The sequence below is a fragment of the Cucumis melo genome, chromosome 6 (genome assembly GCF_025177605.1).
Source record: "Cucumis melo cultivar AY chromosome 6, USDA_Cmelo_AY_1.0, whole genome shotgun sequence".
Classification (NCBI taxonomy): domain Eukaryota; kingdom Viridiplantae; phylum Streptophyta; class Magnoliopsida; order Cucurbitales; family Cucurbitaceae; genus Cucumis; species Cucumis melo.
The window spans coordinates 7,236,811-7,358,706 of NC_066862.1; the positions used below are offsets into that span (position 1 = coordinate 7,236,811).

Sequence of the window (121,896 nt, forward strand, 5' to 3'; positions counted from 1 at the left end):
CGACAAAATTCTGCACAATTGTTGGGCCCGCATAATGGCACGAGACTTGTCGAATTAAGATCCAATCAAGGCCCAGCATTTTATGTAGTGATATTAATGCACTAATGGATCACCGAAAAGTCCAAAATGCAAGGCCCATATTGTCCATGGGTGAAGTAAGATTCATATAAATATCCTAATATAAGTTTTAGAATTGATTTCGCTCTCACACATATTTATAATCACTCTAAAATATGATTTCGTTATCGATAATTAATTTAATATATAGTTTTTTTTTTACTTTTAAATACTATTTTTATACAAAAATTGCATTTTAAAATATAAAATTGTACGTTAAATTAGTTGATAATTAAATACATTTTAAGATGATAATATATATGACTGAATTGATTTTAACTACTTCAAAATCACTCTCAATCTATACTAATGGTGTGCTTAGGAGCTATAGTTGAAGTACTGATTTCGCGAGAGATATTTTGGTATAATTGATTTTGTAAAATTCATTTTAAACAATCATTTTTTTTATCAAACTCTTAAAGCTGGTTTTCATATATTTGTAATTAATTTTCTATTATTATGTTTGATAACATAAGTTAATTTAAAGTTATCCGGTTGGTAATTGCAATTTCTATTTGAGAAATACTTGTTTAACTAAATAATGATGGTAAATGTCTATTTTTATTTATTTTGTTGTTAAATCCTTATATGCATGATTGATATATGTTTAAATTAAAGCACATATAATTGTTTGTTTTATTAATAATTTAGCCACAGACTTTCATCCTTTATTGCAATATTTAGAATTAAAAAAGATATACGAATGAGTAACTAACAATATTTTATAAAAAAACAAAAAAAGTTAAGTAACGTTTTGTGAGTAATTGAGACAAAACATTAAACATAAATCACATATCATGTAATTTCTTTAAAATAGATTTGAAATATTTTTAATATTTTAAATTAATTTTAGCTTAGGTCAAAACACAACTATTTATAAAAAAAAGTGATTTTGACTTAAAGAGAATAATGAAAACAAACAAGATATTATAAATGTGTTTCCGAATAATTTTGACATGGTTAAAATAATTTTTATCAATGTTAAAATTTAAAATTACTTTTGCAAGAAAATAAATTTGATTTTCAGAATTAAAAAAAAATGATTAACCCATATTAACACAAAACTTTTTAAAAGAAATTTCAGCCCCAACATTATTAAAAATAAATTAATAAAACGAGATATTTATTATAATTATTAAAAGAAAATTTAAACGACCGGGTTTTTTTTCAAAATTACTTTCAGAATTTAAAATTACTTATAAATATTTGAAAATTAATTTAAAGAATTTGAAGCCGTAGATATAAATCTGTTAGTTTAAAAAATGAATTCTACTTAAATTTATTTTTCTAAAACCATTAACTCCACCTATTATTTCCAAATAAATACATATTAGAATAACATGATTATTTTAAAATGACTTCCAAACAATATCTTGTTAACTGAATTACACTCCCCCAAAACAATACCCTAACTACTACTTAACATACTACAAATCCAACCCATAAAATAAAGTTACCTACTTAAATAGAACTAACAACTTACACTTACAACACATCCCCTCCAAAACAAACAAAAACAAAAACATGGATCCCCCAACTCAAGCAATAATTTAAATTTGTGATGAGTACCTTAGGATATATGTAATCATTTTTAGCAACTTTCCCTTTTTTTGTAAAAATTGCATTCAAACTTCTATAAATATAAATAAAAGGAGGATTCAACCTCAAGCATGCAATAACAGTAAAAATCAAACTCCTAGACAATAAAAATCAAATCTTTCAACTTAACCATTGCTATAGTATCTTGGAGGGTGATATCTGTTGGAGAGTTGATCATGGAGTTCAATTTTTACCATTAAAAATAATTTGTGATGAGTACCTAAAATACGTTTATTTGAAAAATAATAATAAAGTTGTCCAATCCCAACTACTACCACTTTTTGTGTCATCCATCAAACTTTTCACATGTCAAAATCACAACCATACTTAGCAATACAGAGATCTGTCTTCTCTGTTAACAAGGTGATGCCATTTCCCCCATTAACAACACCACTTTTTCTTTCCATTCAATGAATTAAATTACCCCTTTATTTCTTATTACCTTCAACTTCATTTTTTGGCTTTCTAAATCAATGCTCTGTTAAGAAAATCTCTTCCTATCTCCCAACCCAACGCAACACTTCACTTTCTCTACAATGGATTCCTCTGTTCATCTATATAATTGCTTTCTCAGAGCCCTCGCATCAAACAAAATCACTTTTTTTATGTTTTTTCTTTTCAGAAAACGTTTTAACTTTTTTTTTTTACTGGAAAATGATCCTGATGTGTGTATCGTGTCATGAGCAGCAATGGGAAGGTCTCTGTTTCTTCTTTTAAGTATTAATGAGATGTAGTTATGGGTTTTCTCAAAATCATCCAAGATTTTTAACGTCATTTTCTCTCTTTGTGTTTTCTTGGGAAAATACAGCTATCGTACCACTGTTGTTAATTGTATTGTTTAGTCGGTGAAGGAAAAAAGTGAAACGAATCTCATCCTTTCTTCTTCTTTTTTGTTTCCTATTTTAGACCCACCTTCTCAACTTTTCAAAAATATGTAGATAAATATGTTAAAGTGTTGCCCAGGATTTCACGTTAAGAAATTTTGTACACAGATTTCCATTTTTGTAATATACTTTTGTTGCTTTTTCATCTAATAAGTTTTGATGTTGATTTACCTACTTACTAACATTTAAAAACAGAATCTTTTTTCTTTTCTTTTCTTTCTTTTTTTTTTTTTTTTTAATTTTTGCTACGTTATAAATTTTGTATTTAATTCTTAACATGTAGCGTTGAGACTCATACTTCCAATACAATTCTAAACATTAAACTTTAAACATTTATGTGTACTCTTTAATCATACTCGTTCTCATTTATATACTCTAACAAATATGGAATTTTGGAAAGTAGAAGAAAATATAAGGTAGAAGTAAACAACATACCATATTCTTTTTTATCATCTAAAATTGACCATTTATGCAAATACCTTTCCAAGTTTGTTATACACATTGTTTCAAATATGTTATTCTATATCAGTCCACCTACCAACAAAGATCTAAACAGCAATCAAGTGAAATTTCTATTAGAAAAAGTTATTTAATTAAAATTTCTTACTAATAAAGGATATGTACCAACATCCTCAAAAGAGAAAACAGAAATTTGTTATTATCCATCGATCAAGATGGAACTATAACACTACTAAATCTAAATGGAAATCAAAGCACTTTTCTCACCATTGAAAGTATCAAAAGCTCATTAGCTAAAATTGTTGACTTGATTCCTATAATTTAAAAGTTAAAATTTAGACTACATGCTAACCTTCCTCGTAAATATTCCCACCTTCAAAACTATTTATAAAGCTTTCGTCAAATTACTCAAGGGTCGTTTGGATTGAGGGAATTAAGATGAGAATGAGTATGACATAACCATGCCTTTGTTTGATACAAAATTGTATAGTTTAGTTATTCAAATGCGTCATTTATGCCTATTAATAAGAATAGTTAATGACGAGTTTTCTTTTTCTCAAATCTGTTTTCTCTTTTAATACATCTTTTATTTTATATATTACTAAAATTAATTATTACCAAACTAATTACATTGAAAATTAAATTTGTGGTTCATAAAACTACATTATCATTTAACTACCCTAATCTAATATATACTTGTTTTTTATTTTAATTTAATAAATTAATTTATATATACACCTATATACTCATGTTTATTTTTAAATAAACAGGAAAAAACTAATAAAACAAAACTATTAATTAATTAATTATATTTGTAGTTAGCTAATGATTATTATTGTTAACATTTTTCAATAATTTTATAATTAGTCTATTATTGATTAATCAAAATTTATTAATTATTTTATTGATTAACACATCGTTACGATATAAATTCATCAAATTTATCTTATCAAATTACTCATTTTACAAATATTAGTAACTAATAATTTAATGGTTAAATAATTATTTTTTTCTGAAAATCTTAAACTATGTTTATTGTTTATCAATTAATGTATTCAACTTTTATAAAGTTTCCGTGATTATCAATTTTACAATTGAAATACAAAAATAATTTATTTTCATACATTCTCTAGTGCACAACCAAACGCAAACATCCTTAATTTCTAATAATCTTCTTCTTAGTCTTATTATTCCCAAGCATCATAAATTTACATCAATACTATTTCCATCCATATTCCCTCCATTCAAATAAAAGATCATTTATCATGAGATCTCAAACCAGAAAGAGTAAATTCTAACATTTAAAACCACGATTCCTAAGCAAGAGGAGTTGATACCACTGATAATGGCCGGGCCGCTGCCTCTTGCTCAATCAATAGAAGAGATAGAGTAAAACTATGTTCAAACTACAGGACTAAGTTGATTGAAACAAATCCTATAATGAAGAAGAAAAAGAAAGATATGAGTAGGTAGAGAATAATAAAAAGGAATTAGGATGAAGTTTTAAGATGGTGAATTAGTAGGGTAAGTTATGTGTTCAAATATTGAAAAGAAAAAAGAAAATGAAGAGAGAGGAAACAAAGTCAGTAAGAGAGGGAGTTTATGTGTCAGTTTCGGGGCCCCGAATCTGAAACGAATCATATGACCCAAAAACCAAACAAACATACCCTTTTTTTGAAAACCATATTAGAACCTCCAGGGGTTTCTACCCTATTCTGTACCTTTTTCTTTCTATCACAATAAATCCCAATTCCACCTGCATTTTCACACCAACACTCACAATTATCTAATTAAGATATATTTTTACAAACAAATTAAATGCTTTCTTTTTTCTTTTTTATTTATTTATTTTTTTTTTTTTAAAGACAATTGACAACTTTTCATCCCTATTTTCATATTACTACTACCATTTATTTTTCACCCATCTCGTTCTTAAACATTTATAACTAATTTAAGCTAACACTTTTCTTAGAATTGATTGAGGTTTAAACCTCATATTAGTTGGAATTTTTTTATATTCGTAGAAAAGGAAAAGTAGTGAAATGAATTATAATTTTCAACCAACCTCCATTTTGGGGTAGGTGGAGTTGGGGAGGTAATTAAAGAAGAAGCTGGATCATTTATAAGTAAAACAAAAAAAATAAAATAAATGAAGTAGGCTAATAAATAAGGACAAAACCTACGTAGACCCTAAATGCCTAACCATAGAAACATCTCCCTCAACCACCTAAAAACTTCAAATTATTTGTACCCATTTTATGACAATTAAATGTTCCTTTTTTCTTTATCCCAATTTCTTAATCTTTTCTTTTTTTCTTATTTTAGTTCCAACCATCATTTACGACTCTCTTTTTTTTTTTTTTGTTCAACTTCAAATGTAACTAGTTTTATTCGGAGAGTCGTTTGTTCATGATATTTACAAAAATAACAAAATTTTAAGTTTTATGAATGATAGACATTAATGGACTTCTATTAATGTTTGCCAATATCTTACATTTATAAAATATAAAATTTTGCTTTATTTTGTAAATATTTTGATTTTTTTTGTTGTATTTAAAAATCATTCATTTTTATAATTTTTATTTTTATTTGAAATGGGGATACATTTTGTGTATGGTATACACTAAATATAGTGAGGAAGCTTAAATGGTCACAAATCCAAAAAGAAGCAAGTAATTATAGAAGTGAACTTCTATTTCTAATGTTTTAAAACAATTGGTTAAATCGTAAGAAGAAAAACCCTAAGCTGTGCCACTTTATTTAGAAAATACTCAAATCCCTTCAAACGACCTTTTACCAATGTGTCAAAAGTACTACATTTGGAATAAATTTTTTTAGAGAAGTTCAGAAAGTATGGTTGGAATAAGATTTAAGATATGAACAACTCCACACATTGTTTCAATTCACTTTCACACTCGTTCTATGTCTCGATTTTCATCCAATAGTCTAACATTTTGCTCCAAGGGAAATATTACAACTTTTTTTAAAGAAGAAGAGTATCTTTTAAACAAATGACAAAAACCAAGAGATAATGTTTGTAATTTAACCAAAAGAACAATAAATCTCCCAGGAAAAAATGATGTGGTTAGACGCCAATCGAGAAAATGGTAAATTGGAGAATTAAGGTTAGAAAAAGGATTGTATATTCGAAAGGAAAACATGAGTGAATGTGTATGCTTTTGTTAGAGACAATTGAAAGGGCCCCAAATTGCTTTTGGAAGTGTCACCCTCTAGGCCACTAATTATTGAAGTTGATTCAAAATAGGTTTTCCACCCAAGTACAAAAGGTAAGAATGGGAGAATGAAAATGTAGATTCAAATATTGATAAGACAAAAAAAAAAAAAAAAGAAAAAAAAAAAGGAAAACTTGGTAGGTCATGCATAATGTCCCAACAAGTTTGGCTTATCAAAAATTGGAAGGAAAAGGGTTGTGAAAAAGTCAAGCAATTATCTTACTTGAGAGAAGGACAAAAAAAAAAAAAAAAAAAAAGAAACACCAATTGTCTAAAATTTGATAGTTGAGAATTTGTTTTGTTTTGTTGTTTATTGCCAAAAGAAAAAAGGAGAATCAAAATAGTAAATGTAAGCCTATTATTGCACATTTTCTTTTATCCATCCCCATGCATTATAGATGTTAATGTGCATACAATACTTGAGCTCTCTTTTTGGTATACCCCACTCCATAAAAAAGGGAACACAAACCAATTAATTTTAATCCATCTTTTTTCTTTTCTTTTAACTAAAGGCAAAGCATTTTATTAAATAAGGATAAACCATCATAAGTAGTATGTTTAAGATTAATAATTAGATTTGTACTAACCACTTTAAATAAGGTCAAGTAATATGTGATAGATTCTTCATTCTATCGCCAAATTGTCAATAGACTATTTTAGCAAAATAGTTTATTATTAATAGATTTTGAAACTTTAGATTTAAATTTTGAAAAATCTAAATTTATTTACATTGGGTTACATCTTTTGAGAGTGATTTTATACTTGGAAATATCTAATAATAAGCATCTTTATAATATATAATTAAAAATATAACAATCAAATTCAAAATATTAGCATGTATAGTGACATTTTCTTAAAAAAAATTATAAATATACCAAAATCTATCAACAATAAATTTCTATATTTGATATATCACTGATAGACATTTGTATGGTTTATCATATTGATAGACTTTGCTATATTTACAACATTTTTAAAAATTTTTGCTATATAATTATTATTATTTATAAAATTGCTAGAATTCTAGTATATCTATATACATAGAATGGTGGAATTAAATCAATTTGGAAGTACATAACATGAATATCACATATTTGTATTTGTAAACTAATAAATGTAAAATAAATAAATAAATAAATAAATAAACAAGGAATAAGTGACGCAATAAAAAAAAGAAGAATAATAAATAAAAAAGAAAGAAAGGCTAATAAAAGGGGAGGACTAAAAAACCTAAAACCCACAAACACAAGTTTTATAGGTGACAAAATAATTGTCACTCTCACTCCCCTTTTGACCAATATGGATTCTTTTTCACAATAATTTACCAAAAAAGATTAGAATAAATGCAACATAGGGAAAAAGTATAGACCCATATAGGAATAAGGTATTAAGCTTTGAAATCACAACCAACAATGGTGGGAAGATTTCCAAAACCCACAAACCCAAAAAGAAAAAAGAAAAAAAAAAAGTTTTCATTTTTATTCCCTATTCCATAAAACAAAAAACACACTAACACTTGAGTTTTATTCATTAATATGAATAAAGAATAAAGAAAAAGGAAACTAGAAGTGACAAAAAGAAAACTTTGTTTTTTCTTTCTTCAAAAGCTTGAATTTTTAACACTTGATTACACTCTTTTTGAAATTTCTTTAGGACTTGGAGGACTTTATAATAAATACCCAAAAGTAATATGAAGAAGTTTGAAGGGTCTCAAGTCGAAGAAAAACAGAATTGCCGTTATCATACCATCCTTCAAGTCACGTGAGCTGCGCTTCCTTTCTGACAAACCTTCTTTTGCCATAGTCCTTCCTTTGCATTATAGCTATGGCGAATGGCGCCTAACCTTCTTCTTCTTCTTCTTCTTCTTCTCCTCTTTGTTTAGTTTCTCTCTCTGCAACAGCCATGGAGGTTAAGGTTGCCCATCTTTGTTTTTTTGCAGTTGGGTTTTAAAACATTGAGATATTATGGTTTTTCACATGGGTATGGAGTTGAAACGCTTCTTTTTTATTTTCATCCTCTGCTTCGAGCTCTGCATTTTGAGTTCCAATGGCGCTACAGTCCAGAATGAGATTTTTATCGAGAGAGAAAGCTTGGTTTCTTTCAAAGCTTCGTTAGAGACCCCTGAAATTCTGCCATGGAACTCATCGCTTCCTCACTGCTTTTGGGTCGGAGTTTCTTGTCGACTCGGTCGAGTTACAGAGCTCTCTCTTTCGTCTCTTTCACTCAAAGGCCAATTATCTCGGTCCCTTTTCAATCTTTTGAGCCTCTCTGTTCTTGACCTTTCAAACAACTTACTCTCTGGCTCAATCCCACCTCAGATATCTAATCTTCGGAGCTTGAAGGTTCTTGCTCTCGGTGAAAATCAGTTCTCCGGCCACTTCCCTATCGAGCTCACTGAGTTGACTCAGCTGGAGAATCTCAAGTTGCGGGCTAATTTATTCTCAGGTAAAATCCCGCCGGAGCTTGGAAATTTGAAGCAGTTACGGACTCTTGACCTCTCCAGCAATGCCTTCGTCGGAAATGTCCCGCCCCACATCGGAAACTTGACGAAGATTTTATCCTTGGACCTCGGCAACAATCTTTTATCAGGTTCACTCCCATTGACCATCTTTACTGAGCTTACATCTTTAACTTCTCTGGACATTTCAAACAACTCCTTTTCGGGTTCAATCCCACCTGAAATTGGTAATCTAAAGCATTTGGCTGGCCTTTATATCGGCATTAACCATTTTTCCGGTGAGTTGCCTCCTGAAGTTGGTAACCTTGTATTGCTGGAGAACTTTTTTTCGCCGTCTTGTTCTCTAACTGGTCCATTGCCCGATGAACTGTCCAAGCTGAAATCATTGAGCAAACTGGATCTTTCATACAACCCACTTGGGTGTTCAATCCCGAAAATGATTGGTGAATTGCAGAACTTAACTATATTGAATTTGGTTTACACTGAGCTTAATGGTTCTATTCCTGCTGAGCTTGGGAGGTGTAAAAATTTGAAAACATTGATGCTTTCGTTCAACTATCTATCTGGGGTGTTGCCACCAGAGCTTTCTGAGCTTTCCATGTTGACATTTTCCGCTGAGAGGAATCAGCTTTCTGGGCCATTACCTTCTTGGTTTGGAAAATGGGATCATGTCGATTCTATTTTACTCTCGAGTAATCGATTTACCGGCGAAATCCCACCTGAGATTGGAAATTGTTCGAAGCTTAATCACCTTAGTTTGAGCAATAACTTGTTGACAGGTCCAATACCTAAAGAAATATGTAATGCTGCATCCTTGATGGAGATTGATCTTGACAGTAATTTCCTTTCGGGTACTATTGATGACACATTTGTGATGTGTAAAAACCTTACACAGTTGGTTTTGGTCGACAATCAGATCGTCGGTTCAATACCGGAGTACTTCTCAGACCTTCCCCTACTGGTTATCAACCTTGACGCCAACAACTTTACAGGTTCTTTACCAAGAAGTATATGGAACTCGGTGGATTTGATGGAATTTTCCGCTGCAAATAACCAGTTAGAGGGTCATCTCCCTCCAGAAACTGGTTATGCAGCTTCCCTTGAGAGGCTTGTTCTCAGCAACAACAGGTTGACAGGCATAATACCAGATGAAATTGGAAATCTCACAGCCCTTTCTGTTCTAAATTTGAATTCAAATCTGCTTGAAGGAACTATTCCTGCCATGCTTGGAGATTGCAGTGCACTTACCACATTGGACCTTGGAAACAACAGTTTAAGCGGATCGATTCCAGAAAAACTTGCAGACCTTTCTGAATTACAGTGCTTAGTTCTTTCACACAACAATTTATCTGGAGCAATACCATCCAAGCCATCAGCTTATTTTCGACAGTTGACGATTCCAGATTTGAGCTTTGTTCAGCATCATGGAGTTTTCGATCTGTCTCATAATAGATTGTCTGGTACCATACCTGATGAACTGGGGAACTGTGTTGTAGTGGTGGATCTTTTACTCAACAATAATCTCCTTTCTGGAGCAATTCCTAGTTCTCTCTCTCAGTTAACAAACCTCACAACCTTGGATCTATCTAGCAACACGCTTACTGGTCCTATTCCTGCAGAGATTGGCAATGCACTCAAGCTCCAAGGCCTGTATCTTGGGAATAATCACCTTATGGGAATGATCCCAGAAAGCTTCAGTCATTTGAATAGCTTGGTAAAGTTGAACCTAACTGGTAATAAATTATCTGGTTCGGTTCCGAAAACGTTTGGTGGTTTGAAAGCTCTAACTCATTTGGATTTAAGTTGTAATGAGTTGGATGGTGATCTTCCTTCTTCTCTGTCCAGCATGTTGAATCTTGTGGGGCTTTATGTACAGGAGAACAGACTTTCTGGTCAGGTTGTTGAACTTTTCCCAAGTTCCATGTCCTGGAAGATTGAAACTTTGAATTTGAGTGATAATTATTTAGAGGGTGTACTTCCACGAACATTGGGCAACCTATCATACTTGACGACTTTGGACCTTCATGGAAATAAGTTCGCAGGGACAATCCCTTCAGATCTTGGGGATCTTATGCAACTTGAATACTTAGATGTTTCGAACAACAGCCTTTCAGGGGAGATTCCAGAGAAAATATGCAGCCTCGTCAATATGTTTTACCTGAATTTGGCTGAAAACAGTCTTGAAGGTCCAATTCCGAGAAGTGGGATTTGCCAGAATCTATCCAAAAGTTCACTTGTCGGTAACAAGGATCTTTGTGGGAGAATCCTGGGTTTCAATTGCCGGATCAAAAGCTTAGAGAGATCTGCAGTCTTGAATTCTTGGAGTGTTGCTGGGATTATCATTGTTAGCGTTCTTATCGTTCTAACTGTGGCATTCGCAATGCGAAGACGGATCATTAGAAGCCAGAGAGATAGTGATCCTGAGGAAATGGAGGAAAGTAAATTAAACAGTTTCATAGATCCCAATCTTTATTTCTTAAGCAGCAGCAGATCAAAAGAGCCTTTAAGCATCAATGTGGCTATGTTCGAGCAGCCCCTTCTGAAGTTAACTTTGGTTGATATCCTGGAAGCAACCAATAACTTCTGTAAAACTAACATTATTGGAGATGGAGGATTCGGGACCGTTTACAAGGCAACTTTACCTGATGGAAAAGTTGTTGCTGTGAAGAAGCTAAGCGAAGCGAAAACACAAGGGCATAGAGAATTTATTGCTGAAATGGAAACTATAGGCAAAGTGAAGCACCATAATCTTGTTCCACTGCTTGGCTACTGTTCTCTTGGGGAGGAGAAGCTCCTCGTGTATGAGTATATGGTGAATGGTAGCTTAGATCTTTGGCTGAGAAACCGAACCGGTACTCTCGAAATCCTCAACTGGGAGACTCGCTTCAAAGTTGCTTCAGGTGCAGCCCGTGGACTGGCATTTCTTCACCATGGATTCATTCCCCACATCATTCATAGAGATGTTAAAGCAAGCAATATACTCCTCAACCAAGACTTTGAACCAAAAGTTGCTGACTTTGGATTAGCAAGATTGATCAGTGCTTGTGAAACTCATGTCACAACTGAGATTGCTGGAACGTTTGGTTACATCCCGCCGGAGTACGGGCAGAGTGGGAGGTCGACAACAAAAGGTGATGTATATAGCTTCGGTGTGATTCTACTGGAATTGGTAACTGGGAAGGAACCAACTGGACCTGACTTTAAAGAGATTGAGGGTGGAAATCTAGTTGGTTGGGTGTTTCAGAAGATCAACAAGGGCCAAGCTGCAGATGTTCTTGATGCCACGGTTCTGAATGCTGACTCAAAGCATATGATGCTTCAAACCCTTCAGATTGCCTGTGTTTGCTTGTCAGAAAATCCTGCTAATAGACCTTCCATGCTTCAGGTATTGAAGTTTCTTAAAGGGATCAAAGATGAGTAAATTTTAATGTTTCATAGAATTGGAACTTGGAAGGATAACGAAAAAATTGTACTTTGAGTTGAGAATAACACTGTAAAGAAGTATTTAGCACTATATGATCAAAATCCTTCGGTTGTAATCCATTTTATCAACTAATCTAATCTAATCTAATCAACTTTGCCTTTTTTTCCTTGATCTGCATCAATTATAAGTATAGAGAATGCAAGAAATACAAACTTTTGACTAACATGTCAATTATTCATTTTTTAGTCCAAGGAAAGAGGAAGAGAGTTAAAACAATTATTGATAATTGTAATTCTAATCAAAATCCAAAAATCAACTAAATCAACAAAATATATATATATTGGTCATTCATAATACAATATAACCATTTAATTCATTTAAAGCCACCAATTAAATTGTCATTCAAGCATTTAGTTAGGTACATTAATTTTGTTGAACTTAAAACTTGGGTTTGATTGATTGGTTTTTGACTTTTGACTAGAAATTTGATCCATATCAATTGTGAAAAACTATACACAACTATAGACAGTGTCCTTTTCTTACCGTCTATAAACAAACACAACTGAAAGGTGTATAAACTAAAGATAAGATGGAGATAATTTTGTTCCCATGCTTGCTTTGCTGATTTCTTTTTGCAGTTTCATCTATATATATATTTGCTTTTTATAAAAAGAGAAATGGTAAAGGGGGGAATATGCATTGAAACTTCCTTAATTTGCCCCCTAAAATGGTGGCACACGTCAAACGTGCCATATTTCCCACCTTTGGGGGGGAGATGATTCCCTGCATCGCTCATTACTTCAACAAGAATCTCGTAAAAAGTCCATACTTTATCCTAACCGTTCAATACAGATCCATTTGATCATTCTCTCACTGGTGGACCTGATATTATGCCACGTCTTCTCCTCATCAACTTTATTTTTGACAATTTATCCTCTCTGATTTGACTACCCATCTATCCGGTGGTTGAAGCCGCAGAGTAGTATCATTCTCCGCCGTCTCCGTCGCCCCCTCCCTATATTCCCTCGCTCGCTTCACGCCGATCTGATTCGTCTCCTCCTCCTTCACCTCCGCCCTTTCCTCTTCACCGGCTGGCCGCTTCACCGGGAAAAGATCGAGCGATTTTGCCGATGCCAAAACGCTCTCCCTCACTTTGAAACTGCTCTTGAATTGACTTTCAACGAAGCTCGACATCAACGAGAAGATGTTATTGCACAAAGATTTCACCTCAACCAATTGTTCCGTGAGCTGAACTTTCTCTCTTCTCAGCCGATCGTTCTCATCAATCAGCTCTGCGAGAGCTCTCGTTGGAGTCTCATCAGACGAAATCACTTGTTCTTCACCTGAAGAATTTCCCGTCAATGGCAATAGTTGGACAGACGGAATTGCTGAAGCACCAACGGTTGTCACAACAGCCGCGTTAGAAGCAGAGGACGGAACCGGACCGGCCAATTTCCGACGCTGAATCTCACAAAGAAGCTGTTTCTTGCCTTTGCGAAAGCACTCGTTCGCGAACTCCCAACGATCCGATACAACCTTTCTAAATCCCTAAAACAGAAAAAAAAAAAAAATCCAGAATGAAACACAAATCCACCACCGCTTAGAAGGAAACATCAATGAAATTGAAATCCAGTATAGGATTGATTACATAAGTATTGAGCTGACGGAGAAAGCTGGTGAAGTTATTATGTTTGAAATACTTTGGAAGAAAATCTTTAGCGAAAGCCATGGTGTTCCAAACGATGAAGGTAGATCCGTCGTCGTTCCATGAAATGACATGGTCGATTGACTCGTCGTCGACAAGCTGATACGTCTTGGTCAAGAAAGGAGTGGGAACAGATCTGTAGGAATCGTTTCCAGTAGTTGTCGACTTGGTGGTCGGCTCCTCCATGAGAGGAGCCACAAGCATGAAGCAAATCAGATCCCGTAATGATGGGACGGAACTCCCAAACCCTAAAGGAAGCTTCGATGAGTGAGTTTTGGAAGAATAGTTGTGAGAATTTTCCGGGAACGGCACTGGGAATTTCAATTCTAGAAGGTTCGTGGAAGAAGAGGAAGAAGAGAAGATTTTATTTCCTTTGATAAAGTGCTGCGATTTGAGAAACTTCCTCGAAAGGCTAACTTTTTCTTTTTTTAAAAAAATTTATTTTATTTTATCGTTATTTTAAGCTGTCACCCACCACTTCATTCTATGAGGTTACCCCGAAATCCAAATCATTCCACGTAGGCAGCCACATAGATTATTTCATTATTCTTTTTTTTCTTTTTCTTTTTTCTCTATTCTCAAAAGGTATCATAAGCTCAAGGGGTTGTTTATTTTGAAATTATTGAAGGCTCTCTCTCCTGTTTTTTCTTTTCATGTAAATAAAAGTAATTTACTTTTGAAGGATTATTGGTAGTGATTTTTGTTAGGGTGCTGGGCAAAAATCAATCCCAAAAATGTTTATATATCATTTTCATCACAAATAATGGTGGTTAGTTTTTGTGAAACAATTTTTCTTTATTTAAATCATCATTCATAAAAAAAATAAAATAATAACAATAAGACAAATGAAAAGTAAGTTCAAAAGTTAAAATAAATTTTCAAATAGAGAATACCCTTTTCAGTAATTTCACGGAACTAAATATTATTCAAAGTTCCCTTTGAACACGTGATATGAGTGTATGAAAATCAATTTCACATTATTTCCTCCATTTTCTTTTAATTTATAAAAATGAAGAATTCAAAGTTTTTTTTTTTTTTTTAGAAATTTGAAATAAAATATAAAGCAAAACGTGAAGGGAAAGTATCAACATGGTGAAATCCAGTCCAATTTCAAAAGATGACCATAATCTTAAACAAAAAATAAAATCAAGAAAGAAATGGTTAAAAAAAAGGATGTAATTTTAAAATGTGAAAGAAAGAAAGAAAGAAAGAAAAGGACTACAGAAGAGGAACAATGAAACATATTTGTCCATATTGAAGACTTATCAATTAAGTTCCTCATTTTCTCGTCCTCTATATTCACCAAAGTCAAGCTTTCATCACATTCACCCACAAAATATGCTCATTTTCTGCAATCTTTGGCAACAACATCATTGACCAAGACACTTGAAGTTAATGTCCAAAACGAAAATTCCAATCAAAAGATCAATGAAGATATAAATAGTTCCCCTTCCCTGGTTCTACTCAAGGATGCTGACCCACTCAGCCACTCGAACACACGCTTTAACATACCTCTTTTGAATGCTTTCTACTGTTGTTGTTAAGATATCTTTCAAACCTCGTACAAGGATCTCACTAATTCTAGAGGTGCCTCAGTTGTGCCATCTATATTAGTTTTTTTTAATAAAATTGTTCTTCCTTTATCTCGTACACGTACACGTAGTTAACATATTAATACCACATAATGTACATCAATCTCTTTTTCGGTTTATCTTTGATTGCCAATTCTTAACATCTGTGTTTTAAGCCTCCCCAAAAAGTTCTTATCTTTCTCCCTCAATTATCATTGCGAGGAATTTTGTGAAACATTTCACATTGGTTAGGTTTCTTTTAACCGAAAACACAAACAATGAGGGTACGTAGTACCCACCATTGATCTTCCCTTAGGATATATAAACACAATACATTATCTCTGGGGAGGGGGTTAATAAAAAAGTCTTTAGAGACAAGACTTTTGATAATTAAGACATTTCAAACTTTCCTTTCTGCAGAGGAAACAGCTAAAGCCATATTGTATGTAGAGTCATATTCTTTTTCTTCAAATTCCCAACACTAGTGCCAACTTTTTCTAAAGGTAAAGTCGCATTTTCCTAATCAACTGCAAGACTGAGATTTTTCTCTACTGCCAATTCCAAATGGAACTCTCAATTTCCTTACTGGAATAGGAAGGGTGAAACATATTATGAATTGGAAGGTTAAAAAGAATTTCATTACCTAATGTTGACACTCAACCCTTTGAAATGCTGAAATTTTTCCATTTCTCCAGTTTTCTCAAAACACTCCCAAGCCCAATCTTGCAAGTTACAACTATTCTTTCCATAGCTCAATCTTGCAAATGAATCTTTCTCCAGATTCACTTTCAATCTTGAGGTCACCTCAAAACCACTCTACAGAGGTTATAAAACATATTACGTTCATCCTTAGAGAAAAGAATTGTATCAACAGAAAATTATATTCAAAATTCATCCAAAATCAATTTCAGACATCGCCCACCGCAAAAAGGAAGTAGGAACGATAATCCTCTAGCCTGAGCTATTCATCTCTAAGACATTTTTTTAATCCAACACATCATACAGAATCCCCCAATGTACATTACATTTCATAAGCAACCTCATTAACAGAAAACTAAGAATGAAGTATTTAGACAACTCAATTCAATAATATTCATAATATATGTTGCTTCATTCAAACGAAATACACACCTGCACTGGCAAAGATTGAAAAGACACCACTGAGAAGTCATAATGCAAAGTAGAAACCATAGCAACAAAAACCATCTCATATTCGGTCTGTCGATCGGCGTTAGTTTGTACAATAAGATTCATGAAGTTCAAGAGCACAATACGGATATTTTCGTGGCTAGAACCAAATTGCTGTTCTCATTTCGCTCAAAATCTTACAGCAGTCTAAACTCAATGGACAAAATTCCGGGAAAATAGCGAGAGAGCGACAGAAAAAAAAGAAAAAAAAAAAGAACACATATTTCACACTGTCAAGAAACGTACAAGATACCGCGACGATATAGCACAATGGTGGCAGATGTGTAAAGAGTCATTACAGAAACAATCCACCAAGCCATTAACAGAGCCACTTGGTTGACAAAAGAAGAACAGGGAAGAAGAAAACTTACCAAATTGGTGTTTTTGAAAGAGTAAATATCAATTTGAGATAACCCAACAAAAAGCAAAACTAAGGCTGGTGGAGCAAAAAACTGCAGAGCAGACACACATAAGTAGTGATTGTGTAGAAAAACCTTTGCTCTACTGAAATCCAAGTCGGGAACTTTCCCAGCATGCAATCTTTGGTACCAAGATAACAGAGCTTCGTTCAGAAACATTTGCAAGTTCTGCCTTACTGCAACGATTTGCAAGAAAGCAGACAGTGTCAAACACCAAAGCCTAAGTTTGGCAAAATCTCCCTTTGAGAATCCAATGCTTCCGACCAATCTGTCAGCATTTCGATCACTAGACATATGTCCAATTGTACCTTCGCCAATGTTCTTCTTAATGAAAATTTCAGCTAATGGGTTAACCCACAGCAAGGTGGTGAAAGCCATGGCTGCCTGACTTGAATACAAAACCATCCGAGAAAACCATCCACAGTAAACCATATCCAAGTTGCATCTAATTTGATCAGTTCCGAGCCAAAATGATCGAGCAATTTTGGTTGCAGGTATAAACAAAAACCCAGCACATAACCCCATTAAGATAGCAATAAAGCATGCCCCCAGACCACCAATTTCACCAAGATCAAAATCCAAAATAAGAGGACTAAAAGCAGAACAAGTTAGAAGTCCAAAAAGAAACCCAAAAACTCCAAAGAGTAAACTCAATTGCCTATCCAACGTTCTCGAAGCAGATTTCTCAAAAGCAACCTTTGTGAGAGATACAAATAGCTTACACCCAGCAAAGATCACAAACAGAAGAGGAACAAAAATCCCATTTCCCCAAACCCCAGATTTTTTTGATGCACCCACGAAAACTTGCAGCAGTAAACAAGAAATACCCACAAATGAAAAGGTGAAACCATCTCTGTACTCTTTGAAATAGATCCGCGTTTGCAGATGATTCTCATCCAGCTTTAACCTGAAGATCTGCGCCTTGCTTTCATCAAACTCAACCTTGTCCTTCGACTTTGTTCTTTTCTTGATCTCAGCGCCACCAGTTGAGGACAAGTTCCGGTACCCCTTTAGTCCAGAACCGGAGCTAGAACCTTCAGGTCGTCTAATTGCGGCTCGGACGCCGCTGTTGGTGTTATCAGGGTGGATGTAAGTGAATATGCCATGAAGGAAAAGAGATGGGATTTTGAAGAAGATGATAAAAACAGAAAGGGAGAGAGACAGAGCAACATGAAGAAGCAAATTCTTGTATATCGAAAGAACTTGTAGCAACATAGCGTGAAGAAGTGATTGCTTGGTTGTTTCTGCCGATTTCTAGACGGTCTGTCCAGCTTGAGATCTCCGGGGGTGTTTGGGGGAGAAAGGAATAAAGGGCAAAAAAAAAAAAAAAAAAGAAAAATTGGAACAAGGAGAAAGAGGATTATGAAAAATAAATTATTATAATAATTTTTATCTGGAGAAGGAACCATGGTAAAAATCACGATAGATTATTATAACTCTTGTTTTAAAGAAGAAATAAATGAGAGGAATATGAAATATTATTTATAATTATTGTTTGGATAAGAAATATGATATTTTTGTTTATTATTTTCTTTGTTTTTAAAATTAGTATAAATATATTTTTTAAATTCATATCGTAAATTTAATATATAAATATTCGTATTTTATTTACCAAAATTTAAATTTTTATCGAAAAATATGTTTTATTAGCTTTCGTAAATATGGTGTCAATTTTGAACATTTTGTACGTAAGTTTTTCATGCCAAAAAAATTAATTGATGCGTTACATGCGAAAGAAATTACATGTATTTTCTTTAAATTGATGTGGTAAGTGCAATATCGAAAAATTGTGTATCGTTAACAATCGATTTAAAAAAAATTATTATTTTTTTAATTCGTACAAATGTATATTTTTAAATTCGTATCGTAAATCAAATACACATATATTCATATTTTATTTACCAACATTTGAAATTTTTATTCGAAACATGTTTCATTAGCTTATGTAAATATGATGTTAATATTGAACGTTTTGTACGTAAACTTTTCAGTGCCAAACAACTAACTAATACACTACGTGCGAAAAAAATTACATGTATTTTCTTTAAATCGATGTTGTAAGTGCAATATCGAAAAGTTGCGTATCATTAACAATCGATTTTAAAATTTTTATATATATTTTTTTAATTTGTAGAAATGTATTCTTTTTAATTTGCATTGTAAATCCAATATAAAAATATTCATATTTTATTTATCGAAATTTGAAATTTTTATTGGAACCACATGTTTCATTAGTTTTTATAAATACGATATTAATTTTGAACATTTTGTACCTAAGCTTTCCCTGCCAAAAAATTAATTGATGTGTTAGGTGCGAAAGAAATTACATGTATTTTCTTTAAATTGATGTTGTAAGTACAATATCAAAAAATTATGTATTATTAACAATCTAAAAAATCGACGATCAACGTAATAACATTGAAACGAAATGAGATATGGGAAACAAATGTTTTTCTTTTCGAATGTAGTTAAACGACGAACATCAATTATATCGTACAACTCTATTTTGAAATATAGTATTAAAATAATAAAAATATTAATAATAACAATTATAATAATAATAGATTTCTTAACCTAAAATAATAACAATAAATTTCTTAATTTTAAATAATAATAATAATAATTATTATTATTATTATAATAAAATAATAATAATAAAATATCATACCTTTCGAAGAAGAAAGAGAAGAAAGTGAAGAAATAAGAATGAATAAGAGGGGATTGAGAGAAAGAAAGAGAAGGATTAAGAAGGAATAAGGGGGACTAAATATATTTCTTTCTCTCCCCTTATTCCTTGTCCCAAACATGGATAGTCCTTTCCTTTCCTATTCTTTTCTTTCTCCCAAACGATGTTTGAGAATCGAGAATTCCTCAGTCCGTCGTCAACTTTTTTTGGTAAACAATAACAAGTATTGGATTTGGGTTTCGATTCAACGGTTTTCGACCATTGGGCTTGGTTTCGGTTGCTGTATGTGACGGTGCTGAGTAGTGTGAAAACAGAAGGGCTTGAACCAGGCCCAAAGTGCATATTGTTAAGTAATAGTTAGGGGTTTTAGTTATTAACTATACCAATTTTAGGAATATAATTAAGTATATAGTAATAATTTTAAAAAATTATAAATATAACAAAGATTATTAATCATAGACTTCTATACTCTTATGGTTTATTAGTGATAGACCAATATTTGCAACATTGTCTATCGTTCATAGACTTCTATCATTAATAGACTTAAACAAATTTTACTGTATTTGCAATTCTTTTAAATTGTTGCAATATACTTAATTATTTTGAATTTAATCTCTATATTTGCGACTATCCCTATAATTTATTTCATAAAAGTTTAGCCCTATTGTCAAAACTACCCATCATTATTAAAAATATTATTAAAATATTAAAAAAATGAAATTGAAGTGTTGCATATAAGGAAAATACTGAAAAATTGGGCATATATGTTTTATTTTCAAAATACATGACTAAGAACCTTTCTTGTTGGAGCAACTTCTTAAAAGTTTCACGTTGTTGAACGAAATCGACCACCATCGCTGTTTTCAGTTTCTGCATAAGAAAGTTAGGATTTCAATGAAAGAGGATGTGTAGAAAGAAAAACTTTTAGTCGTTGAATACCATTTCGATAAGTAATGTATGGTTGTTCTTCACTAAACTTGTTAGAGTATATTATGTATATTGCAAACATTGTATGAAACTGAAATCAAAACTTTTTCCAAACTTCAATTTCTGCGTAAGAAAGCTAGGGTTTCGGCAAAAGAGAGGACGCATAGAAAGGAAAAATTTTGACCGTCAAATACTGTTTCGACAAGAAATGTATGATCGCTCTTTACTAAACTTGTTAGGGTATATATTATGTATATTATGAAACTGAAATCGAGATTTTTCCAAACCTATTTTAAAGTTCAAACAATAACAATGTGTGTTGAACGAAATCGAGAACTAACTTTTCCAGTGGAATCAACATGCATGTGGTTTCTTGTGGATTTTGATATTTCTAATCTTCTGGTCGACCAAGTGCACGTCTAACATTAGATGGGAGGGTTACAATCGATCTAACATCTTCAGGTATTTACCATTGTCTACGATCACCTAACAGATATATTAATCATCTATATATTAAACTCAAAGTGCTATTCAAATAGAAAATGAGAGACATATGGATTTATAGACAAATGTTTGGTGGTCAAAACAACACAAGTGTGTGAACACCTAGTATTTGCAATATATCTCACATCCTGCAACTACAAATCTTTGAAGGCAAGTACACAACATATTGAGCGGTTTCATCTATCACATGGTATTTCATATTGTTAACGGGATTGACCTACATTGATCTATAAATACAAAATTTTATGATGTTTATATGTAAACATATATAAACTATATATCCCAAATATATATGTATCATAAATTAAATTAAACATACATTCATTGATTGATTACAATCAATTTGTTCCCCTTAAAAATTGCTCTTTGGATTTTGTTAAATTAGTAACCTGATAATCAATTTCATTCCTTCGATCATAAAACCATTTTTGCAACATTATCGTTAATACCTCCAACATGAAAGATATTCACTACAAAAGAGGAGGGAGGGGGGGGGGGGCTCCCAACGCATAACGATGTCGGAAGAAGCTAAAAAAACCTCGGGATACCTTTTCCCGACGTCGTTTATTGCATCAGGACGCACGTCGGAAGAAACGCGTCGAGAGACGAATTCCCGACGCATGACCAACACGGCGTTGGGAATACCTCTCCCGACGACTCTTATGCCAACTCTTTTCATTGCGTCAAGAATACCCACTACCGACGTCTCATATGCCGACGCTTGCAATGGCGCCGGTAATTCCTTCTCCCGACGTTTTCTTATCCGACGTCGGACACGCGTCGGGAGAACTATTTCGACGTGTCGTGTATTCTATTGCCGACGTTACGTTGCGTAGAGAATTTCTTTTTATATGTATTTCTTAAAAATATGTCATTTTTTAAAAATATGTAATTTTAATTTTTTTCTAAATTTTTTTTGCTTAAACAAGTTCTCTATTTTTGTGAAATAATGACACTCATTTTGGATTAAATTAAAGCAAATTCAATATAAATTAATAAATCACTAAATATTCGTAATTCAAAAAACATAATAGCGTAATAATAATAATAAAAAATCTAGTATTCATAATACAAAAAAGCGCAAACAAAGTCATACGTCTCCTAACGAGGCAAGTACGCACTATTTTACATCGTAGGTCCTACAATGATACAAAAGTAACTAAGTTTCATACATATATCTATATCATCACTGTATACTATCATTGCAAAAACTTAAGAATAATGGAAACATATATACGTACCGCAAAGCTAAGGATCATGTCGTGGTCCTTGGTGTTCCCGAGTCATGTCTTATATAAGCTTTCGCATTTGTTCCATTTCTGAAGCTAACGCTTGGAAATTTCTATCTTGCAATTAAATCCGTTCCAAAGCTTGATCAAGTTTAGCTTGTATTTGAAACTCACTTTTTGTGGTCGACTGAGAACATGACGTCATGGAATTGCTCGCACTCGTCGTTTTACGGACCTTCGGCTTGCGTCCCCAACTAACGCCTTTCGAGTAGCTTGGTCGTCTATCCAAAACCTAATCGCATATCTCATCCCAGAGAGTGGTTGACTACCCTCTGGGGTAGACTGGGACTGGAGTTTCAGCATTTAATTCTGCAACAAATTTAAAAACTAAGTTAGGTAACACAAAAATATATAATGAAAGAGGATAATTAATAAGGGCATAAGAGTTGGTTCGATAACTTACATACGCATCCTCTACGGCCTGTGACACAAATGTTCAGGCTCGAATGTGTGTTTTCCAAAACAACTCCACACGGTCAACCAACTCTCCTTTTTTCTCAACAAGCCCATGTTGTCGTTGTAGAAACAACTTTAACCTGCTGCTTCAAATTTCAATTCAATTATAACCCCCCCCCCCCAATGCAAATTTCAATTCAAACATACACCCCACCCCTCCCCTTCAAATTTCAATACAAACAAATACCTAAAACAAATTTCAATTCAATTTAAAAAAAAAACACCCTAAAAAAATTTCAATCCAATTCAAATTTCAATTCAACAAATTCAACACACATTCAATACAAAAATAGAAAAATACCTAAAACAATTTTTTTATAAAAAAAAACCCTAAACTATCAACTTTAGACCTAAAAATTTTAGATTTTAAACTTACCTTAATGCACGGCGACAGACGGTGGCAAGGACGGATGGCAGCGAGGGCAATGGCGACAGGGCACGGCGGAAGCAGTTCATCTCTCACTTTAACTCTCTCTTTCTTTTTGGTTATGTGATTCACAGAACTGAAATGAATTTATAGAGAATCTCCCGATGCATCACGAAAATGTTGGGAGATCCCACTTATGGCGTCAGGAATTAAAGACCTTTCTCGACGCATCATTACGGCGTCAGAAAAGGTCCTTATTCTCGACATCATCCCGACGCATAAGGCAAAGCGTCGGGGATACATATCCGTCGTAATTAATTCGTCATAAATTATGACAAGGCTTTCCCGATGCACTATAACGACATCGAGAATGGGCCTTATTCACGACGCTATCCCCATACACCATAGCATCGGGGATACATGCCCGTCGTAATTAATTCGTCCTTAATTACGACGGGGCTTACCCGACGCACCATATCAGCGTCTGAAATGGTCCTTATTCCCGACGCCTAGGATAGTGCACCGAAAAAAGCTTTTATTTCCGATGTCTAACGCTTGGCGTCGAAAGAGCAAGCTATTCCCGACGATTTTTCTACCAACGTCTTTCTTTGCGTCGGAAGAACCCCGATTTCTTGTAGTGATTGGTAACTCCCTAGCTTTAAGCATGATAGAATTTAAATTCTCAGATGTATTAGTGGTCATCACCATATATCTCCTATGGAGTGAGAACGCATGAGACCACCTCGAAAATCCAATTTATTCTAACTCTTGACATATACCTGATGCATCGAATTCCAAGTACTGGCGCATCTCATGTTCAAAATCTACTACGTTATAAGTTTTGTCACATGCGTGAAATACAATATCAACTATTCTCTTATACCTCAACTTTAGGTTCCTTAGTAAATGAACTCATGCACATGCAATGTAACACATCGAGGATGGGGAATGGGATAGGGGACGGGGAGTGGCATCCTCGACCCCAGCCCGCCCCGTGGACATCTCTAATTGTAACTAATATAATTGTTTGAATCATTAAAAAAAAATTATCATAATATATATTGCTATAACGTATTATCCACAATATACCGCAATATATAATGATCAAATATGTAAACCGAAAACAATTTCATATACTATAAAAAAATCTGAAATGAACTTTAAATATACATGAAAAACATTGCAAATTGGATGTAATATCATTGTTATAAATTGAAAGTACATTCCTCTCAAAATCAACGAAAAAATAATATTATACTAGTAAAAAAAATCAATTGAAATACCTAAAAGTCAATTGTAATAATCATTTAAAAAATACATTCCACTGTGTATTTGGTACAAAAAAGCAACATTATATTTTATGTAACTCTTGATACGAAAGACTCATTTCAATAATAAAAAAGTATAGTTATATAAAATGATAACCGGACATACTATAGATGAAAAAAATGAACTGACTAGAAAATATGAAGGAGATGAATGACAAAGTAATATACAAGATTTAACGGGAATAAAAAAATATGGAAAGAGAGAGAGGTTAGTTGAAATATTGTATATAATATATTTCACTTGAGATGAAGGGCAAAGAAATACTACAATAATTGACTAAAAGGAAAAAAAATGGACAAAGAACTAGTTTAGTTGAAATATTATAATAATTATGCAATATATACCAAATTTATATAAGATATAACTAATAAAAACAATTCAATTAAATCAAAATAAAAAATATTATATAACTAATAGTATAAATATGTAAGTTTTAATATCTATAACAAATATAATCAAAAACACTTGTGGTAAACAAATATATCAAATTTTGTATATATCTATTATCTTAAGTTAATTGTAAATTTAAATCCGTTCATAAAATTTGTTAAATCTTATTATCTTATTAATGAAAATAATTAAAATGACATTTGTGAAATATTATAACCATGTTTGATTATTCTTCTAAAGTTTTTCTAATAGTTAAAGTAAGGTGACGAGAATATGCGCTCGTAAAAATTTCAAATTAATTTGACTCATTTGCAAATATAGAATAATTAACTATATATATATAATAATTCAAAATGTTTCTTAAATTAGTTATGTTTTATTAGAAATTACATTTATTTTTTACTTTATTAATTAATTAATTAATTAATATAACCATGAATAAATTAATTGATGTTAAATTTATTTTAATTTTATTTTCTATATGAAAATAAAAACATGAATATTTAACTTGACAAGTTGATTATCATGCACATCCAAATATAAATATTAATTAATATATATTTAAAATATAGACATTTAAATTTTAGATATTTAATATTTATATGTTAAAACAGCATCTACAATCCAAATGACCTTCTATAGTAATTATTTTGAATAACAAAATTGTTAAAATATTTATAAATTTAACAAAATGACATTATTTGTCGGGGTGATAGAGGACCGTTAATAGATATTAAAAATTATATTTATAAACAATTTAATTCATTATGATATATTGATAAACATGTGATATGCATTTTTTATAAGGCAACTGTCGTTATAAAGGTAGGAAAATTATCTATAATTCGAGCGTGACAAAGTAATTAGCTAAGTATATTTCCCACCAAACCAAATTGCAGACACCCAAATCTTCCCTTCCCATTATAACTTCTTTTATATGTGTACCAATATGAGTATAATAACCAAAATTTATATAGTCGTATGTTTTGACTTTAATATAACTGGGGCCAGGTAATTGTGAAATGAAGTTAGTGCATTATTTTATATGGTTTATGAACTTATTTATATTTTGATAACTGTTTACACGAGATTTCCGAAAAAATTTGATTCGTGGAGTTGAACTTGTGTTGATGTTGTATTTACGATGATTTGATGCGATGTGGTTCGATCTCTAGAATTTAATTCTCTAATTCTCTCTTTGTTGAATGCTTACGCTTGGTTTGAAGAAGCGAAGGGAGTCTTCGAAGAAAGCTTGTATCTTCAAAGGAGCTTCAATATTCGAAGGTGTTCTTGAGGTTGGAGTCTTGGAAGAAAGTTTGTATCTTCAAAGAAGCTTCAATCTTCGAGGGTGTGGTCAGTGGTTCGATCTTCGAGGGTGGTCGACTTCAGAAGTTAAGGAGGCTTCTATGTCTTGGGAGAATTCGCTCTAGACCTTCTGGAGTCAAAAATTTCCAACCGAAGAACTCCTCTATTTATAGAGTTCCCTGGTGGGCTTTTATGAACTTGGGCTGGTCTGGTCCATGGACCATACTCATGGGCTTAATCACATGTATTTGGGTCATATTTAATTTTGGGCTAAATTAATTTTATTTTTGGGCTGAATTGAATTTTAGCACAAGTAAATAATATTTAATTGAACCAAAATAATTAATTTCATCCAATTGCCAAAATAAAGACACGTGACAGTGCTAGAATTGTCCAATTTGTCTTTAAATTTAATTTGGGACGCATGCCAATTTTTAGTTAATCCCAAATACAATTATTTTAGTAAATGATATGACAATTTGTGATTGGTTCCAAAATTTCTTATTCAACAATGCCCTTTCGAGATTTATGCACGTGTATGAGTGGGTGAATCTCGAAAAGATAAATTTAAAATCCAAATATGAGTTTTTTTTTGCTCAATTTGACATGAGTTTGATTTAAATTTGAAATAAGAGTTGGAATATGACCAAATTTGAGAAAAGTTTAAGCTTTTATCCAGAATTACTTTAATTTGAGGATAAAAATTTGAGTTTGATGATTATTTGATTTTTTTTTTAGATAAAATTTTGGAACCATATTTTAGTTTGAGATAAAAATGGGATTTTTACCGTACCCTAATTTGTCTTGGATAAGAATTTGGAATGATCAATTTTAATATTGGGATAAAATGACCAAGTGTAATTTTAAGATAAATACGAAATCTTAATCTTGGGATAAAGTTGGATTTATGGTTCCAATTTAAACTCGAGATAAAACAATTTAAACTTCTACTGGGGACGATCGAGCTTTTGCCGTCAGATCTACCGTCCTAGTAGGAGCGATCGAGCACCTTCGTCCTTTCAAGGCTACAACATATTAGAAATGAGGTAGATTTTTTGTTCCGACATTTCCTTTAGAGGAGGCTTTACATTAATGAAGCCTAAGGTTTTCAAACTCGCTTGAAAAGGCAACGATGAAGTTTTTTTTTTTTTAAGACAATACTTTTAAATTTAAATATGAGAAAGCATTAATGAATCATTTGAACTTGAATATGAGGATACATCGATGAAACCTTCGATCTTGTACATGGAAAAATAACAGTGCAATCCTCAAAGTCGGTGGAGCATTGGTGAAGTCTTCAACCTTGCATTTGAATGATCCTTTATGAAATTTCTGAACTCGAATTTGAAGAAACATCAACAAAGCCTCAAAATTTGATTTTGAGGAACTTTTAATCTTCTGTGAACTTAAATTTTAAGAAACATTAACAAAGCCCCCGAATTTGATTTTGAGGAACTTCTAAACTTGGCGATGGAATTTTGAACTTCAAAAGAATGATGCCACCTTATAAGTATCTAACTTTGCAACATCTTGCTCCTAGTGCCACACCTTTCTAATTTTGTTATATTGCCCCCAATAAGGCATCTTCAACTTTAAGTTGATATTCTTTGATGAGAACAAAAACCGTCAATTGTTAGTGTCATGCTTTATGTGATCATGACACTACTCTTGCTTTTCCATTCTTTTCAACTGAGTTCTTTTTTTTTTTTTTTACTAGATTGAACTTAAAGTTTCTCTTAAGCTGCCTATGTACCCTTTATAATATAGGGATCAAGTCATAACGTAGTTCAAAAGTTCTTTTTTTATTGGACTGAACTTAAAGTTTCCCTTAAGCTGCCTACGTACCCTTTATAATATAGGGATCAAGTCATAACGTAGTTCAATTTTTTTTTCTACCATTCACCTTTTAAGCTCTTGTGGGCTAGGAGCACCATGCAGTTTAGGCTCTTGCGATAAGAAGCTTTGCATATTTAGCAACTTTTATTTTCATCAAGAATTTTCTCATCTCATTCTTTATGGGGTTGGTGAAGATAATAAATCTTGGTTTCACGGTCAAGGAACCTTCTGTATTTATGTCAATAGATAATTTCCTCTTCATTCGTGATGGAACACGACTGTGAATCTTATCGTCACCATTTTCTTCATGAAATAGTTTTGTCTTCAAAGATTTCATCTCTCTTTGTTGTTGATCGTTTGTCATCTTTAAACGATCAAAAGTAGATGTTGAAGGTCGATCTTTCTTCGATGTGAAGATACTTAGCCTTTTGAAAGCTAAAGTTCGAGTGTAAGTAGATGTTGGACATTGGTTTTCTTCTTCTTTCGTGGCTATACTCAATCTTTGAAAGACTGAAGATCGAGTAGTTAAAGGCTTGATACGATCAAAGACATAAGTCCTTTGCTTAATTTCATTTGAATTGTCTACTTCTTCATAAGAATCATAATTGTTGTCAACTTCTACTATGCTGGTAGTATGACATGCAGTGACTTCTAGTATTTCTTCTGGATGATCCTCAAGGAAACTTCTTGGGAGGAATTTTGCCAAAGTTATCGACTGTCAAGGTTGGAGGAAGTCCTCGTCTTTTCCTTTGATGGGCTTAGGCTTCCACATCTTCTTGTTCCTTCTTCCCTTCTTTTTATGGGAGATGTTTCCTTTTGAATGCTTTTGATGGAAGTGTGACTTCGTTTGAACGGAACTTACGGAACTTGTTTGTCTCTCTTTTTTATGAACCATGACTATCTATTCTTTGCCCTCATCCTCAATAGGCTCTTCTTTGTTTTGAGAGTTCGACGTCATGATCTTTTGTTGGAATCGAACAAGTATAGGTTAGAAATTCCCAAATTGAATCAAACTTTCCCTTTGATCATAAAGCAGTATTGATGGCGGAACACTTGAAGTCATATTGACTGCAACATGATTTGTTTGAGCTACTTCATCAATATCCAACTCAATCTTATTTTCACGAGCCAACTTTAGAATTAGCTCCTTTAACACGAAGCACTTTTCAACAAGGTGACTAATGACCCGATGATACTTGCAGTAGTTAGGATCATCTACTTTTCCTACTTGCTCCGGTCTTTTACCTTCTGGCAATTGAATAAGTTGTTTCTCTATTAATTGCTCAAACATGTCTGCAACATTAGAGTCAAGAAAGGGATAAACTTTTTTCTGTCTTTCTCTAAGAGTTGGGCGTCGCTTTTCATCGCCATCATGATTTCTTTCATATTTTGTTTCTTTTCTTTTAGAGAAAGATTTCAGTGGAGTCTCTTGAACAACCATATACTCGTTTAGGACATTATTTGCAATCTTTTTAGTGTCATTAATTTCATTCTTGTCACTCCTTCTTCTTTGAACCAAGAAATCTTTTGCTCCTTTTTTGGCTATACACAACTCCATATCATGGGCGCGAGTTGCCAATTCTTCAAACGTGCGAGGTTTTATTCCATGTAAAATATAGAGAAGTTCCCAGTGCATACCTTGGGTGCACATCTCTACTGCAGGCAATTCTGTGAGCTTGTCTTTGCAATCCAGGCTTAGAGCTCTCCATCGGTTTATGTAGTCGATGACTGACTCTCCCTTCCGATGTTTGGTATTTGTTAACTCCATCATGCTGACGACACGCCTAGTGCTATAAAAGCGGTTGAGAAACTCTATTTCCAGCTGCTCCCAACTATCAATTACTTCTAGCTCTAGATCAGTATACCACTCGAAAGCATTTCCTTTTAAGCTTCAAACGAACTGCCTGACTAGTTGGTCTCCTCTTGATCCTGCATTTTTGCATGTTTCGACAAAGTGGGCGATATGCTGCTTTGGGTTGCCCTAATTTCCATCGAATTGCTGGAATTTTGGAGGTTGGTACCCAAGTGGCATTCTCAAGTTGTCGATTCTCTTGGTGTACGACTTAGAGTACATGAAAGAAGTTTGTGGCGGTCCTCCATACTGAGCTCTAATGGAATTCGCGATCATATCTTGTAGTTGCTGAACTAAGAGAGAAGCAACAGAAATTGATTGTTGTTGTTGTTGGTTTTCTTGCACCACATTCTTCCCTTTGCCAGTAGCTTTGACAACAGGAGTTTGACTTGACTCGACAGTTTCACGAGTCCGCATCTGCTTCCTCAAAACTGGGATTTCATGATCTCGTTCCTCCACAACTTTCATCAGGAAGTTAATCTTCCTCTTCCATCTCTGCCATGGCAGCTTCGACCGTTATATCAGCCATCATGACAGACATCACGTCAGAATGTTACTTCTTTGACTTGCTAAAGGCAGAATCAGAATTATCATACAAAGGATTTTCCTTGATGACAATTCCAGCTTTAGGAGACTCTATCAATTGCTTAAGAATGCTCTGAGCGACGTCAGAACCTTGATCCTGCTCTTGAGTGATTCCCTTAGAACGATTGCGGGTGATAGGTCCCATGTAACTGTCGCTTGCAACAGAAGATTTGGATGCAACCTTCTTTGATGCCATTGATTTTCTTATAGATTTGGATGACGAGAGAGAGATGAGAGGTAGAGAGGTCTCACTGAGCGTGCCAATTTGTTCACACGAGATTTTCGAAGAAATTTGATTCGTGAAGTTGAACTTGTGTTGATGTTGTATTTACGTTGATTTGATGCAATGTGGTTCGATCTCTAGAATTTGATCCTCTGATTCTCTTCGGTTGAATGCTTACACTTGATTTGAAGAAGCAAAACACGTGATGTTCTTGGAGTTGGAATTTTGGAAGAAAGTTTGTATCTTTAAATAAGCTTCAATCTTCGAGGGTGTTCTTGAAGTTGGAGTCTTGGAAGAAAGTTTGTATCTTCAAAGAAGTTTCAATTTTCGGTGGTCGGAGTTTCGATCTTCGAGGGTGGTCGACTTTAGGAGTTAAATGAGGTTTCTATCTCTTGGGAGAATTCACTCTAGATCTTCTGGAGTCAAAAATTTCCAAAGAGAACTCCCCTATTTATAGAGTTCACTGGTGGGCTTTTATGGACTTGGGTTGGTTTGGTCCATATGGACTATACCCATGGACTCAATCGCATGAATTTGGGTCATATTTAATTTTGGGCTAAATTAAGCTTATTTTTTTGGCTCAATTGAAATTTAGGCCAAGTAAATAATATTTAATTAAACCAAAATAATTAATTTCATCCAATTGCCATAATAAATACATGTGACATTGTTATAATTGTCCAATTTGTCTTTAAATTTAATTTGGGACACATGCCAATTTTTAGTTAATCCCAAATACAATTATTTCAGTAAATGATGTGACAATTTGTGATTGGTTCCAAAATTTCTTATTCAACAATAACATAATTTAAAAACAATATTTTTCAAATATGAATATATTCACTAAATCCATTTAATATATGAAAAATAAGAAACTTGACCGCTTGAAAAGAGTCATCTACAACTTTTCAAGAAAAGTAAAAATAATAAGAAAAACGCAAGAACATTGTCATTAAGTTGTTCAACTTGACGTAGCTTTAGAGTAGTTCAATGAGTTAGCTAACTTTTGAAATATTGTATTCTTATAAATTTACAAAGAATTCATATGTTAGAGGTTGAAAGTTCGACCTCTATCTCAGAACAATTATTATTGAATGTATAAACTTATACGTAATAATCTCAAAAGTCATTTATTGTATTAATATAACTCAATATTTAAGAAATCTAATTCATGGTAATTTTTTTAGTTCAAATAATTGCACAAAGAAGAAGATTGAATTACACATCTTTTATGAATATTGTCATGTGTGGCAAAGGACGTGACTATTGTTGATTCAAATATAACTCCATTTTATTGTAAATAGTGATTTTTCATATTTGTGGTCAACATTACATTCAAACAGTTAGATGAAAAGATATATTAGTTTAACTCGAATAAGATTTGTTATTAAAAAGTGATGTGACTGTACATGTAAATATTATTATATGCCACACTTCAATTGTGTTTCGACCATCAAATCACTTCTTATAGTTTAGATCTTAATTCAACCCTAGTACGTAAAAGAATAATACATCTACAATGAGTTTCAAATGAATAATTATCATAACAACAATGAAAGAGTTATAAAGACAAATCGAGAATATATAGATTTTTTTCTCGTGTACGTACTCTCTTCTATATATGCACACTATGCATAATAGATATTTTATTTATTGATAGAACATGTTCTTAAAAGATCAACGATATGATATGATGGGTTCTTTAAAGAAAATGAAAACCATTAACCTTATGGAACCCTAGAAATTGGATTCGTCCTTTTAAAACCTTCTTGTTATACATGTTGCACAATATAAGCTAATCTCTTGGTTACATGTTCCCTCATAAAAGGTATCGATGAAAATGATCTCCCATACAAAAAAATTAATTACGTGACAAAAATTGTTTAAATTATAACCAAAGAATATGACTAAGATAAGATTTGGCAGCACACTTTATATTGATGAATCCCTTTCCTTATCCCCAACATAATTCTCATCCACTTTTATGACTTTCCATTGCATCCAATAAATAAATTCAGGAAAAGAACAACCACAATAAAAATCAAACCCACATTCCCAAATAAAATATCTTACCCTTTGACCATACTTTGCATTTTATATGCTTTTTTTGGCTTATACATATATATAATAATCAAAATTGGTAATGGTCTCCCTTGTGATCTTCTCTAAGAAAAGTGGGAATAAAGCATATAATAAAATAAACTTCAGATTTAATTTGAATAGCTCCTTTATTTTCTATTATTGGGATACCTTTCGATCTAAGTTTAATTTAGAATGGAACTCTGAATTTAAGATTAAATGAATATTATTTTATAAATATGAGTCTTCTTTTATCTTACCATAAATATATATATATATGTCTTTTTTACTAATACTAAGTCGTTTTTGCTAAATTATTGGAGTTGCTTTCGATGTGAAACAATATATTATGTTGTTTCTTATGATTCAAAATATGAATTATCTCACAACTATATGTATGTTATGAAATAGTACACTTCTAAAAATGAGTTTCTTGTTGTTGTGTATCATTCACAATCATTGTGTGATTCAATAAGTTTGAAGATAAAAAATATACATATCGAAAGCAAATGTTAATAGTGTGATAATCGAGACTTTTAAATATCAGTAGAAACTTTCTTTTAAAGGACATATCCCTACAAACACATCTGAACTGTTAAATCGTGATGTTTGCACATTCTACATTCTTAATCATACCTATATGCAAACTGACACACACAACTTCTCAACGACATTTTGATTCAAAGAGTTGTATCCTATGATCAACATCAATTTATTTATAAGGCCAAAGAATGTTGAATATGAATAGGAAAAAAAAAAAAGAATGGTTTAAGCCAACATAAAACATCGTGGGAAAAACAATTGTGAACATTGAGATATATGATCCCACGTAGATAATTTGAATATGTACTTTTAAAATTTAAATGCCAACTTGTTAGAGGTGATATTCTATATATAGAAATGTTTGCCCATACAAAAACACATTTTAATTATTAGTTTCATTATATGTAGACCTAATCATACATTCCTATGCAAACAGAAAGATTTGATTGCTTCTTACAATCGGACATGTTAACCCAACGGTTGTGTCCTTCATCAATATCAACCAATTTAATATACTCAAAATTTGAAAGAGAAAATATATCAAAAAGTTAGCTAAATAATTAAATCTTAAAAATTCATGTAAACCCTAAAACTCAATTTTGTCCTCTTAAGAAGGATAATATTGACCTCACTCGAAGAATCAAAATCTCAAACGCGACCGACATCAAGACTTTAGAAATAGGTTTAAGTCATTCTAACCTAGGGTTCATGGAGCAAATTGGATTGGTTTTGGACTAGTCATTAAATTATTAAATTTTATTTTAAAACAATAGATCTTGAAGACTTGTTTATAAATAGAGGATTCAACTTGAATAGGGTGAATTTTTTATGATTTTTACTTTTCAAACTCCCTACCCTATCGATACTATTACACACATTTAATCATCTCCTTTTTTCAAAAAAAGAAAAAAAGAAGATCAATTGGTTACGTTGTCGAATTGAATTTTTTTTAAAAAAATTAAATTATATATATACACACAGGGAAATGGTTAAGAATAGCAAATGTAATATATATCGGTTAGTGTGCATTGCATACATGTGTGTGATATTGAATTGACCTTTTAAGCGGTCCTGACATGCCGATCCAAATATGGCTAAAACGTGTTGGTCCAATTTAAACAAAATATATCTATGTCCAATTTTAATTTTACAAAAGGTTTAGACGGTGTTTGCCAAATTTAAAGAATAAGATATACCTACATTCAATCAAATTTACGAAAGACTTGAATCGACTAGCATAACTCAACCGTAACGCTAGGCTTCGATCTAACTTTGGCTTTTGGGCCCAATGAGGAGATTTATCTAATAAAGCTCTTCCTGGAGATGGGGTTCTTTTTCTTATGTTGCATTTGTACAATCACATCTTTATTATATTAGATGCTGATGTAATACACCTATATGCAAACACACTCTACTTATCTTAATAAATACATAATCAAAATGAGTTTAAGATATAAGGAGGAAGGTCCAATCCTTCATCCCATAGTTGTACCAAAAATTGAAAGTCGACTCAAAAGTCACACCCTATGTATATAATTTTAGTCACAACAAACAATAAATAAAGTGAAATCATGAAGAAAAAAAATGACAAATATGTTTAGATGATGAACCACAACAACTTACAAAATAGAAGTAAAATAAAATATGTGTGAAGGGGGAATGTAATTCAACCTCACGGTCTCATACTACTAAAGTAAAATATGGCTTTGTAAGCTTAAGATAAGTAATCCAATTAAAATTAATTTTACCACCCAATCAAAATCCACTTAATTTCTCAATTAGACCCATCTTTTAACTAAAGTGAAAAGATATAAAGATTAAAAGAAGGAAAAAAAAATCCAAGAATAATAATAATATATTTCCTAGTTGAGAGGTGACATGGGATGGTCTCTCTCATCTTCATCCTCAACTGCTATCTTTTCCATCTGTGGGACCACCTGTCATTTCACACAAAGCATTCCTCATTTCATTTTAATTCAAATTAAATTATTACAATTTTATTTTTTTTTTCTTCTGTAATTTACAAGATAACGATAATTGGTGAGCTTTGTTTAATAATTGAAGCAGATATTTTTAGTTTCTTAAGAAGAAAAGAACATAGAGCTTAGCTAATTAGATGTTGCAGCACAAAGCTATATGCTTAATTACGGATATGATCACTTTTTTCATAATTTTAGAATATGTATACCCACGTGGAATTTCAAAAATACCCACACCAGCCGCAAAAATAAAAGAGCATAATTATTTTGATGGAAAAAGAAGGAGATAAAGACAAAAATAAGTCATTTCTATTATTGGTAGAGAAAAAAGAAAGAAAGAAAGAAAATATGTAATTTTTAAATTTATATTATATAGTTTTTGCACTAGCCTGATCTTGAGTTGAACTGTACGGCGGAGATGATGTCCTCCTTGATCTCCTGGTAGATCTACCGTTCATTCTTGCACTTCCTGGATCAAACCCAAAATAAATTAAAAGAATACATAACAAAAAAAAAAAATGCAAGCAAAGAATATTAATGATCTTTTTGGAGTTAAAAGGAAAGTGATTTATTTATTATTTATTTATTGTGATATCTAAATCATACATAAATATCTTCCTAAGGAATATTCACTATTCTCACCTTTTCTTTTTCTCTTTATCTTATTATATAGACGGTGTTTGGTTGGTCCTTTTTAGTCAAAATAATAACAATAATAATAAATGAATGAATGAATGAATGAATAAATATAGCGTTTTCTAAAATGAAAATTAAAAAAGTAAATGTAAGATTAAACTGACCGGAGGTGGGATGGTTTTTTGTGTGGTTAAGAGGGGAATCTAGGGTTGAGTCAGCGGTGTCCGGCAAGAGGCGGTCCAGCCGTAGACGGCGGCGATGGGCGCGATTTTGGAACATTGATCGGACGAAAGAAGCTTCCATGGAATTCAAGAAGTGCATGTGCTTCTCATTAGTCCAAGACGGCCCCGTTTGGGTGAATTGCACATGCGATTCCATGGGGTTTAGTTAGGTTTAGTGTATAAGAACATAAAATGGAATTTTAGAAAAAAACAGAGAGGAATTGAAAGAAGAAGAATTAAGAAAAAAAAAAGCACTTTTCCGATGGGTTTGGGAGATATGAATATAATGTGGATTGGTGGGGTTTTAATTACGTTGGTTTTTATAGAAGCGCTTTTACAAAGAAAGAACCTATAGGGTTGGCGACTTTGGCGTTTCCTTTTTCCCAATTCTCAAACGCGAGTACACATTAAAATCATGTGTTTCCCCTACTCGCCTTTCACCCTCTCTCCCTCACCTACTTTTTATAACCTCCCCCCTAATTAAAAAAAAGTTAAAACAAACTTCCTTGAATTTAAAGATTTTTTAACCCTTAAAAAAAAAGGTTTGGATAATTTAATAAAACATTGGACTAAATTCTTTTATCAAGCTATAAAACTATTTATTATTATAAATATTACGATAATATGTGTTTGATACATATTCATCCTTAGCGGCGGGACACATCACTATTGTTTATGAAGTCACCACCTACTTGTCATTTTGCCTATAAATAAAGATCTTAGTAGATTTGTAAAGGACACATATTGGTTAAAATTCTAAATAAATTGAAGTTACGGGCTTAACTATATAAATTTATATCATATATATGTATATATTATATTATTTACTATAATATTATATTTTCTTGATATTCGTGTTTTCGTTGTGCCTCATTCTTATGATACCATATCAACACTAGCTCTAGTCGACTCCTCTGTCGAAGGTAGGTAGGATTTTCTCACTTTATTATAAAAAGGTTATTTTGTATATTTGATATATATTAAATTTCTAATATAATTATAATATTTTAAGATAGTGTTACCATGACAAATTTTGCAAAACTAGAACTTACGGGCATTCACATCATGGGTTCTTGATGCTAAGATGCATCTTGATGTCATGAATCTCGAAAATACAATTCAATAAGGAAACCCAAAGACCAATAAAAAAAAAAAACTAAAGTCATAATTTTGTTTTGTCATCACATTTCACGCAAATTTGAAGTCAGAATATTTAACAATTAAAAATCCTCATACATTGTGGAGTAAATCGAAAGAAATGTATGATCATTTATAATTAGTTCATCTTCCCCAAACTCGTTATGATTGGATACATTTAAGGTTACAAGATTTTAAATCAGTAAATGATTACAATTATGAATTATTTAGAATTAGTTCGAAATATTGTTGTGTTATCCGGAGAAAAAATTACTGATACAGACATGTTGGAAAAGACATTTTTTATTTTTCACATCTCGAATATACTCTTACAGTAGCAATATTGAGAGAAAAGTTTTACAAAATATTTTGAACTCTCATGTCTTCTTGTTGTCAAACAAAATAACGAGTTGTGAATTGTAATTGTGGACAGGGTTGTGGTCGAAGTAGAGACTGTGTTAGAGGAAAAAAATATTATTATTTTTGTGATGATCGTTCTAATAATCCAAATGTCACAAAAAAAAACACATGAAACGATGATCATAAAGTGAAGGTTCCACAAAATAAGAATTTAAAAAGTGATTAAGCTACTGATGTGGTATAACTGGACATTGGTCACGTGTTTACCGTACATTGGAACAATTAGTTAATCTATATCAAGCCTTCCTATAAGAGAAAAAAAGGAAAACGTATAAGCCAATTACCTATCAAGATAATAATATATTTGATCCATTCAACCTGACTAATTTGGATGTGGCTGGTTTCTTTGAAACTCCTTAAGAAAAGATTAACATGGTTGATGGAACAACAAATGTTTTTGTTGACTTTGAAAATATCTATAATAATGTTGTTATTTTGTTATCTACCTTCATGTTTTGTTTTTGTTAATATTTAACCATTTACATTCCAAGTGTGTTTTATTTATTATAATTATTTCCTTTTAAATGAAGAAATATGCATCATTTTCATATGTTTGGTGATTCAGAAATGAGCAAAAAAGATCTTTGTCTGACATATAGTACAACCATACACACAATACTTATAAATAAAAAATATTTTTTCAAACTAACAATGCTGGAAGCAAAAATCAATACAATATTAGGTTCTTAAAACCTAATTGAGGATTTGGAAAAACAAATACTATTTTGCTTTGAGGAACAAAATTTACAATTGATAATACATTGTTCTCTAGTCAATCAAAAAGAAATTTATTATGTTTCAAAGATATACGTTACAATGGTTATCATATTGAGACTGATAAAAATAATGGAATATAATATCTTTATATTATGTCTATTGTCTCAAATGAAAAATGTATGTTAGAAAAGTTGTTTGATTTATCTTCGAGACTATATTATACTCAATTACGATAAATTGAAACATATGTAATAATAACTCTGGAGAAAATTATTTACAATTTGACATAATCGATTGGGTCATCTAAGATCTATAACGATGAGAAGAATTATTGAAAATTCATATGAACATTAGATAGAAGAATCAAAAGCTTCTTCGATCTAATGAATTAGTATGTGATGCTTGCTCTTAAGATAAATTAATAATTAAACAATCATCAACTGAGTGGGAATCGAATCACCTATATTAGAACAAATTAATGGTGATATATGTGAACCTATTAGCCCACCAAGTGGACAATTAAGTATTTCATGAGATTATTAGTGTTAATCATTTTGTTGTCAGGTGACAATTTATAATTACCCATTTATTGTCCATGTGTCTTAATATGATACATCATTCGTGTTCGGGTAAGCCACCACCTACTTGTCATTTTATTTATAAATAGAGATTTTTAGTAGGTTTATAATGGGCACGTATTAGCTAGAATTCCAAATAAATTGAAGCTAATCGAGAGAATTTATTTTTTTTAATTTTCTTAGTTTATTTGTATTTATATATTTTATTTGTATAATATTATATGTTCTTGATATTTTGTTGGGTTGGGTCTCATATTTTCAATATTGATAAGATTTTATTAAATCATACACATTAAATTCTAATTTTTAAAAAAGGATAGAGAAAGTAAATCCTAACAAGTTTTCAAGCAATGTGAATTCTGACTCATTCATACATACATACAGTCCTTTTGACAACGAAACAACTTGTAAATTGGAATTAGCCGTAAGAACAAACTTAAATTACACGCTAATTAACTCTACACACAATTATTACTATTACCATTATCTATCTTAATTATTATAATTGCCTCTTTCAATAGTAAAACCAAATTTTTAGCTATATTATATCAAATAAGTCAATTCTAGAATTAGTCATATACATTTTTAATAAGTTTATCAACTCTATTATTTATACCTTACATATCACATGTAATTGTAACAACGGCAGATCTAGAAAATTTATATATAGCGGAGGCACTATATAATAAACATACTAAAAAAAATGTTAAAAGAATATTAATAGCTTCAAAGATTAATTAATTTAATACATTTTACAACTGTCTTTTACGAGTTTTCATGTTTTAAAATTGATCCATGATAAATTTATTATTTAATTTATTTAATAAATTTTTCTCAGTATTAGCTAGAAGACAATCATTCATCAATTGATCTCTCATTTGATTGCGTAGTCAAGTTTTCACAATATTCATAGTAGAAAAATAAATAAATATATACATAAGTAATGTAAATGTGAATTTAAAAATTGTATCAAAAAAAGAAAAAGATAGAATAATACATTTTTCATGGAATATTGTCAAAATAGTGAAAGTTTAGATTGTTGCATTTTTTCTAAATATTTGTTAGATAACGAATGATGGCTAGAAAATAAATTAGGGTTTTATCTCAGTTAGTTTTTTTTTCCTCTTTTTAATAAATTATCTTTCTTTTATGACATTATTGAAATTTAACAATAAAATTGACATTTAGAGTCTTTGGAGAAATAAAATTATTGAAATTTGGAAAGATATTTGATATTTGAGGAAAGAAAATTAAGGATGTTTGGAATAAAATATATTTTGTGACAATTTTGGAAAAAATTTGATATTTTGATAAATAAAATTATTGATATTTGGAATAAAAACTATTTTATGGAGAAATAAAATTACTGAAAATTTGAAAGATATTTGATATTTTGGAAAAGAAAATGAATGAGGTTTGAAATAAAATTTATTTTGTAATAATTTAGGAACAAATTTGATATTTGAAGAAAGAAAACTATTAATATTTTAGAATAAAAATTAGTTTGTTAAAATAGTTAGAATATGGGAGATTTATTAAACCCTTAAGTTGAAGTTTATAAAGTGGGGCACAGCCACTGTAATATAATATAATTGGAGGGGATGGAGGGAGCGAGTAGAGAAAAGAAGTGTAGTCGAGGAGGGTGGAGAAGGGAGGGGGGGCGGTGAAAATATCTGGATGGGATTTAAATACCGAAAAGAGAGATATTTTAGAAGATGAATAGAGAGAAACAAAAAGATCTTAAATAAGAGACACTCACTTTTATTCCAGTTGGCCGACTCTGACCTTTTTCCTTTTCTTTTTTTCTTTTTTATTTTACTATTTTGCTTTATTTCCTTTTTTTACTATTCCCCCCACCATGTTTATGTTTTTCTTCTTTCCCTTTTAATATTTGTATCATCCATGTATCCTAATTAAATTATGTTTAACAAAATATCTTATTAATTTGGGTACATATAAAATATCCCTTCCAGTTTACAAAATAATTGCTTCAATCACTTCACTTCAAAATATCAAAGGGAACATGCAATTTAATCTTTTTCTTCCCTACAAAAAGTAATTCGTTCAATTTCATTCAAATTCCAATTTTAACAACAGACCCATAAAATACATAGAATAAGTTTCAAATGACATATTATTTCTTAACCAGTCAACTGTAGTGAGTTTGTATGATTATACCTTATCAAATACAGCCATTTATTTCTTAGATAATATTATTTGAATGTCACAATCCATACTATAATTTATATTGTTCATTTTACACCTATTTTCTCATGGCTAAATTCTGAAAAGAAAAAAAAAAAAAAAAGATAATTATTAGAAAAATATCTTTTCCCTCGCCTATATATACCTATCATTTTTCACTTATCTAATAATGTAAATGTAAGATTTTAGTTGTACTTTTAACATACTAGACCTATAATATTTAATAGAAAGTAAGTCGAAATAGCTCTTGTACTTTAAGGACACGGTTGTTTCATTGTTTTTCACATAGTTTTATGTTTTAAAATCTGTGATATTAATATTAAAAAAAAAAAAAATTAACTCCCTAATCTTATGAAGAATTTTCATTCTAACTTTTGATTGTTGGAACTCATTCAATAACACAAGTGTTGTTGTTATTTCTGTTGTTCTGGGGGGAGGAAACATAAACAGAGTTGGATGCATTAAAGCTATCGTATCATTATTAATATAGATTAGATTAGGAGTTATTCTTTAATTGATACGAGTGTTACTTTTGAAGAAAAGTAACATCTCGAATAGGAGAACAAGAAGATAAAAGCTATGTTTAACTTGATCGTATTTTTAGGACGTAATTTCTATATCGTTGAGATAAACAACATAAGTATAGTTTGAATAATTAATTATTGAATATCAAATATTTTTAGACTTAATTGTTTAACGTCACATGAATTATTTCTCTAAATAAATTAAAATAATAATGTTAATGTTAATATAAAAATACATTTATTTTTATTTTAAGTGATTAAACAGTTAATTAATAGAAAATATACGATAAATAGGAACTTTCAAATTTAACAAAATGAATAAAAATATTGTCTTTAGAGATTACTGGATGATACGTATGTATATACACAGTTTAAGAGGTTAAAAGATAGACGTAAAGAACTATTCTATTTTTAGTTTAGCCCATCAATTAATTAATTAATTGATTCTTGCATTTATCGGAAACATAATTGATGAATAAAGCAAACTTTTTGACAACATTTTTCTTTTTAGTTATCAATATCAAACACAAAATAAACCCTCTACGCAACGTCCAAATCCTATTTTAGTCAAACCCTTTACTTTTCGGCTTTTATAATTAATACAAAATCATTTCGAATCAAAATAGAAAATGAAAATTTTTAAAAAAACCCAGCCAAATTTCGAAATCAATTATCTTCAATAATACGAATAATTAATGATTCATTTGAATGACTTTTTTAATTGATTAAGAGTATTTTCTTATTTTAATTAATGACGGTTAAGATAGTCCATTAATTCTACTTCATCACGTACTTACTTTTCTTCTTTTTTTTTTTTCTATATTTTTTGTTGCACTGTAATATAATCTAGATGCATATTTTAGAAACAAATGGTTACATGAGGAATTATCTTCTATCTCGAATTCTCATTAATTATTTGTGATTTATAGAATACCAAATATGAAATGGAAGCGAGAGTTTTCTCTTGTCATTCTTCTTCTCCAATATATTTTCATTTTCTTATCTTTGACGACTAAAGGTTTTAAATTAATTGTGATATTAAAAGTTTAGAAGAGAGCACACGTATATTAATTTCGAGAGTTGGATTCAACATAGTTGGATATTGGATTAAATTTAGATGTTCCAATGCAAACATGTATTTTGATGAAATTTTAAACATAGATAAAGAGTAATACTCATAGGGTTATGAAACAATGAACCCAAAAGAGGGTCTCGGCCAAATGGGTGGGTCTTGTACGTACCCACACCCCTCAACATTAGACATAGCAACTTGCTAACTTATGAGCCATTACCATTTTGATGACATCTATATGAGTCTTAATCGTTCATCATTTAATTTCTTCTAAAAGAACCTCTAGTGGAAACTTAGGGCTCGTTTGGTAACGTTTCTATTCTCTGTTTCTTGTTTCTTGTTCCTTGTCCTCTGTTTTCTGTTTCTTCTTTTTCTTAGAACAAGAAACAGAAATGCATTGGATAACTATTTCTATTTCTTATTTCTTGAAAAAAAAAGAAACAAAAACAAAAAATGTGTTTGATAACTGTTTCTTGTTTACTGATTTTGTCACACCCCATCCCAGACCACCTGTTGTCTTAGCCTGAAAGACGGCGTGAAGCCAACAGACATCATCTCCTCTAACGATCCCTGTTGACCCTACTGAAACGTTAAACCTGATAAACATACCAATCTTAGATATAGAATATTCAACATGGAACACCACACAACGGAATCCAGAAAACCTTCCCAACATACACGAGATGTAGTCCTGACATCCCTTGGTTTGTAAAATAACCTGATATAAATATCACGACCAAAACCTATACAACTAGAGTTTTACGACCACGACCTCTAGGACGATATTGTACAAACCTTACAAAACATTTCAACATGAACATACTCAAAATACAACTCCAACCACGTACTAGAGTTTGATCCGGAACTTTCAGCAGACGTTGGCAGTGTATCAGGCACCAGGAGCTCGATCTCTACCTGAAAAGTGGGAAACATTTTGAAAAGAATGAGCTACGAGGCCTAGTGAGTGACTAAATTTAAAACTCTAAATACGGACGTCAAAACATGTGATAAACCTTTAGACGTATAAATATGCTCAATCAAAGCATTTAACATAAAAGTGTAATAAATAAGGCTTTCTAAAATATCTTCCAAGTTCGTCATAAAAAAATCTAGCAAGGCATAACAAGTACAGCAAACGTTTTAACTAACATGACCGATCTACGTGGTGTAGGGCACGCCCAGTACAACCAACGTTTACTAGTCCTACGATGTAGTGGGGTCCGCCCGACACTCCCATCGTCTTTGTCGTAGTGGGGCCCGCCCAACACTCACTACAACATCGTTGTCACGGAGTACACACAACGTCGACAACGGAAATATAACCTGTGTGCACACGGTACCATATAGCCTCAGGCTCAATATCTCAGTCATGTAGTCAATGGAAATCTCCACGAAGTCACATGAAAACATTTAAACATGCCTGTTTATCGTTATCTTTTGTAAAACTCAAGTTTATTCAGCTTGCTCGTGAAAAACTTTAAATCATTATACAATATTTGCTAACACATGCTTTACTTTAAAAGATATCGTTTCAACTACTTTTTATAAAGCCATTAGCCACGTGCTCGAATATAACCCTCATTAGAAAATCTAAGCTCAAAACTCATGTTTGAAACCGTTCACAAAACCATGTATCATTGATAGAAAAACATGTAAAACATATAATTATGAACAACTGTTTAATAACATTTTAGAAATTTGTTTTGTCACTCACAGTCTTATCTAGTTCCCCGGTTTGTAGACTCGACCTATTTCCTCTTGACCTGTCAACAACCAAAACCGAGCATTAGAACCATAGATAGCTTTGTCTTTCCATGCTCATGAATCTCTAAACAATTAGATTAAGAGTCACATTACATCCCACTTTCCAGATTTTCCAGATTCGATATCCTAACTTCCAACACCCATAACTTCCTCAAAACTTAACTAAAATTAATGAAATACACATAAAACTCTTCATTTTCGAATAATCTACAAATTACCTGAAGAAATGAAAACGAGATTCTCAACCAATTCGTCTAGAATTGCCCCGAACACAGACAATACAGAATTCGAGGTTCTCTACCACTCTTTATCTATCTCCAAATAGAGCTTCTGATTCAACTTGTGCACTTCCAGAATACTAAAAGCATCAGAGAACACCATAAATCCTCCTAGTTTGCTCGAAAATCCTGTGCTCTGTTTTCCATTTCAAAAACTATTAACTTCTCATACTATTCAGCTCAAGCTTCCTTCATGAAATTTGTTGGGAAATGAACTAACTTTCAAGAAAATCAAACCTCACCTCTTTAGTTCCTTCTAGATAGCTCAAACCGAACAAAACAAACCAGAGGTTGACAGTTGCAACCAGATTCTGCAATGGCTGGCTTTGCATGAACTTTTTTCCTATCTTCTTCAACCTCAAACCACGAAATTCTTCTTCTTCTTCCTTCACTCTCTCCTCAAAGTGCTCTGAAAGTTTGGATGGAAAATGATGGAGGAATGAAATGAAATTGGGCTAAAAAATGAGCTTGTCGGTGGTGGGCTTTGTGCTGTCCAATTCCACTTCCTTTCTTTTCTTTTCTTTCTTCTTTTAACTTAGTAATCCCAACAATAGATGACAAGAGAAAATGATCCTAGGAAAATCTCGGGTTTACAGATTTTCTTCTAGATTTATTTTTTATTTTTCACATCTACTTCAATTAAACATTAAACAAAAATATAGGTCTATCCATCAAACGTAGAAAATAAAATTATCAAAAGTTTATTCATTTAATACGAAGAAGTATCAATGCACGAATAAAATAATAACATAAACATAAAATTGTATTTATCCTTCAAATGTTACCAAATTTGATTGGTAATATCGTCTCTCACTCGGGTCATTTCTCTTAGATGATATCGACTCACTTCTTAATCCATCAATTTCAACAACCTCATCGTTATTTCGTGACATTTAGAATTTAATATTAATTTTAAAATAGGTTATTATGTCTTCAATATTCAGAATTGAAAGAAACGAAACAAAATTTAACCTTTAACTCTACTACCTATGATGCTTTAGAGAAAAACCAACAACAAAAACCCAGATTCGCACAAAGAGGAAGACAAAAACTATGAATCCGAAGAAGAGGAACAATCAGGTAAAAACTATGGATCCGACAAAGAGGAAGAGTTTGGGTTGTCGAGGAAGACGATGAGAAGTGAAGAGGAAGACGGTGTGCAGAGGAAAACGATGAGTGAAAGAGGAAGAGAATGATTACTTGAGAAAGACAATGAAGATAAGAGAAAAAGAAAACCAATAAAAATAATTAAAGGAAAAGGAAACAAATAAAAATAATTGAGAAAAATGAAAAGGAAACCAATAAAAATAATTGAAAAAAGGAAAATGAACCAATAAAAATAATTGAGAAAAAGGAAAAGGAAATCAATAAAAATAATTGAGAAACACAAAAATGAAATCAATAAAAATAATTGAGAAAAAGGAAAAGAAAAGAAATAAAAATAATTGAGAAAAATGAAAAGGAAACCAATAAAAATAATTGAGAAAAAACTAATAAAAATAATCAAAAAAAATGAAAAACTAAAAATAATTGAGAAAAATGAAAAGAAAACAAATAAAAATAAATTGAGAAAAAGGAAAAGAAAACAAATAGAAATAAATTGAGAAAAAGGAAAACAATATAAGTAATTGAAAAACATAACAGAAAAAACTACTCCTTTTTTTGCCAATAATTCTTTATAAAATGAGAAACATTTCTACATCTTTTAGAACGAGAAACAAGTAACGTTATGAAACGCCTCTATTTCTTAAAAAATGGAAACAGAAACAGAAAATAAGAACGTTACCAAACGGACCCTTAACGTTAATAAACGGGCCCTTAATTAACAAGTTGACATGAATTACATTAACTAAATTTTGGGAATAATATTCAACCTAAAAATTAGAACTACCGAACTTGTTAGACATACAGAGATCCTCAAGCGAAGGCAACACCTCAACATATGAATCATCAACTATGTTAAAAACTCACATCCAAGCAGATACTGCTAGTCTCGAGTAGGGGTGAACATTCAAACCAATTTAAAAACAAACCAAATCGAACCAAACAGTTAGTGAAACAATTTCGTCTGATTTGAAGAAAAATTGAAACCAAATTAATCGATTTGATTTTATTTTAATTACAAACATCATAATCGTGCTTAAAAATACAAGTGAATTAAATTTAAAGTGAAACTCAACAACAAATTAAAATATATGGCAATTGAGGGCCCGTTTGTTAACGTTCTTGTTCCTTGTTTCTTGTTTCTGTTTCCATTTTTTAAGAAACAGAAGTGTTTGATAACGTTCCTTGTTTCTCGTTCTAAAAAAAATAGAAACGTTTCTCATTTTATAAGGAATTATTGGGAAAAAAAAATAGTTTCTTCTGTTATGTTTCTCAATTGCTTCTATTGGTTTCATTTTTCTCAATTTATTTCTATTTGTTTCGTTTTCCTTTTCTCAATTATTTTTATCTTTTTCCTTTCATTTTTCTCAATTATTTTTATTGGCTTTTTTTCTTTTTCTCAATTATTTTTATTGGTTTCCTTTTCATTTTTCTCAATTATTTTTATTTCTTTTCTTTTCCTTTTTCTCAATTATTTTTATTGGTTTCGTTTGACCGTTTCTCAATTATTTTTATTGGTTTCCTTTTCCTTTTTCTCAATTATTTTTATTGTTTCCTTTTCCTTTTCTCAATTATTTTTATTGGTTTCCTTTTCCTTTTATCTTCATCGTCTTCTCCAAATAATCATCCTCATCCTCTTTCACTCATCGTTTTTCTCTGCACACTGTCTTCCTCTTCACCTCTCATCGTCTTTCTCGACAACCCGAACTCTTCCTCTTCGTCGGATCCATAGTTTTCATCTTCCTCTTTGTGCAAATCTGGGTTTTTGTTGTGGGTTTTTCTCTAAAGCATCATAGGTTAAGAGTTAAAGGTTAAATTCTGTTTGTTTCCTTCAATTCTGAATATTGAAGACATAATAACTTACTTTAAAATTAATATTAAATTCTAGATGTCACGAAATAACAATGAGATTGTTGAAATTGATGAATTAAAAAGAGAAATTGCCTGAGTAAGAGATGATATTGCCAATCAAATTTGGCAACATTTGAAGGATAAATATAATTTTATGTTTATGTTATTATTTTTATTCGTGCATTGATACTTCTTCGTATTAAATGAATAAACTTTTGATAATTTTATTTGTTATGTTTGATGGATAGACCTATATTTTTGTTTAATGTTTAATTGAAGTAGATGTGAAAAATAAAAAATAAATCTAAAAGAAAATCAATAAACAAGAAACAGTTATCAAACATATTTTTTGTTTCTGTTTTTTTTTTTAAGAAACAAGAAATAGAAACAGTTATCAAAGGCATTACTATTTCTTGTTTTAAAAAAGAAGAAACAGGAAACAAGAAATAGAAAATAGGAACGTTACCAAACGGGCCCTGAATTTACACATTACACCCTAGCGGCTAACATTATAAACCCACCTCCGTAAGATATATTCAATAATGTGTAAATAAGACAACAAATCTTTATTTAAATTCTAAAACAAAAATCCAACCACGCTCACACTGAATCTCATCCATTCATTCAAGATTGGTGTGGCGTGATCGGACGGCCTCAGGGCTCTCTCCCAACACCACACCTATCCGATACACCACCATTTCAAACAAAACAAACAAAGCTCCTTCATACAAACTCCCCATCGGAAGCAGAGGCCGGCATTCCGCCGCCGCCGCCGATTCCTCATCGTCCGCCATGGTCTGCGCCGGAACGTAGCAAATCACATCGGCGTACTTCACAGACGAACCATTCTCTGGTTGGGCCGTCAGAAGCAAAACTCTCCCGCCGTTGGATCTGGCCACGGAGCAAATTGCATCGACGGTCGAGAATCCACCGGGGCCGGCCGACGCAATTAGTAGATCAGAACCGGCGATTGGGGGCGCGTTCATGTCAAAAACCTGATGCGAGGAGAGGCCGAGATGAGCGAGGCGCATACAGAGGGCTTTGAGCATTAGGCCCTCACGGCCGACGCCGTAAAGAAACACCCTAGCCTTACGTGCCGCGACGGAGGAGAGCTCGGAGACCAAGATGTCGAGCGACGGCGCGTAGGGTTGCGTGGGTTTGGAGAAGATGGAAGCAATTTCGGAGCATATTCGGGAAGCAAGAGAAGCTGGTGATTGGGAAGCCATTGAAATGGGATTTTCGAGAGCTTGATGGAAACTCTGTTAGTTTAAACGGACGAAATCAAGGGGCTTTGGTTCTGTGTAATGCGCTTATGGTGGAATCTTTTCGAATAATCCTGTGCTATCATACCACGTATAGTTGGAGTCCATTGTTATTGCTTTTTTTCAAATGTTGCATGTGGTTGTTTGTGCTTTTTCTTATGTAATTATAATAATACATTACTCCTTTATCCAAATTTATAATAAAAAAAAAACTTAAGTTAGATCAATAATCCTAAAATGTTCAATTTAATTATGTTTGAAAATTACATTATCGTTATTGATATAAATACCGTTACGTCTATTTTTATTGTTGTCATTACTGTTGAAATTTTTCAAAATATACTCTTTTAACTTTAGTATTGAATATTTGCAACCAAATCTCTTAGTTTATCTTAATACATTAAATTATGTCATATGATAATTTCAAACCTCTCTTCTTTTCAAAATACAATAAGTTTTATCGTTTTGTTGATAATTCGCTTATACTTGTTCATTCAAAATTATACAAAATGAAGAAAAGACAATCTCTCAAGAAAAATCCTAATATGAACAATGGTACAATAAAGATCAACTATAATGACATGTTAAATTAGTTGTAATGGTTGGCTCAACCAATTTTACTACACATCTCAAGTTTGGCTTACTTTAATATAAGTTGTATCTCACAAATACTCTTGGTAAAATCAAATTTCCAAAAACTTATAATGGGGAGGAGTCAATTACAAATTGCACTACAATGAACCTACTTTGTTAATCAACGTTATATGGCAAGGATCTATCATAAATGATAGTTCTCTATGATCTACTACTCCATCTTCAATAGCACTAATAGAACTTCAAGCTCATGTAGGGTAGGTATCAACCATTCTACTGCTTTGTCGCACAATAGGTTACACTACTAATGTGCTAACTCTTTTACACAAAGCTTCAAATCCTCTTGAATGGCAATTATATATGGAAGATGAATGTGATGTTTTATTTAGCCAAAAAAAAAATTGGGTTTTATATAGCTTCTCTTCCTGACAACAAGAAAGTCATTAAGTGTAAATAGTTGTATTGATTTTAAACAAATTTCAAATAGAAATATTGCTAGTTACAAAGCTTAGTTTGTTACCAAAAGCTTTTATCAAAAGAAATGAGTGAATTTCTTAAAAACATTTTACATTGTGGTAAGTAGTCTACTTTCTTAATATTTTTTTATTGTCTCACTAAACAATGAAGTAAACAAAATATTTGATACTTTATTATGATGCTATAATATGTATGCAACCCACAATAATTTTAAAATAAAGTTATTATTGCATACATCATTCCGATTTGTAATATCGTCAATGTTCCAAAAGACATTAGAAAAAGTTGTCTAAAAAGATTTTAAGGATATTTTGACTTACAAATTTAGAAATAAGTGAAAATAACCGATTAATTTAATGATAAAATTTCAAAATATATAACTTTTCATATTTATTGAAAAATTTTATCTTTAACCTTTATATATATTTTTTTTACCTTTATGGAGTGATTTCGTTTTTTTTTTTTTCTTTCTACTTTTCCACATCTATTACATATTATTACAACTCTACATAGAAAACACAAAATTACCAACGTCACCTTATTAACTCCAAATTTATGAACATCACTCAATACACTAAACCACTCTTAATTGAATGATAATTAATGATTAATAACTAATATGCACTTTTTTAACCACTTCTCCTCCATCCTCAAATAAGAAAAAGAAAGAGAAAATCAATTGGTAATTTGGTAGGGGTGGGGGTAATACCGGTATTCATAGAAGAAAAGAACATTGTGTTGCAATTGCGGCAATCGGGAGAAATTGAAACAGAAGAAGCTTGATTTGGTTCTATAATTATTTGACGAAAAGACAGAATTTCGGTTACTTTCAGACGGTGGAAGCTCGTATTTGCTGCACTGGAAGCCAAAGCCCTACACTTGCAGCAGTTCTTTCTGTAATCCCTTCTTTCCAAGAGTATGAATCCGATTTTCTATTTTATCGATCCGAATTTATAATGGGTTTCAATCAAAACCTATTCAAATTGCCTGATCTGATTCATTTACTCCCATATTTGAGCTTTCGGTCCCCGAATCTCAACTGGGCACTTTTCCATTTTCATTTGCACTATTTTTCATGATGGAATTCTCCTATCTCCCATTGGAATTGTTTCGGGCATTCAATTGATCTTTTTTATTATATAATGTATCGCGTGACAAAAGTTCTTATATGAAATTGATTTCGATTCATATCACATGGTTCGTCTTTTGGAATACGTTGTTCCAGAATTTTGGTTTCAGCTCGTGGATCTGAATTTCCGTAATCTGTATGCTGATTATTGCCCCTGAAAAAATTTTCTCCGTCTTGTAGATGGGACTTTTCGAAATAGTGTTAAGAATCCATATTTGATTTGTTATGCAAGTATGAATTTTTGAGTGAGTGTTATGAATTAAAATTTGATGGTGCAAGGGAGTTTGGTATTGTATTTTCCCTTTTCCATAACAATGACATTTCAATGGTAGTTGCTTTTGAATTTCAATAATGTTTTAAGCAGGCTTGGAATGCAGTTTTATGTCTGAACTTTCATTGACTTGAATTTCCAAAATTGAGCTTTATTTTGAAATTCTCATGGAACTAACTTACAGTTTGAGAAAACAGTCTGGTATAGTGATGAGTTGAAGATATCCAATGGGGGGGGGGGGGGGGTTGGATGTTAGTTATGGAGCATGTTGATGATTTTAGAGAGTTGACAACTCGTTCTGAAATGAAATCTTTCATCGAGTATATTATTTTAATCTGGACTAGAAACTCAATTGACGTTCCTAGAAATTAATGAAAAGCAATTACGAGGTTGAAATCAATTCGCTTATTGTGATTGTCCCAATAGTTAAATCGAAACTATTCCGGTTAAGAAGGCGAATATTGCATGATTTGATGCTTTAAGGAAGAGAAATTCATACTCAGTCTTAGATTCTTTATACAATTTGTCACTACTATTGTATTGTTTGTCTGCTCTGCATCTCTGTTTTGGTTCTAGAACAATAAGGTTAGGGGTCTGGGGCTAATCTACAATGTAAATGTAGTTTTTAGTGGAGCTATGATCTATCTTTTTATTTGATTTACTTCGATATTCAAGGAAGTTATTTCTATCTTGTTTTTTGTAGTTGCAGAATAAATAGGCCAGAGGAGGGAGGGTTTGAAGTTATGACGTTTGACCCCAAGGGTTAAGAGAAACTAATACCCGAGTAAACTCAAAAGACACAATGTTTTCTTTATTTTATGGCCTCTGGAAGTACCTATTTAGTAAGACAGAGTTTCATGTTCTCATACTAGGAATTGACAAGGCGGGGAAAACAGTAAACCTCTTTACTTGACTAATTGAGCATAATTATTTCATCAGATTTTCCATCTATGTTTTTAGCACCTTTCTGGACTTACTAACTTCTTTCCATTTACTTGTATCTCTTTCCTATAGACTTTGCTTGAGAAGTTGAAGTCCTTATACTCAAACTTGGAAGGGCTCTCCCCTGATCGGATTGTTCCAACTGTTGGACTCAATATTGGGCGTCTTGAGGTGTTGAATGCAAAGCTTGTCTTCTGGGATCTGGGAGGTCAGGTATGGATAGACAATGAGCCAACGTCTTGTTTTATGAAATCATTGAATGCAACACATGCATGTTTTGGTTTGAGCTGAAATCCATCATGTTAACCGCGCTGTAAACTCCATATATTGTAGTGGTATTTAAGTCGGTAGATTCTTATGGTGCTACCTTTCTTTCATTATGCAAAATACATTATGTAAAGTCTGAAAGATTTTGCTTGAGTTCTGCAGAATTTCTCTCTTTCATCTTTGTGAGGGGTTCGAGGGTGGGGGTTAGAAAAGGGGATTTCAATATCTTATTTATCTAGGTTCTTTTTTCTCCTTTGAAACTATTGCAGCCTGGCCTTCGGTCTATTTGGGAAAAATATTATGAAGAGGCACATGCTGTGATCTATGTGATTGATGCTGCTTGTCCTTCAAAATTTGAAGATTCCAAATCTGCACTGGGTAGGTGATAATATAGGATGGTCATATCTTAATTCTATTGGTAACAGAAGGGTTCTCCGGCTACATGCTCTAAACTTGAATATGATTCATTGATATTATTTTGGATTTCTTTCCCAGAGAAAGTTCTTCGACACGAGGATTTGCAAGGAGCTCCACTTTTGGTTCTAGCAAACAAGCAGGTCAGAACGAGGGATATGCTGAACTCTTTCACATTTTCTTTTCTGCTAACCCTTTTCCTGGTTAAGGACAAGTTCTTATAACATGAAACGTGGAACCCTGGTGCAATACGATGAATAATTTGTTCATAAATTTGAAATTTATTTATTCTGTCATTTGAAGGATTGATGAAATTAAGCTGTATTGTTGACAATCATGAGTGCCTAATATTTTCTCCACAAAATCAAATTTATTGTCATATCTTGCGTTTTTCTTACATTTATTTGGCCTGTGGCATCATTTGAATGCATGAATGTGTAGGATCTTCCGGAAGCAGTATCAGCAGAAGAACTTTCTCGTTATCTCGATCTTAAAAAGTTGGACGAAAGAGTCTACATGTTTGAAGCTGTTTCTGGTTATGATGGGTACGTATGTGTAGCAGTTTGTAAATTCAAAAACTAGACATCTGGGTTTTTATTATATGCAAACTAATGGGTTATGGGATGGGGATCCAGCAATAGTAGACATCTTAATCTTTGCTTTATGCCCTTTGATCATCCATTAAATTAGCTTTCACTTACAGATAACATGTTAGAAAACTGAAACTCTTCATTCTCTTCGTTACAGGATGGGGATAAAGAATAGTGTCGAATGGTTGGTGGATATAATGGAAAGAAGTAAAAGAACCGAAATATTGAGAGCTCGAGCAGGTGGGGCTGGTCTCCGTTCTGCTTAGATCAAATATGAAACAATTATAGTTGGTCTATATTTCTTCCATAAACTTGTGGACAAACCAGGTTCCATATTAGATCCTCCATGCTTTAGAAAGCTAGGTTCCCCCAGTACATCTGATTGCCTCACTCTACATCTTTTTGAACTGCGAAGAACTACCAAAATCAAGCTGAAACACTTCATATTTGCCACTTGACTTTTGGTACTTATTGTGAATGTTCTTCTCGTTTACAGGTGTTAGAAGCCCCTAATTCGAATTACATCTTTCTGTCCGAGAGCATCCACTCGATCTGGCTTCCTGTTATCTAGCTTTACTACATCTAGCTTTACTACAAAATGTAAAGATAATATTGATTCAAAGGCTAATTGGTAGCTTTAGAATTCCCACCACAAAAGTACAGAATTACGTGTTTGAACCTGGGAATGTTTTTCATAGCCATTCGTGGCGGACCATGTTTCATACAAGTCATCTGAATTTTGTCATCCATTTTAAAAAGTTAATTTCTAGTGTTGCAACAAACAAACATCAGCTAAAAGATACACTTAGCGAGATTGAACTGCTAATTAACCATACTGGTCAGCTAACTGAAGGTAACTTAGACCCAAATCAAAAGAAAGTCCTGTTTGTAGGCACCATACAACAACACATTAAGTTGCCCAGGTGGTAAGGTGCAAAACTTGGGCAAAAGAGGGTTGCCTGACCACAACTAACAAAACTAGTAAATAAAACAGGAAAAAGAGAAGGTACAGAAGAAAAACTTTTTTTTTTTTTTCCTTTTCTATGCTGCCAACCAAAACTGTACATTTTATAAAGTTGGTATCAGTGCCTTTGGAACTCGTTTCTGTTCCTTTCTTGGTGGTGCAAACCTGTTCCACAGGTTTGGAAGTTAATCTTAGGAGATGCACCTAGTGCTTGGATAGCCTGCTGCTTCTGGCTAACACTAGTCTTGCAGAAATAATCCAAACCAGGCTGATCTGAAGCATTTGCATTAGTTTTTTCGGTTTTCGACGTGCTAAATTGGTGAAAGTAATCCTCGATATCCGGATTGTTGTCAAGTGGGATTTCACCGGTTAGAGTTTTAATGGCAAATTCTATACAAGGGTCTGAAAATATTTCACCAACTGGCAACTCCAGAGTAGATCTTAGCTTCTCAACAACATTATTTTCGACTTTCCCAACTCGAGTAACAGGAAGTTCTGGACGTGCCACTTTCTCATTAAGCTTGTTTTCTGGTCCTGAGTTTCTCCTCTCATTTGGAGTAAAGGAAGTGAAAGGATCAACATAGTTTGGCGTAAGTGATGCCGCCGAGCTTATGGATGCATCCAAAACACCCCCAGTAAGCGTTTTAACTGCGAATGCAATGCAAGGATCAGTCAACAAGTCCTCCATCGGCAATTTAAGAAGAGGGCCTTGTTTTTTTATATCAGCCTTATCTTCAATTTCCACCGTGCCTACGTGCTTTTCCAGAACGTCCTCTGGAGGCAGAGAGGATTCAGGTTTTGGTTGTTGTTCATATGCATCCTCAGATTTCATCTTCATAACGTTTTTAGGCAGAATGGACAAGTCAACACAAAGATGTTCTTTTTCACCTGAAGCTGGACTTGTGTTAATTTTAGGAGGGTCAACTGTGCTGTTTGTTTTATGCTTTACATCGGGATCCTCAGGACATCGAGATGCCGCCAACGTCGTTGTGCTGGCTACTTGCTTATCAAACTCCTCACATGCAACTGAACGTGCTCGGCGGCCTGTCTTAACTTCAAGCACTGGCTCAGCTTGGAGCCCTGCAAGTCGTTTTGAAGCACGGCGTGGCAAGTTTATGTCATTAATTTTTCTCTGTCTCTTTCGGCTCTCACTCTTTGTTGCCCCATTTTCGATTGGGCATTTGTGTTGGATGAATTTATCAGTAGTCGACACGATTTCAGAAATATCATTCTTCCCATCTGATTGCTTGAGACCTTTTGCATCTGTTGGAATTGAGCAATGTGCCTTAGCACTTATCCCCTCTGCGGTAATTTAAAAATTCACATTAGATAATAATCTTCATTTGGTAGAAGCACTCAACATTTTCATTTCAATTTTTTTAGAAAAATTAAGGAAAGGAAGAAAAACCCCTCTTCTAGAACAGAAACTGAAATCTTTAGCTAGATTGTTTAAAAAGCATGAACTTCCACTCTAAACAAACCTCTACTTAACTCAGAGATAAGTGATGGAGATAGGAAAGAATGGGGTGTTTGTCAAATTAAGTATGTCACACTAAAGCTGCATGTTCAGAACAATACCAAGGCTTGAATCAGGTTTTTGAAACGGCACAATTTCTCCAACACTTGTAGCACTTGGAAACATAGCTTCATCATCCACTATTTCACTGGGTTCTGATGAGTTCTCACTCCATATAATCTGTCTCCTTGCTTTGCCAATAGTTAGCACCTCTTTCTTGGAGACAACAGGTGACTAATAGAGAAGGAAATAAGAAATTTAGTGTTAAGGTAAGAATAATCGAACTTAAGTTTGAAACAGTTTTCTCTTTGCACTTCGGGTTTCAAATACTTCAGAAGCAGGGAATGTTTAGTGCAACTAGTCAAAGAAACAGAATAACTAAGAAGGAAATGACGTTATTTACTTATCTATCCATGTTTAGGGGCAAGTAAGTAACCAAATTGTCTCTGAAACCTTAAAATCTCAACTCTAAAGTCTAATTCTTGAGAGAGAAAGACTCAACTCTAAAGTCTAATTCTTGAGAGAGAAAGAGACCCTGCAATATTGTAATACAACCATACTTACAAACCTGCATTTGGATGGAGGGCTTTGGGCTTGGTGTGTAATCCCATTACATTTCCTTCCCACCGTTTTCAAACCAACCCCCCGGCCCTATTCTCCACTGCTATCATGTTTCACAATCCTATTTCAATATTGGTTTTAACATTTCAACGTAATCTTGATTACATTTCAGTCTCTCAAATAGTCCTTCGATTTCAAATTGCCAAGTAGCTAGAATATTATTTATGGGTTCCATCAATTTAAGATCCATGATTGCAGACCAAAATTTATGTACATATTTTAGACGAGATGAATTCACCCATGATACATAGAGGGAATCAATGAGGGGCATAAATATTGAATTGTGTGATTAGCAAGGATCCACATTGGAGAGAGGGAATCGAAGAGGGGCACCACTCCAAAATACTACATTCATTTCATAAAGTGATAATTGGACCAATTGATGAACACTCTTGGGACTATAATCATTTTTGACTTCGAGTACCTCAAGAACACTTACAGAGATTTCATCATGTTGAAGATCAATGGTGCTGTCTCTCTGGTTCCTTGATTTATGTGCTAATCGGCTCACCTTGCCACTTGTTAGATACCGATGTACATCCCTTATTGAACGAAGTGCATGTCCATTTATTGGATCAATGTAAGACTGCAAACAGAAGTTCATTTGTTAATATTCATGTTGTTTAGCATGTCACTAGCTTTAAGGCACTAAATAGATAAATGAAACAAAGTGCACGGTTAGATAGTATATCCAAATTCCAAACGACACAACAAATAGAAATAGATGATAAATTACTGAATCTCTTCTTATTCTGTTAGCAGTCTTCGTTTCTCTGATTTCTCCGATCCATCCAGTAGGTAAATCTTTTGCTATAGTCTTCTTAACTTCCACCTAGATTGCTTGAATAATAGAAGTTTTTAAAGAAAAATCAATAAAGTTCATAATCCAAAAGACCAGCAAATTGGAACACAAAAATTAGAGTAGAGGGTAGATTTTTTCAACAGACATTGTAAGTAGAGGGTAGATTTTTTTGACAGACATTGTTCCCTGGTTCCTTGATGGTTCTGCTTTCTTCAGATTCAGGATGACAGATTGCTGCAGTTTTCAGGTATCTAAACACCTCTGCCCTAGAATTAAATCTCATTTGACTTGAGGGTTCAAAATAATACTGCAACATTAGAATCAATCACAAAGATCCAACTAATTATTTATCTTAAAATGAACAGAACATTGTTGGCCACCACCAGTAATCTGATCTTTGTACAGACTTACTTTTCATATTAACATTCCACACGATAGTAGGATTCATGGTTATCAAATACATATTTGAATACCACAAGCAAATAACCAGAAGACACTAGGATAGGAAGAAACATGTCCTTTTGTTAAGATTTTAATGGAAGTTACACTAATGCAAGCTTTAGTTGCATCTTGCATCTTTTGAATGAAAAATGACATTACAGTTTTCTGCTTCACACATGCCTAAACAGAAAGGACCTAACAAGAGATAAAAAATAGTTCATTCACAATGCAAATAGAAAATTTAAACTGATGGGGAGACTTGGGCAAAAATTATATGGGGGAATCATAACCATAGGAGCTAGAAGAAGGCAAGTCATTTACTCAGATCAGGAAGTTATAGGAAAGCTTTAGCTAATAGGTCCAATACCAGAAGCATACACAAGACAACAACACTTTCTCCCCAAAAATTAGTCACCTATCTCCTTTCTTTTAACTGTCTACACAACCAAATTTTCCCATCAGAAATCATAGTTCTTGACGCTTAGGAGAGGAACGCTCCAAATATCTCACAATGGTATAATACTGTCCGCTTTGTTTTTATTTCACCCAAAGGTCTCTTACCAATGAAATCAAAAGGCCTCCTCATACTAATGAAGATATACTCATTATCATCCCTTATCTATGGGACTTCGGTTGCATTCCCACCACTAACTAACAAGGCAAAAGGAAACACATTTTCCGTACACACCAACAGCACACAAGTTGAGCACGAGAGTGAAATCAAATTAAGAGCTAGTTGTAACAGCAACGTAGAACATAAAACTTACAAACTCAGCTAAAGATCTACGAAATGCAAGTAAAAAAATCAAAGGGAAAGAAAAACCCATTTACAAGAAAAATTAGTACCTTATCCTTTTTGCCACTCTTCCTCACTTTGACCTTCACAGTCCAGCCAGGTGGTAGCAAGTCTTTTGAATTTTGGTTCATCATTCACCCGGAAAACTCAGACTTTCCGTTCACCCACCGGCCAATCTCAATAACCCTCTCCGTTTTTCTCTCTTTTAGGCACCCAAGTTTCTGATTTTAGAGTCAAATCCCTTGAAGAGGACGTTAAAAATGGAGGATTCCGACAAAATATTCTTTCAAAACCACGTGTTCTGAGAAATACCCTGCGAGTCATATAAACGTGTCGGACCCCATGGATTATCCTCTACAACTCTTCCCTTCAAAATTCTCTACAACCCATCTTTCAGGATCTTTGGATTGGTTCTTTGGACCCGAAAAGGAGATGAATTCAATTGTTACCACCGGTTAAGGTGGAGGAGTATGTTAAGTAATTGGAAGTAAAGCAGTGGATTGAAACCGCTAGAGGTTCCGGTAACGTGTAGTGTAACGGGAGAGTAAAGAGATGCTGTTTCAATGTACCAAATGAATTATCTTTTTTCGGGAATATCGAAGCTTAAAATTAATCTCAAGAGTGGAGGGTGCGAATTTTAAGTTGAGAATCTGAGATTTGGAAAAAGAGCGGTTTGTTTGGATGTCTGCTTACTATAAAAGTAAAGACTTTTTCTTTTCTTTCAAAAAGTCAAAGAGAATGCATAATTTGTTTTTGGGTTTTCAACTTCAAACTAATTATACATCTTTTTTAAGTTAGAATTATTACTGCTCTCTCTCTTTCTTTCTTTTTTCAATAATTTTATGGCTGACCCAAAATCTTGATGGGTTAATGTCAATGGCTCATCTTTTTTAAAATACAATAAAAACACATAAGGCGTTTTGGATGCAAGATAATTATCATAGTAGATGGATATTTAATGAATTAAAATATTTTGAAGTGTTTGAAAATTTAGAATGTAATCGAGATTAGTGGAAATCATAGGAGTTTTCGAATGCGTGTCGAATTGAGTGCAAAACAAAAATGAAATTGTAAAAAGTGAAAATTGAAAACAACCGGAACAAAATGAGTTTAATATTACAGGCTTAATTCAAACATGAATTTTGAATTAGATTACAATGCATTCTAATCTCATTACAAGTGTCCAAACACGCCCTTATTGTTTATGATGCAGACTATTTTTTTTTTTTTTTTGTAGAAAATAATAAACAATGTAGCAAAGAAGAAAAGAGAGGATGAGTGGAGGATAATAAATACTTTAGCAAATGAACTTTTGAAATGGTATTTATTGTATTTAGTTGTAGGTTGTAAATACTTGTACATGTTATAGTCATGTATAAAGCTCTGCTATCTTGATCGAGATCATGCACGATATAATCATGACCGAATTATTAGGCACGGTAGGTCAAGCTAGTTACTAACAAGGATAAGTAAGTAGATATTTCTTTTAGAAAGCAAAAGAGCTATTTAAAGATAGAAATAGTTATTTAAAGGCAAAAAAACTTTACCAAGAAAGAGGTTTTAAAGATTCTATGTTTTATGTTATGTTTCAAAAGTATATTTTATAAAAACCCTCACTCATCGAGCTATTTAGCTCACCATTTCTAAATGTTTTCCACTTTCCAGGAAAAGATCGTGATCAACAATTGATTTGCTGCCACCAGTCTATTGTCCCAATTGTTAATAGATTTTGTTACTTTTGGTTAGTATTTTTAGTTAAAGCCATGTTTTGTACTTGTGTCTATAGTTGAATACTAGTCAAGTTGTTTTGTCGTCTTTATGTTTTAAGATAGTGACCGGTAATTCATGGCATATAGCCTTAACTTGTTTTTAAAAGTTATTTAATGAAGTTTGTTTAATCTATGATTTAGTGTTGGCCCACTCTTAATTTCAAATTTAGTTAAGTTGTTTAGTATTTTAAAGATCGATAGTCAAGGTCAACCGGTGTCGTTTAGAAGGAGAGCGATACTGGTTGACTTCACACTGTCTCTCGGATCGAGAGTAGGTGATCTGGGATGGGATGTGACGTGACATAAGTAATTGTTTTGTAAGCATGTTTTAATTAAAACAGTCACTCACTAAACCATTAGCTCATTTTTTTCCAAAATGTTTTTCACTTTTCAGGTAGAGATGTGATTCCCAAGCCTGACTTACAGTTGTCAGTCTGCCTTCCAATTGTTTTAGGTTTCTTCTATTGTAGATTTTAAGAAATGTCTATCTTGTACAGTTACTCTTGATATGTTTATGTAAAGTAGTATGCATGTATATGGGTTTTGTCCATTAAAAGTTAGTAGTATAGTAATACTAAGGATCGTAAGAGTAGAGCGATGCTTGCTAGCTCGACACCTTCTCTTAAACTAAGAGAAGAGGGTTTTGGGACGAGGTACGACAATCATGCTCAATTACGGTGGTGGGTTCACATCCATCACAAGTTGACGAGATATTAAACACGATTTCAAACTGCCAACGGTTAGAATTTACAATCTATAACTTTTTTTGGATGTCAAATTGTGTTTGGAGTCTCCTTAGTCCACCATGATAATCTACGATTTTGAATGGATAATTTTGACATTGCTAGTAAACAACAAAAAAAAAATTATAGTTTTAATTTAACTTTATAAAATTAGAACAGTCATTTTAACATTTTCATATTCATATAGTATGAGTGGAAAATGAATAATAAATTTAGAAATATCATAATATACTATCTCAAATTTTATTTTTATTTTAATTACAAATTGAAATAATATTGTGCCTTTTATTTTACTACGCAAGTAATCTGTGAAATTTGAATGATTAACAATACTGTTGTACTTAAACTTCGAGAGTCTTATCCAAACCGTGAAATTTCGTATATCTTAAAAAAGAAGACTTTGAAATACCTTTTTTCTTATTTACAATTGACATAGACCAAAGTCATCTATTAAAATAAAGATAATGTGTCGGAGATGAGCAAGATAGCTCCGTTGGTAGAACAGAGGATTGAAAATTCTCGTATCACCGGTTCAAATCTGGTTCTTGACACATCAAAAATTTGTACGAATATCTATTTTACGGATTCATTAATAATATAGTCATTAGGTAAATAACTCATTAATACCCGTACAACTTAAAACGAATTATATTTAATAAATACGAAAAATTTTGTTATATTGTCCATAATTAATTTAAATTTCAATCATAAATTAATGTTAAGAATTTTTAGTATTTTTATTAAAGAAAAAAGTAAATATACACAACATTTTTTTAATTTGAATTTGTAATGAGTTGTAGCGTGAAACCAATAAAGAAAAAAAATTCTTTGCATGATCATATATTTTATTAATAATATTAATGGGTCATATAAAAGCAATATTAAATACATGTTTATATTTTTAAACATCAAAACTCCTAAATGTCACAATGCTTCGTTCACATACTTTTTGTCTTCGGTTCACCATGCACATACTCTTATCCTTCTTCCTATTTCTCCTGCTTTCCTTGTCTAGTCTTTGTTGATTGGTTCCACTCACTTGTCATGATTGTTGCACCAACAAAAATACATTATGTCACTCATTGACAACAAATCTTTTAAAAATATTATGATTTCTTGTTGATCTCTCATTGATACTTAGCTTGCAATTAATTTTTTTCAAAAATAAAAGTACTTGTCTGCTCCTAAAACTTCATCTTCTTCTCCTCTATGTCTCTTTATTTTTTCATTGATCAAATGTAAGTTTGGATTTGATTTGTTTGCACGATTCAAAATTTTATTTATTAACATTTTGAGCTTTGCAAACTTAACCATCTATGAATATCCAAATAAAGTGGAAGATGGAAAGGTTAATGATTGTGAAATAAAATATAGCATTATGTAATATCAGTTATGGAAGATGAATAGGTTATTGGTTGTGTAATAAAAATATAACTATGTAATATTACTTATGAAAGATGAAAAAGTTATTTGTTATATATTATCAGTTATGGAATATGGAAAAGTTACATTATGATCCTAATAACATAAGATATTAACTAATATTAATCATGAAATTAAAACTCTACTTTATTAAGGAAATGAAAAGTTAACTAAATATAACTCCACCTTGTTAAATATGAAAATAACCACAATTACATCTATGTAAACGACAAAATTGTCAATTCTAATGAAATGTTAAAATGAGACGTAAGGATTTCTCTACTTTCATATATATATATACACACACGTAAAATATATTATAGAAGAAGTTTCTTGAGTTTCATTCTAAGAAAATGAAAAATATAAAATCTAGTGGTTTGCAATAATTTTTTTTCCTCAAACAAATTAATTAACGCATCAAAGCTCCTCTTTTTATGCTTTTGTTTTTGTAAAAGCAAAGACCCGCCCAAGGGAAAGGCAAGCCAAGACCTCTTCACCGGAGAAATGGGAGTGAAGAACTTGTGGGATATCTTAGAATCGTGCAAGAAAACTCTCCCACTTCACCGTCTTCAGTAAGTTCTTTTTCTCTCGTTCCTATAATTTTCTTGAAAACTAAACTGGGGGTTTCATTTTTATTCATCTTTCAGTTGCCCTCTTTGAGTTTTTGCCATTTTAAATTTGGTGTTCAGGAATAAGAGGTTATGCATCGATCTCTCATGTTGGATAGTTCAGCTTTCCAGTGTAAGCAAATCCCATTGTCATTCGAACAGTAAGTTTTACCTACAAGGGCTCTTTTACCGCCTTCGAACTCTCATTGCCTTGAATTGCAGCCTTATTTTCGTTACAGGTATGCTCCTTTTCATCATCTTCTTTCTTTCTTTTTACCTTGTCGTTTAATTCGGTAATGGGTACTTACCTTTGTGTTTAACGAGCACTTATGGCCTGTAGATGGTTCAATTCCTGGGATTAAAGTGTCAACTTATAGACGCCGCTTGAACAATGGAAATGAGGTGAGGATTCTCATAACCCACATTCGTTTTTGCTTTACCCCTTTCCACATGAGTCTTACTTGCCAAAACTGCAACAGAAACAGGTTGCTCAAACTGATGCAAATCCCCAGCAGATTTGCTCACTGAAAAGAAACATGGGTTCTGAGTTCTCTTTAATGATAAAAGAGGCACAAGCCTTAGGACTGGCGCTTGGTATCCCTTGTCTAGATGCGTAAGTTCCTTTCTCCTTTAAAAAATCTCGTGATGTCTCTAAGTTGTTGAACAGTAAAAGCAAGTTTATCACTGCATTTGCTGTCAGCAAAGCAAATTTTAAGTTTTTATTCAGTATTTAGCTAAATAATACAATTTAGAAGGGGTCATTAGATTTTTAATCAGAACTATATTTAAGAGTTAAGTTTGATGAGAATCAAGGCTTGGTAACGGGTGTAATTTAGTTAAGGTCTGGGTATCTTGTGGTTTTCACTCTTCTTCTAACTGAGCTCTTCAACCTTGTAACATATTCTTCTAAATATAGGGTAGAGGAAGCTGAAGCACAATGTGCATTGCTGAATTCAGAATTATTATGCGTAAGTATAGACTTAGACCTTATTTAGTAATCATTTGGTTTTTGGATGGTAGTTTTTGAAAACTAAGCCTATAAATATCTATTTCACCTTTAAATTTCTTGGTTTTTTTATCTACTTTTAAAAAATGTAGTTTTTAAAAAATTTATTGTTGTTCTTGGAATTTCGTTTAGAATTCAACTATTATACTTAAGAAAGATGCAAAATATTGTATGAAATGAGAGAAAATAGACTTAATTTTAAAAAATCAAAAACAAAAAATGAAATGATTACCAAACGAGGTCTTAGTTATATTTCGGTGTGCTAATTATTGCTTCTGTTGTCTTGAACGTCATTACTATTATTGAGTCTCATTTCACGATCAGGATGGATGTTTTACTTCAGATTCAGATGCTTTCCTTTTTGGTGCTAGGACAGTATATAGGGATATCTGCCTTGGTGAGTGCCATACTAGAGCATACTCATTTTCTATCCAGTTGATTTAGATTTTGAAATAATGTACTCATTATGCCATTGTTTGTTAAATTAGGAGATTCTGGACATGTGGTTTGTTACGAATTGGATGACATCAAAACACGGTTAGGATTCGGAAGGAACTCAATGGTAAACTTTTTTGTTTTTTTTTGTTGCTCTGCCTCTGCCTCTACACTTCAAGCAATGTAGTTTTTAGCAGGGCGGGAAGTTTCACTTATAAGATAAGTTTTCTTTCGTATGACCAAATATTTAACCAACGTCCACGAATCATTTCAAAATGGTTTGCAGATTACATTTGCTCTACTTCTCGGTAGTGATTACTCGCAAGGCGTTTATGGCATGGGACGTGTAGGTTTAAATTCCCTTTTTGCTCGGTTGGATTGCTGTTTAGAAGTATAACCTCATTGCATTGTTTAACTGTGTCTATGCTGTCATTATACCCTTTTAGGAATCAGCTTGTCAGCTCGTTAAAGCAGTAGGTGATGTTGCTGTCCTTCAAAAAATTACATCTGAGGGACTGGCTCTCGCGAAGAAGGGGAAAAATTCCAAGAAGCAAGAACTTCCTAAATCTGGTTATACTACTACCATGAAATGCATCTCTCTTTTCGAAACACTAAAATAAGTGGGATAGAGAAATTTAAACCTTGGATAAATTAGAAACTGAACGGAAACCAGTTTTTGCCAATTGAGCCATCAAGAGAGGACTTAGGATCTTAGTTTTAAGAATAATCTGATATGATAGGTCAATCAAGTTTTAATTTTGATTTGGATTATTTTGGTTGCATAGGGAATGGGCAGTATATTCTTAAATGTGATGAGTTTTCAGAAGTCATTGATGCCTATTTGAAACCCAAATGCCACTCAGCTGATTCTGAAGCTGTGAGTAGGTGAGTTTGTTGAACCTGTGGAAGTATAATATAAATTTTGTTTTAGTTTTTTTCTGGCTGTGTTGCAGCAATATATCCACTTCTTCTACCTCAACTCTGCACCTAAATTTCCTTATAAGATATGTATATGTATATGTTACACCGCCAATTAAGAATGTCTATAAGAGGGGAAAGGCAGTTCACCCAAGACAGGAGAGTAGCTGGCAGTGGGGTTGAAAGTGCACTGTTGCCAGGAATGTTGGTGTTTATGACCTTGGCAGCTATTTGGTTTTTGATTTAGTTTTTGAAAAATTAGGTCTATACACAATTCTCCCATTTCTAAATTTCTTGTTTTGTAATCTATTTTTCACTTATGCTCTCTTTATTCGGTAATTTGGTTTTTGATTTTTAGTTTTTGAGAAATTAAGTCAATAAACAGTTATTTTATCTCTATTTCTTTTGTTTTGTAATTTATTTTTTTACCTGTACTCTCAACAATCAAGTCAAAATTTGAAAACTACAAAAACAGTTTTTATTTTGGAATTTGACGAAGATTTCAACTCCTGTACTTAAGAATGATGCAAAATCTTTTAAGAATATGAAAGGAAATAGGTTTAATTTTTAGAAACCAAAAACAAAAGATAAAATGATTTCGAACGGAGGCCTAAACTTTCTGTTTTAGATAGAGGTGTTATCGATATTTGTAGCATTGTTACTCTTACAAAGAGCCTAGCCCTCTTGTTAAAGCTGGTTGTTTGTTGGGTTCTTACCGAAGAACCTTTCCCTCTACACTTTTGTTCGAAAGTGAAATAACTCTTAGAGTATATTACACATTTATGCAGTCATTGACTCATTATTATGGGATATCTGGTGATAATTCAGTGCTTAAACATTCTCTTCCTCTACAGGGTTCTTGTTCAGCACCCTTTTCAACGCGTCAAACTTCAGCAGATATGTGCCGAATTTTTTGGATGGCCTCCGGATAAAACAGGTTCTCTTTTCTCTCATCTTTGCTAAGTAGATAAAATTATTTGGTTTAGTTTGTGAATGCATCCACCATCCACTTGTGGTTTAGATGAGAAAATTCTCCCATGGATAGCAGAAAGAGATCTACGGCGATTTGCGAACATTCGGTCTAGAACATCAGAACTTGGTTTCAATATTCCACTTCAAGAGGTAATAGCCATGGAAACCTGTTGAAAAGTCATTATATTGTATCTGTTCGGTTATGTTTTTTTCTTTTTAACAGATACCAGTTAGTTGTCCTGTTTCTGGTATTGTCAAGCATCGAAAAGTCCAAGGCAATGAATGTTATGAGGTTTCTTGGAAAAATATTGATGGGCTTATATCTGTTGTCTCAGCAGATCTCTTGCAAAGGTATTGAATTTCTTTAAATGATTCTGTTATTTACAAGTATAATGTTTATTTTTGCATCTCAGTTTCTTCCGTAACATTGAAATACTGAAATCTCCGGTTCTGGTCTTGGTCGACTAAAACGTTTAAGTGCTTCCAAGGTGAGACTATTATTTCTAACCTTTTCTTTTCATATGTTTTACAGTGCCTGTCCCGAGATGATTGTAGAATTTGAAGAGAAAAGAGCTGAAGGAAAAAAGCAAAACAAGGGCAAAACTAAAACAAAGAAGTCAGCAGCTGCTATGGCTGAAATTGATAAAAGACTTCAAACTTTGTTGCTCGAAATTGAATCTGAAAGCAGGGCAGTTCATAATATCTCCCATCTTCCCATAGATTCAAAGACTTCTGGTACTGGTGTTCATGAACTGAACCAAGAGGTTTTTCTCAACATTGAACCAATCATTGTTGACCATGCTCGTAGCTGTAGCACAAAGAGGATTGAGGTCATCGATCTCTTAAGCCCTTCACCTGCAATTCACACCCATAGAGTTTCGAAATTTCAACAGAAAACTAGCCAAAAGATTGATGTAATTGATTTGAGTGATACAGAAATTGATCAGTCACCAGAACATGAGAGAAAGGCAAGGGAGTTAAGATCTTTCATAGCTTCATTAAAGGGTAAATGACTTCCTCTGGAAGGACAGTAATGTACCAATGTATGTGGCAATAGAAGTTGCATATCTATTGCAATGAGATCATTGCTGACAGAAGGAATAGAGTTTGGAATCTTGTCTTCATTAACGAGTCCAATTCACCCTATTCCTCGACAAGATGGATTTCTGTCCGCAAAGGCCATTCCACAAAACAAAAGAAAGAAAGAAAGCCACTAATAATATATATTTGAAAATCAGACTGAACTAATGCCCTTTGTACACTATGCAAGGGGTCTCCTCACTACTCGCCCACAAAAACTCAATTGATTATCCACTCCAAGATGAATGAGTTCTATCACCTGTCATTTCATACATAAAAATAAAAGAAATGAGTAAAACATGACAGCAGTACAATAGCGAGTAATTGAGGTCAAAATTTTGTGTTTTACCTTCCTAACAAGTCCATGGCCATGCGTCTAGCTTGGTAAATTTGATGGCACCATGTCCCCATGACATCAGCAGAACGTACTGTAGCTTTCAAGAAAAGAAAGAATTCCTCATAACCATCAATTCTCTCGAGGAAGGACTGGAAGCTTTGCCATTCCAACCCCTTAACCGATATTTCTGGCAAGTGTTCTCTGGATTTGTGCTGTGCTCTTCTTGCTACTATTTCTTCCAACCAGATCCCCATTTCTGTGGCCCGTGCAATACACGATAAAGGTATCTAAAAACATAACAAAGGCAAAAAGAACTAGGGTCACAACAAGTAAACAACATTCACACAGGCTTTGCAAGGGAGGATGCTCCATAAAATTTCAAACAGAGGGCAGTCCAGTAGGATAAATGAAGTCACCTGTGCAAGTTGTGCAACTTTGAAACCAAAACTACTCTCCGCAACACCAGGAACAAGCTTGTATAAGTAAGTCACGTCCTCAGTTGATTTTTGGCCTGACAAGCTTGGATTTTTGTGTGATGTAAGATATGAAACATGGTATGCCCTCGCACATGCTGGGAATTCCTTCGCAATCTCAGCAACTTTGGGATAGTGGGTGACAAAGAGAACCAAACATTTCTTCTGCTGGAGTAGATTATGCAGAGCTGCATATGCAATGGCCACACCATCGTGGGTGCTTGTACCTCGCCCAAGTTCATCAATTATGACCAAGGAACGCGATGAGGAATGACGGAGTATATGTGAAGTCTCAGTCATTTCTTCTAAGAAGGTGCTTCTACCTTGTTGAATACTGTCAGAAGCACCCATTCGAGTGTATATACCGTCTAAGACATGAAGTTTCGCAGAGAATGCCGGTACAAAGGAACCAACCTACATGGATGAGAAAAAGTATGTGGTAAACTTGAAAGTTCGAGGAATAGAAAAGAAAAGAAAGCATACCTAATAAGAGAATAATCTAATGTATTGAAACTTGAAAAGATGATGAAGACGGGAAGGTGGAAGTGAAAATCAAGAACACAACAGATCATTCACATACCAAGCATATTGTTACCATTGTGAGCAGTTTTTTGTTCCCCCTTTTTTGTTTAAATAATTTTGTTTATTATAAATATGTGTGCGCGACACAGTTACAAATAGGGGTTTGGTTTACCTGAGACATTAGAGCAATGAGAGCAACTTGTCGAATGTAGCAACTTTTTCCACCCATGTTCGGTCCTGTTACAATTTGACAATGCTCTCCATTTGCATCCAAATTTGTGTCGTTTGGGACAAAATTGCCTTGTAATGTACCTTCCAAAACCTGCCTCATTGTACATGGTAGACATATCTAAACGCCAGAAAAAGAAATTCGCCTATGTTCTCTAGATATTTAGCTGCATGACAGGAAAATGGAAATTCCAACATCTATAATGATAAATATCTGACAATTGTAAAGAGCTATCCCAGTTGATTTCAACGAAAAGTAGATCCCAACTATGGGATGAAATGCAAAACCAAACTGTTTCAATTGCTTTTGGAACTATCCAATGCCTCATTCCAAAAATATGGGGAAAAAAGACATGAGAAATAATTTAGTTGAATGAATAGAGAACATTGGTAAGTAATTGTACCGGATGGCGTCCAGAACATATATGTATCTGAGCAGGTTCATCATCATGTACAAACTCTGGGCGAGCATAGTTCTGTATGAAATTCAAGTTAGAAAGAATAACACTTTAATATCCTATAATGAAAATTGAAGCAGCTTTTCTACATGAAATGCTACCTTATTTCTTGAGAGAATTGCTAACGAATACAGGCAGTCTATGGAAGCCAATGCTTGAACAGCAGCTTGAAACTCTGCATAATATCTGCTGAATCCTCTCAGAAAGTCATCCCAAGCATCACGAGACGCAACCATGAGCTCTTCATTTGCCAGCGATAGCTCATCTAACGCAGCCAATACTTCAGGTGGGTGATACCTTACAGTTTTCTTGGTACTATTGATCTTAACCCACTTTGAAGGCACCTTTACATCTATGGCTAACTGTACACAAGACATTAAGCATGAAATTAAAGAAAATCATTTTATGCATCCCTTCCAGTCCTAATTTTAGACTTTTAGTTGTATCTGAAAGGTCATTATTTTACATGTTAGTTTGAAATGAACAACCTCAATCAAATGCGTAGTTCCAGACACACTGGTGAACTCCAACTTCCGCATTCCAAGCTGCTTGCGGTAGAAGGTGATCAGAGCATCCAATTTCTCTCTGGCAGATTGAGCCTCCTTCCGAGCTCTAGCAACCTGAAAAAAGACTAGAGAATATTAAAAACAATAAAGAAAGCAGAATGTACGGAACAGTACAGCTAAGAATTAAGAAAATGACTGTAGACAAGGAAGAAACATTTCTAGTCGAAAACATATACACCTTTGGATATTGGTCACTGTAGATGATCATTAGGTTTGGAAAGTCCCCTTGATCTGCAGCTTCTTTGCTGATCGTTGACAAAAGCTTTGCCGCAATGTTTATTAAACCAGAGGAAGAAGCAGATAAAATCAGCTTTCTTAGGAGCTTGGAGCCAATAATACTTTCACTGGAACAATTGTCATCTTCTTCATCAATATGAAACTGCTGAAGCTGTTTTCCCGCAAATAAAATAGCTTGAATAACTGCAATGAACTGCATCATACATTATTTGGAAACTGTCACTGTGCAATATAGAAAACGCAAAATCAATAGGAAGTCTATAAGAAGTAATAAGAGTAAACCACAAACTTAAAGAGGACCAGTGCAGTTATGGCAAGTATTGGAACTATCAACTTTTTAAAGAAAGCAAAATATATGAAAAGGTCCAATTTTTTACGAATTCACCAACCCCATAGATGAGATGACAAAATCCCCCACCCCTGCACTGCAAGATGATAAAATGATGGCAATAGATATATCTACACGGTATACAGAAATGCCATCAAACTGAAGCTACCATATAATCAGTTATGCACAATGTACAAAATGGTTCATAAGCTGTTTCACAATGCCATTACATTTGAATGTAAATTAGCTCTTATTTCAGGCATATGAAGTGAAATAAATAAATAAATAAAAAACTATCACTGATGCTGAAGAAAATACACCCCTATTCCTGTCGCTACAAAGATAAAAGTAACTTTTAGTACCTCTGATGGGGCTGCTGTTCGGTGAAAGATTCTTGTTATTCCACGCTGAATATCTGGTGCCCTTCCCAAGGTTGTCAACACCGAAGAAAGTATGTAATTCAATTCTGGTTCAATGACAATGACATCAGAATCTTCTTCATCCAACACTCCGTTATTTGAAGATACTTTTGAAGATACCATAGATGCAGCAATCTCAGAAACAGCCTCTTGACGAGCAATTATCATGTTTCTATCACATAAAGGATGTGTTATCTGTTCCATAAATTCTAAATTTTAGAAGTGGAAAACTGATCGACCTAACATCAAAGACAACATAATATGATACATACCCATTGGCGAAGAAGCCTTGAACCAAATATTGTAAGAGTATGATTCATGCAATGTAATAAAGATCCAGTTTCAGAACCGTCATCATTATTCTTCAAAACCTAAAACATAGGACATAAAGACAGTAAGAAAAACAAGTAAAGCACTTGAACATGTAAATGAATATAGTATATCCCCTCAAGTATTGAAGGGTGGATAGTTGCTGTAATGATATGGCATACAAAAAAGCTAACCAAAGACAGAAGAAAGGGTAAAATATTTTTGAAGTCCCTGGGACTTGAAACTTAATTCCCATTGAGCCTAGTTTTAGTTTCTATCTAGTCTCTAGGTTGTTCAAAACTGACATTTTGGATCCTTGATATTTAAATTTAGTTTCTATTTCATTTTAAAGTTTCAAAAGTCATATGTTTGACCCTTCAGGTTTGAATTTGATTCTTAATTGATCCCCTGAAGTTTAAAATTAGTTTCTAAATAGTTCCCAAGCAGGGTTAACTGCTAGTTGATATAACAATAATGACGTGTCAGTTAAACTATACAGATTAAACTTGGCACATAAGTATTCTTTAAATGAGTTGGAATTTTTAATAACTTTTATACTCATGGAAAAATTAGAAATCACTGTCAAACTGGAAAAACCAATAACAAACCAAATTTAGATTTTAGGATTAACCAAGTCAAATTTGAACCTCCAGAACCAAATCAAAAGCAAGTTAAATTAAGTTTTGAAAACTCAAGGACCTTAGAAATGAAGTTTAAATATCCAAAACAGAAGAAAAATAAAGGAAAAAACAGTTCAAAAGATTAAAATATTGGCTTTAACAAATTTCCATGAGTTTGTTTTCTTAGTCTATTAACATATGAAATTACCTCGAGTTGTGTAAGCGTATTGCCTGAGAGGGTCATCTCCATTTTGCATGAGAATGGCCTAAAAGAAGATGCCAAAGACACAACCCTTTCTAAACCAAATTGCTTTAAGTGACGAATGGTTAAGGCAAATGCTTGAAGAGCTAAATTAGGCATGTTCACTATTTCCTTCAAATTCAGCATAAAGTAGTCTCAGAAGAAGAAAACACATTTTAGTAGAACGAGAAACATAAAAGAAACAATAAAGTATAAATAAATAATAAAAAGGACGGCCATGACCATATCTAGGAAACTATAAGTCTATAACAAGGTCCCGAAACAGACCTACAAAAAGTTAAAAGCAGAAAATCCCTAACAAGCTGTACCTTAATTGCTGTGAGGTCACTTTTTTGTCCAATCAACACTGTTTCAGGGTTGTTATCTTCAGTTAAGTTATCTTGGTCAATGTTTTCATACAAAGACATCACTTCAGCAAGTGCACTGCCATTTTTAAAGCAATCTCGCGATACACGCTCCACACGGACATTTGAAGCAGGTCCAGCATAACCTAGTAATAACTAGTCACAAACAATCCCTATCAGAAATAATGGTAAGTGACAGTCTATAAAGGAACAGAAACCAACAACCAAGAAAGAGGGGGAAATACACGTCATAGGAAAGCATGCTTCATAATGAGACCATAATGTGATTATGTAAATTTTTTAAATAGCTATAGGAACAAGTAAGGTTTTAGCAGCTACACGGTGTTGTAGTATGGATGACTAAAAGTTGCAGTTGATAGAAGAAAGTGCAATTTAATTCACAACACCAAGCGTGAGAGCACAATTTCCAGGCTTATTCTGTTTGAACCCATCTCTTGAAAGGCATACCATACGAACCAAACGGGCGCATGTGCACTGACCAAGTTGGAGGAAAGCCTAGAACTATGCCGACCCCCATTTTCAAGTGACCCCGGCTCCTGAATCTCTGCTCTCCTTGGAAAAGTCCTCAAAATAGCATCCAAGCAATCTCTGATTAGGGCTATCAAACCACACACCCAACATTTTCCTAGAAAATATCCACTGCCTTCCTCCATCTACATGTACCCCATAATGCTATTCCAAGGCCAAGATAACAATTAAACAAAGCACCTGGAAAAAGTTGGGCCAAATATAAACGAATCAAATAAAAATCCAAGTGAAAATGTCCAAGAACCATTTTTGCACAATGTGCATCCTTCTACCCCGATGGTTGAAGAACACTGAAGGTAATGATGAGCTACAATTGGGTTGTTGTCTAGATGATGATACAAAAGCGGGTTGTACATGTCAAAGTTGAAGAAATTTTCTGTTCAAAGGATAACTCAAGCTGTATCCATCAGATATTTACAGTATCTTTTTCATCGTATAAACTGACATCCATCCTAACAGAAACTTCAACTACCCTACCACACAATCAAGAGGCATGCAACCTACACGATCAATACAGCAACAAAGTCCAAGCTGCAGTAAAAGCAAGGATTCCTACTCAATCTAAAACTAGGCAGGCAGAATCAAAATGCACGATTGCCCATTAAGTTAAACAGAATAGACAAAAAGGAAGGAAGAATGTGCAAAAAGCTGTTTTCTCATTTCTTCCTTGACACAACATTATATTTTAGCTATAATAAATAATTTACACCTTCTCTGTTGGCTTTGATATGGGATCTCCAAGAAGCAACTCAGCAGGAGCCAGGCTCAAGAGCATTGCCTCAAGTCCACTTCTCATAAAGTTATCGTCATATTCCCTATAAATAACATCCCCAGTTGATATCTCCATGGCAACGATCCCAATTTTCACATCAACCCCATTTTCGATTCTACAGTCCAAATTATCCACCAACATACTATTTTCAACCAAACAGAACAAGTAATTACTCTCTCCAGCTCCCCCTAAATCCTGTGCTGCCTCCAATGTTGCTTTAGTATACAAAGCCGACAATCCCCTACAAAACGGGCCTAACTTATTCGACCCATGAGCCTTTATCGCAGCAGTTTCAGTTTGCTTGACAACACCCACCTTATACCCTGCACTAACCAGCCTTCTCACATGCACATTCAATCTAAACGTGGGTATACTTGCAGTCATAAAATTATGATCCAAATGAGCATAAATACCCAAAACACGAGCCGCTATTTCAGCATCTTGGCCAAAAAATCTGTACCTATAACCAACCTCCACCATGAGAAGAACATCAGGGAACCTCTTCTTAAGGTCCACAACCTGTTGTTCCAAAGGGGTGTATTTGTATTTGGGATCACCACCATTTGAGGTTCTGGGGTTTTGATTAGAAGGTTGGAAAGAATCATCGGTGGGTTCAAGGAACTTGTCGAGAAATCTTTGGTGAAGTGAGGGATTGGGGATGGAAGGCAGAGGGTTGTGGGTATGAGGCGAGAGTTTTGGTCGTTTAGAGGATTTGGGCGGTGTTAACTGAGAGGCGATGGCAGAAGAAATGAGGCGTTTGGAAGGGGAGAAAGTGACTGTGGCCGATACCTTAGCAGGTGAAAACGGTTGGGTCGGCAGAGTTATGTCGGCGGCGGTGGCGGAGGAGGAAGAAGAAGAAGAAAGAGATGGGAACTTGGGTTTTGGAGCAAAGAATCGAGAGATCACTTGTTGCTTCTGTTTCCCCATGAAATTTTCAGAACAAAATCCGTAGTTCCTTCTTCTTTCACTCACGAACGCATTGCCATTCACACATACACTTTGGCCATTGCCTTGGCGCGCTTTTTCATTCTATTCACAATAAGTAATAACATTATAGTTATTTATAGTGTTCTATATGTGCATCCACTTACGTGTATCACGTCTCATCCAGAAAAAGTTTGTGTAAAATTTAGTATCCAACTTTTAAATTTTCATAAATGTTTAAACTCTTGAATTTTTTTTTAATTGTACCAATGGTTTAAAAATACTTTAAGTTAACCTTAATAAATAGACTTATTTGAGCTAATTTGCATGAAACTTATATTTGTCAAAATGAATTTAGTTCAATTATTTGTGCAAGTTCAATTACTTGCGCTAAAATTTGAGTCTCCTATCACAAAAGTATTTAATTCAAGTTTAAAATTCAAATATTTACTAAATTCTAACTCTCACTTGTGACGGATTTAAATATCCAGTAGAGTGAAAAATCCCAACTTTTTGATCTCTGACAGAAAAAAGAATAGAAATAAATGTTAAAGTTGTTGATCCTTTTGAAAATATCTTATAGAAGATGAGATCTTCCATTGGGTGCATAAATAACACTACTCTGTCCAGTCTTCTTCAAAATATTATCATTTTCCATTTTTTCCCTTGCATTGACAGCCTCTGGCCACTGCTCGACTGATGCATACATATTCGAAAAGCTCACATGGATTCCACCTTCTTTTGATCTCAATTTCCTAGCCCTTTCAACTATTTCCCCTGCTCTCTTGAAATCACCTCTTAACTTACAACCACCCAACAAAGCTCCCCATATTGCAACATCAGCCTCAAATGGCATCTTGTCTACTACATCCAACGCTTCCTCTAGCCGCCCGTTTCTACTCAGCAAATCAACGATACAACCGAAATGTTCGATTCTAGGTCTAATTTTATATTCCTTCTCCATCATATCAAATATGGTTTGACCTTCTTCAACCATCCCTCCATGGCTGCAGGCAAACAAAGCTCCTAAAAAAGTGAAGTCATTTGGCTTCAGGCCTTGTTTTTGCATCAAAGAGAATAGTTTCAGAGCATCTTGAGCTTGTCCGTGGAGAGCAAGTGATTTCAGCATAACGTTCCAAAAAAACACATCTTTCTTTCCTATTTTGATAAAAAGATTAAAAGCTCTGTTGATGTCTCCACATTTAGCATACATTTCAATCAGCGCAGTTGCAGCAATAACTCCAAGTTGAGAGAAATCATCAATCAAGTAATGTATCCTCGTGCCAAACGTTAAATCGCCCAAATGAGAACAAGCTGAGAAAACAGATACAAAAGTATACCCATCAGGAGATATGCCTTCTGATAACATTTGGATAAAAAGATCCAATGCTTCCTGAAAATCCCCATGTTGAACATAGCTAGAAATCATGGAATTCCAAGACACCACATTTCTTTGAGGCATTTTATTAAAGAACATTCTGGCCGTAGCAAGATCTCCAGCTTTGGCATAAGCACTAATCATAGAAGTCCAAGACACAACATTCTTCTCTGGCATTTTTTCAAATAACTCTCTTGCTTTCATTACCTCTCCTACCTTTATATAACCGGAAAGCATTGTATTCCACGAGACGGTATCTCGATCTTCCATTGTATCAAACAACTTCTGTGCACCACTAACATCCCCAGCACTCGTATACCTTAAGATCATTCTGTTCCATACTTCAACAGATCTGACACACATTTCATCGAACACCTTGCGAGCATCAGAAGCCATCCCATCAGCAGCATCCTTAGGTCCAGTAAATTTTGAAAAGTTGACATATAAATTAAAAAGAGCATCAGAAACTGAAGAATTCAATGAAAACCCAGTCTTGAGAATTCGACAATGCACTTTCTTTCCATCCCAGAACCAACCCAAATCAGCACACGACTTTAGAACAAATGGGTAGGTGAAACTATGGGGTTTGAGTCCTCTTTGAAGCAAATCGCCATACAAGGACAAAGATTGGTGAGCAGGGCCATTGAAAGCGTAACCCCTGATCATTGCGTTCCAGAATTGAATTTCGGTTTTGAAACTGGGATTGAGATGAGAAAAGACGAGATTAGCGTAATCCATGATCCCAAATTCGGTGGTTCGTCGAAGAAAGCTGGAGGAAATATGGATGTTTTGGTGAATGGAAGTGGTTAAGAGAAGAGCGTGGATTTGTTTGAGCTGCGCAAAGTTGCATCTTGGTAATAGCTCTGAAATTTTTGGCTCCAAGTTCATCATCATTTATTTATTACACATTTCATAATTCAGATTGAATTCGGACCTACATATCAAGCTTTGAAATTCATTTTGAATGGTACTTGAGAGATGAAAAATTTTCAATCAAACAAGCTTCTAAAAACTAAAGAGTTCCATTAACCTTTTAATAGTTTTTAGATAAAACCAAAACGTTATAATAAACTTTCAGTATCTTTCATACAGATTTTATAAAATAAAACAGTTCAATGCTTTTTATCATACAAAACTTCCGATCAAATAAAATCTTTTGTTCGAGTTGTCCAGAATGAAATTTGACATAGATTTTTGAAAACAGAAGTTTTTTTTCTCCTTCCAATTACATCATCTACATGTAAAATTACCAAAAACAGCCAATGAATTAAAATCGATGGCTTTGCTCTCCTTGCTCGCTCTTCTTGGTTCCAAAATTACAGTCTTCCACCTCCACTTCCCTTCCAAATCCAAATTCAAATCCAATTTTCTCACCAATGTCATCTAGTTCAAGCTCCCGCTCCTTCGACGTGTTTCCTTAATCTTTTTTATCCTCCATTGCTGTCGATAACTTGTTGTCTTCTTCACCTTTTTTTTTTTTTTTATCTTCTCACGCATAGTAATAATGTAAGTCGCTGGTAGTGATGATGTTGTGAACCGAGTAAAATAAAGGAGGGGGCTGAGAGGAGGAAGACAACAAGTGAAACGCTTCGAGAAACGAGAAGAGAGAAGTGGGAGAGCCTGAATGAGATAGTGGGGAGCAAGAATCGAAAACTGATCAAGCCATCAAAACGTGCATCTTTGGCTGTTTTGATAAACTCACCCATTCATATTTGATGACAGAAGCCTTATGTTATAAATAAATAAAAAAAAAAAAAAAAGGAAGAACTAAGGTCATCTTTACGAAACAAAAGGCCCTAATTATTTTCCTTTCTTAATCATCACCTCATTAGATTTTGGATATTCCTTTAAAATAATAATAATGCAATTAAGTCAAATAATTAATGTCAAAATGGGCATAACTCAATTGACACAAATTGTAAATTCTAAATCACCTGAAGCAACGATAAAATTGATTTGAGGTTGGGTATTTTAAAATTGGATATTTACGAGATAAAAACAGTAGCTAAAAACTTCCTACTGCATCTATAGAAGAACTCTAAATCATATAAAAACAAGTATGTAATTGATTTAAAATTAGACACATTTAAACGTTGAAAGTTTGCGATATGAAAAAAATAACAAAAAAAAACTTACTAAATATGCATCAAACAACTATAAAAGATTTTGAGTTATATATATAAGATTTAAACGTTTTACCAAAAGAACATTAAAAGATTAAGAGAACTATCTATAACAACAACAATAATAGTAATGATAAAAAAGAAACATGTTTTAGTGGTGACGATTCCGCCTCTCTCCAATATTAAATCAATTATATACTTCTTTTATGTGATCTAGAGTCATTGTACACATGTTTTAGGAAATCCATAGCAATTTTTTTTTGTAAATATGTTTTAAACAACCCTAAATCACTTAGAATAATTATAAATTAATTTTGGGTTAAACATTTAAGGTTTAAACAATTAACATTAAAACTAAGAAGTTTATCTATAACAACAATAATAAAAACATAAACATTTTCTAAAATAGCAAAAGAGTTTGTTCACTGGTAGTTAAAAATGTCAAGAAATGACAAAAGAGTTTGAGAGAAAGAAATTAGAGAAAGATGAGAAAAAGAAATTAGAGAAAGACGAGAGAAAATGTGGGAAAAGAAAATTTTTTTCTTTTCTTTTTTATGTTTTTTAAAGGAAAAGAATAAAGAAAATTTTCTATTGATATTTTTTACTTTTCATACGTCATTTGTCCTTAGAACTCAAGTGATGTAAAAAATCTACAACCCTTCGAAATTAGTCTATTTTTTGTAATTCCCCTTCATTTTTAGGTTTTTTTCTTTTTAACTTAAGCATATTTTAGAATTTTCATATATCAATTTATCCTAAAACTCAACATTCTAACAACTCATTTTAGAAGTCTTTCTCGTGTCAAAAAAAAACTTATTTTTTGGTAATTTTCCAATAGATTAAGGATTTCTTGGGATAATTTTGACATTTTATCTACTGATTTGTCCTAAATATCTTTAAATTTAAAACTCATCAAAAAATTCTTCAATTCCGTTGAATTTATTCTATTTTTGGCAATTTTGCGATGCCCATTTATATTTTCATACTTATGTTGTCCTAAAACACAATCATAAAATTCTATGACTCTTCCAAGTTGGTCTATTTTTCGAATTTCCCATTTATTTTCTTTACTACTAATTTATTTTTGCGAGAGTAATATTGAAGAAAAGCAATATAAGAAATAAGCTACTTTATATATCGAAAGAGAAAAGGAATCTTAAAACTCGTAATAGAGACAAACAAGTGAAGACCAAATAAATGCTTATAAAAGAAATTATTATTATTATTATTATTATTATTGATAATAGTAATAAAGAGTGAAAATTGAAAAAGAATATTTATGCTTAAAAATATTTAAATTATGCTATATTTAATATTATATGAAGGTAATTGGTATATAAAATCGCGAGTACTCAATTATTTAATAGAATTTGGAAATGGGGAAAGTGAAAGATGGGAGCATTTAGGGTTTTTAAATGTCAATTCTAGATTTTGTATTCTGTCGGTGGCTAAGTAATGGTCAGTGGGCGAACAACTCCAAAATAGTGAACTCAATATTAAATTGCAAACAAATTCCATATGGAATATATATATATATATATATACACATATAGCTCACGTTTGAAGCTCCCTAGATTAATTATTGGAAATTGTGTTTTCTAAAAAAATGGGTGCTAATATGAAACAAATTTCAAATTCGATTTTAAACCTTAATAAGTCGTTCATAGTGTTCAATAAATACATATAATATTGTTATATTTTAGATATAGTAACTATAACAAAACTACTATATATTCCAACTTTTTTATGATTTTTCTAAGTTGCTACATTTTTTTATAAAAATAGAAATAATTGGAAATTAAGTTTAATTTTTTAAAAATTAATAAACTTTTAAATTTAAAAATTATCTAATGATTATTAAATTTTAAATATTTATATCTAAATTCATAAAAATTTGGCAAAAAGGAAAAGGAAAAGAACTACCAATTTGAGGATTTAGATACCTATTAACCACAAAGCTACGTTAAAATTTATAACATTATTGAACTTAAAATGTGAAAGTTCAAAAAAAGAAAAAAAAAATTAATATAGAAAAGGACGTAAAGGAAAATTATAAATCTGGAGAACTAAACTTATAATTAACCAAACAAATTATGGCCACAGAACGCAAAGCTTAGCTTAATTAATTCTTCTCATTATTTTATGGTCCCATTGTGATAATTCTTAAAAATTAAAAAATAAAAGATAAAAAAGTCAAGGAATGATGTTGGAGAATATTTTGATTATTCTTCTGCTGCTTCCTCTTGCATTGCAAAACTGTCGGTTACACTCGATATTTCAATTTCATCATCAACGATCTTCACAACTTTACAACCATTTTTCATTTTTGAAAAATAACCTAATAACTAAGCAGAAGTTTAGGATTTTAGTTAATATTATTTAGTTGTTAATTTAGATGAATTACTATCTTATATATCATTACTTACTTGTTTTATTTTCTACCTTAGTATTATAATATGGAGCTTGATAGAACTTTGTTCTTGGGGAGGGTTCTTTAGATGAGCTTTCGGCCATAGACGTAGCCTAATATCTTTCTTGCTACATATAATTAGTGAGGACAAATATTTTTAATAGTTTGGGTTTTGTATGAATGATTCCTCGTATACGTATTTATGATCGTTGTTACACCACTCACAAAAAAATGATTTATAACATTTTGCTTACGTTATATTCCACTATCTCAATTTGTTGTATACTAACGAGATGGGACAACCATTCCTATCGCAATATCTAATTTTTTTAAAAAAAATTAATAAAATGAAAGAAAGAAACCCAACATACATTTAATAACATATAACATTAGAGATATTAGGTTATTACGTAAGCAAAATGTTATAAAAAAGTGGTGGGTCATCAATCATGAACGTCTTTCTTTATAAATCAGTCCTGAAGCAAAGTTACGAGAATTCTATCTAAAATCAATAATATAACGCGGACATATGTGGAGTTCCATTTTCATATTTTAAAGGTTTCTTTTTTTACTATGGTTGAAATGAAAAATAATGAGAAGACGTAAAAATAGAAAAACAGAGTATAAAAGGGGAAGCCAAGATGAAAAGAGCTTAAACAATAAAAACTTGGTAGAAAATCAAAGAAGAGAAAGAGAGATGGGATGTAGAGAAACAGAGAAAGAAAAAGTGAAGAAGAAAGGATTATGGTCACCTGAGGAAGATGAAAAGTTAAGAAGCTTCATCCTCAAGAATGGCCATGGCTGCTGGACCTCTGTCCCCATTAAAGCTGGTGAAGCATGCTTTTTTCCCTTCCACTCCCCCAATCGATTATTCTTTGTATTCATAAACATTAAAATTTTGAACCCTTCTTGGTAATTACAAGTGCAGGATTATTAAGAAACTCAAAGAGCTGCAGATTGAGATGGTTCAATTACTTGAGGCCAGGGCTGAAAAGAGGAATGTTTAGCCAGCAAGAAGATGAGAAAATCTTGACCCTTCATCGCTTGTTAGGCAACAGGTAAATCTAAAATCTTTAACTAGTTCGGGTACCATGTTTAAATTATTGATGGATTAGGATGATGATTTCAATTAGGTGGTCTCAAATAGCACAGCATTTAGCGGGAAGAACAGACAACGAGATAAAGAACTATTGGAATTCTCATCTCAAGAAGAAAGTGGTCTCGAATCGAGATCCGCCGTTGGAGGGGATGGGAAGTTCGGGCAGTAAGCGGAGTGAAACCCGACCAAGGGTCTTGTTTGCAGAATGGCTTTCTGTGTCTGATATTAATAGTGGGAGCTCCATGGAAGGAAGTTTTGATGGTGAGGGAAGAAGAACAACAAGTAGAGAGGGCTATGGCTTTGAGATGCTCAATTGGGACCTTGATTTTGAGGGACACATTTCTGATGGCTTTGCAACTTGTGATGAACTGTGGTAAAATAATTATTTGATCTTTTCCAAAATTAAATTTGCAACATTCATTCTAATACGAAGAACATAGTAAGAAATATGTTTATTACATGATATACAGTTCTATCTTGATCTATTGATTAATTTAAAGATTTTGTATTAATTATTAATTTAATTGGATATCAGAGTAGGCTGTTCAAGAGGTTGTGTTTAAACCCCGACCTACAAGTAAAAAAATATGTTAAGTGATATAATATTAAGTTTATGTGTCCAAACCTCAGCCGACAAGTAAGAGAAATGTTATATGATATAATGTTAAATTTATTTCACCGATTCACAACGTGGAAGAAGATTAACTTTTCTTTAAATTAAGCTTATCATTTTTTTTTTGACTAATTTGGTAGAAACAAATTAAAAGCTACATGCATCTTTTGATTGTAGTATTATTTATGAAAGCAAAATGGTTAATTAAGCTATGATTTTAGGTTTGGAAAAGAAAGTGAATGACAAGTCTTATATTGGTCTTCTAAAGGGGCATATTTTTCTCCCACATACCAATTTGTTTGATTGGAGTCTCTTTTCTGGTTCGAATGTAGTCGAGAACAATCGGACTAAAAGGTGGAAGCAAGAAGCAAGGGCTCGAGAAGGAAGGTCGTTTTACGAGGGTATCCATCATGAACTTGGCGGCTAAGCCTTGGTTAGGGCAAGCCAAATCGTCCCAGGAAATTTCAGTAGCATTTGGTGGGATGGTTGGCTTGAAAGTTAAGAGCTTGGAGTATTCATTTAGACTATGAAACATGTAATCATACACCTTTTCCATGTTTAGTTGTTCTTCCATGTACTTACTTGCTGCCTTTCCAATTGCTTGTGCCTAACAAAGACATTTAAGAAACACAAATTTTAGTCGATCATTCTATGCATTTTTACATTTTTTCTCACACAATCTAATAGTTTTGATCAATCACATTGTCATGTCTACCTTTAAAAAGTTTATTTACAAAGAGATGATAGATATCATTATTTTAAAATGAAATTATTAGATATAATGAAATTAAGTACCTCTTTTTTGTGGGCATTGCCCCACTCAACAGCAAATTTGATAGATTTGCACATATCATCATCATCTTTGATTGGCCAATAGTGATGCATTGGCACTAAACTTCTTGTGAAGAAATCATAGAAATGAGGTTTTACCATTAATGTCATTGAATCACAAGCAAGGATATATTTGAGACTCACTGACCAACCAATCCCCTCAATGTAAATTTTATACCTACAAAATAGTTCTCATATTATTGATATATTCACTCAAAAAAAAAAAAAAAAAAACAAAACAAAAGAAAAACAAAAGAAATACTTCAATTACATATTGTGTATCAAATAGCTCCACAAAAGTAATAATATAATAATAGTAATAATAATAATAATAATAATAATAATAATAATAAATAAAAAAAAAGAATCAAATCAATGTTTAATTAGTCATTAAACTAATGTTTACTAAGTTTTTAAACATTACAACGTATCTAAATAATTAAATGTCTAATACATTATCATAATCTTCAATTTTGTATCTACTGTTCTATTAAACATACTATTCAACTTTATATTAAAGGATTCATTATTTTTAAATAAATGTTAAATATGTGTGCGACATATTAGACAAATTCCAAAGTTTGAAGTCCTATATTACACATTAACATTGAGTACTATATTTCTTTGAAAAGTTTAAAGATAATATTAAAACTTGTGCAAAATTTAACCCAAACAAAAAACATAACAGAAAAGGTAAAGTGTCAAAAAGAATTACCTAGAAAAACATTGATCAGCAAGATTGGAGTTTTTGAATCCTTGTTTAACTTCTTTATGCCAATCCTGCATAACCATTCATTAAATTTTAGGCATAATAATGATAATTATAATACTTAAAAAGGGAAATAAATATTTATAAATAAAACAAAATTTCAGAATTTATAGATAATTGATACTAATAAATATCTATAGATTTTAGATAGAATTTAAAATTTTGCTATATTTAACACCGTTATTAATAGTAATAGGAATAGAATTATTGTATGGTGTTAGATTAGATAATATATATACCTGCATGTAGACACGAGCTTTCCAATCGTGTTGAGTAGAGCGACTGCATTTTAAAAGTTTATATCTGGGCATAGAAATAAAAGCATTTCCCTTCCAATAAGCATAGTTTTCTCTATTTATCCATTTTTTCCTTCCGTTTCCTTCCTTGAGTTCTTTCATCAGTGTTTCCCATGGCTTTATATTGATCTCTGGCCTTTTACAATTCAATAAAAAAAGAAAATCATCACATATTAAGGCAGATTACTATCTCTTACTATCTAAGATAGTAACAAATAATAGGATGTAAAGAATTATTTACCATCCCCAGAAGGACCAATCAGGAAAAACGATGTCCAACGTGTCATCATCACCACAGTACCGGAACAAAGGAGGTGGGGCCATTGAATTGGGCCCCGGCCCACTATAATTACCAATAAAAATGTTGGGCTGGTCTTCGCAACTAAACATGAGGTCCAAATCGGGAATTTTATCTGGGTACCACCGTAACAATTGTAGGATCCCCCACAGCGTAAAAATATCTCTCCTTTGATACGCTTCTAAATACTTCTCCACGTAAACCCTACCGCCGACAATCACCAGCCGGAAAGTAGCCTTCCCTCGCCCTCTCTCCACCATCTCCCTCGTGATCCCTGTCCCAGCCCACGGCTTTAGATCCTCGTGGATCCATTGGAAGTACTCTGGACACGTGTTTTCATTTTGACGCTCTCCAATTGCATCTTCTTCCTCTTTCTCTATTGTGGGACCTCTCCTACTATGCCATTTCTCCCTTCGTGAATATGCCGTACAATTAACGGGTGAAAATTCGACTTCCTTTCGAGGGTAATTTTGTAGTTCCACTTCTATCCTCGCCCCAATCGGCTTCGGCAAAAGTGACAACATAAATTGGAGTCATCCGACACATCGTTTTAATAATCATCATATTTTTAAAACAAAATTTGTTAATAAAAATAATATATATATATATATATATATATATATATTATATATATATTTTTAAATCAATACATAATATGTAGATTTTGAAAAGTCAAAAAGAGAGAGAGAGAGAGAGACTTACGAATATTTGTGAAGAGATTATGAAAAAACCAACAACAAAGAGCAAAACGTAGAAGAAAAGACAGGGGTGAGCTATTGGGTTTCTAAGAGAGATGCTACCCATTTATTTTAAATGAGAAAAACCCAAGAAGTCTACCCAAACTTTTCTCTCTATTTCTTCTAATACCCTAATTTATTTATTTATTTTCAAATTTATACAAAGAGGGGGCAGTGAGTACTGTTTTGGAAAATAACCTCACAATTAAATAATCTACTCAAATAGACTTAGAGATTGTACGCAATTGTAAGATTATTGGGTGATTTCTATGGATGACCTTCATTTAGAGGTCCAAATGAAAAATGACTCATATTTAAAAAAAATGAATGAAAAGTAGTCTTCTGTTTGTGTTAGCACATTGTGGATTTACCAATTCACTCCTGAAAACCACTTACCCGTTTGCAATTGAGAACACCACTTGAGGCATGTTGTTTGATGCTTCATGCTCGATATATACTTGATGTTTTATGTTTTATGCTCTATATTATATACTAGATACTTGATACTAGATATTAGACACACACTATTCGATTGCTCAATTATTGATTCTCTACGCTTTATTTATGTTATATGTTTGTTAGTTGATGCTCAACTTAAAGAAATAAATTAATAAAATAGTAAAATATATTGTAGAAAAAAAAAAGAAAAAAAACTTCAAGAAAAAAGACAAAAGAAAAAAAAAAGCAAAAAGCAAAAAGAACGGAAGAAGAAATGCAACACGAAAAAATTGTAAAAAATGAGAAAGAAGAAAGGAAAAAGAAGACACCTTGAAAAAAAAATGAATTTTTTTTTTGACAAACTAAGAAAAGAGAAGAAGAATGCATTTAGAACTAAAGTGATAGTTTTACACAACAATAATGATAAGCAAAAAGTCATCATTCATTGATTTCTTTGAGACTCTTATTGTAGGCCACTGTGCAAATTTTCCAGGATTGCAAGTCAAATAACACATTTTAGATTTATATATTTAATGTACTAACATTTCCTCTTTTATAACGTCAAATATCAAAGGTATCAATAGGTTAAATAGTGTCAAAAAATACATAGATATATAGAACACCACATCTATCTAATTTCTGAAGTTCGCTTAGTTGTTTAATTATAGTTTTCACATGTTAGATACTTTTTATTGTATGCTTGAAGTTAACTGCACGAAGATAGATGCAACAAAGTTATACTCAAATATTGATTATATTCTGTGTATTTGATATGCAGTTGAAACTTGAATTAATTAATTTTTGTTAGTTGCCGTATAATTAAGAGGGTGTGGCTTACATTAAGCGTGATACGTGATAGGTGATATTTATATGAAATTTAACTTTGTTTTTTAGTTGTAAATTTTTATTTATTTAAATTCCATATGGAATTAGTTTTTGTAATTAGCTACTTATTTATTCTATTATTCTTATTATATTTTCGAGTTGGGGGTTACTTTTGCAATTTTGCAATAACAAATAATCCTCTTTTAGGTAGGAATATTTTAAGAAAAGGTAAAATATATGTTTATTTGGAAAGTACATAATTGTGTATGGGGCTTAAATGTAATGTACAATCAAGTTATTATTGTTAATTCCAACTAATGATTATCTATAATTAATGTTCATGTCATAAAAAAATAGAAAATTATAAATAAAAAAAAAGAAAAACAACATTTGATAAAATATTTATATTTCACATAAAAAATCAAATATAATAAAGAGGAATTATCATAGATAACAAAAGAAGAAAAGTGAAACTATTTACAAAATATAGTAAAAAAAAATTCAAATGAGTTAAAGAGAATTTGATGATTTTGCTATAGTTTGTAAATAGTTTCAATTTCTTTGCTATGTTTTAAATGACCCTATAATAAACTTTGTCTTTCAGTGATTTTGATGTATGAATGATAAGTAATTTGTCAAAATTTTCTATTTAAAAAAAATCCTAAAAAATATATTGAAAATGGTAGACTTTAATTTCAAGGGATTTAAAATGTATTTTATTTGTGATTTTAAAGATAATACTGAAAAATGGAATTGTTATGGATAGCAAAAAAATAAAAAAACTAAAATTATTTACAAAATATAAAAAAAAAAAAAAGATTAATGAACTTTGATATTCTGTTAAATAGTTTTACTATTTTGTTATTTTTGGAAATGTTCATAATTTTTTTTTTTTTTGACAATTTTTATTTTTAAAATTTTGATCCCATCAACTTGTACCTTTGACACATAGATAACTGTTAGAGTTTTTACTTTGAATTTTCATCAATTATTGTTTTTTGAATAAACAAAGATAATAAGTAATTGTTAGAGTTGTTGGTAAACAACCTCCTAAAAATCACAAGTTTGATCGAAGATAAGATCAAATGGGAGACATTAAAAGGGGATGTTGTGGAGACAAAGACGGGAGTATACCCTTGTCCCCTCCCCAACCTCGCTACCAACAATAGCTTTAAAACGACTGTATTGTTAATTTATTTAACCCTTTTTTTTTTTAATTTCATTTTATAATTAAATTAACTTAACCATTTTATTAAGTTTACTACAAAGAAGTGCTGAAATGTTTTTTTATTATTAGTTCAAAACGTCAAACTTTAATTATTTTAATTAAAAATAAAGAAAAAGAAAACGAAGAATTTTTCCATCATAACATAAAATAATTATGACAAATTTAACAAGTAAGCTCGAAGTTCAAAACATAATTAAACTTTTGTCAAAACCAATGTGTAATCCATAGAAATTGAAATTACAACAATACATACTATACACAAATACCTAAGGGGTTGGCAAGAAACAATAAAAAATATGCTAGAAAATTAGAAATGATTAGAAAAATGAAAAAAAGAAGTTTTTTAAGATAATTATTTAATTGTACTAAAAAACATAATTATTTAATAAATACCCAAATACCCCATTTAGCAAAAATAAGAAATAAAGATTCCAAATCATAACAACTAAGGTTTATTTTTTTAAAAAAATCTTTATGAAATTGAAAGAAATCAAACAAAAATACATATATAAAAGAGGGCCTAAACCCAAAATAAATCTAAAACAAGCTAAGTTAGATTAGAAAAAAAAATGGCCATCACATTGCCTAATACATGCAACCACGGTAAGCTAAAAATTAGAATGGATTGAAATCACAAACGTTTCGCAAAATATAAAGATATGGTCGGTTATATATATAATAAGATATATGCTTTAAAATATATTTTATCCGAACATAACCAAATTTATATTTTATGAGCTCATGCTATTTAAGATGACATAGAACAAATTAAATTACTGTTGATCTAGTAATTGATTAAGAGACACGTGCTCTTAAATGATAATGTCCAACATTTATACATAGGCAAAAAATGATTAGATACAGTTTAAGTTGTATTTATTAAAAAAAAATATTGAAGAAAAGCTTGTCCCCGATAGTTTTTTGTTGAGAACTCTATGAATTGCACATATACAACTCGAAGAATACTTGAATATTTTTCTAAAATTTTTTAAAAAACTATACTACTTTTAAGTTAAATATGCCTTCTTATTGTATGAAAAACATGGTAAGTCTGTTGCTCCTAGGGGTGCAAGGCAAAAAATCAAAAATTGAAAAAGTTGCTTAAACCGAAATCGACGTTGGTTCAGTTTGAAATCGTTGGATTGGATTGGTGTATATAGAAAACCAGTGATATTTAGTAAACATGGTAAACCGTCAAATCGAACTACTTAAGCCAATAGGCTATCAATTCAAGTGGTTCAATCCATATAGTAGACAATTCATGTGGTTCTTAATAGGTTTGAGGTTTAAATCGAGTTGAACTGAAACAATTACACTCGTAGTTGCTGGGACGTTTTCCAAAATTTGCATTTTGCCCGGGAAATTAATTAGACTACAAAAGTATTTGGCGTGTATCATGTAAATTGGTTACATCTCAAAAAATTTATATTTTTAATCAAACGACAATGACAAGGCACCCATTTTGATTTTTCTTAACAAGTAAAATATAATTGAAAGACGAAATTAGTTCATTGACCAAATGAATATCTACATAACAAATTTCAATCTCTGCAGCGTAATTAAGCTAACCTTCACCGGCAGCTATCTTATTTAATTTTCAACTCCATACATACACTTCATAGATAGAAATGATCAGAGCATCAGATGATTCTCGCCGCACCAAGTTTCCTAAGCAGCACTTCTTCGGTGATCACAAACTGCTATCCTTCTCCAATGCGCCGCCTCGATCCTCTGTTATCATTTTCTTTGCTGCCGTGGTCCTCCTCGGCATGTTTCTCTCCTGCCGACTCTTCAGCCTCTTACTTGTAAGTTCATGTTAAGCCACGCAATTCAATCTTTCCCTTTTTCTTTTTCTACTTTCCTTTCTACAATTCAACCATGTTTTGGTGAAAATATTTTAAGCCCTTCTCTTAAAAGCTATATATATATATATATATATGAAATAGGAGGAGTGCTAAGAATTCGAACTAAAACCTCTTTTTTCACTTCTTGTTCCATATTTTAATTTAAAGATTTTCAAAATTTAGGAGGTGTACTCTCAGATTATAAATAAATGATATAAGATGCAATGATTCTCGAGCAATTAAATTGGTTACTAATATGTTTTACATATAGTTGAGTAATCATTCTTGAAAAATATAGTGATTTCCGGCCATCCACTTTGGAAAAATTCCAAAGCATATTGAAGTTACACATTTGCCCCAAAATGTAAAGTCATATATGTATTTGACCGTTTTGATTTTTGGAGTTATAATTTAGCATTTATAGAACATTCGATAAAGTTTATATTTTATTAATTTGATTTAATATTGTTAGTAGCTAAACTACTAAATTGAATAACTTAAGTCGTCATCAATCAAATGAATGTGTTCTGAATCAAATATGGGAAAAAGATTTAAATATTATATTTGATGACATCATACAAGAATTTTCTTTTTATTACGTTGAAAATATAGGAATTAAAATCCAATGTTATGAATCAACAACCACAAGGACAAAGCAAACAATATCCCGATCGTCCAATGCCGGCCACGTGCCCAGAGTACTTCCGCTGGATTCACGAGGACCTAAAACCATGGGCCGGAAGAGGAATAACAAAGTCGATGTTGGAAGAGGCCCAAAAGAAGGCCCATTTCCGGCTGCTGGTGGTGGAGGGAAAGGCTTACGTGGAGGCCTATGGAAAGGCATATCAAAGCAGAGATAACCTTACGGTGTGGGGAGTTGTACAGTTACTACGTAGGTACCCAGGGAAAGTGCCCGATCTTGATCTGATGTTTAATTGTGATGACCGGCCAGAGATCTATCAAAAGGATTACAGTGGGCCAGAGAAGCCGGCCCCACCTCCTCTGTTTCGGTACAGTGGAGATGATGCCACGTGGGACATCGTGTTTCCTGATTGGTCCTTTTGGGGATGGTAAGTTAAATAAATTACTACATTGCTTTGTTGCGTTGATTATCAAATATTAAAATGGGAATGTTGGAGGTAGGCCAGAGATCAACATAAAGGCATGGGAAAGCATATTAAAGGATATAAAAGAGGGTAACAAGAAAATGGAATGGATGAAGAGACAACCATATGCTTATTGGAAGGGAAATCCAACTGTGGCTTACACAAGAAGAGACCTTCTTAAGTGTAATGTCACCCAAAAACAAGATTGGAGTGCTCGTTTATATAGACAGGTATATATATATATACACACACACACACAAATATAATCAATTAGTTCTTCAACTATAATCTTCAACTATAGTATAACTCAATTAATATATAATTAATTAGTTTTTTTTTTTTTTTATTTATGTAGAATTGGGATAAAGAGTCTAAAGCAGGGTTCAAAGACTCAAACTTGGCCAACCAATGTGTTTATAGGTAAATTAAAAATTTGACAACAATTTTGATTATATTTTTTTAATTAGTTGAAATATGTATATATATATATATTATGAATTCTTGGTGATGATGGATGCAGGTATAAAATATATATAGAAGGAAAGGCATGGTCAGTAAGTGAAAAATATATTCTAGCATGTGATTCAGTAAGCCTAATTGTGAGGCCTCGTTATTATGATTTCTTCACAAGGAGTTTGATTCCAATGAAACACTATTGGCCCATTAGCTCTAACCGCAAGTGTTCTTCTATTAAGTTTGCTGTTCATTGGGGCAACACCCATCATCAAAAGGTACTTCCTTCCTTTGTTTTTTTAGTTTAAATAATATACAAGTAGTTGACATTAGAGATATCAACCATTGACGACTAGGAGCGATCACTTAAACTGTAGAAATCAATTTTAGAAAATTATAGTCATTAGTGATGGAAATGGTCGATTCGGTGATGATTACATTGAAGTTTTAGAAAATTATATATACGAAACCAAAATCAACTAATTTTGTTTATATTTATCATTTCAATTCAAAGAAAATTTGATATAAATGTTTTTGTAACGTTTGAAAGCACTTTGTAATGTGATTAATTACATCTTCAAATTCTAACAAACATCATTTAATAGTAAGAAACTAATAAGATAATTAAGATACCGAGTTGACATGCCGCATGCGCTCGCCCTCACTCTTGATTGTAAATATTTGAATTTCAACTTACACAATCAAAATTATGGCCGGTGATATTTTTCAGGCAATGGCCATCGGAAAGGCAGCAAGCAAGTTGATTGAAGAGGAGCTGAAAATGGAGTACATTTACGACTACATGTTTCATCTTCTAAACCAATATTCCAAGCTCTTAACGTTCAAACCGACTGTGCCGCCGAATGCGACGGAGCTCTCCTCGGACTCACTTGCATCGGCTGCAAAAGGGTCGATTATCAGAAAGTCGATGATGGAGTCGGTGGTGACGAGCCCTGCAGAATCCAGCCCTTGCGCCCTGCAGCCGCCATACGATCCTCAATCTCTTCAACTTTTGTTTAGAAGGAAAGAAGATTCTATTAAACAAGAGGAAAAATGGGAGAGAAGTTTCTCAAAAAATGGTTGAATTGTTCAGCAATGAAGAAGAAAATTTTCTTATTTTTGTTATTACTTTTTTCTTAATTCATTTTGATACTTTGGCCTTTTTGCAATAAATTTGTTTATGTAAATATTAGTCAATAAATTTTAAAAATAATTTTAAATTATACATTTGATACTTTCTTTCCAAACTTTGAATTTTTGTTGGTTAATCATAGTACATATAATATATATAGTTCAAAGCTTATTACAATAACGTAAAGGTAATATATTATTTTGATGTTATTAAAACGAAAAAAGAAAGTTTTAATTTTGTTTAGTATATTGTTAAACTTATTACATTTTTATTTATATGTCGATATTTTCTTTGATATATATACTTTTATACTTACTAGGGTTACACCACGTTGCCAGCATTAATAGATCAATATTTCTATTATATCGTAAAAAAAATTTACGAAACATAAAAATAAACAACAAAATGTGATTATCGTAAACTATAATATGAATGATTGATATGTAAACTTAATTTTTTAAAAAATATCCATCAATAATAGGATTTTATGAATATTTTTCAATTTATTTTAAAAATAAAAATATCTATATTTTCGTTCACATTAGCATTTTAATCTTTTAACATTCAAAAACTCATTAACATAGAGTTAATATATATAAAAGTAAAATTAAGTTTTGGCCAACACCAAAATAGTTCAAGAGCATAGAACAAGTAGTCTCTATCGGCATAATGTTGGAAAAAAGGAGGAAATAATAAACTCTTTGACTAAATAGCACGATGTTAGAAACTTAGCACACATCTTCTTCGAGGAAAATGTAATTCATAAATGATAATTTGAAATATCCATTTAATTATGCTTATTATTGGCATTTATTTATGTATTCTATAATTGTAATGAAGTATGGATCCTACAATAAATTTTATAACCAACAAATACAATCTAATTTGTAAAGTTAAGACTGATCAATCTAATTGTATTTCAAAATGATGTAGAATAAACACAGATACTATAATTATAAATTTTTCATATAAAGAAAGTGATATATGTGAAGAAAAGAAATATTAATTAAAATTAGGGAAACAATTTTCTGTTGTTATATAAAATTACAAATTGATTATGATGAGATAATGAGATGTCGAATAGAAGAAAGGAAGCCCATAGAACGATAAGCACAACGCCAAAGGTTACCACCATTGGCGTCCATTTGAGACCAATTTCCTGACCATATATACATAAACAAAAATTAATTAAGCTTAATAATTTGATATATGCTTTATACTTTATTTTAATTAATTGCCAATAATTAAAATAAAATTAAACTAATTAATCTTCCATCAATTTGAACGTACCTCGAGATAGGGAGACCCCCAAATGGAGGAGGAAGTACCTTGAGAATTCGTATTACACCTTGATCTTTCCTCTATATCTGAATTGTTATTAACGTAACAATAATCTTAATATAATATATATATATATATATTAACATTAATCAAATGATAATCATATAAAATCATGGGTTAACTTATTTCAACTTTTGGTCCAGTACTTGTGTTTATATTTAGTTATTACACATTAAAAGGTGTATCTAATACTAATAGACCGTTTCAAACTCCCAACTCTGTATTCAATATGATTGTTGATTTTTTTATGCCACTATAGACCATTGACCTATTTAATATTTTTTTCAAAACTCACAAACTTATGAACACGAAATTGAATCTTTAAAGGAGAATTTAGACATAAAATTCAATTTTACATATCTATTATATTGTATCAAAAGTTGAGATAAAAATGTAGTGCGTTTTAAAAGTGTGAAGATTTAACATCGTCGAGGATATTGAATCATTGTTTCATAGCTATATTGATTTTGAGAAGGGAAAAAAAAAAGTAAAATTGAGAGATCTCAACAACTCATGATTATACGAATGAGTAATAAGAAATTTAATTAGAAATAGTTACCTAATTTTCTCCTTCTCTCTAAAATTTCAGAAAACGAACAACTGAGGATATCTGGGTCAGGTTGACGACGATTTGCATTGAGCTTGCATAAATTGACTTGTGTTCTTGTATCAATGTATTGTTTTCTAACATTGCTAATAATACTATCTACGAAATATATCAAATATGTCTCAATTATTGATCTTTCAATAATCCAAATACATTATTATAATATAAATAATATTAATGATCGACTTTTAAAAATACTAATAGAAAGTAGATAATTAAAGAAGAAATTTTAAGTACTTATGCTAACCTGTTATGGACTTTTCTTTAAAAGGAAGTAAAGTAGGGAGAAAAATGAGAATAACAAACATATATAGATATATATTAAGTTATTACAAAGTATAATTGATATATTCTTTTCTTTTGATTATTGAGTTGAGGGAACTAAGGGCATCAAATATTTCTTTAAAAAGATAAAGGAAAACAGCATATTTATAGAGAAATAATAATGTTTCCTTGGTGAACACATTTTTGAAAGAAATTTAAATAATTAATATATGTATAGATGAAGAGAGGGTTGAGAGAAAGGTTACCAAATTTGAGAAAACTATAGGGTTTGATAAGCTTATTTATTAGAGCATCATCAAACTTCCCAAACTCTTTTTGCAAATCTTGTAAGTAATGGAGAGCCAGCTTTCTTGGGTATGAAGAATCGCACAATGTCATATAGCATACACCATTCTCCACCAAGTAACTAAATACCAACAAAACTAAATAAATAAACAAAAAAAAAAAACATATCTAGATATTTAGATTTAATCATGTAGCTAACTGTGATTATTTTTGTTGAATTTTAAAATTGAAAAGCTAAGATGGATTTTGTAAGATTGAGTAATACAAGTATATGTTTGTTCATGCGTTACTTAAAATGAACAAGAATCAATGTTATGAGTCTAAACATACAAAACTCTTCCAACTAAAAAAGTTAATATTTGAATTTTCACTAAACTTTCAAGGTGAACTTTATAAATTGATTTTTACATTCAATGAATAAATAAATAAATATGATTTAAAATCGATTATATGATGCAATGAAAATTCCATTTAAAAGTATGAAATTAAACATACTTTTGTTTGAGTGATTAAAAATGTATTTTAGAATGATTTTAACAATTTCAAAATTACTTTTAAACACGAATGCATAAATTAGATGGTAAAAAAAGCAATTGATCGAAAGGATAAGTAAAGAGAAGGGGGAGGTACATGAAAGAGTGATGATGCATTAGAATGACCATTTTTGGAGGTGATAAAGTCCCTCTAGAGATCTCTTTGAGTATGAATTCAGCTTGCTTTTTGTACCCAAAAACATCATCATTCTCTTCATTAACATACCTAATTCCTTGTGCAATTGGCAATCCATCTCTAACCCTTCCAACCATTGTTAGCTTCACCATATTGTAAAAACCTCTTCTCTTAATATTTCACTTCTCTAGCTCTTTTATGAGATATGGAAGTTTATGTGAAGTTTCCCATTTTATAGTGTAAAGGGGACAGAACAAAAAAGGTGAGTCAACTTGCATATCAAGTTGTTCCATTTGTGTTTAAGCTTAAAGAAACCCCAAATGAAGCCCAAAGACCATGTCAAAAAAATGGGTATTTCTTAATATCATTATTTTGGCTTTCTAGGAAGTTTTGCTACATACCCTTGCTAGATTTGATTTGTTAATTCAATTTTTGTAATATAACATTTGGTTCACAAATTACTCAACAAAGACACCCAAATAGGTTTTTTTTTCTTTCTTTTCTTTGATATTTTTTTTTCATAAAGTTTTATGTAACGGAAAATCAAAATTGATTTTTAGCAAAATATATTTAAACAATTAGATTTTTTCACAACAAAAAAACTCAAAGAGGTCATGGACTCCAAACACAATCAAATGAGCCTAATTTTTTAGTTTTACATTTCTTCAATTAAGAACACTTTAAATTGAAGTGTGTTAATTCTAATTAAAATCTCCGTCGTATTCTTTAATTTGAGAGTGGAAAGAACGGTGTAAAATGATACAAAAAGAGAATGATCTTGTTATTAGGTTATTGATTTTCCCATAATCAATTTCTTTTTGGTGTTTCATAATATATTTTTTTTCAAATTTGTAGCTTTCCGCATAAATTCTTATATGTTTCTTTTTAGTTTTGTTTTTATTGTAACTCCTTTGTCATTTTGTACTTAATTTTGCATTAGAAATGAGAGGTTTTTTTCTAACGATTCAAACATTATTCAAGTAAGAATTGTTTTGGAAGTAAAAATCTAATTTGATTTTTTTTTCTTGGAAAAACAAAACTCTAAGTTCAACAATGGTAGAGGAGAGGGTTGAACTATCATCAACCTATGGCTATGCTCATATTGAGGTGCAAAAGAATGAACAAAATTTATCCATTTTGTTGCTTCAAATTCATCAACATTCCCACAAACTTTCCTCAATAAATAACTTCCAAAACAGGGGTTAAAAAGAAGATCAATTAATAATTATCACAACAATTTATATATATATATATATATTGATTATACATAAAGAAAGTAGATATTATAATTAAAAGAAACAATAATACAAACAAATTTAAACACCCATCACAATGAAGAAATAAATAATAATAATAAAAAAAAGAAAAACCAAATTTCACAAATATAGTTTTAATTTAAAATTGGAAACAACCGAAAATCTTCTTAGGAGCAGTTCCAGTGGCTCTGTGTTTGGCAGCAATTTCCTCTGCCTTCAGCTTCTCTTCTCCACGCTTTGCTTCAATAACAGCCTTCTTTTCTTCTGCTGTTTTGTGTATCAGTGCTATTTTGTTCTTCATTTTCTCTATATACTCTCCCTTCTTTTTCTCCAATTTTTCCTGCTCTCATCACATAATCAATAAAAATGAAATCCACAATCAAATATACAGCAAAGACGTCAAGAGCAGTTTTATCATTGGAGAGAAATATCGAACTACAGATTACGGAATCTCTTCTAAGGTTGTGAGTTTATATGGAGTGGACTTTTCTAAACTCTAGAACTAAAATCGTAAACACATCACATATATTTTGTTTTCTCATTACCTCAATCTGTTTTAGTTCAGCCTCAACAGCTGCTTTCTTGCTGTTCTCCCATGACCCAATTGCTGACAGCTTTTTGTGAGCTCTGCTCAACAATTTCCATTCAGAAAAACACATACATGCAGCAAATAATTATATCAAAAGGGTTAAATTGCAAATCATTTACTCTATATACTTTCATAAAATAAATAAAAATAAAAATAACTCGTAAGTAGTCTATATGGTAGAGATTGGCTTATGATGTTTTTCTCAAACAATAGTTTTTGTGAAACCATAAGAACTACCTTCTAACTTTTAAGATTATGGGGACTAAAGTTAACCTTTCTCCAAACCATAGGTAGGTATCAAACTTGCAATTTTGACCTTCTTTGATAAGTTAAATTGTAAATTTAATTTGTAAGCCTTTGTGTTAAATAAATATCTAATCTTTTTGTGCTTAAAATAAATCTCCAAACTATGTAAAAAAAATGGATAGATAATCTCTATCTAATAAGTTCTTTAACCTTTAGTTGTGTCTAATAGATTTTTAGAATTGAAAGTTGAATAATTTATTAGACATAAATTTCAGTTTATATATTCTTGTGTGTGATAGATTAATTAATTTAAAAAAATATTGCTTACAAAGTGAAAAATTAATTGACTTATTTGACCTAAAATTGATGTCACAAAAGCCTATTTGATGATTTTTAAGATTCAAGACCCTAAGAGCTACAAACATTCAGAACAAATTTGTAAATTAACCATTTTGGAAAAGACAATCTTACTTACCATTTTGTTCTGTTTTTTTGGAATTTAGTAATTTTAAACTTTTTGATGGACAAAATTATTATTATTTTGTAATTTTCTCTATAAATATGTTTTAAATTATAAAACAATTTTTTTCCAAAATCAGCTAAATGGGAAAAATTAAAAAAGAAAAACAAGAAAGAAGAGGATTTGTTTGCACCTATTCTCTGCCTTTGATTTTTCACTCTCTTCCCAAGCTTTGATGAGTGACAATCTCTTTTCTGTTGCCACTCTTGCAAGTACAGCATCTAATAATAACCACAAAAACATGAAAAAAAAGAATTTAATACACAATTATTCATTTGGTTAATTAAATTGATTATATTTTCATTAATTATTTCATAATATCTCCATTTAATTACCTCTATTAATTGAGCCTTCACTTTCTTTCTCTTTTTCCTCTGCTTTTTCATCACTTTCTATCATTCCACACCCAAAAAAACAGAGCAAAAAATTGTAATTCAAACATAACCACAAAAAAAAAAAAAAGTTGAGAGCTTTATATGTATTTTATAAATTACTTTCAACGATTGCGAGAGCTTTGGAGTCATCGGCGGGCTTCTCGTCCTCCGGTGGGGGTAAGGGGATAATTGATTTCTCCTCTGCCACGTCGTCTTTGGTTGGCTCAGCCGCAGCCGGCGGAGGGGGCTCCGAGGGAGATTCTTCAGACTCTATTTTCTTGGGCTCATCGGAGGAGGCCATTTTTGAGTTAAGAGAGAGAGAAATGAAAAATGAGAGAGAGAGAGGGAGGGAGGGAGGGAGAGGTGGTTGAGATATTATAGTTGGAAGAATAAGAAGGGAAGTGGTGAGAAGTGGACATACATTGTGCCTTGTTATGAGTTGGCATTTGGCATTACCATATGATATTTTATTTACTCAAATAAAAACTTTTCCATTAATTAATAATATCTTTTTCTTTCTATGTTGATAGTAACATTTTATCTTCTCTCATATAATCAAGGTTAGAAAATAAAACCTAAATCTTCAATTTAATCCTTAAATCAACACTAATTTTTCTTTTCACGCTATATAATATAATAAATGTGTTTGCATGAGGTTGTGGAAGAAATATATTCTGTAGAGTTCAATTTATGTTTATCTTTGGTTTTTACCTATGTAGATCAATCTCTTGTATTTGATTTTTTGATTCTCTTAGTTGAATGAGTATAATTGAATTGAGAAAGTGAAACATATTAATACTTTTGAAGATAGAATGTCGGAAGAATATTTGTATCTTCAAAATATTTTGTTCTCAAATAATATAAAGAACTCAATTGGAACAAAGGGACCAAAATCTTGTTTTAATGTATAATTAAAGGTTTTTAGTTAAATTATGACTTTAGCTATACTTCCCTCCCTACTTAAAAATTAAAAAAAAAAGTATATAGTGTTTTCAAATCTCTAACTTTTTCTTATAGGTCAAGATTACTGTATGAATGAATAAAATATTTGATCTTGAAATTGATAGTGCAAGCATTGCGTCACTTGCCATACACTCATTTAGTCCTTTTAGCATAAATTTCAATTTGAAAGGATACATTTTAAACGTATATCAAATGTAAAGAAGTAAAAGTAAAATGATAATTTTTTTTTCCAAATCAACAAATTTAGTAACATGTAAAATTGTTATTAGAGGGAAATGTACGATAATTTTATTAAGAAAAAAAAAAAAGAAAAATATGCTTTTTATAAAAAATGGAATATATTCTTTACAACGGCGTTGTATGAGTACGGATCTTCCCAAGATTCATTAGGGTTGTGTTGGTAGTAAAGGGAATATCTGTGGGCCGGGCCGGCTGCCAAATTGACATTTGATGTTTTTGGAATTTTCTCTTTTTTTCTTTTTTATCATTTTTTTTTAAAACTTGTTTCTTTTAATAAATCAATCTAAAAAGACAATTACATATATTTGTTTTTTAATAAATTATTTAAGTTTATATTTTGAAATTAATAAAGATATTGCAAACCACTCATCAATGCTTCTTCGAAGGTAAAAAATATGAGTGAAAGTTGAAAAATACTATAACTATAAAAGCAAAGGTGAGAAGAAAACACAGATACAGAGGAGGTAACAATATAAACAAATTTATACAAATTTGAGAACCACGTGAATGTAAAAATTTAAACCCCAAACCATCTTGTAATATATATATTAACTAGTTGAGTTTTATGTTTTTAAGTTGATCTAGATGTTATCAATTAAATTTTGTATGACAAAGAAAGAGTTGTAATTAGAACCATAAAGGTTAGGCACATAGCACAGCTAGAATGACTTGGAAGGTGGGACAGTTTACAGAAACTTTGCTTTTGCAACCACAAAAAAACAGAGATGATCTATGTAATTGTCAATGACAAACAACCAAACCAACAAGGGGTCTTTGACAATGCCTCCCTCTTCAATTGTCCCATTCAACAATTGATTGAAGTGATTAAAAAACTATCATATAATGTAAATCATTGTTGATAATTTTGAATTAAACGGTAAAATTAAGACATAGATTTTGAAGATGTTCCTAAAGGATTTAGAGCAATATACTCCTATAAATACATCATAAAACTTTTTAACAAGCGAATGAAATCTAAGTTGTATAAATAAATTTACTATCGTTGACTTGCTCATACATAATCCAAATATAAATTTAGTGAATAGTTGTAAATAATATATATATATATATATATACGGTATAATATAATGGTAATGGAAAATGAAAGAATGTATAAGTAGTTAATTAATCAGTCGTTGCAAATGCCAAAACACTTTTTAGGAACAGTATTGGTACATCTATGCATTTTAGCTCTCTCTTCAACCTTGAGTTTTCTAAGCTCTCTTTTAGCTTCAATGGATGCTTTCTTTGATTCAACTGCCTTATGAGTCTCTGCCTCTTTGTTTTTTACTTTCTCCATCTCTTTCAGTCTCAATTTCGCCAAATCAGCCTTTGCTTCCAAATTCATTACTTAATTTTAAATTCAATATATAACTCAAAATCGATCAAATATAAAGAAATTATAATAATTTACATCTATCTTCTTCACTTCAGCTTCCAAAGCAGCTTTTCTTGTGTCCTTCCATGCCTCTGTGGAAGCTAACCTTCTTTCAGCTCTGCACAACTCATTCAAACACTTCACCTTTTACTTGTATTTAGAAATTTGGTGAAGATATGTTTTTGAAGAATTTAATGTGTGGTTCAAATAGTGTTGATTATAGAAACAAAAGTTTGGATGTTTTAAGTCCATTTAGATTTTGAATTAAGATTTTTAAACATAAAATTATATTACTAAGAAAAAGTTTAATTTAAATATGTTATCAAATATATTTGGATAAATTATATTTAAATTAAAATTTAATTCTACCATAACACATCTAAATACACATAGTTATTGTTTTCAAAATTACCAATCAAATATGTTCTAAGTTACTAGTTTAAGTTACCAACTTTTAAATTTGGATTTAAATTTTTTTAAAATTTTAGAGTAATTGAAAAAATCTTAAACTTCGGTAATCTTAAAAGATGTGATAGTATTTTTTTTTAAAAAAAATCAGAGAATAAATTCTTTTTTTCTAAATTATCTAGGTACTTTATGTATGACAAAATAAAATATTTTTTTATTAAATTTCTATGGATTAGATATCGATGTGAGAAATGAATCGATGATTCCATTATATGATAAAAAAATTTACGAAGCACAAAAAATCAATATCTAAATGTTACAAAAGTTATAGGCATGTTTACATATTTGAAAAAAAAATATTTATTTATTAATTTAAATTTATTTTTTGACTTTTTTTTTATAAATTTTCTAGAAATATCTATTGAAATTAATATTTTATCAGTATTTTCATTGAAATTTTGGTAGAATTAATAATTTGATTTTCCATCAACATCCATATTTTAAATCTCGAAGGTGAATAGAAAAAGTTAGTTTGATTAGTTAATAGACATTGAATTTTGGAGATTTAAACCTTGTGTTAGTGATTAAATGATATATATTTGAGAGTAATTTTAAAATCATTAAAATAACTTTTTTTCATATCTAAAATTATTATTCTAAAACGTACTTAAAATTAAATTAAATTTAATGTTCAATCCTATACTTTTAAAACTAATTTATTTAATTTTAACATTTTTAATCATCTGAAAAGTCTTTGCCCAGTAAAATTTAGCCTAAATTCGCATTTCAAAATCATCACAGACGTCAATTGAACATAGTCCATCGATTAGCAAAATTACGTCAATATATTGAACCCTAAAATTATTTTAAAAGAATCAAAATTATTGAAAAGATAAAATTAAAATGGAAAGAGAGAGCTTACTTATTATCTGCTTTGATCTTCTCTCTATCTTCCCAAACCTGAATTTTTATATCAATCTTCTTCGAATCACTTGTGCTCCCCGCTACCATTTTAAACATTATTATTATTAACTTCTAAATTTTATTTTGAATTACATCACATAAATAGTTTTACATATTCCTTTTAAAAAAAATGTATATGCAAAATTGGATGTCAAATTTGAAAGGAAAAGAAAAAACTTACACATTTTGTGAGATATAGTAAAACAACAATCCAAAAAGAAAAGAATTTTTTGTTCTTTGATAAATCCAAAAAATATATATATATTATGTGTTCTTTGTGTTTTGGATTTCTGTTTAAACTTTTTTGCTTGCAAAAATATGGAAAATTTGCTATCTATTTATAATGTAAATGATTAGAAGTTCAATTATGGATCCATAATATAATAATTAAATGCATTACTTATAGATAATGGTTTTAATACATTAAAATTAAATATTTTATAGTATTTAATTAGTTATGTTTTGCACATGCTCACCTTAATCCACATTTAATTTTAAACCATGCCATTATGCTTTGAAATTAAATTATTTTGTAATGTTTAGGATTTTTTTTCATTTATATAAATATAATGTACAAATATTGACAATGGATTTTTCTTTTCTTAATATATATATATATAGACACACACTATCTCTAATATTCAATTCGTTCTTTGTTTCTCTTTAATTTGTATGATATGTGGATTTTTTGAATTAACATAAACATAATAAAGAAATAATATCACGATACTTTTCTTTAATATTTTTGTTTTTAAAATTTAAGTTTTCTGTTGATGTCTTGCAATGATTTACACATCTTTTTACAATTATTGAATTATTAGTTAAATTTCGAAAAAAAGACAATTTTTTAGAAGTTTTTTTTTTTTCAAAATTTGACTTGATTTTTTAAACAATTGTTATCTCACATATATATATATATATAATAAATAAAAAAAGTTATTTTAAGTTCTCAAATTTCTGTTGCAATTATCTAATCTTCTAAATTTTATCATTAATGCTATTATGATAATTTTCTTTTATTGATTTAAATGTTTGTTTGAATCGACATAAAAAAATGTCTTTTATGAAACTCTTGTTCATTTAATAAAATCATTTGAAATACATTTTAAAAATATTTTAAACCACCGTTAAACATTAAATTTATTTAAAATAGCTTAATTTTTAAATTAAATATTTGATAATATTTTACACTTTAAAACAAATTATTTAAATTTTTAGTCAAGTTCGTATAAAAAACTTTAGAAAATTAACTTTTTCAATTATAAAATTTATTTTAACTTTTGTAAAAAATATGGGTATAAACATATAATGAAATTTAAAATCCTACTAGTGGTGTTATTGTTTATAAGCTAAATTCGATTTAGATTTTCAATAGTTTGATAAATTAATATGTTACACAAATAAACGATTTACGAATATGAAGACTTTAAAATTTATAGTCTATCATCAATATATTATTCAAATAAATAGAATCAATCATAAATAGACTATTTTAATATTTTATAATTACAACTTTTATGATTACTAATAGGCTTCTATAATTGACAAAAAAAAAAACCTTTTTTCATTATTGTTAGATATGATTGATACTCACTCTAGTCTTATCGACATGGTAATATCTATGATGTATAGGTAATTGCAAATAAATATATTAAATGTCACAATGGTGTAAACACAAGTTTAAAGTCGTCATTAATATATCATTTTGTCTTTATATTTGATAAGATATATGAGTAGCACATCTAATAGAATTAAGCAAACAAACAACAATTGCTCCTTTTATTTTGTTACATTTATACAAATATATTGACGATAGGTTTAATTAGAAATCAATGCAATCAATTATTAAAAGTATTAGAAATACGCTTAATTTTGATCTCGTTCCTTGATTTTACGTTTTTTTATAACATATTTTATAGGATTTGAGCAATATGAAGGTAGAATTTGGTGTTGATGTCAATTTGGATCTAATTGATTGGGCAAATATGGAGTCAAGTGTCATCAGCTTGAGGTTTATGTACGAGGAAAAAAAGCCACATGCCTACCTTGCAACGTTGCGACACCCCACAACACTATGTTTAGCGTTGTAAAGCAGAGAATGCCTTAATTCGTGAAAAGAGCACTCCGTTGCGACACTTCAAAGTTGTCATGCACATGAACATTCGTTAGCACCTCGGCATTGTCCCTAGAGTTGCGATGCCATATGAAATGTTATAGATACTATTTTCCACCGCCAAGTCAAAAGGTATCCAATTTGAGGTGACTTGTTAATGGTTTCTCCCTATTTTCTGATACCTTTCAGTCAGCTTAAGTTCCCGATCAAATAATTCCTCATCATCTGGCACGTGGATGGGAAGCTAAGGTACTTGTTCTAACTTGGGTTTCTAGAAATCTCTCTTTATTTGTTTGAATTTGTGAGAGGTTAAACTTAGTTCAGTAAGTTTTGATTCAATTTTGTTAGTGAATGAATCTTTGTTTTATGTTTGGACACATGGGAAATGTATGACTTTCACTTTCAATTGGATCTTTGACTCGTAAATTTTTTTACAAGATTTAGTTAGAAGCAATAGATTAGGTTAGCTTTGTTATTCTATTAGATGGGTATTGTTCTAGCCCAACTTAGGATTGTACCCAATGAATGTTCAATTAGATGCATAGAAATTGGTCATTCCGTCCAAAGATCTCTTGAACTTAAATGTAGTTGGAAAAATTCAGATTTGCATGCTTTTCACATCTTGTTGAATTAGAAAAATTAGAATTTTGGGGACAATTTAGTTATCTTCTTTAATTAAATTGGTTAGATAAAAACGTTACATATGGTAATTCAATGAACAATTTCTTTAGATCGAGAGAGATTGGTATATTCTAAGCTAGACTTTCTTTTAATTGAATCACATTTACAATTTTCTTTGATGTTGCATGAGATTTTGTTTACTTACAATTCTAAACTTCCAAACTCCCTTTTCGTACCTCGGTTGGAAAATAAGTTTTGTTTGGAAGATTAGTTTGCTCCTTGAATTCGACCAATAAGACTAGTGTTTGGTGTACATTTTGGTAACTTATTTGGCACGGATTTGGATGACGAATTTTGTCCGTCAATTACTAAGTAAAATAAAAATTAAATACCACAAACTTTTTTTTTTAATTTATTTATATGGTTAATTAAATCAATGATAGAAACTTTACCAACAAGAGTTTATTTCACCAAACATCTATATATACTTGAAGAATAAGAGATCCCATATTCAAACTTCTCACTTCTACTTGTACTAAAAAAAATCAATGATAGATATAATATAATAGGAATATTACATAAATATCAAACATTCATAGATTAAAAAAATAAAAATAAATGCCATATTTACAAACACTTGATTTTTAAATGTTCCATTTATTCGTGGCTATATATATACACATGATCAAGACCAAGTTCTTTGAAAGGGATAGTTGAGATAATTTTAAGAGATCTTTACCTTTTTACATGAATGAGAGAGTGTGGAAGAAATTTGAGGAAGTAATTTGAAAGAGTTTGGGAGAGTTGGAGATAGATTTGGAGATTGAGATATTTGAGAGAGTTTTGAAGAGAAGAGGGAGAGATTTTAAGGTTATGAAGTTTTGGAAAAATATTTGGGATATCATAATATTAAATAATTTTGTTAAAATAAAAGAAATAAAACAAAATTTGAAAAATAAAAAAGTATTTATTTATGTAAAAAAAAAACATGGCTACCATTTTGTAAAAATAGATTTAATTAAAAATAGAATGTTTTTATCCACATAAAAATCTAAACTTCCATTTTCTTTTACTTTTCTTTCAAATATTTTTAGAATAGATTTAAGTTCGACATGTCGAACGGTGGGAAGTGAAGGCAAGCTGCGTGTGGAGAAATCAGAAACGACAATCCACAAGTCTCGAGAGTTGCTTTGTGTTTCAGTTCATGTTACCTTACCCTAGCAATCAAGTGGCATCTCTTCTCCTCTTCCACTCTTCCGTTCAATCTGAAGAAGGAACTTCGATCTAGTTTTCAAGCGTTCTCTGCAAAATCGTAAAACCCCAGATAAGTTTTCATTCCAACTTCAAATTTTCCGATGTTACATAGGAATTCAAAGTGCACATTTTTTCTCAAATGATAATCTTCTGTTGGGATTCGTAACCGAATGCAAGATTGGGGGTGTTCATGGTAAATGGGTGCCTCCCAATTTGGGTATACAAACGCTTCGGCGATTTCCCACTTGCCTATTTTTGCTCTGTTGTTCGATTACTTGTTTTCCTTAAGTTTTGTGAGTCTTTAGCGATAATGGGTATCAATCATGAACTCTTTATCGCTTGTGAGTTCGCGGATAGTCTGCAGATTATTTTCAACTTCTTTTATTGTGCGTCGAACCATTTGGAATCGGAGCTTTTGCAGTGATGATCGATTTCAGTTTGTTGTGGAACCCTTTAGTTACTTTGCTGATGGAAATTCAGATTCTTTTGAGACTGATAGTCGTAGATGGGATGATTTTTCATTGAGAAGGAGTTTTCTAAAGGATGCGAAAATTGATGCTGAGAAAGTTATTGAAATTCTCAAACAGGATGGTCCTGGATTTGACACATTTTTGGCTTTAGATGAACTGAAATTACAGGTCTCAGGGGTGCTTGTTGGAGAAGTTCTGAAGGGGATTTTGAAAAGTACAAGTGTTCTAAACAAAACTCAGTGTGCAAAATTGGGGTACAAGTTTTTCGTATGGAGCAGTAGGATCGAAAATTATAGACACACTGTGAAATCATATCATATGATCATGAAAATATTTGCTGAGTGTGAGGAGTTCAAGGCTATGTGGAGGCTACTTGACGAGATGACTGAGAAAGGGTACCCTGTTACTGCAAGGACATTTATGATTTTGATATGTACTTGTGGTGATGCAGGCTTGGCTAAGAAAGTTGTTGAGAGGTTTATCAAATCAAAAACATTCAATTTCAGGCCGTATAAACATTCTTATAATGCCATTCTTCATGGACTAGTTGTTGTAAAACAGTACAAGTTGATTGAATGGGTGTATGAGCAAATGCTGCTTGATGGTCATGGCCCAGACATTCTTACATATAATGTGTTATTGTTTTCAAGGTGCAAATTGGGGAAGTTGGATCAGTTTCACAGATTGCTTGATGAAATGGCCAGGAAAGGGTTTTCCCCTGATTTTCATACTTATAACATTCTTCTTTATGTTCTTGGCAAAGGAGACAAACCCCTTGCAGCTCTAAATCTTTTGAACCACATGAGGGAAGTGGGCTTTGGTCCCAACATTCTTCACTTCACAACGCTGATAAATGGACTTAGTCGGGCTGGAAATTTGGATGCTTGCAAATATTTTTTCGATGAACTAGGAAACCATGATTGCATTCCTGATGTTGTTTGCTACACTGTGATGATCACAAGCTATACAGAAGCTGGGCAGCACGAGAAAGCTAGGGCATTTTTTGATGAGATGATAATGAAGGGCCAGCTTCCTAATGTGTTTACGTACAACTCCATGATTCGTGGTTTTTGTATGGTGGGTAAGTTCAAGGAGGCTTACTCTATGCTCTCTGAAATGGAATCCCGAGGTTGCAGACCAAATTTTCTTGTATATAGTACCCTTGTAAGTTATTTGCGGAATGCAGGCAAGCTTGCCGAGGCTCACAAAGTTATAACGCGAATGGTTGAGAATGGGCAATATGCCCATTTAATGACAAAATTCAAGGGATATAGGAGATGCTAGATCATTAGGGTGACTCTTTGTAATTCGAGATTAATGATTAATAACCAAATGAAAAATTCAAGAGGCAGATTTTCAGTCTCTTGATACTAAAATTATCATCCAGATGATACAAGGATGTACCGGTCTTTTTAACTTTGTGGATTTTTTTTCTGTTCCTGAAGTTCTTCCCTCTATCATTTTAGGCTTAAAATAAAATGTTTCAAGTTGATTCTTTTACAAATACGAGATTTGGACTGAATGGAAACATTGATATGCTTGTTAATCATGTAACATGTTTACGACCTAAATGGAGGAATGAACTTAATCTAACTGATAGTTTTAGGGTTGAATTGAGACGTACAATAGCTTGAGGCACAGTTCAAATATTAGTGGCATAGTCTCTCTTTTATGACTTTTTATCTGTCTTTATAAATGGGCATATCTACTTATGGAACTGGCTGATTCTCATCAGCATCAAAATGGCAATCCTTATGCTTTTCTTCTATTTATTCTTTGTGAATGTTGAAAATGAAGTTTTATATAGCTTTTATGGTTGTGAACAGAAGATGGAGGAACACTGTACTTTTTTGGTGTTGCTGCTTTAGTATTCCAATGTATAATCTCTAAAACTTGAATACGAAACCATTAGCTCATCATCTCTCCCTTGAGGTTGGAGATTTGGATCTTCATATCCCCACTTGATGTGCAAGAAAACAATCTCCAGTTCTGACCATCTTCTTCACAAATGCTCCTACCATGGATCCTGTTACTTTTTATTGTCTGCTCCATCAGATCAGCTGAAATGTAGTCAATCCCCGTTGATCAAAATGTCACCTGCTTCTATCGCTTTCTTCTTTGATTAGTCATCAGCCCTTGTTAGAACCTACCATCTGATACAAAAATTACGCAGCATCTTTGAGCCTTGATTCATGCAATTGCTAATTTATTCTCTTGGCTCTTTAGATTTATAGTTCCCTAAAAAAGTTCTATATATCTGTATATTTGTTAATTGTGCAACTTGTTTTTTTTCACCTCTTAAATTTGAATGTAGATTGCATACTTTCAAGATAGCTTCATATATATTTTAACTCCGGGTTACATACATTTGTGTGCGTGTGTGTGTGAAGTTTTATTAGTCTCTTAAACTATTCACAATTTTAAATTTAGTTACTAACTGTTGATAAATGTTAAAATTGGTTTAGGATAAGAAATTTTAGACGACATGACATAATAATTATTAAACTGGTGAAATTTTAAATGAAAAACTCATTTAAGATGATGAAAAATAAAAGTAAAAAATAAAAAAATTATTATCTATTAGCATTTATTTTTCTAAAAAAATTATTAGCATTTTTTAATAACTTCTAAAAACTTATATGTATTCGATGAAAATTATTATTCTTATTGTTAATATAATGATATATTATAAATGTAGATATCCATAATCTACCTAGGTTACAATTTTTATATAACTTTTATTCAATTGCATATTGTAACATTCATCTCATCGAATTCCATAATGTAACTTATACTAAAAGACATACTATAATTGAGTTCAATTATCTTTTTTTCTCCCTCTCTTCTCTTTTCTTCTTCTGTGTTCTTGCATTGTTCTTATTTAGTTCTTGGTCTTTTATTTTATAACACGTTATCAGCACGACACTCTACAATTTTATCATTTGCAAAAGGTAGGTTATAATATTAGTTTGTTTTTTTCGAATATTGTATGAAACAATCCATGTATAAATCATGCATAGTTTAAATGTTTGAGAATGTAATATTTTATACCTACTGCAGGTTGTAATTTTACATATTATGCTTACATTATTATTGTTTGTTAAAACATATTTTTAGTTCATGATAAGATTATGATTTAGTTCATCTTAATTTTTTTATGATTTATGTGATTGTTTATGTTCGGTTCTTATTTCAATTATTTTAAGATCTATGTATAGTTTATGGGTTCTTTATGATTTGTGTCTATAATTTAGTTGTTTACTTTATATTAGTATATGTAACCCCCAAAAATTAAGATAATTTTGACATGTGGTTTTGACATGTGGTGTTCGTTGAGATTTTGATTAAATGGTAAGTTAAGAGAATTAAGTAAAGTTGTAGATTTTTAGTGTTGTCGAAATTGAATTAAATTAAATAATTATGGATGTTATTTAATTAAATTGTAGAGTAGAAAGTTTGCTGAAGATTTGATAATTATATGTATATGTGGATATATATATATATATATATATATATATATATAATTATTATGTTAAAGGGAAAGATAATTATATTTGTTGAAATATAATTATTTAAGGAAAAGGTAATTGTATTTTGGAGAAAGAATATTTATTAAGGGAGAAAAAGTAAAATAATTATATTTTGGGAAAATATAATTATTTGTAAGAAGATAATTAATTATTTTGGAGAAAGATAAATAATAATTAATTATTGTGGGAGATAATTAATTATTTTGGAGAAAGATAAATTAATAATTAATTATTGTTGAAGATAATTAATTATTATGTAGAAAGATAAATATTGATTATGGAGTGAAGTTATGGTTGAGTTAAGATAATTCATGTTGGAAGTTATAAGTGATTTATCGGAAAAGATTTGATTGATTAAATTAATTGAGGATTTACGTTAATTTGAGATTTTAGAAGGAAAAGTTGGTTTTGGTGGAACTAAATTTAACTGAGTATATATATGGATATATATATATATTTAATTAATAATTTGAAAAAGTGAAGTTAATTATATGATGAAATATAATTATATTTGTTTGAAAAAGAAGATAATCCATGAGAAGGGAAATGATTGATTTGATTGGACGAAAAAAAAAATATTTATTTAAAAGAGAGGATGATAAATATTTATTTACAAAAGAGAATGATGGTTTAAATAAATATATATGTTTATTGTAGATTTTGGTGAGAGAATAATAATAATAATAATAAGTATTATTATTATTATTAATGGTTATAAATGCCTAAAATTTTGTGCATTTAATGCACTTATTGAGGAAAGATAATGGAAATAAAGATATATGTATATTTTTTGTATTATATATATATATATATATTCTAAAAGAAAATAATAATAATAAATATTATTGTTATTATTTGGGTCTATAAATAGTATTGGAATGCTTAAGTTAGAAAGTAAAGGAAAAAGAAAAAAGTTCTTCATTTTCTTCTCTAAGATAACCCTCTACTGTCGCTGCCTCACGGGTTGTAGTTAAGATTGGTCTCTTTGAAAAGCTTGAGGATTTAAAGTGAGGAATTTTTCCATCAAGGATAAGAAGATTTTCCAACCTCCATTGATTAACCTTGGTAAGCCAAGGAAATTAAATTAATATTTTGTTAATTTAATTTTTAATTTTTGGGGTTTCTTTAAAGGTTTAATTGACTAATTTTTTAAGATTTAAATCTTGGATTTTTCCCAATCAAGGTTGAATTGGTTTCAACCCAATTTCATTAATTAATGTTGGAATCTATGTCATAAAACTCGTACTTTGTTATTTGATTCAATAAAATTTATTATTGAATGCTATAATCTTAAAACCAATAAATTAAGGTCTCGATGCTATTTTACTAAGTTTGTCAATACACTTAAACTTTATGTAGAGACATAAATGTGGATTAAGTTCAAGTTAATAGCCAAATAGTCTATAGTGTATGAATAAGGTTGGACGCTTTATTCTGGAAAAACACTATAGATGCGGCCTACTCCGTAGTTAGTACAAATGATGTAATCCTGAATCGTTCATGTAGAGACATGGGAGTGAGGGCGTCTTATGTAAATGGTTTGCATAAGACTGGAACCACGAAATAGTCACTTTTAGTTATAACGCCATAAACTATAAACTGATTATTTTAATGACCTAGGTAACTTGAACTTAATCCTGAGTTAACTATAAACTTCTGTTCATTCGGTAGTACTCTTAGATCTGCATAGGTGAAGGCAGCTCATCATCGCTAGCCCAATAAGCCTCCCATTTTAGAGATGAGACCGAGTGGATAGCTAGAGATATAGGGTGCAAGATGGAATTCACTCCTACCCACTTCTGGGATAGTAGATAAGTTGTTCCCTTAAGGACTGAATCTAAGTCTTAAACAAGGGGCTCCACCTTCTCATTGGTCCGAGAAGGACTCAGGTTTATAGGTTGGACCTTAAACCAATTGTTCAATAGTGGATTAGTGGGTCTTAAGAAGCAAGATGTAATCTCGGGGGTAAAATGGTATTTTGGCCCAGCCAAGATTACAAACAACATGTGAAGGATCAACTTACTCATCATGGTTATATCAGGTGGACAGAAATATATCTATAGTGAGGGGAGTGCAACTAAGAGTCTTTAGTGGAATGACTCTTTAGTTAACGAATGTTAATTAAGCTTGGTCTAAAAGAGTTTAGCCAGTTAATCTCGAATCATTGGAGCCCATGATCTATAGGTCCATTAGGTTCCCCTACTAGCTCACGTGGATTCCCCTACTAGCCCATTATCTATAGGTCCATTAGGTTCCCCTACTAGCTCAAATGGATTCAACTAAGAACAATATGTTGAAGTAACTCGAATTGTTCGAATTAGGAAAAGAGAGAGAAACCGACAAATATACAAGATATAAGTCGGTAGATATAAACTTTAAGCTTTGTGTTTAAATATGATTTAAATTAATATGAATCTAGATTCATATTTACAAGCTTGGAAAGTTTTGAAACGGTCAAAGTTGTAAAAGTCAACATGTTGACTTTTGACTTTGAAAAACAAAACTTTGACCGAAATTTATATTCAAATATGATTTGAATTTTAGAAAAATGAATGCGGATTCATACTTGGGAGGTTAGAATTAGTCATGACAGGTAAAATAGCAAAAATTCAAAAAGTTGACTTTTGACTAAGAAAAGTCAAAGTTTGATTTTGACTTAATTGGTCAAATGACCAAATTGTCCTTTGACTAATTTCCTTATTAACTAAATGTTAGTGGAAAATGTGGTAGCTTATAATGAATTAGAAGCCACTAATTCCATTAATAGTTAATGGATTAATTAGTTGTTGAGATTATATGAAATAAATTGCATGCATTTTGCATGTAATTTTTCTATATAAACTTCTAATTTCAGAATGAGAAGATGATGATGATTCTCATAAAATTATCTAAACGATATACCTACCTCCATCCTTCCCTCTAAAAGATTTACTTCACAAAAATGAGTCCCACAACTCGGTTCTTGGTCCTGAGATTAGTAGGTCAACATAGTGGTTGTCCTATGCTTGTGATCTACAGGCAGAGAAGTTTTTTGGAACGAAGAAGAAGTTGAGAACTACAAAGGTAAGCTCATCGTTTACTTTTTATATTCTTCGTTTAGGTCTATCGTTTAGTAGTTGCATGTTAATTTTTAAATAGTTTAGATGCATATAGAGTAAAGCATGATCCTTTTCTTCCGCTGCTGCATGCTCTCTGTTGTTTTTGCCATCAATTAAGATACTGAGTTTTCCTTTTATGATTAGAATCAAGTTAATTGGAGAATTTTTAGTGTCAGCTAGGGAGTACTTTGTTTGGCTACAATCTTAAGGTAAGAGATTCTCCTACTAGACATTCGAACTGAATTTAATAGACCGCATGTAATTATGATTATGCATTGATGGTAGCTAAAATGCATAATTTGATGCTATTGATAATGATTGTCTTTGTATTGATGATTGATGTTGATGACTGATGTCTTGTTATGACTGGTAGTATGTTGATGAAGACGACTGCGTTATGCCTATGATTACGATATTTGGTTAAGTATGCTATATTGTTATGTTATGCCATGTTTACGGTGATGTTATGTTATGATACATGTTATGGATAAGGTGTTATGTTAACTTTGTCTATTAAAGTCGTACCACATAGGTGTCCCTCGGGATCACCACCTTTTTATGGCTGTGTAGTTCGACGAGATTAGCAGTCCATTATGACATTGACATTGACATAGACATGATTACGAGTGTTTCGATGGGGTCATTCACAGCCTGATTGTCTTAGTGTTTCCTTCGGATACACTAAAGACCAGATTGTCCTAGGTGTTCTTTTGGGTTCACCGAAGACCAGATTTGTTCCTACGGGATCACAGATTGCACGTGTTCGGGAACTTGCCAGTTCATGGATACCTCTTTACAGGATTCTAATGGAAAGTTAATAGACACCTAGCGGGACTAGTAGTGGGTCCCTTACTGAGTATATGTTTATACTCACTCTTTCTATGTTTAATATTTCAGACAAAGGTAAAGGTAGAGGAAAGCTGGCGAGCGACAGAGAAGGATCTGTGACATGCCATATGGGGACTTAGTTTTGCTTCCGCGTCTATGTATCAGTCTTTCAGTATTCTGTTTCTAATGAAAATTTAGTATTCCTTTTTTTTTCAAGAAAGTGCCTATTGTTATTGTTTCTTTTTAGTAATGACCTCAGCTTAGTATAAAGAGTTGAGTCGTTACAGTATAAGTTTTGTAATTGTTTTTATGATCTAAATGTTTTTATCAATTTACCTAAGTATGTTGTTTTAACATATTATGTATAAGTATGTTGTAAAATTAACATTTTTGGTGTGTATTGTTGTTAATTTTCATAATATGTATATGTAATTTTTATTTGTAATTTTAATTATTGTACATTAACATGCATGTTCTGAATTATTATATATGAGTTTCATTGATTTTTGTATCATGTGCATAGTATGAAATTTATCTAAGTTTTCTTAAAATGCATGTTTGACATGTTTATTAAATTTCTAATATAAGTTAGGTTATTTGTTATTTGTTATAGTTTTACCATGTCAAGTCTTACCAAATTAGAATTTATAGCTCTTGGTATCAATGGTGATAATTATTTATCATGGGTGCTTGATGCTGAAATTCATTTGAGTGCCATGAATCTTGGAGAAACGATTAAAGAAGAAAACACGACTTCAAGTCAAGAAAAGGTGAAAGCCATGGTTTTTCTTTGACATCATTTTCACGAGGGACTAAAGATTGAATATCTTATGATAAAAGATTCTTATGAACTATGACAAAGTTTAAAAGAAAGGTATGATCATAAAAAAAGTGTGATTCTTCCTAAAGTTCGGTATTATTGGATGTACTTAAGGTTATAAGATTTTAAATCAGTAAGTGATTATAATTCTGCATTATTCAAAATTTGTTCAAAATTATTGTTATGCGGAGAAAAAGTTACTGATGAAGATATGTTAGAGAAAACCTTTTCAACATTTCATATCTCGAATATGCTTCTGCAGAAGCAATATTGAGAAAGAAGTTTTAAAAAGTATTCTGAACTCATATCATGCCTTCTTGTGACCGAACAAAATAATGAATTATTAATGAAAAACCATGGATCTCGACCAATTGGAGCAACACCATTCCCTGAAGCGAATTTTATATTTTAAAATAATATTAATGGTCGAGGTTTAGGTCGTGGTCGTAGTCGTGGTCGAGGTCGTGACCGTGGAAGGAAGAAGTAATTATACTTTACATGGTAATAATCATTTAGATTTCAAGAAAACCACAAATGATGATCATAGAAGGAAGACTCCACAAAATAAGAAAATTAAAAGTGGTGAAAATCAATGCTTTCGTTGTGGTATGAATGGTCATTGGACTCGTACTTGTACATCCAAGCACTTAGTCGACCTCTATCAAGCCTCATTGAAGGAAAAAGGGAAGAATGTGGAAGTAAACTTTGCCTTTCAAGATGATGTATTTGACATTTCCAACATGACCCATTTGGATGTGGCGTACTTCTTTGAGTCTTCTGAAGAGAAAAATGATGTTTAATGAAGGAGTAGCAAATACTTCTTTTAATTATAATAACGTCCAAAACTAATATTTGCATTATGTTTTCTCTATTTAACATTTACCAGTTTATTTACATTATTTACATTTCAAGGTTAGTTTTTTCTTTTTACCAAGAGACTTATTGTAATCGTTTTTTTAATGAAGAGTTATGGACATTTCTCATATTTTGGTTGACTCAAAGATGAATAATGAAGACTTATGTTTGGCAAATAGTGCAATTAAGCACACAATACTTAAAAGGAAAAAATATTTTTATACTTCTTTCTTCCGTATTCTCGTCCTTAGACAGGTGGGTTGAGAAGGGCCTTCACCACATCCAATCCCCACCACTGTCAAATCCCCATTTTTCATGCTTTGGGGCCAGCCGTAGGCTGAACTCCTCTGAATTTATTTTAGTAGGGTTTCTTCTTCAATTAGTGGGGTGGTCAACTCCTTACGGAGCCTTTATCAGGTCACTATTGACTCCTTTGAACTCTTCAAAATGAAAGGGTTTACTACGGAGTGGGGTTAGAGAGGTGGATAAGGCGACGTTATCCCCTGATCAAAAGATATCATGACTCTGAGTCAAGGGGAAAGTCTCCTAGAAGTCTTGAATATGAAAGCCTCTCCTCAACTAAGAGCAACCTTCTCTCTTTTCCACTCCGTGGGGTTGATTCTCCTTTGGTAGTGGATAAATAAGGATCCAGGTGATTGGTCTCACTATTTTAGTGGTCCGAAGGACATTAAGATTTCAATCATTCTTTAAGCCTTCAAAATTTTTAATAGGTATAAGGACTCAACTCCTTGCAAATTCTTTGCACCTCACCTTTCAGTCTAAGCTCTCCTTCTTAGCGAGCTGCTTTGCACCTTTTAGATTCATATGGATTTCTGACTCCTTTACAAATTCTTTGCTCTTGATAATTGCCTTCTACGCCATAAATCAGTCCAAGGAAATGAATATGGAATATTTAGTGGCTAATATGGAAACTCTCTCCTTTCTGTCGAGCCTTTGTTTTTGCTTCTACGTTTGAAATCTACCATATGAACTTCTTTTTAGTAGGTTTCAAAGGAAGGTTTTCTATGAAAGTCATTAAATCAATGAACAAGTCGATGCCCACGGAGGGAGAAAAGAGGAAAGCAGGGATCTCTTTTTTGTCTTCCTTCTTTTCATATTCAACCTATTACGCCTTCTACGCCTTCTACGCTTAAGATAAGGATGCCTTGAAAGAATGAAAGCCAGATTCACTAAGGCGGTCGGAAGAACTCTTCATTCAGGAGGCTACTACGAAAGAAAGATGTACGGTCTAATGAGACTACTACGAAATATTGACTCATGGGAAAGGATAGAAGAATAGGACCTATTGTGGGACATATAATGCATTACAGACGTGAATATGGAATTTCATGACTTCTAACGGAGTGGTTTGAAGGACTATTCAACCTATTCCTCTTAGAAAGAAAAGAATTGAAATCAAAATACTGAATAGAATGACGATACATTTAAACAAAACTTCTAGCTCGAGCCCGAGTTGCAATGGAGCCGTAAACAATCCAGGAAAGAATTGGATCTATGGATAGCATCGTTGTGGTAAAGGTCGTAATGTCAGAGAAATCATTACAACAAGGCGTAGAGGTGGAGGTCATAAGCGTCTATACCGTCCAATCTCTTTTGGAATGAAAAAGACATATATGGTAGAATCGTAACCACAGAATACGACCCTAATCGAAATGTATACATTTGTCTGGGGGTGGTGAGAAAAGAGATCTTCGACATCCCAGAGGGGCTATGATTGGAGATATCATTCTTTCTGGTACAGAAGTTCCTATCAAAATGGGAAATGCCTACCGGTTTGAACTATTGATTTACGTAATTAGAAGTAACCAATTAGGTTGACGACAAAACCTAGAAATCGATCACCGATCTAATTTGAGTACCTTTATAGGATAGACCTCAACAGAAAACTGAAGAATAATGGCAGCAAGTGATTGAGTTCAGTAGTTCCTCATATCAAATTATTGACTCTAAAGATATAGTAATATGAAGAAGACTAAATTGTTTCAAGCATCGACAGAATCAGAAGCATCCCTTATTGAGAGGAGGACTTTCATTGACATTTGATGGTCAGAGGCAAATGGAAAGCTAAGCAGTGGTAATTCTAAGGATTTTCGAGGGGAAAAAGAGAGATGTCTCCTACGTCACCCGTAATATGTGGAACTATCGATGTCATTTCATAGAGTCATTCGGTCTGAATGCTACATGAAGAACATAAGCCAGATGAAGGAAGGGGAAGACCTAGGATGTAGAAGATCATAACATGAGTGATTCGGTAAATTTGGATTCCTATATATCCACTCATGTGATACTTCATTGTACCATATATATCAGATCCATATGTATTGGTATCATCATCTACATCCAAAAAGCTGTATGCTTTGAAAGAAGCTTGTACAATTTGGGAAGGGATTTTGATTGAAAAAAAAGAAGAATCTACTTCAACCGATATGCCCTTAGGCACGACCATACATAACATAGAAATCACACTTGGGAAGGGGGGACAATTAGCTAGAGCAGCAGGTGCTATAGTAAAATGGATTACAAAAGAGGAGAAATCGGCCACATTCAAATTACCTTTTGGGGAGGTTCGTTTGATATCCAAAAATTGCTCAGTAACAGTCGGACAAGTGGAGAATGCAGGGGTTAACCAGAAAAGTTTGGGTAGAGCCGGATCTCAATGTTGGCTAGGTAAGCATCTTGTAGTCAAAGAAGTAGTTATGAACCCTGTAGACCATCCCCATGGGGGTGGTGAAGGAAGGGTCCCAATTGGTCGAAAAAAACCCGCAACCCTTTGGGGTTATCCTGCACTTGGAATGGAAGAAGAAGTAGAAAAAGGAATCAATATAGTGAGAATTTGATTCTTCGTCGCCATAGTAAATAAGAGAGAAAACCGAATTTCTTTCTTCTTCAATTTTCAATTTCGGTTATTATATGGATGGTCCTTTGGATGGAGGTAAATTCACTGTATTTATCGTATGAGTTATCTATTCTATAACCATCTAATTATGGGAACGACGAGAATTAAACCTGCACATAGTGGATTCACAATCCACTGCCTTGATCCACTTGGCTACATCTGCCCCTACCCTATATATATATGTAGAAATTATGAAATAAAAGTGATGTCAATTTGATTTAGCAAAAAGGAGCACTCTTGAGAAAACAAGAAATTGGTTATTGCTCCTTTACTTTCAATAACTCGTATACACTAAGACAGAAGTCTTATCCATTGATAGATAGAACTTCAACAGTAGCTAGGTCTAGAGGAAGTTGTGAGCATTAAGTTCATGCATAACTTCCATACCAAGATTAGCACGGTTAGGAATCTCAACCTAAGTATGAATTACACGATCTTGACTATCAACTACAGATTGGTTGAAATTGAAACCATTTCAGTTGAAAACCATACTACTAATACCTTTACGGTAAACCAGATACCTACTACAGGCCAAATAGCTAGGAAGAAATGTAAAGAACGAGAGTTGTCGAAACTAGCATAGTGGAAGATCAATCGACCAAAATAACCATGAGCAGCTATGATATTCTCAGTTTCTTCCTCTTGACTGAATCTGTAACCTGAATTAGCAGATTCATTTTCTGTGCTTTCCCTGATCAAACTAAAAGTGATCAAGGAACCATGCATAGGACTGAACAGGGAGCCCTTGAATACACCAACTACACCTATGGAATGGGTGCATAAGGGTGTTGTGCTCAGCATGGAATACAATCATGAAGTTGAAAGTACCAGAAATTCCTAGAGGCATATCGTCAGAAAAGCTTCCTTGACCAATTGGTTAGATCAAGAAAACAATAGTAGCAGCTGCAACAGAAGCTGAATATGGAACAACAATCCAAGGATGCATACCCAGACGGAAACTCAGTTCACACTCTCGACCCATGTCAGATGCTACACCAAGTCAGAAGTCTAGAACCATTAGCTCATAAGGACCACCATTCTATAACCATTCATCAACGGAAGCTGCTTTCGGGTAAAAGTGCAACCCTAGGCTTTCCCTTGACGAACCGACCTATCTTCGAAGTCCCTTGGATAATGGGACGATTCTTTCCGTAAAGTAGAGATCCAGAAAGAGGTTCACGAATACCATCAATATCCACTGGAGCTTAGAATTGAAAGACCGTGTTTACGAGAAATAGGCTCGACTGAAAGGAGAGAATAAGGTTCTCAAAATTATGGAATTCTAGTCTAGAGGTCTCGACTGAAAGGAGAGTCAGGACTCAGCTAAAAAAAAAAAACAAAGGCTCGATTGAAAAACAAGGCTTTGGAGGCACGAAGCGAAACGACTGTGAAGGAGCCCTTATACTTAGAAATAACTTGACTCAAAATAGAGGGGAGGGGTGAAGCCGCTCGACTGAGGTTAGGAAGGAGAGGGGTGAAGCGAAGTCTTTATCCTCAAATTCAAAGAAGCCCTTATATTTAGAAATAACTCGACTCAAAATAGAGGAGAGGGGTGAAGCTACACAACTGAGGTTAGGAATGGGAGGGGTAAAACGAAATCCTTATCCTCAAATTCAAAGAAGTCCTTATATTTATAAATAACTCGACTCCAAATAATGAGAGGTTCAAAGAATTTTCAAGCTCATTCCTTATTTTGCCAATGTGAAGAAGCCCTTTCTTTTTAGAAATAACTCGACTCAAGAAAATAAGGAAAGGCTCCGTAGAAGTTTTAAGCTCATTCCTTATTCTGCCACTTAGAAGGAGCCCTTATATTTAGAAATAACTCGACTCAAGAAAATAAGGATACAAAGGTTAAGACTTGAAAGGGAAGTCCTGATCCCTTCACTACTGGAAGGAGCCTTTTCTTTTTTGAAATAACTCGACTCTAAATGATAAGGAGAGGGCGAAGCCATCGACTGAGGTTAGGAAGGAGAGAGGTGAAGCGAAACGACTTAGAAGGAGCCCTTAGATTAGAAATAATTCGACTTAAAACGATAAGGAGAGGAGCAAAGAATTTGCGAAAGACTTATTCTTCCAATGTGAAGGAGCCTTCAGATTATAGGAGTTGAATGGAATATATATTAGCTCTTTTATCTAGAGATGAATATGAATAAAAACAAGTCATTCAGACCAAAAGATAGCCAAAAGGAATAAAAAAAAGGATATGTTCGCATATGCTTAAGACATTCAAGTCGAGTTGTGATTCACTAAGAGATACGCGTTAAAACCAGGCATCCAATCGGCAACCTTGGAAGACCTCACCTTCAGGTGTGTGGAGTTTGCTGGTTTAGTTCCTGGGTTGGTTTGGATGGCCTGTTGCAGCTAAAGAAAGGGAGAAAGGAAAAA

General features: G+C 32.1%; 16 protein-coding genes across 25 annotated transcripts; 6 read left to right on the forward strand and 10 right to left on the reverse strand.

Annotated features, from left to right (window-relative positions):
• Positions 1-7,702: 7,702 nt before the first annotated feature.
• LOC103484060 (leucine-rich repeat receptor protein kinase EMS1) lies at positions 7,703-12,338 on the forward strand. The gene has a single exon (XM_008440967.3). It carries the CDS (start codon positions 8,257-8,259, stop codon positions 12,169-12,171), a length of 3,915 nt encoding a protein of 1,304 aa, XP_008439189.1. The 5' UTR covers positions 7,703-8,256; the 3' UTR covers positions 12,172-12,338.
• Positions 12,339-12,764: 426 nt separating this feature from the next.
• On the reverse strand, positions 12,765-15,224 carry LOC103484061 (heat stress transcription factor B-2b-like). The gene is made up of 2 exons (XM_008440968.3): positions 13,823-15,224; positions 12,765-13,722 (listed from the first exon to the last, which is right to left on the reverse strand). Exons 1-2 carry the CDS (start codon positions 14,081-14,083, stop codon positions 13,090-13,092), a joined length of 894 nt encoding a protein of 297 aa, XP_008439190.1. The 5' UTR covers positions 14,084-15,224; the 3' UTR covers positions 12,765-13,089.
• Positions 15,225-16,640: 1,416 nt separating this feature from the next.
• Positions 16,641-18,458, reverse strand: LOC103484062 (uncharacterized). The gene has a single exon (XM_008440969.3). It carries the CDS (start codon positions 18,270-18,272, stop codon positions 16,872-16,874), a length of 1,401 nt encoding a protein of 466 aa, XP_008439191.1. The 5' UTR covers positions 18,273-18,458; the 3' UTR covers positions 16,641-16,871.
• Positions 18,459-35,133: 16,675 nt separating this feature from the next.
• On the reverse strand, positions 35,134-36,674 carry LOC103484063 (uncharacterized). Its single transcript, XM_008440970.3, has 3 exons — positions 36,208-36,674; positions 35,797-35,876; positions 35,134-35,365 (listed from the first exon to the last, which is right to left on the reverse strand). The coding sequence occupies exons 1-3, from the start codon at positions 36,419-36,421 to the stop codon at positions 35,291-35,293; spliced, it is 369 nt and encodes a 122-aa protein (XP_008439192.1). The 5' UTR covers positions 36,422-36,674; the 3' UTR covers positions 35,134-35,290.
• Positions 36,675-48,418: 11,744 nt separating this feature from the next.
• Positions 48,419-49,409, reverse strand: LOC103484066 (uncharacterized). Its single transcript, XM_008440971.3, has one exon. The coding sequence runs from the start codon at positions 49,138-49,140 to the stop codon at positions 48,535-48,537; it is 606 nt and encodes a 201-aa protein (XP_008439193.1). The 5' UTR covers positions 49,141-49,409; the 3' UTR covers positions 48,419-48,534.
• A 1,514-nt stretch (positions 49,410-50,923) lies between these two features.
• Positions 50,924-54,623, forward strand: LOC103484067 (uncharacterized). Of its 4 annotated transcripts, none has more exons than XM_051086697.1 (8): positions 50,924-51,163; positions 52,357-52,542; positions 52,662-52,802; positions 53,126-53,234; positions 53,352-53,413; positions 53,712-53,815; positions 54,018-54,100; positions 54,357-54,623. In XM_051086697.1, the coding sequence occupies exons 2-8, from the start codon at positions 52,450-52,452 to the stop codon at positions 54,371-54,373; spliced, it is 609 nt and encodes a 202-aa protein (XP_050942654.1). In that variant the 5' UTR covers positions 50,924-51,163; positions 52,357-52,449; the 3' UTR covers positions 54,374-54,623. The 4 variants fall into 4 exon arrangements, with proteins under 4 accessions (XP_050942654.1, XP_008439196.1, XP_008439195.1 ...); XM_008440974.3 differs by having other exon boundaries at positions 50,925-51,163; positions 52,351-52,542; XM_008440973.3 differs by having other exon boundaries at positions 50,927-51,163; positions 54,018-54,623.
• LOC103484069 (methyl-CpG-binding domain-containing protein 13) lies at positions 54,578-59,656 on the reverse strand. 4 transcript variants are annotated; one of them, XM_051086691.1, is made up of 6 exons: positions 59,051-59,656; positions 57,909-58,070; positions 57,698-57,793; positions 57,401-57,547; positions 56,403-56,574; positions 54,578-56,126 (listed from the first exon to the last, which is right to left on the reverse strand). In XM_051086691.1, exons 1-6 carry the CDS (start codon positions 59,132-59,134, stop codon positions 54,943-54,945), a joined length of 1,845 nt encoding a protein of 614 aa, XP_050942648.1. In that variant the 5' UTR covers positions 59,135-59,656; the 3' UTR covers positions 54,578-54,942. The 4 variants fall into 4 exon arrangements, with proteins under 4 accessions (XP_050942648.1, XP_050942649.1, XP_050942650.1 ...); XM_051086692.1 differs by having other exon boundaries at positions 57,909-58,050; positions 59,051-59,654; XM_051086693.1 differs by lacking the exon at positions 57,909-58,070 and having other exon boundaries at positions 59,051-59,653.
• Positions 59,657-63,358: 3,702 nt separating this feature from the next.
• LOC103484071 (single-strand DNA endonuclease 1) lies at positions 63,359-67,997 on the forward strand. 3 transcript variants are annotated; one of them, XM_008440991.3, is made up of 14 exons: positions 63,359-63,506; positions 63,624-63,781; positions 63,883-63,944; positions 64,022-64,155; positions 64,459-64,510; positions 64,873-64,945; positions 65,037-65,110; positions 65,270-65,329; positions 65,430-65,553; positions 65,769-65,868; positions 66,756-66,838; positions 66,923-67,023; positions 67,097-67,224; positions 67,406-67,997. In XM_008440991.3, exons 1-14 carry the CDS (start codon positions 63,439-63,441, stop codon positions 67,884-67,886), a joined length of 1,698 nt encoding a protein of 565 aa, XP_008439213.1. In that variant the 5' UTR covers positions 63,359-63,438; the 3' UTR covers positions 67,887-67,997. The 3 variants fall into 3 exon arrangements, with proteins under 3 accessions (XP_008439213.1, XP_008439215.1, XP_050942652.1); XM_008440993.3 differs by having other exon boundaries at positions 66,950-67,023; XM_051086695.1 differs by having other exon boundaries at positions 64,028-64,155.
• Positions 67,847-75,485, reverse strand: LOC103484070 (DNA mismatch repair protein MSH3). The gene is made up of 13 exons (XM_008440990.3): positions 74,315-75,485; positions 73,021-73,212; positions 72,659-72,823; positions 71,794-71,892; positions 71,465-71,716; positions 70,716-70,967; positions 70,460-70,591; positions 70,073-70,333; positions 69,918-69,989; positions 69,458-69,607; positions 68,707-69,177; positions 68,303-68,577; positions 67,847-68,212 (listed from the first exon to the last, which is right to left on the reverse strand). The coding sequence occupies exons 1-13, from the start codon at positions 75,302-75,304 to the stop codon at positions 68,209-68,211; spliced, it is 3,315 nt and encodes a 1,104-aa protein (XP_008439212.3). The 5' UTR covers positions 75,305-75,485; the 3' UTR covers positions 67,847-68,208.
• A 312-nt stretch (positions 75,486-75,797) lies between these two features.
• LOC103484215 (pentatricopeptide repeat-containing protein At3g29230-like) lies at positions 75,798-78,416 on the reverse strand. Its single transcript, XM_051086696.1, has one exon. It carries the CDS (start codon positions 77,571-77,573, stop codon positions 75,879-75,881), a length of 1,695 nt encoding a protein of 564 aa, XP_050942653.1. The 5' UTR covers positions 77,574-78,416; the 3' UTR covers positions 75,798-75,878.
• A 3,374-nt stretch (positions 78,417-81,790) lies between these two features.
• LOC103484072 (transcription factor LAF1-like) lies at positions 81,791-83,571 on the forward strand. Its single transcript, XM_051086698.1, has 4 exons — positions 81,791-82,042; positions 82,141-82,270; positions 82,346-82,684; positions 83,146-83,571. The coding sequence occupies exons 1-4, from the start codon at positions 81,805-81,807 to the stop codon at positions 83,165-83,167; spliced, it is 729 nt and encodes a 242-aa protein (XP_050942655.1). The 5' UTR covers positions 81,791-81,804; the 3' UTR covers positions 83,168-83,571.
• LOC103504495 (uncharacterized) lies at positions 83,187-85,642 on the reverse strand. The gene is made up of 5 exons (XM_051086612.1): positions 85,062-85,642; positions 84,764-84,956; positions 84,471-84,535; positions 83,720-83,933; positions 83,187-83,531 (listed from the first exon to the last, which is right to left on the reverse strand). Exons 1-5 carry the CDS (start codon positions 85,640-85,642, stop codon positions 83,187-83,189), a joined length of 1,398 nt encoding a protein of 465 aa, XP_050942569.1.
• Positions 85,643-89,869: 4,227 nt separating this feature from the next.
• LOC103484074 (uncharacterized) lies at positions 89,870-92,954 on the forward strand. The gene is made up of 6 exons (XM_008441002.2): positions 89,870-90,151; positions 90,803-91,260; positions 91,334-91,526; positions 91,652-91,716; positions 91,817-92,027; positions 92,480-92,954. The coding sequence occupies exons 1-6, from the start codon at positions 89,975-89,977 to the stop codon at positions 92,831-92,833; spliced, it is 1,458 nt and encodes a 485-aa protein (XP_008439224.2). The 5' UTR covers positions 89,870-89,974; the 3' UTR covers positions 92,834-92,954.
• Positions 92,955-93,632: 678 nt separating this feature from the next.
• On the reverse strand, positions 93,633-96,263 carry LOC103484073 (25.3 kDa vesicle transport protein). Of its 2 annotated transcripts, none has more exons than XM_008441000.3 (5): positions 96,030-96,263; positions 95,360-95,520; positions 94,782-94,928; positions 94,172-94,248; positions 93,633-94,040 (listed from the first exon to the last, which is right to left on the reverse strand). In XM_008441000.3, the coding sequence occupies exons 1-5, from the start codon at positions 96,218-96,220 to the stop codon at positions 93,894-93,896; spliced, it is 723 nt and encodes a 240-aa protein (XP_008439222.1). In that variant the 5' UTR covers positions 96,221-96,263; the 3' UTR covers positions 93,633-93,893. The 2 variants fall into 2 exon arrangements, with proteins under 2 accessions (XP_008439222.1, XP_016898989.1); XM_017043500.2 differs by having other exon boundaries at positions 93,835-94,040; positions 96,159-96,260.
• Positions 96,264-97,286: 1,023 nt separating this feature from the next.
• On the reverse strand, positions 97,287-99,508 carry LOC103484075 (remorin). The gene is made up of 5 exons (XM_008441003.3): positions 99,174-99,508; positions 99,015-99,071; positions 98,813-98,900; positions 97,870-97,951; positions 97,287-97,664 (listed from the first exon to the last, which is right to left on the reverse strand). Exons 1-5 carry the CDS (start codon positions 99,352-99,354, stop codon positions 97,464-97,466), a joined length of 609 nt encoding a protein of 202 aa, XP_008439225.1. The 5' UTR covers positions 99,355-99,508; the 3' UTR covers positions 97,287-97,463.
• A 7,333-nt stretch (positions 99,509-106,841) lies between these two features.
• Positions 106,842-108,849, forward strand: LOC103484076 (pentatricopeptide repeat-containing protein At1g55630-like). The gene has a single exon (XM_008441004.3). It carries the CDS (start codon positions 107,317-107,319, stop codon positions 108,745-108,747), a length of 1,431 nt encoding a protein of 476 aa, XP_008439226.1. The 5' UTR covers positions 106,842-107,316; the 3' UTR covers positions 108,748-108,849.
• Positions 108,850-121,896: the final 13,047 nt, after the last annotated feature.

What these genes read in the sequence shown, in the direction of transcription:
- LOC103484072 (XM_051086698.1), top strand. Translation starts at nt 81,805, where the DNA reads ATGAGAAGACGTAAAAATAGAAAAACAGAGTATAAAAGGGGAAGCCAA. An exon ending in CTCTGTCCCCATTAAAGCTG is followed by an intron (nt 82,043 to 82,140) that starts GTGAAGCATGCT and finishes TTACAAGTGCAG; the next exon opens with GATTATTAAGAAACTCAAAG. An exon ending in GCAACTTGTGATGAACTGTG is followed by an intron (nt 82,685 to 83,145) that starts GTAAAATAATTA and finishes CTATGATTTTAG; the next exon opens with GTTTGGAAAAGAAAGTGAAT.
- LOC103484066 (XM_008440971.3), bottom strand. Translation starts at nt 49,140, where the DNA reads ATGGCTTCCCAATCACCAGCTTCTCTTGCTTCCCGAATATGCTCCGAA.
- LOC103484070 (XM_008440990.3), bottom strand. Translation starts at nt 75,304, where the DNA reads ATGGGGAAACAGAAGCAACAAGTGATCTCTCGATTCTTTGCTCCAAAA. An exon ending in TATCAAAGCCAACAGAGAAG is followed by an intron (nt 73,213 to 74,314) that starts GTGTAAATTATT and finishes GTTTGTGACTAG; the next exon opens with TTATTACTAGGTTATGCTGG. An exon ending in CAAGGCTTCTTCGCCAATGG is followed by an intron (nt 71,717 to 71,793) that starts GTATGTATCATA and finishes TTTATGGAACAG; the next exon opens with ATAACACATCCTTTATGTGA.
- LOC103484063 (XM_008440970.3), bottom strand. Translation starts at nt 36,421, where the DNA reads ATGGAATCGCATGTGCAATTCACCCAAACGGGGCCGTCTTGGACTAAT. An exon ending in AAAAAACCATCCCACCTCCG is followed by an intron (nt 35,877 to 36,207) that starts GTCAGTTTAATC and finishes GGTTTGATCCAG; the next exon opens with GAAGTGCAAGAATGAACGGT. An exon ending in ACAGTTCAACTCAAGATCAG is followed by an intron (nt 35,366 to 35,796) that starts GCTAGTGCAAAA and finishes GTGAAATGACAG; the next exon opens with GTGGTCCCACAGATGGAAAA.
- LOC103484060 (XM_008440967.3), top strand. Translation starts at nt 8,257, where the DNA reads ATGGTTTTTCACATGGGTATGGAGTTGAAACGCTTCTTTTTTATTTTC.
- LOC103484076 (XM_008441004.3), top strand. Translation starts at nt 107,317, where the DNA reads ATGAACTCTTTATCGCTTGTGAGTTCGCGGATAGTCTGCAGATTATTT.
- LOC103484073 (XM_008441000.3), bottom strand. Translation starts at nt 96,220, where the DNA reads ATGGTGAAGCTAACAATGGTTGGAAGGGTTAGAGATGGATTGCCAATT. An exon ending in CTATAGTTTTCTCAAATTTG is followed by an intron (nt 94,929 to 95,359) that starts GTAACCTTTCTC and finishes TATATTTCGTAG; the next exon opens with ATAGTATTATTAGCAATGTT. An exon ending in AGAGAGAAGGAGAAAATTAG is followed by an intron (nt 94,249 to 94,781) that starts GTAACTATTTCT and finishes ATAACAATTCAG; the next exon opens with ATATAGAGGAAAGATCAAGG.
- LOC103484071 (XM_008440991.3), top strand. Translation starts at nt 63,439, where the DNA reads ATGGGAGTGAAGAACTTGTGGGATATCTTAGAATCGTGCAAGAAAACT. An exon ending in GGTATCCCTTGTCTAGATGC is followed by an intron (nt 64,156 to 64,458) that starts GTAAGTTCCTTT and finishes TTCTAAATATAG; the next exon opens with GGTAGAGGAAGCTGAAGCAC. An exon ending in GCGTTTATGGCATGGGACGT is followed by an intron (nt 65,330 to 65,429) that starts GTAGGTTTAAAT and finishes ATACCCTTTTAG; the next exon opens with GAATCAGCTTGTCAGCTCGT.
- LOC103484215 (XM_051086696.1), bottom strand. Translation starts at nt 77,573, where the DNA reads ATGATGATGAACTTGGAGCCAAAAATTTCAGAGCTATTACCAAGATGC.
- LOC103484075 (XM_008441003.3), bottom strand. Translation starts at nt 99,354, where the DNA reads ATGGCCTCCTCCGATGAGCCCAAGAAAATAGAGTCTGAAGAATCTCCC. An exon ending in TGAAGGCTCAATTAATAGAG is followed by an intron (nt 98,901 to 99,014) that starts GTAATTAAATGG and finishes GGTTATTATTAG; the next exon opens with ATGCTGTACTTGCAAGAGTG. An exon ending in AAATCAAAGGCAGAGAATAG is followed by an intron (nt 97,952 to 98,812) that starts GTGCAAACAAAT and finishes ATTGTTGAGCAG; the next exon opens with AGCTCACAAAAAGCTGTCAG.
- LOC103484061 (XM_008440968.3), bottom strand. Translation starts at nt 14,083, where the DNA reads ATGCTTGTGGCTCCTCTCATGGAGGAGCCGACCACCAAGTCGACAACT. An exon ending in TCCGTCAGCTCAATACTTAT is followed by an intron (nt 13,723 to 13,822) that starts GTAATCAATCCT and finishes TTTCTGTTTTAG; the next exon opens with GGATTTAGAAAGGTTGTATC.
- LOC103484067 (XM_008440973.3), top strand. Translation starts at nt 52,450, where the DNA reads ATGTTTTCTTTATTTTATGGCCTCTGGAAGTACCTATTTAGTAAGACA. An exon ending in TTGACAAGGCGGGGAAAACA is followed by an intron (nt 52,543 to 52,661) that starts GTAAACCTCTTT and finishes TCTTTCCTATAG; the next exon opens with ACTTTGCTTGAGAAGTTGAA. An exon ending in AGATTCCAAATCTGCACTGG is followed by an intron (nt 53,235 to 53,351) that starts GTAGGTGATAAT and finishes TTTCTTTCCCAG; the next exon opens with AGAAAGTTCTTCGACACGAG.
- LOC103484074 (XM_008441002.2), top strand. Translation starts at nt 89,975, where the DNA reads ATGATCAGAGCATCAGATGATTCTCGCCGCACCAAGTTTCCTAAGCAG. An exon ending in GATTGGTCCTTTTGGGGATG is followed by an intron (nt 91,261 to 91,333) that starts GTAAGTTAAATA and finishes TGTTGGAGGTAG; the next exon opens with GCCAGAGATCAACATAAAGG. An exon ending in GTGCTCGTTTATATAGACAG is followed by an intron (nt 91,527 to 91,651) that starts GTATATATATAT and finishes TTATTTATGTAG; the next exon opens with AATTGGGATAAAGAGTCTAA.
- LOC103504495 (XM_051086612.1), bottom strand. Translation starts at nt 85,642, where the DNA reads ATGTTGTCACTTTTGCCGAAGCCGATTGGGGCGAGGATAGAAGTGGAA. An exon ending in AAGCTCGTGTCTACATGCAG is followed by an intron (nt 84,536 to 84,763) that starts GTATATATATTA and finishes ATGGTTATGCAG; the next exon opens with GATTGGCATAAAGAAGTTAA. An exon ending in GCAATGCCCACAAAAAAGAG is followed by an intron (nt 83,532 to 83,719) that starts GTACTTAATTTC and finishes TGTCTTTGTTAG; the next exon opens with GCACAAGCAATTGGAAAGGC.
- LOC103484062 (XM_008440969.3), bottom strand. Translation starts at nt 18,272, where the DNA reads ATGTTGCTACAAGTTCTTTCGATATACAAGAATTTGCTTCTTCATGTT.
- LOC103484069 (XM_051086691.1), bottom strand. Translation starts at nt 59,134, where the DNA reads ATGATGAACCAAAATTCAAAAGACTTGCTACCACCTGGCTGGACTGTG. An exon ending in ATCTACCCTCTACTTACAAT is followed by an intron (nt 57,794 to 57,908) that starts GTCTGTTGAAAA and finishes CAAGCAATCTAG; the next exon opens with GTGGAAGTTAAGAAGACTAT. An exon ending in ACAGAATAAGAAGAGATTCA is followed by an intron (nt 57,548 to 57,697) that starts GTAATTTATCAT and finishes TTCTGTTTGCAG; the next exon opens with TCTTACATTGATCCAATAAA.